Here is a 123,985-nt window from a genome sequence, read left to right on the forward strand (position 1 = left end):
AAGACATAATGGCAAATGTATCTACTGATAAATGAGACCTGATGATTGATGAAGACCCATGTTGTGTTGAAACGTTGTCCATGACTCCTTAGTCCTCATTAAAGTGAATTTCTGGGAGCTACTGTACATCGCAGTGTGTGGACTTCTCTTCTTTTAATTTTGAATTTATTTTATTTTATTTGCTTTATTGCTAAATTAGTTGTAACTGTAATTGTATTCTTGCTCTGTAAAGCACTTTGAGCTGCATTTCATGTCATGAAAGGTGTTATACAAATAAAGTTTATTATTATTATTATATTATTAATTGTGCGTATTTCTGTCCAGCAACTGTTACACACATTTTTTGGATGTGCGTGCTTCCTTGGACTATTAATTTAATACACTCTCACACTAGTGGCCTTACCTAAACCAAAAACATCATGCGTTATGATAAAGGCCACCACAATGTTTCTAGCATTATGTATGTTTGTTGCCATCCATATTAGCACGTTAGTCATTCAGTGTTGCAATGTCTCCACTGTGGTTTTGAAGACGGTTCAAACTGAACGTTTAACGGCCAAATTCTCAGCAGGGACTTGCAAAGAGAGGAAATTGAAAGTTGTGGGGGCGATAAAAGCATCACACACTTTCCACTGTCACCTCTTCTGGTTTTGCTCATGAACCCTCTGTTCACATGGTGAGGCAGTACAGGCTCAAGGCTGTTTGAGACACACACACACACACACACACACACACACACACACACACACACACACACGCAAGTGTCCTTCAGGAGCTTTCACTGAGGCCAACATACGTACAGTGTAAAGGCACATACTGTACAGACAGAGGACCTGCTGTATGTGGTGACTGGTGAGCAAACATAGTGAGCAAGCAGGAAGATCTAAGACACAGGCTGCTCTTTCTGTTAGAAGGTCACAAATGCCCAATAAGACATCTGAAAGAATGGCAGCCTCTTGAACTATCGATTTAATCACTCTCTTTGCTATGGTTTTCTCGCAGGGGTATTGGTATAGGGTAAGGAGAACACATTCCATCAATACAATGCATAGGCTATTTAATCCAATAAATCCTTGCGATTTTATTTGTTTTTGGTGCAAGGCCAAGTCTCCATCATTGGGTTATTGAAAACGCATGAATGTCACACCGCTTTACTACGACCCAGTGATTACAGCGAGACCAAGACGTGGAGAGTGATAAAAACAAGACATTTAGTAGTGGCAACATGGGTGATAATTGAAAGAAGGGGTGTTATATCACACTTGTGCCAAGCGTTGTTGTTATGGGACAGAGACATCCACGTTCTATTTCCATACAGAAGGAAACCAACAGCATCCTACAGATACAGATCGATGGGTGTGCAAAAAGGAGGGATATTACTATTAGTGTGAAACTGATGTAAATTGATTCACACTGGAGGGCCTGGTCGTGCTCCTGCATAAGGATGTGCATATTTTGGTTGCATGTGCACCCAACAGTGCAGCGAGGATCAATGCGAACTCGGCACATTTAATGGTGTGTGTGTGTGTGTGTGTGTGTGTGTGTGTGTGTGTGTGTGTGTGTGTGTGTGTGTGTGTGTGTGTGTGTGTGTAAAAAGAGAGAAAGGAGGCGGGAAACACAGAGGCAAAACTTAGATACTGTAGAGCCCAAAATAGAACACGGAAGAGAGGGAGGGAGAGAGATAGAACACGCATTTGTGGTGTGTTCTGTGTGTGTGTGTGTGTGTGTGTGTGTGTGTGTGTGTGTGTGTGTGTGTGTGTGTGTGTGTGTGTGTGTGTGTGTGTGTGTGTGTGAGATCAATGATGAACACAGAATGTGTTTGCCCTGTAAGTAGAATGTATCCATTTATATGTTGGCTATTCAAAAATAGAAGATCTACAAGCTCACATGTGCAAGGTTGCACCGTATATCTGCTTTTTTTCATTTTTTTTAAAGATCTTGAAAGTGTTTGAAAAATGTATAATAGGCTATAGTATATAAAGGCCTATATTTATTTTTTACACAAATCTTCTCTTCTGGGCGTCCCTGGCACAAAATCCTTTCAAATGAGCGTCCGTGCCAAATATACATTAATTTGGCATGAAAAGTTTGAGAACCACTGATTTAAGCAACATAAATGAATGAGTGCCTGAATGTGTCCAGTAGCCTAATGTCCAGCACTGCTGTAGTGGTTGAGTTATTAAAAAATAAAACTTGTTGGCAAGACCTCATCATTTTGCAGAAACTGCAGCTATAGCAATTAACCATTCCTGACTGTGTGTGTGTGTGTGTGTGTGTGTGTGTGTGTGTGTGTGTGTGTGTGTGTGTGTGTGTGTGTGTGTGTGTGTGTGTGTGTGTGTGTGTGTGTGTGTGTGTGTGTGTGTGTGTGTGTGTGAGCGAGAGAGAGAGCCAGAGAGAGCGAGAGACAGATAGAGTGAGTGAGTGAGTGAGTGAGTGAGTGAGTGTTTGGGCGTGTGCCAGTGCGTGCGTGACTCTGGGACAGTGAAGACAACATCAGATCAGGGCTGAATGAGTGAACCTTTTAAAAAGTTCCATCTAGTGACTTTGAAAGGGCCTTTAGTGGTTCTCAACCTTTTCACGCCGTGACTCCCCAAAATAATCATATTTGATTTTGAGGGACCCCCCACCCTGACAAGCTTCTGGGATGTAGGAGTTGAGGCATTACATTTTCGGTTCCACAGATAAATATTGTGAAAATAGCATTGACCAATGTTTGACCAGTTTTATAGTATACTTTGTTGATTACTTTTTTTCTCCTCCTTTTTTTAGGGGAATAAAAGGGTCTTAAAAGTCCTTAAATTGTCACTTCACTGTCATCTGTGGACCTTAAATTGTCACTTCACTGTCATCTGTGGACCCCCCATATTGGGGGTCCCACTCCCAACCCAACGGGTTGAGAACCACTGATCTAACCCAACATCTATAACCTATATGGAGTGCTGAATCTTCACCGTGGAATGTTTTATCAGACTATTAATAAAGTAAAATAAATACAAAATCAAACTCACCTCTTCCACAGTCAGTGGCATACATATCCTGTACTCCTTCAGTAACATCTTTCCTTGACGTGTGTCTTGGATTGTGTGACAACAACGTAGTAGTAACGGTTTCCTCTTCTTGCAGTGTTTTATTGAAAGCCCTGGGTTTGGTAATGCATGTGGAGAGCCTTCCTTGCGCAGCGCGACCGACCGCAGCCCAGAAAATACACCAAACAAAAAGAGACAGACAGCCGGCTACAAAATAATAAGCTCGAAGTTGTCCGGTCTCATCGGAGAGAAATAGGTCTCAGGAGGGCAGGAACTTAGGAGAAGAACAGTATAGTCGAAAAAGGATCGCACTCATCAACGGTAAACAAGGAAATGTTCTTCTTCAAGCCAGTATCCTGCGTCTGGGTTCTATGTGGTGCCGAGGGAAAAATGTGCCAAGCAGATGTTGTCACTTTGTACAAATGCTTGTTGGAAGAAGTGCAGCTTTCTGACTAAAAAAGCCAAGGCACGATATACCTTCGCCTAAAAAAAAGCAATGGTCATCACCAGTTAAAAAAAAAAGAATCTAGTCGCTTTTCGGTGTCTGAAATAGATGTAAAGAAGCAAACACACACTGAGGATGTGGAGATTCAGACATTCAAGCCCCCTCCTGTCAAAGAATGAAGCTCCTCCGTCTCTCAGAGCGACGACGCGATACTTTGCTGCTGCAGCCACGGAAACACGCGCTGGACCGGACAGGAAGCGAGGGGGTGCGAGGGGAGTGAGCGTTATTTCACCCCCCACCCCCTCACAATTTTAGGGTGGTTTATTAGTACAAAAGATGACAGTAGACTACACTACACATGCCAGTACAGTGGGAATGGGATATAGATATAATAGCCTATATATCTTTAAAAGCGCGCGAACACACACACACACACACACACACACACACACACACACACACACACACACACACACACACACACACACACACACACACACACACACACACACACACACGCACGAGGTTTGATTGATTGATTGAATACTTTATTAACAGTTTGCAAAGACAAGCACAGGGAAGTACAGTTCAATACAAGGTTTGTTATGAGGAGTTTAAACCCAAGAAAGTAGCCTACTGGCGTGTTTCCATTGTGGTCCTTTCTACTCAATTAATCGAATAATTGATATAGCGAATAGCGCCTAAAAAACATGATGCCACTGCCAACACCAACATCATGACAATTAACATGATGATAACATGATGTTGAAGTAACAATGCTTGACTAAGACTTTTTGATTGTGCAATATGGATTGACTGTGAAATATTGTGTATTTTTTTTTACTTTCTATCTGAGTCTGATGATGTTGGCTTTTTATGTTAATGTTTTCCTTTTTTTGTGTTTTGATGTACTTTATTTAGTAAGACATGAGAACATCAGTACATGGAAGTACAAATTCACAATACAAGGTCTACTAAACTGGGAGACTCATTACTGAGCTTGTTTAAGATGAGATCCCCACATGTTATCCTTTTAACAACATTTAATAACCTTTGACTGTACTACCTGTACTGTACTGTTAACAATCTTGTTAATAAAGTATTCAATCAATACCTTTTTTTTTTCCATTCCCAACTTTTTTTTGTTTTAACTCAGAAATATCACTTACAGCACATTAAAGAGTCTCATCAACACTGCAATACACATTCTATCAACAAGCTATAGCATTTATTGTGTGCCAATAAAAAAAAGTGGAAATGTGAGTACTTTGTCCTCCATTGATTTGAAATTTGGGATGTGCTACCTTTTTGGGGATTTTTTAAATTCCTATTTTGATATTCTATCAACAAGCTTTAATTGGTGTTTTCGGTCAGGCCTCATTCCATTCCCTATTCTCTCCTCCAAGGAAGCAGGGAAAATCACTGACCTACATTAGCTTTATTCATGGGAGCAATGAAGCCTCTCGGGGCAGTGGGCTGTGTGAAAGGAGGATTGGATCTGAACGGATTGATGCTGATGCAAATATTAAAGTGACACCATCTGTTGCTCTGCGGTCATTGCAGGCAGTGTTGTTCACTCATTCCTACATCCTTTGGTCTCTTTCTTTCATTCATAAGGTTCTTCATTCATGTTAAACCAGTTGATTCATAAGTGGTACAAATGGCATAATTTCACTTACTTTATTAAAAAAAAAAATACAGTTCCTTAATTAGATCATTATTGGACAAATTCAAGAATCATTTGCCAGTGAACATAGATGAAGAAATAAGAAACTTCAACAATGGAAACCAGTCAAATAGTGCAAGGCTGATTTTGTCTCTATTAATAGTATCATATCATAGATTGATATTCTTGTCTGCGATAAAATAAAAAGTTGACCATAAGAATTATGAGACAACTGTCAATGTATTTTGATGTTAATGTATGAAATATCCCAATAACAATCCCATGTATTAACAAGGGTGTTATACCCTAATCAAATTAAATATGATAAAATCTGAGATTTGTCCCCATTCTCCTCCATTAATGGACTAAAGTGAGCTGATTTTGTTTATACGTATATGCTAAGGCTACCCAATAATGAACCACATAATTGTCCTGTTTATTTGTTTTGTTCAATATTAAAAAAGCATTTCCCAGTTAGCCTATATAAAACTGTCAGTTCTGGCTAAGATTAAATAAACTAATATCATTTTAATAAACATACCCTCCTGGAGAGTTTATAAACAGAAAGTTGGATTTATTTGATGAGCTGCCTTAATTTTGGCCTGACATTTGTGAATATTTGTTTTTTTTTTTGTTTTTTTTTAATTCCTTTGTTTTTATATAGCTAATTTCCCTATACTTTTCAGAATATGCAGTTTCAAGTGAGACAAATTGACATTTCATGAACCCATTAATCTTAGTCAGGGTCGCAGAAGAAACAGTTCCGGCAGAGAATCCCAGTTTTCCATATCCCAGACCACATTAGCTACATCCAACTGGAGGATCCCGAAGTGTTCCAATAGAGGGTATGCGCATGCTTAAAGTGAATGGCACATCGAGTGGCAAAGCGAGTGGCAAAGCAACATGCAAAGTGAGTTTAACATTGTTTAATGCAATCAGATATGACTTTTCTGTTTGGATGCATGGGTTGTCAAGGCCAGAAAGTATTTTTTTGACACTCAGTAGGCATTCCTGCATAACTTCCGGGTTTGATGATGATGTCACACGCATACCCTCTATTCCAATGCATGGAGATATAATACCCCCATCTGGTCCTCGGTCTGCCCATGGCCTCCTGCCAGCTAGACATTCTCTGAAGGCCTCCCTGGGGAGACAACCAGAAGAATCTGTTACATCCATACTAGATGCCTGATCCACCTTAACTGGCTCCTTTCCACATAAAGGAGCAGTGGCTCCGGGGTGACTGGGCTTCTTACCCTATCCTCCAAGAAAGATGCCAACCACTGTTCATTTCGGGCTCTTGTTCTTTTGGTCATAACCCACATATCATCCACAGGTGAGAGTACGAATGAAGATTGACCTGTAGATTGAGAGTTTTGCCTTCTGGGTCAGCTCTCTTTTTGTCCCATCAGTGAGGTACAGTGAACCCCCTCTGTCCTCCCCGCCATGGTGCTCACCGCACTCATTATTTTGTCCGCACATTTTTTGTTTTATGACTTCCAATTTACATTATTTATTTTGTATCCCTCATATATATGCAAAACATGCATACACCCCCCCCCCCCCACACACACACACACACACACACACACACACACACACACACACACACACACACACACACACACACACACACACACACACACACACACACACACACACACACAAAGAAAAATATGTACAGTAAACAGGGGGGTGGGCATTTCGGGTTGTGACATTACTATCACAATATAGAGCTTTAGCCTTTTAACAAACAACTTTTTATTTCAACCAAATAATATCACTTACCCTACCTTTAATGATTTATTTAAAAATATTCGTTGAGGTCCTTCCGGGGTCCTTCAGGCACTCCGGCTGCTTTTTGAAGTTCTCTTTTCTGATTGGCCAGGTTCTTTGCTCGCTTCCGGTGCTTGCATTTGTCAAACAAAGTGCAACAAGGCTAGCACAGCTCGGCTAACAGAAGAATCTAAGTTGTCATTGCGTTGTGACTATTATCATTTCAACATGGCGAACGCGAACGTGAACGTGACCGAGCCGGAGCGGTCGGAGCGCTCCGACGGGAAGATAGTGAAGATGGAGATGGACTACAGCTCCACTGTAGACCAGAGGATCCCCGAATGCGAGAAAATGGCTAAAGTAAGAGGAGCCTCAATGAGGCTCGCCCGGCTGAGTCATGGTGCATCAGCCTGCTAGCATGTTAGCTTAGCTACCACATCATGTTTGTGTAACCCGAATTAATGCTTTAAATCTCTGTCATTTAACACATTAGTATTTGTTGAAAACACTTTTAATCTCAGATTATCTGCCCTGTTTTTTCTCGTCCCAGCTAGACGTTGGTGACAGTTGGCTGCTGCTGCTTGACATGTCATTAGCATTAGCTGGCAGTTTGATGCTAGTAGTGGCATAAGCTGGCAGCATTGATTGATGGAATACTTTATTAACAGTTTGCAAAAAAAGCACATAAAGTACAGTTCTATACAAATGGATGCTAAAAGGATTAAACCCAAGAAAGCACTATGGCTTGTTTCCATTGGGGTCCTGTGTATTCAATTCATTCAGCAACTGTCGTGCAACCTTTTTCCTTGATTCTGATTGATTGAATACTTTATTAACAGTTTGCAAAGGCAAGCACAGATGTACAGTTAAATACAAGGTCTGTTAAGAGGATTTTAAACCCAAGAAAGCACTATGGCTTGTTTCTATTGGGGTCCTTTGTACTCAATTCATCGAAACATTTAATGACAGACAAATAAATTATGTTATGTTTATGTTCTGAAATCACAACACAGAGTCATGGGAGCTATGTGTGGATGATTTGTTGTTCATACAGTTGATCTCTTGCAGGAGGGCAAGCTGCAGGAGGCTGTCGAGAGTTTACTGTCACTGGAGAAGCAAACCAGAACGGTCAGTATAACTCTTCGGAGAACCTTCTATCTCTCTCTCTGTTTCTCTGTTTTCTGTTTTTGTGTACAGTAATAAGTACCAACTAATGACACGTATATTATCCAGCTTTTTTTTGTCTAGCTTGCTTCTGATTGTCTCTCTTGTGCTTATGTCTGTCCAGGCATCAGACATGGTGTCAACCTCCAGAATTCTGGTAGCTGTGGTCCAGATGTGTCATGAAGCCAAGGATTGGGACGCCCTCAATGAAAACATCATGCTGCTCTCAAAACGGAGGAGCCAACTCAAACAGGTCCTGATGGGCTTACTGAAACCCAGATTTGAAATAATGAAGTTTGGTTAAAAATATTAATATTAATATAATATATATTGATGTGGTCTCTTTTCACAGGCTGTTGCTAAGATGGTCCAAGAATGTTACAAGTATGTGGATGCACAGACTGACTTGACCATCAAGCTTAGACTCATTGACACTCTACGTACAGTGACTGCTGGCAAGGTCTATATCTATATCAATGAAATTGTGTGTGTCTGTCTGCATGTGCATATGTGTCTTCTTACTCTTTAGTTGTCTACTAGAGTTCAGCTTCTCTGCAGTGTGTGTGTGTGTGTGTGGGGGGGGGGGGGGGGGTATTCCTTGTTGTGTACACTGTACACACAACAAAGGAAAAAAGCAATGAGATATTGTGTGAACATTTAAACGTATAAATAGTATAATAGTAGTATAAATATTAGATCAAGCATTAATAAAATATTTATATTGAGTTTAACGATGTATTGGCCAGCACAATTTCCTGTGTACTGTATGTGTGTTGTCCTTGTTGCGTCCTTAAATACAACAGTGCTAATTATGTATTTCCATCCCAGATTTATGTTGAGATTGAAAGGGCCAGGCTGACAAAAACGCTGGCTAATATCAAGGAGAAGAACGGAGACGTCAAAGAAGCTGCTGCCATTCTCCAAGAGCTGCAGGTAAGGGACCCTCAGCTTTCTTCATCCTGCTACTGTGAGATTTTCTGAGACCGTAGGTGCTGTAGATGACTACACCGTCATACTTGGTGCTTACATGTATTTATACCAACCCTCTATAAAATATACAAGGAGCTAATGAATTCAGTTGAAAGCTGTGATCCCATACTAATTTATTAAATCTTCATATTGTGCAGCAAGCATGCAGGTTGTTTACCGTAATGACTCGTAATAGACGCTGGACCAAAAGTGCCCTGGTCCCCCTATTCGGGTGCCACAGACTCTTGAGAGTACACAGTAAAAACCTTGGTGGTAATTTAACTGTAAGAGTATACAGATGGAACCAAGTATGACGGTGTCCTCAATGAAAATACCTACAAGCTCACATATCATTGCAACGTGTTGTGAGTGTAGATCAGTGTTAAATTCAGATTTATTTGATTATGTAACGTCACTGTCTATGTCAATTACGATGCATCTTAGAATTGATTAATTTCCACAACTGTACTCTATATTTGCCTATGAATATGACTCGTATAGATAGATGGATAGATGCCTTTATTGACCCCGCGGGGGAAATTCAGTCGCCCAGAGGCAGCAGGACAACTATGCGTATATTTCTGTAGGTGGATTTGGGCCTGAGAAAGGAATGCGCACACTGAGATATTACCTTCTGTGTGTGTGTGCCTGTGTGTCAACTTGAGTACAGTAAATGGAGTTTGTGTTGTTTGTGCTAAACAACAATTTCTCCACAGGTGGAGACATATGGCTCCATGGAAAAGAAAGAGAAGGTGGAGTTTATCCTGGAACAGATGCGGCTGTGCATCGCAGTCAAGGACTATATCCGCACCCAAATCATCAGCAAGAAGATCAACACCAAGTTCTTCTCGGAGGAAGGCAGTGAAGTAAGACTGAAGCTGCACTCACCCCAAACACTATTAGGTAATAGAGTTACGCCTCACAGAATTACGTTTAGCGAGCTAGCAGACGAGCCCCAATGAACCTTCACTATAATACTCCACATTATACAGCATTAACGATACCGACTCGTGTATGGCAATGCTTGTATGGGTCTAGAGGTAAGTGATGCAACACTACAACGGTTGAGTCAGGAGTCAGTCAAATTGTATAGGATAAACCTGAATATACAGTATCTTGGGTGCAAGCAATACAGTGAAGGTTATTTAATAGTTCAGTTGTAAACTAGTTCAGTTGTAGGCTGAGAAGGTACCAAACCAAAGGACTAAGTAAAACTAAAAAAGACACTTTCCTAAAGGGCTGTCAACGAATATTCCAAATTCAAGCATATATTAAATATGTATTCAGGTTATATGTAGAATACGACCATCTTTTATATTTAGCAGATTAGTCATCCAAAAGCCCATGTTTGCCAACAACAAGGATTGGGCATCACAAACTTCAGGAACAAGTTCACAGTTATAGTCATAGAACTCATATTTGGTATAATCATGATGGCTGTGACTAGGCCTGTCACAATTATGACATAATCGCTTATTTGAGATAATCAGTTATTTTGCATTATCGTCATAAATATATTTTCTATATGGAAATGTTCATACATTTAAAAAAAAAAAGTGGAAATGGACGATCTAAAAGCTTGCAACGTGTTGCATCGTGAGGCGTTGTGCCTATTTTGGACATAGAACTTTGGCCAAAATAGGCCGTATACAAATTATGCTATTTAAGTTATTTGTCATATCTACCCTGTGCAATTTTTGTTTACAAAGCCTAAAAGACAAACAGATTTTTTTTTATGTTCCAATGTTCAATATTATCAATAACACAATTGAATCGTAAAATGTCATGATCGTGGCAGGCCTAGCTGTGACTCGTCCGAGGCTCAACCAGGAGCCAACTGATTTGAATCCTAAACCCTCGCACACTGCAAGATAACGTGCCAAATGTCAATGATGACCTGCCTTAATTTGTGCAGAATTTGAATATCAGTCGTCACGGGCAATTCAGGGTTATAATCAGGCTTTAAATCTTCACAATATTATTATGAACTGTTGTTTGATTGAGTTCTTTGACTTTGTCTTGTAGGAGTTGAAGCTCAAATACTACAACCTGATGATTCAGGTGGACCAACACGAGGGTTCCTATCTGTCTATTTGCAAACACTACCGGGCCATCTATGACACGCCCTGCATCCTAGAGGACAGCTCCAAGTGGCAACAGGTAAGCAGGCAATCTTTCAAGGGCCTGTGGTACACATGACAATACATTCAATCATATATCTGTATTTAGTATACTAGTGGCATTGTATCTTATATTATTATTGCAAAGCCTGTCCATTTCCCTTTACAATTATGCAACCCTTGTAATGATCACGCGTTTCTTGTGGGATGAGCAGCATAAATCCGTAAATGTGGGCAACTTTATTGTGTCGTGTGTGTGTATGTGTATAGGGTTAGGGTTATATATACTATATAATGTGTCTTATATGCAAAGGCCTTACTTGGGAGGATATTAATTTAGAGTCTTATTAAATGGTATCTTATGAACCTTTTTCTTGATTTGCCTATTGCATTTGCAGTGTGAATGTGTTATAGAAAAACGGCTTTTCTATTTCAGGCCTTGAAGAGCGTTGTGCTGTACGTGATCCTTGCTCCTTATGACAATGAGCAGTCGGACCTCGTGCACAGAATCAATACAGACAAGAAATTGGAAGAGATCCCTAAATACAAGTAAGCTATTCGACATTTCCATTGCTTGTAGTGGAATGACATGGAATGAGTTCAAGTTTAGCAGAAAATGTAGAATGGAAGCATGACGGGAGGGATCTTTGAAATTTTGTAATGCTTTCTTTCTGTAACCTAATCAATCAGCCCATTTAGATCTTTCTTTTTCTTTTTTTTTGGTATCTCGGAGCCTCTAGACTAGTTTTTTGAGTGTGAACCTATTCTAAATGATTTATGTTGCTTTTATTCATCACGAGGGAAATGATGGCAGAAACGTTTCGGGTCTAAAAGCCTTCGTCAGTGTGCTGCTAGGCTTTTAGAAGCAAAATGTCTCTGCCACCATTTCTCTTGTGCTGAATAAATGTAAAATAAATCATTTGGAGCCTCTGGACTCGTTTTGTGAGTGCAAACCGGTTCTTCACAATGTTGTGACAAATTGTTTGGTTGAATGCACCCAAATAACGATCTGAGGAGGTGGTGCAGTCCTCCTTATCGTCATTCAATTAATGTTATCCTACAGTATGTACATATAATGAACTCTTCTAACATTATTAAAGGTATAGTTCACCTCCAAAATGACTTTTTTTCTATCGATTAGTCACCCCATGGAGATTTTTGTTTTGTTTTGTCGCATTCCTAAGCCAATAATTTGATGACTGGCAGCGGTTCCGGTAGGAGGCAAAGAGATTCCTTCGTGTCTCCTACCGGAACCGCTGCCTACCAGTCCGCTGGTCATCAAAGTATTGGCTTTGGAATGCGACAAAAACAAAAGAATATACATGAGTATCCATGAAGTCTCGATGGGATGACTAATTACTATCCCTAACTATCCCTTTAAGGTTTCAGGATTATGAGGTCAGATTATGTAGCTACTAGTACAGTCCTTAGTTGTATGTTTGCAGATACATAATTTGTGAATTGAAGTATGTGAATTATTGGCCACCCTTGATAAAGATACAGTAAAGTTTGTTTGGATACAATTTAAAAAAAGAAGGAATTCTACATATTTATTTTATGTTATGTTTATGTTCAATTTGTGTAATTGAGGGCAGTGCTGTCCTCGCAAATCACTTTAATTGTGTTATAAATATAAGGTGGTCCATTTAAAATCAATTTGTTCCGAAACAAAGGGTTGTAAAGATACTCAACTCGGGTAGTGGATATAAAAACACCCAAAATGGCTAAAAGTATCAATAAGCACAGTTGGGATAAATCTTTTGTCTATAATATAGACTGACGACCCACTTTGAGAACCATTCTGACCTAAGTGAAAACTAAAGAAACCCATTAATCACAGTTCAGTGTTTCCCCTAGGATAAAGTTGTAGCAGCAGTGGTGAATATTTATCCAAAAAAAAAAGTTTGCCCTCAAAATAAGAAGTCAGGTGTCTTTGACACCCGACTGGTGTCGCAGAGTCACTGTGGTCCTAGCGACCTAGACGACCACCTCCAGGCAAAACACTCTGCGTATGGGCAATACCATACTGACTTTGCTCTCTTTTTGTATGCAAGATTATTAAGATGAATCTTCCAAATGTATTTGATATATGATATATATGATATATTCTTATCAAATGCTTACGTTTGATGTAACGTTAAGTTGAATTTATACTCCACTGTGCAATGGTGTTGCTCGCTTAACAAAAACAACCAATCTACAATGTATCAACGCGTTGCATTGCGACATGATGATACCTTGTAAATCTGTTCTATTAGGTAGGTGAAGCAGTCTATGGACTAGAGTGAAGTTACAGGACTCTTTTATCTTGGGCAAATAATAACCCTGATCAGTGTTGGTTTGCTTCAATGTTGACATCTACTTGTAACTTGATTTGATATGCTGATGATCAGGTAAGCTTAAAGTTAATTGACCTGAATATTAAGGGTGCGTTCGGAAATGCGCACTGGGAGCGCACTATTAGTTTGTATTGGCCAGTGCGCTCAGTGCTGTATATCCGAACGCACCCTAAGTAAGATGCAGTTCTGTATACCAGTTCAAATAGACAGAGCCCGAGCTATTGAGAGAGTAGGCCTATTAAGACCTAAAGACTTTTTGTAAGTGGAGTATTCACATAATATTCACATTTACTGCCAAAACCAACTTGAAGTTGATTTCGAATTTGTTTCTGTGAGCTCAGAGATGACAAGAAGACAAATTCTGAAATAACGTGAACATGTTGTGGCAAGATCAAAAAGTGTTCTATTCAACAATATGGCATACACACAATATAAAGATATAGATGTATACACAATAGTTAATATTTACTAAAGGCAATTCGTGGAAAAGTCCAAATGAGTGTTTTCAGTTCATAAATCCAAAATTTCTCTCTTATGTTCCCCATCTATGTGGTCTCTCTACCTTAAAATCCAACGTATCTTATGTCACTGCAATGTCACCGCGTTTTCAGAAGTCTTGTGGTCATATTTATGCTATACAGTATGTATGCTAACTATGCAGTGTACATGTATACTACATGTGTCGACTTGCATGAAATTATTCCTTTAATATTGTATTTTTCCTTTAATATTGTAACCAGAAATGGTTCCATGAGCACAATATGTCATGAATGGCTACCACAAGTGTCCAGAACTGAAATCATGTAATCTGAGTTGAAAAGGGCTGTTCATGATGCAAATACTGTAATATTCTGTAATACTGAGACTTAAATTAAACCAATTTGCATGTTGATTTTACCTCTGCAAATGCGTCTGTGAAAATGAATAAGGCAGTCATTTCAGATTGCTTACAGTATTTAGCAGCTAGTGCTTGGTTTTTCTGCATCTTTATCAGGGGTGCCAATAATACTGGAGATGACCGTACATTCCAAAATGGGGGAAATTACTATACATTTGTTCATTCCTCGTTTTTTTCTGATGTCTCTGCTACCCAGGGACCTCCTGAAGCAGTTCACCACCATGGAGCTGATGCGCTGGGCGGCGCTGGTGGAGGATTATGGCCAGGAGCTGAGGGAAGGCTCTACTGACAGCCCCGCCACAGATGTCTTCTCCCACTCTGAGGACGGAGAGAAAAGGTGGAAGGACCTGAAGAACAGAGTTGTAGAACATGTGAGTACTGTGCAGGGGCAGTGCACCCCATGGTGGGTTTGTCACTGTCCACACTCATACCCCGGCCAACTAACTACTGATGTCATATTGCCTTGAAATGTCCCTTCTTGATTCCTCATATGACTTAACACCAATAGAATTTGTGCAAAATATCTACTGCAGATGATGATTTTATGAGTTTTCCCTCTTTCTCCCCAGAACATCAGAATAATGGCCAAATATTACACAAGGATCACAATGAAGAGAATGGCTGGACTCCTTGACCTCTCTGTTGATGTAATTCCACTTCCACTTATAAGCTCTTTAACCACAAATGCCACTGGACATTTATAATTGTATTATCGACAATCATTTTAGATGTATTCACAACATCCTCTGCCAACTTAAATTATTGCAATATCTTGAGGTTAATGAGGTTAATGAGATTTAGTTTTAACTAGTTTACTGAATACTTCTGAAATCCTTGCATTGTAAGGTGCCCTCCATTAAACTGCATAGGTTATTTGTTTGAATAGGTTGATTAGATAAGAAAGACGATGCATAAAAAAAAATAAAAAAATCCAGGAACAGAAGACTGAAAATGTAGGATCCTGGGATACGCTATTTTAGAAAAACGCTGATATACCATCTGTCCACTACAGGAATCAGAGGAGTTCCTCTCCAACCTAGTGGTGAACAAGACCATCTATGCCAAGGTGGACCGGCTGGCTGGCATCATCAACTTCCAGAGGCCCAAAGACCCCAACGACCTGCTCAACGACTGGTCCCACAAACTCAACTCTCTCATGTCACTGGTTAACAAGACCACACATCTCATTGCCAAGGAGGAGATGATCCATAACCTGCAGTAAAAAAAACAAAACAAAAGAACAGAGTGCATTTATTTTGTTATGTAATGTTTTTTTGTTGACACGCCCGTTATTTTCTTTCCTTTGTGAACGTTCCTGAAAATGTTATACAAGTGGGCTGGGAATGATTCATTTTGGAATAATCTGCATCACACCTCAACTGGTTTCGATGTTTCTGTTAAAGTGGGATTATTGCAGTCAACGCAACAACAATTACATTTATTCACATCCTTGTGTCAGCGCTGTGACAGACAGACGCTGCCTCCTTTTTCCCCCATGTTTCAGGTGTAACAGTTGGAGGGCACAGGTCCCAGAGTATGTGCAGTTTGCTGTATTAAAACTTTGCTGAAAGCTCTTTTTTATGTCTGCTTTTCAATGTTAACATTAAACACCTATCGTTTCAGAAACACTTTTCCCCGGAAGAGTATGTAATGGTTTTGTCATATTTACCTGGCGTAGACGCAGTCTTGTATTTGTGTGTGTGGTGGGAGGGGTTTAAAATCATTGTTGAGTTGGGGTATTTTTGTTGTAAAAGGGGTATGTAATTACATTAGCACTACACTCAAATATATACAGTTAGTACTTGGGCTGGTATTAATGAAATATTCAACAATAGAAGCAGTCATTTTGGACCAGTGTTGAGGTTGTCTGTATTCCGATTGATACAGTATGGGGGTTTACACCATTTCACACATAAGTCTACTAACACTGTATTACACAAGGACTTTACAATTACTTTTTTTTTAACACTTAAACACCATGGTCTGTGTCCCTGAATATAAATGGCTGCCTACTGTATATTTGGTTTAGCTACTTAAAAGTACCAACAGTATCTCAAATGACTGCTTTCGTGTTAATGGGCCATGACAGTGTCTGGCACGGTTGTAGCCATCTAGGGCATTAAATAATACAGCAGTGACAGCTGACACTGTAAATCAAGATGTATTTGGTGAGCTTATGCAAGATGTTTACAATGACCTGTTGAGGCTGTCTAGATGGGACACGTAGATTTAAATAGATGGCAAAACTTAGCCATCTACATCTATTTAGAGAACACTGGTGGTTCACATACAAGTAATAGAGGTAGGGGTTTACATTTCCAAGTAATATAATTACACCATGATGATGTGATCCGTCTCTTAAGATGTTTCCTTGGCTTCTCACTGTCAATCTTTCTACAAGGCTGAGATTGAAAATGTACAGTCAAGAGAACACCATAGTTAAATATAATATGCAGCATAAAAGTGTATTTCCTATGGATTACATTGATTATTATCCTTTTGTGTGAGATGATGCATTATGTTGATATTTGTGTCATGTCACAAATATCATGTCAACCTGGTAACTAGCTTGTAGGTCAGGGGTCCTCAACGTTTTTCAGCCCATGGACATTCTATCTGAGACAGAGATGAATCAGGGACCCCCGCTACATATTGTATAAAATTGTGTTGCAGATTAAACTTTTTCATAGATTCCATATAGTTACATTGTTGACAGCAGCTGTCATCAGTGTTTGTTGGATTCATGTGTATGTGTATTTTCAGACATTTAACCACTTAAACAGTCAATACTTAGTAAACTTGACCTTTCACTCTGTACTGCTCTTTTTCCCCTCTACACCAAACATCTTTGCTGAAAATAGCAGATCTACAAGATCCTGTAGATCTGCTATTTTTGGCAGATATGTTTGGCAGAAGTCTTCCTCAGAATAAGGATGCTAGGGTTCAAGTGGATAATGTGAAGGAAAAAAAAATCCTATCACACAAAGATTTGGCGGACCCCCTGTAGTAACTCTGAGGACCCCTGTTGAAGACCCCTGTGTAGGTTGTATTATTATGGCAGATGCCACACACACAACACAAGCGCGCGCCCGCACACAAAACAGCACAAATCCCCACAACCTCATGCTCAACCTTCAGAGAGGAGTAACATCCCACTATGCTTTGCGAGGAGGGCTGACAAGTGGATCCAAGATGGCGTAGAAAGTAAAGCTAGGTAAGTGTTAGACTTCCCATTTTCAGCCCCTTTCGCTTGTGCTTTTTCGACGCGAGGGTACCGATACGAATCCCGTCCGTAAAGTATGCTGGAAGAGGCGAACGTGTCGGGTTCAGGTCCCAACAACGGTCCAATGTCAGATCAGTTATATGTGCTTAAAAACCGCGACAAACCACAGGCCCCGAACGAGCCCCGTTTAGGTTGTGCTAACCCCAGCTAGCATTAGCCCCGTTAGCCTGTTCCTGTTGTCAGTTTGGTGCCAAGTAAAGGCCCTATTTTTACCAGCAAGCTCGGTATTAGCTCTGAAAATGTTGTCAACACCTCCGATCCCGTTTGCAAATAGCCGATTAGTTATCAAAAATCAGCAAATTGTCCCAATTTTTGACAGCACTTGCTGTGATCGCTCTGTCTTGCAGCTATTCAGCCCAAGTTTGCCAGCTAGGAGAGTTAGCTAAGAAGAGAAAAAAAACACCACAACAACCGCTTAAGACATTTCTATCAGTTTGTTTATGTACATAATAGCACTGTTTCGATCGACACACTTCTGGCCTGCCGTTGAGAAATGCAGCAAGTTTTCCTAGCGATGTTCTTCACATTGCTGCAAAACTACTAGGCGATCGGCCCAGATCTGTTGGGATTGTTTAAGTTGGTTTGGTGAAAGCTAGCTTTTTTACAACTCCTCAGCTACAGCTAGCCAACCTACTGAAAGCCACGGCAGAAGTGAAACTCAGCCTCATGTCCTTGTCTAGTGTCTACAGCAAAGAGCCATATGTCCCATTTAGGAGTGTTTGTTATTGTTGTAGTTCTGGCATTCTAAAGGCGTCGTGCATCTATTCTTGTCGAGCCAATAATGTTTGTCTTTTGGTTATGTTATGGCGTGACCTATTTTGTGTGTTTTGTTCTGACAGCTAAGCACAGTAGTGAGTGAGTGGTTTTTCTCATTCTGTTATAGATATAGAAAGGTGTGTATGTATGTATATGTGTGTATGTATATGTATATATATATATATATATATATGTGTATATATATATATGTGTATATATATGTATATATTTATAGATATATGGGTAGACATGCATATATAGATATATTCCATATGTGTATGTATATGTGTGTGTGTGTGTGTGTGTGTGTGTGTGTGTGTCTCACACACATGCATTGCATATATATATATATATATATATATATATATATATATATATATATATATATATATATATATATATATACTTTTTTTAAATATATTTTTAAACTACTACTTTTTGAACATTGAAAGTCATAGTTTTTATATATATATTTTAACTACTACTTTTTGAACATTGAAAGTCATAGTTTCTACACACACAACACAATACTTTCTTTGACATTCAGACTAGACTAGAGCAAATGATTTTTGGATTGCAAGTGAATTTGGGATAATATATATATATATATATATTTTAGGTCAAGCTTTTTAATATTGTTTACATTACCAGATTTCCCAAATATTGTAGCTCAAACTTCCAGGTTATAAGTCTGCCTTAAAATGGTCTCTACTCTCTGTTTCTACAACTCACGTCGCCATGATGAAGTAATCAAGGTGATGTAAGTCTCAGCAAGTTAATTTGCATACTATACTGAAACTAGTGGCCTCTTGGAATGTCAAGAAAATTGTCAGCAGTAAAGTCTAGAGTATATGACTTCTAAGCTTGTGGTTCTCAACATGTGGGTCCCCACAGGATGACAATAAAGTGACAATTTAAGGACCTTTTAATACCTAAATGAAAAAAGACCATTACTGCATCAAAAGTAAATCAACAAACTATATTATTAAAATGATCAAACATTGGCCAAATTGTCAAATAATAATAAGAAAAAGGCAAACATTTTGAAAATAGTCGATCTATAAGCTCACAACGCCTCGCAACACAATATTTATCCTTGGAACGGAGTCAAACTAAATGTAATACCTCAACTCCTACAATACATGTGTCAGGGTGGGGGGGTCCCCAGTTCAAATATGATTATTTTGGAGGGTCCCCAATTAAAATATGATTATTTTTGGGGTCGTGGCCTGAAAAGGTTAAGAACCACTGTTCTAGACAGTGAGTTCAACATGCAAAATATGGTACTTTTAGTATATATTTAAGTTTTTTGGCAAATATCACCTAAAACATTAGAATACCTTGTTTTAATAGTCTATTTTGGACCCCTCTCCTTTATATATTAATTGCAGCCTCTGACGATTTAGAAATTGCAGTAGTTCATATTGCTACTTTGATTGTTTTTCCATTAATTGTTAAGAAATTGTAATAGTTGTCACTCGTCTCATAGTTGTCCTTCAGCCATCCCCATTTAATACTTTTGTATGATGGGTTTCTGTAATTTACAGTTACACAAATCTGCACAGTCGCACTTGTGTGTCTGCACTCATATGAATTAAATACCAGGATATTGGTCCAGGGAAGACATTAGTTATTGCTAGGGCTGTCAAATGATTAATTGCATGATTGCCCAATGCCCAAGCATTGGTCAGTATTCTCTTTCTTGATTATTATTATATTATTATCATTGTTGTCGTTATTAATGCAGCTACAATGTCTGAGGAACCAGAACAAAATATTTCTCATATGTATACAGGTACAGTTTGAACCTTGAATAGTTATGTATGTCAATTAATTGCACTTTTGTTTTCGGTTCAAAAGATACTTTAAAGGGGATATTATTTTTGAAGCGTTTAATAGCCCACTCCCATCAACATCCGAATGGACAAATATGCTTGCTTTATGCAAATGCATGTTTATTTGTTATTGGAAACCAATTAACAACCAAAAACAATGACAGATATTGTCCAAATACCCTCAAAGGTACTGCATTTAGCATAACAAATGCTCAAATCATAACATGGCAAACCCAAGCCCAACAGGCAACAACGGTTAGGCATATTATTGACCTGTTAAAGACGTCATGAAATGGCTTTATTGCTAATGTTTTTGCTAAGTTTAGCTCAGAAACAGGGGTGTGGTTTTCTTGGACCAATCACGGTGTCAGCCAACGGTCCCGTTCCCTCTGGGCTATGGGATCTCTGAACTCTACACACTGCACATAGCGCAGGCAGAGAGAGGGGAGCAATTCTAGCAGCACTTTTATGCATGGCATTGCTCACCTCCAATGTTTTCAGAGACATATTTTAATGTACTCTTTAAGTTTACAACGAGTAATGCGTGTCTGGCTGTCATCTTGAGTTAGATAAATAACATAGTAGCCCAAGAGTATCTCCCTAATTAAAATTAGGTCTCGCAACACTAGAGTAGGTTATATATACGTAGATGCAATATGCACATACTGAATGTTTTGAAATTACGTTCTTGATTAACGATTTTGCAGGACAGCAGTTTTAGTTTTTGCCTGCCCATTCCCACCCGCAGCCATTTAAAAACTTCCCGCTACATTTGTATTGGGTCCTGCAGGACCCGCAGAATCCCAATCCCATTGCAGGGCTCTTAACATGTAGGCTACTCCAGGCTACATTCTCACTCTATTATCCATTCCATACTTGTTGTGTTCACATTGTGGAAGATAGTATTCCCCCCCCCCCCCCCCCCACAAATGTACCCATGAGGGAGGCACTGCATTACAATGCTGAAAAACAGCATGAGTGCTCAAAGTAACTTAGGGGAATAAGTTACCATGAGCACTTCAAGAAGTTAAAGGAGTGCTGCGCTGTGGGATTTTAATTTCAAAACTATGTATTTTCACAGAATAGCCGTAATCCTAGTAATAAGTGACGTGGTGGGAGTGCCTTCTGCCTCAGCCAGTTTGAGAGTCCGGTGTTGGACCATTTGCTCCCAGTCAGTGCAAGGTCTCGAGTTCAAATCTGACCCCTGTCTTGGCTTGCATGTCTCTCCTCTTACTCTTTGCCCTTAGTTTCCGCTCTATCTGGTTGAAGGGACGCATAGGGATGTATAATATGATTAATCACGAATACTGGCAAATCTTTTTTGTAGTCTAATAATATGCACTGTATCTGTATTGTGTCTGTCTTTTGTCTGTATTATGCAGACACTTTGCATTTATGGCTCTACACTTAAAGGAGTATTTCACCCAAAAAAATACTTATGTTCTATAAGTTACACACCCCATGAAGCCTTGAATTCATGGAGATTCTTATTAGTTTTATAGCATTCCTAAGCCAATAATTTGATGACCGGCGGTGTCCCCGGTAAGAAACTAAATTGAGTCATCAAATTATTGATAGGAATGTGATAAAAACAAAAAGATCTCAATGAATTTAAGGCTTCATGGGGTGTGTAATTGATAGAAAATAAGTATTTGTTTTAGCTGAACTACTCCTTGAGTCTGTCATGCAAACCCTCTGCATCCACACTGCCTCAGAATGTTGTCTGTGTGTCATGGTCCTAAGAGACTAGAGCAGAGCTGACTCTTGAGTGCCACAGTTGGGACTATACCAACACTGTAGCATCTGTCTGTTTGTCTCAAATACAAATCTTGAGCTTTCATCGTGGATTAATCCATTAACACCAGGAATGCATCTGTGTCATTTTAAGATTTCTTTGGCTATTAAAAAATAGCAGATATACAAGCTCATAGCCTATGAGCTTGTAGATCTGCTATTTTTTTAAGAATCGTGGAAAATCTGTGCAAATCTTTGTGTGTGTATATTTATACACAACGTGTGTGTGTTAAATTATCTCTCTCTTATATATAAGTTATATATAAATATTTTCAACATTTTTAACTCCGATCTGTGCTTCTGGGGGTCCCTGGCACAACATGTTTTGAGATGGGGGGGGGGGGGGGGGGGTCTGCGGCCAAATACATATCATTTTGGGTGGTCCTTGACATGGAAAAGTTGATTTAGCACTGATATAGAGCACCGAAGTCCTGACGTCACTGCCAGTAGAGGGCGCATTCCGCAGGTTCATGGCTTTACTTTTTGTATTGATATCCTCATTGGGAATCTTAGATCGCTTCATATAAGAACTGTTCCAAAAATAAACACACCACCCTGGCGTTTTTACTCATATGGAAATGAAGCATCGACTGAAGGTGTAAATGTACACATTTACCCAAAGAGTAACACAATATAAACACTAAAAACGAGTCAAGCAACCCAAAGACTACATTTCCCATGAACGCGGCTGCTGTGGGGACAGTGATTTCAGACCCGGAAGTAGTAGTTCTTAAGACTTTTAAGAATTAATTCCATTTTCACCAGAAACGGGCTGTATCAAATATGAATGAATATCATAAACGATGCAGAGCCACCCCCCTGACGTGATCTAAGATTCCCAAATGGGGATTTCAACACACAAAATAAAGCCACGAACCCTGGAACAGCGCCCTCTACTGGCAGTGACGTCAGACTTCGGTGCTCTATAGCAACATACTGTTAGGATTTAGAAAACATTTTTAGCGGCGCTAGCCGCTCTATACCTTTAGGTATAGAGCGGATATTAGCCCTCTATACCTGGCTTTTGCGTCAACGTTCTGATTGGTCAGACACGTCAACAAAGTGATTGGTCAAGCTTCACGTGACACGTGGCTATAAACACATTATAAACACTTATTGATGACAAAATGTATCAAAGGCGCCGCTACCTTCACACAGGTGTGATTTTTAGATATGTATTTGGCCTCGAACCCCCATCTTAAAATGTTTTGTTCCAGGGACCCCCAGAAGCAAAGTTTTGAGTTTTGAAGCTCACTTCAAAAAAGAAGTGTTTCTTTTGAAGTGCATAGTCCTATAGGTTATTAATTTCATCATGTGTCTCGCTAGCCAATCGCAGTGCTGAATAGTCAGCCAATCACAGTACAGCTAGTGGTGTACTAATGTAGAGGGGTGTGCTATTATGAGCCAATCACAGTACAGCGAAGGGTGTACTAATGAGGTGTCCCAACCCCACTTATAGGAGCGGCTACACCGCTCAAAAAGAGGCTACCTCATTTAGCCCTATTAAAAGTCTGAGATGAGCTGTGATGTCAGTGGTATGCTTGCTAAGCAATGTAAGTTGAAAGTGGGATCAAACGTTAGGGCCTTTAACAATTATTACAACATCGCCTAATCGCAATTATTTGAGATGATCGCAATTATTTTGCATAATCGTCATCGTTTCCATGTTGAAAAGTGTTCATACATTTTCAAATATTTTCCAGAAATAGTAGATCTACAAGTTTACAACGCAAAGTGACGTGTTGTAAGCTTGCAGATCAGCTATTTCAGCTATTTATTTTGGGTTTGAAAGTATGAAATTAAATGTCAGTAATTTCTTATATGTATATTTAAAGGCCAAGACTACTTTAGTAGAGGTTTGGGTTGTGTCATTTTTTCAATTTTTTTCATGAAAATGTCAACTTCCTGTTGATTTTACTAGTTTTATTAGGAAGAAAACCCGGACTGGATCTGGATCTTCAATTAGTAAAATCAGCAGGAAGTTGACATTTTTATAAAACAAAAAACGTACTGGGTTTGGTGATCATCTATATTGTCTGAATCAACTTTGTTTGTGTTCGTATATGTGCTAAAAGAGTGACTGTGAGAGCTGTTTTACCATGCAATGTAAGTCAAACAAGAGCATATTTTGAATTATCAATTTCTAATCAACGGAGCAACTATTTTTTATTTCTTGTCCACCTTGAGTTAGATCATGGCAAAGGCAACTACACAACCCAAATCTCTACTAAAGTGTTCTTGTCCTTTACGTTATTTGTCATATCTGCCCTGTGCAATTTGGCTACAAAACAAATCACAATTATTTGTACGACAATTAATCGTCAACTTGAATTTCATAATCGTGACCCGCCTTAACGTTAGTTGTCCATTGGTCAAGGACAAGGTTGAACTTTTGTGTACCACATGCCCACAGGCGCACTGCCCCTCTGATGTAGTACTGTCTGATGTGAAGGGCACTGCACAATGGTTCATTTTATGTAGTACTGGATTATCGTATTGCTTTGGCTAGGGTGCAGCTTTCTAATTCGTTTGACAATATTTATGAAATATGAACATTGTCAGTAGCCTGGCTTCCACTGCTGAGCCAAGATGGTTGTGCCAGGGGTCAGCCAATATATGAAGCTGGTCAATTTGCTATACTTCTTTTACCCTTTTATTTTGGGAAGAATTTGGTTCCCTCTTGCGAGTGCCTTTGTGTTCTCTTACATTTTAATTGGCTTAAATAAAAAGTGCTCTGATTGCATATTGTTAGTCGGGGGGGATTTTGGTTGTGGGACTTGTGTTGAAGTTCAGTTCCAGTGGTTGTTTCGGTTGTTTAAACTATGAGATATTGTTTATTCTGCTCACAGTGTCAACAGCAAGGACTGAGTGTATATTTGTGTCTTTAGTTTACTATTTTGATTTTAAACATAGTACAACAGAGATGAATGGATAGTGTGTCAACCACATACTCAAAACAAACATCCCTGGTTCGATTCTGTCTGTGTTGTGTGCTGTTTCCTCTTCTCTACCCCCAGCTTCCTGGCTACAGTATATACTCCTATACAAATAAAGCAAAAAACTAAACGGCCAACAAAATATTATTTTAAGGAAAATAAATCTAGCACAGGGGCTGGAAAAACTAAACAAAATGTAGCACAGGGGCTGACTGAATGTCGTCATAGGCATACATGATGTTGAAAATATATTTTCAGTTGGCCTTGACAAGAGCAACTGTTAACATCCTTATCGGCAAAGGGCCCACTAGGCTCTCTACTTAAAACACCCAATGCAACTTTTGACTCTTTAAAGAGGAGACTTGCTCCTCCTGCCTAAATGTTTACATAAGTAGTTCGATGTCCTCATGCCACCTCCCTCAAGCACGACACACACAGTGACACAGGCTAATTGTCATAACGCACTGTGAGTCATGACTAATACTGAAATGTAGACTTAACCTTTGAAACACACACATTACACTGTAGCTGTAACAATATAACATGCATAGTAGTGCACATAAAGCACTTATCAGAACAAGATTACAAGTGCTTTATATTAAACGATGTAGAGAAATGTTAAGAAAAACAAAATCTATATATAAAGTGTAGTGAGAAATGAAACATTGAAAGAGTCAAACAGTACAATTTCAACATTTTCGTTTTAGAACATTTTCGCCTTTTGTTCAAAGAACATTTGAGTGACGTAAAGAAAGACACTGATTTATCAAGCTTGAGCCCCTCAGTCATATCAAGTCATTCCAGAGTCGAGGCCTAGTATTGCTTGACTCAACACATTTTACATGTCCTATGTATTGTATTTATCAGCTAAGCCTCTGATCTCTTATTACTGTTTTCTTCATAACTGTAAAGACGTGGTGAAATGAAAAATACGTATTTCACACTTTTAGGCATATCCGTGATCATGATATGGACATACCTAACAATAGATACCCAACAATTTGAAAATAACGAAAACGAACTTCGTGATGACAGACTCGTCTCTTATGAATATAAATGAATATTGATTTCATTCACCTGTTTGATTCCCATAGCTCATGTGTCCTCCAAACACACCTGATTTTAACGGTGCTACTCTGTTTTGAATCTCAGTCAAGATGACGTCCAGAGATGGTCTATTACTCTTCAGCAAAAAACTTCAAACAAATAAACTTCAGCACACTAAAATATGTACTGTATATGAAAAATGTTTAGGTCAGAAATAAGCAACGTAGTAAAAAACATGCTTCACACTGGCCGTCTCTCTCCCTCCCTTGGGCAGGCTGAGCCGCAGGCCACAAACACTAGCCCTCTGCTGCAGCGTTATATTGTTATGCAACTATTTTCTTCCAAGTCCCGGAAAGGACGCGCTGTGATTGGCTAGTCGTCACTTTGATTGGCAGGTGTGCCTTCTGAGACTTCTGCCGTGGCGAAATTATGTCTAAAGTGGCGAAATTATGCCTACACGTAATCCTAACCTCACAAAAAAAAGTTAAAAACTATACCTAAGGCAGCGGTATTCGAACCGTGGAGGTTGAGCCTGAAAGTCTAATGATTAGTGAGGCACACCATCGAGGCAGGTGATGGAATGGGGTTTCGGGCTGTATTTAAATGTGACCCTTCTCCCTTCGGGGACGGTGTCCTTCTTGTCCCGTTCTTGCATTCAGCCAATTGCAGCCAATTTGTTATATTATACAATTTTACACACACCACCCTGAATATGTAGGTGAGTGATGATAGCTTAGCCTGCTGTCACAAGTCTTTGTTGGTGATGGATCGACCAACACTATTGTTGGTATAGCTAAGATATTGTAGCATTACCTTTTTTTTTTGTATGATTTTTGTATTTAAGCATGATCATCATGCAATTTGTATTGAAAATACACACTTAATGAAAGGTGCATGTGTCTTGGAAATCAGCCTTTGAGTGACCTGGAACGCATCTGTGTCACGTTAGAATTCTTTAGCTATTCAAAAATAGCAGATATACAAGCTCATTGCCGCGCTATGAGCTTGTAGATCTGCTATTTTTGAAAAATCGTGAAAATGTTTTTTTTACATTATTTTTGAAAAACTGTTAGGATTTAGATTTTTTTTAAGAATCGCCTCAGGTCTTAAAGGGTTAAACCTGGTTATATACAGTCAATGGTGCAAAGTTAAACATGTTTCTCCTGCAACTTTGTTTATTCTGTCAGTGTTTTTTAAAGGAATATGTAAAACTGTTACATTAGCATCTCCTTAACTGCTGCTATTTATTTTAAGACCACAAACTATTGGGGAAGCTAAATCAATAGCTGCAACAATGAGTTGATTTATGATGCACATAAAAATATGGTAAATTACTGAACACTAAATATACTATAATATATCAACAGGCTCCATCTTGCAGGCAGTCCATAATGAAGCCTAACCCATTGAGACCTGAAGCCGATTCTACACGTCTCCTAAATCTCAACAGTTTTCTGAAAAACGTATGTTTCTATATCAGTGGTGCTCAATCTTTTTCATGTCAAGGACCCCCAAAATTATATGTATTTTGCCGCGGACCCCCATCAAAATATTTTGTTCCAGGGACCCCCAGAAGCAAAGATTTGAGTTAAAAATGTTCGCTTTAAAAATATATATATTCAAAGATTTGCACACATTTTCACGATTTTTCAAAAATAGCAGATCTACAAGCTTGTAGCGTGGCACTCGGTGCCGCACTATGAGCTTGCAGATCTGCTATTTTTGAATAGCCCAAAGTGTAAAATAATGCTTTTTAGCTCAAATCTAAAAATGACACAGTTCCAGGTCTTAATGGGTTAAAAGTATTCTCTCCAAAGTATGTTATGTTTATCAATTGATAATGCTGACTAAGCAATTGGATGATGCCCAGACAATTGACTCCAGCCATTAGCTATGGGGCGCTTGATACAGTAAAAGTTAGCATGTCAAAATGCCTGAGGCGTATCATCTGACTACCTGTGACTAGGCCAGCTCGATGCAAATGTATTTGACTGTACGCTCGCAAGCCGTGGCACAGGATGTGAGGTACGTTTGAACTGCGCACAGCTTCAGACTCTACTTTCCTCATCCTCCTGCCTTCCTGTTCGGCAACCACAAGACAGCTGCACACGAGATGAAATGCACATGAAAAGTTAAATGTCTCACGTGAGATATTTTTACGTTTCACATTTGCACCCAGGAAGTTGGATAAAAAAACGTCCGGTGACCTTAAAGGACCACTTCACCCGTTTACAACCTATCTTCATATAATTGGTCCTCACTAATGCTCATGATAATATGGTACCATTTTGTCTACTCAGTCTGTGTCTCAGAGGAAGGCTGTGGACAGTCTAGAAACCTGCCTGCCAGTGACATCATTGGTAGTCATTTCAAACAATGCTAACATTCCACGAAGAGAGAACCTGCGGTTTCTATTGGCTTGGATTCCCCATCGGTGATGTCATTGGTAGGCGGGTTTCTGAACTATCCACAGCCCACCAAAGTGAGACACAGTGAGTAGACAGAATGATGAAAATTGGGTGAAAGTCTGTTTTTTAGGAAAAGGGAGGGAGGGAGAGGTAGAGAGAGAGAGTGAGCAAGGAGAAACCATAGGAAAGATGGGCAAATGGGCAGAATAAAAAGTAGCATTTATGTTCATGCTGTTAGACAAAAGGTGCAAAAAGTAGCAGTCATGTACATGAGATGAGACTCTTTTATTTTTTACCCCTGTCGTTATGCCAATTAATTCCTCCCCACACACATTTCTGTCTGTTGACACTGCTGTTGTATCCTACTGGCTCACCGGTGAGGAGCCCCCACCGTGAGGACGCAGCGCCTCTGTCCTACTACTCCCTCCCAACACTCCCTGCTGACACTCAGCCCGTAGTACCTGCAGTGACATATATCGACCCTCCCTCGTCCGGCTTCCCTCTGCAGGACACGGGCCAATTGTGTTTCGTATAGACGCTCGACAAAGTCTGATGCGCCGCGGTGGATTCCAACCCCTAGGTTCTCTCTCTCCGGTAATCTGACAAAGCCCCTGACACGGATCGGCGGTGCGGCGTAGGTGTGACGACGGCCCGAACCTATAGTTCTACATATTGATTCTAGGTCTACTGCATTGATCCCTGCATACCAGCTCAAGGACCTGTACATATTCCATATTTTATATTTCTGTCCCCGTGTGTAATCTATAGGCTAGTTCATGCCTGTCAGGCAGCTGCACAACCAACCGATATTTCAAATTGTGAAAGCCCCCGTCAACGAGTGGCCCACCACCACCCCATGGACAGAAATAGAGCATCACTCCCTCTGTCCTCTTTATCTTTCTCCCCCCCTCGTTCCCTGCCTCGGTTGGTGTGTGTGGGGGGGGGGCTATAATTTAGCAATTATAGCAGAGATGTATGACAAGTATACAGTCTCTGGATTTGTAAACGCTCTCCAGCTGTATGGACATAATGTGATTATATTACAGTGAGTTGACATGTGCTTCTCAACTCACAAAAACAAGTGTCAACAAGTGGTGCTCTTCTGCTCCCAGCCCCTGTCCCCTACTGGCCCAGTACCGAACGTGGCATCCATTCATTTCTCTATTCTCATTCATGTCCTATTTTTGATCCTGTTTCCCAACCCACATTCGCTTTGCACTTCTGGTTTCCTTTTTACCTTCCTTGACCTCCTTCTCTTTTCTCCTTCCCATATACTATCCCCACTCCTCTGTGCACAGGCATTCTGTCCCTGAGTCATGGCGGACAGGAGAGCGGAGAAGTCATGTGAAGAAGCTAGCGCATCGTTGATACGGAGGGAGTACGAGGCGGCAGTCAGCCACAGCACAGATGCCCTGCTTGTCCTCGGAGCTCAGACCTCCACCCCTGGTCCCCCTAGCAGTCCCCCCTCACTAGCAGCGGCAGCCCCCGGTGCCACTGTTGCACCCCTCCGCAGCCGTGCCCTAGTCTACCGCATCGCTGCCCTCCTACAACTGGTGAGCACACACACACACACACACACACACACACACACACACACACACACACACACACACACACACACACACACACACACACACACACACACACACACACACACACTGAACCGCATTTAGGGGCGTGTGGTGTTGATCTCTTTGTGTACCAAACAGACAAACTCCTTAATTGTTTGTCTCTACTCTGTCTTCTCGAATCCATTCCTGATGTCATGTTTCCATTCTTCCAGGTGAGCATAGTTTAGTTGGTAGAAAAGTATTTGACTTTGACTTTTACATTTATAATGTAGTGACATAAAGTGCTCCAAGCTCTCTACTTCCAGTACTGAATAAGACCCCTTCCCGGTCCTCCATTAACGGACCATTACAGTGGTATAACGTTGGCCACATTAATTCGCCTTCCCGTTCCAAAATTGGTCTTCTAATTTTATCACCCAAACCATTTGTATGAGAAAAAGGTTGTAAATTGAGGAGATTGAACCTACATATTTCCCCCCATGTGGTAAGGTTATGTTACACCCCCCCCATACACACACACAAACAAAAGAACAATTACACCCATTACTTAAGCCTTCATGGATTATGAAGACTACTTAGAGTCCTATAATTACATTGCAGAAAATGCCACAAGGAGCAGAGCTATCCATTCTCAGAGTTTATCTGAGGCTTTGAACCTTGCAATGTGGAAAGAATTCCATTTTACTGATAGCAGCTCACTTTGACTTTGTTGTTCTGTTCTGTTCTTTCCCTTTTGTACCAACAGAAAAACTATGATCAAGCAGATGAAGACTGCAAGCACGGTGAGTGGACATTTCACATTCACACACACACACACACACACACTGTACAATAATAATAATAATAACTTGGATTTATATAGCGCCTTTCAGAAACCCAAGGACGCTTTACAGTACACACAATAAACACATTAATTGCCAAAAGCTTGAGTAAATAAGTGTCTCTTCACTTGTACAGGGTTGACATTAAATTACATTTGCAAGTTTGCAACTTTTCCAAGGCCACTGGCCCCATCATTGTGACCACTGGGGCAGGCATTGAACACTCCTGAGGGGTGGAGAGAGAGACAGGAACTTTGATTTGTCCCTGTGATTGAATTATCAGCTTGGTTGCTTCTTCTTTGATTTATTGAATACTTTATTAAACATAAATGTAAACGGCACGAGGTACAGTCGGACATCTAGGCCAAAAGGATTACACAAAAAGGTCCTGGGGACTGGTTTCCATTGTGGCCCTAGAGGTGCCATATACTTTTGTATAAATATGTAAGAAGAATAAGAAGTACATGGTCAAAATGTTGCACCATCCTATATTATAATTGGCTACTGGGCGGGCGGGCAAGTAGGCCAGCTAGCGGACTATGGCCACATCACTCTGACTCAGACGTAGCCATAAACAAACTGGTTTCTGTAATTATTTGTTGGAACCCCAAAGAGTAGGTCAGACTTCGAGCCAAAACAATGTTTTGGGTCAAAGTTCATGTTTCACTGAGGTTGATGGTTGCATGTAACGGTTAGTGCACTGACTTGTGTTAACCCATTCAATCCGGGAATGCACCTGTGTCATTTTAGAACTTGGCTATAATCATTATTTTATACTTTGGCTATTAACAAATAGCAGATATACAAGCTCGTAGCACGGCACCGAATGCCGCGCTTCAGAATGCTGCGTTCCCGGATTGAACGGGTTATTAGAGTAGGACTAGGCCACTGCTCTCCTACTAAATAAACGTCCGCCTCTGCAGTGCTGTCACACACACTAAACTGCGATATAATCACTAATAGTCTCATTAACCCATTGAGACCTGAAGCCGATTCTACATGTCTCCTAAATCTCAACAGTATTCTGAAAAACTTGTGTTTCTATATCAGTGGTGCTCAATCTTTTTCATGTCAAGGACCCCCAAAATTATATGCATTTGGCCGCGGACCCCCACCAAAATATTTTGTTCCAGGGACCCCCCAGAAGCAAAGATTTGAGTTAAAAATGTTCGCTTTAAAAATATATATATTCAAAGATTTGCACACATTTTTACGATTTTTCAAAAATAGCAGATATACAAGCTCATAGCGCGGCACCGAGTGCCGCGCTATGAGCTTGTATATCTGCTATTTTTGAATAGCCCAAAGTGTAAAATAATGCTTTTTAGCTCAAATCAAAAAATGACACAGTTCCAGGTCTTAATGGGTTAAATAAATAATGCATACTTTTAAACGGTATGGATACTTTTAAAACTGTTTTATTCATAAACTAACAAGCTATAACGTTGTGAACCTTTCCCCATTTGTCTGCCTTTGTTGTGTGTGTGTTACACCAGTCCTGTCAGAGGATTTGTCCAGAGGAGATGGGTCCCTCCAGACCACCCTGCACTCCATGGTGCTGGACAGCAGCCTGTCGGAGGTCGGCAATATCCTCTCCAAGGCCCTGTATGGAGAGCCACTGGTAGGAGATCAGAACCATACTTTCGCTTTCACTATGCTTGTTCCCGGGCCTTAATTTTCCTACCGCTGTTTGTCAGAGTTGAGAAATCTTAAAAATTAACGATATCCAAAGTTCAGGGAAAAAAAGACAGCATACATACACTGTGCTGTCAACAGGTCATAACTGAAATATGAATGTAATAGCTGAGCAGTGTGATTTGTATTTTCTTTTTATTTAACCTTAATTTAAACAAGTAATCTCATTGAGACCTGAAGTCTCGTTCTCAAGAAAGACCTGCTAATACTATAATAACAATAGGCTCTATGCACAGCAGCCATTTTGGATAAAAATTGGGCCGCTTCCTTACTTCCTTCACAGGTGTTACCAATGATACTAATTGAGGCTCTGTTCCATTTAGTGTGGCATAGTGGTTGGCTTATTTTCAAGGACCCTCATAACTCTGAGAGTGTACAAATGGAACCAAATGGACCCTTACGGGTCCATTTGGTTCCATTTGTACACTCTCAGAGTTACAATACACATTCACCATAAGGGGCCATTTAGGAACCAAAATGGAGTGTTTCTAGTGAGCCAACATGCACAATATCAGCACCCTGACCAGAATGGAACAGAGCCTTCATTAGTATCATTGGTAACACCTGTGAAGGAAGTAAGAAGAGGCCCAATGTCTTTCCAATATGGCTGCTGTGCATAGAGCCTATTGAACCAGTAGAAATGGAACTACTGTAGGTCACCCAATCCAGTTAAGTATAATGTAATCCAGGCATTGTCCACTCTGCATGTGTGTGGCCTGCCCTCTGACCCTCTACTTCCGGTGACCTTCAACTGCTGTCCTCATACTGAGACTCCCTAAAATAGTTCCAAGCAGCCTTGCGTCCGCCATTCCCCTCCTCCTATTTCTCCTGTGTCCTCACTTCCTCGTCGACAGTGCTTGACTCTTTCCAGGCCCCCCACCGCTGACCTCCTTTCCCTCATTTCCCTTTAATTGTTGACCATTTCGTTTTCATTTTGCCGTTGTTGAGGAAAAGCATTTTAAAAAAGAGCATTACATCCCATGGCATTTTCTGCTATTTGAGGAAAACCGGTTGCCTTTTCACCTCTTTGAGCATCAGCTGAAGCATTATGGGTATTTTGAAACGCACGGTCAAGAGCCTGCCTTTTGACCCATGTGAAACATTTTCAAGTGGAGAACAATGGCAGTGATTGCCATAGACAAATTTGGGACACATACTGTACACACACCTGTGACATTCAACTCTACGAAATACACTATTAAGGTAGAACTTTGGAATGTATTGCCCAGCAACCACTTCTGATCCTGTATTGGTTAGAGAGAGTTTTTTATTTCATCTCAATAACTGTGAAAGGCCATGATCAATACACACTTGTAATTTTCCAAACAGTATCTCTAGAACAAGATTAGTGACACATTTCCTCCCAATCAATGTCATTTTTGACATGCCTGTGATATGGCAACTTGCATCTGCCTGTTAATCGATGCATTATTGATTACAAGGTTTAAACAGACTCTTTTCCCAGCAGATGAATGTATGTCATTTTCAGAAAATGGTACCGAACAAGATTGATATTTCCATGACCTTGATGCTTCATTTGACTGCATTGTAATACCGGTAATTGTTTTCCCCTCTTCCTCTTGAACAGAACGGTATCGTCACAAAGGACTTGACCAGATTAAAAATGCTCCTCTCAGAAATAGAAGTAAGTGTCCACTTTTACGCTCTCAGAATTAAATTAACATTCAGGAATTCCCTGTGTATTTAAGGCTCAGAGATGACAGCCATGAAGATGACTAATGGCCTAATTCCAGCACTTAATTATTTTGCTGTGCCCTCCCTTGCAGCTTGTAGCCATTGTTGCATTATTACCCAGCGTTGTACAATAAGTCCCCTTATTCAACCGTCTGCAGGGATATGACTCAGTTGACATAATGGGAATTCTCTAACTCCTTTTCTGTGTGTCTTTGTCTGTCACTGTCCTTCTCCTGTCCTGCCTCAGGCTGTAACTAGTGACATGGCGCCACAATACACAGAAGAGCAAGAGGAAGGTAAGAAAGTTGAGCACGGTTTTGAGGCCTTGACACTACGTATGTGGATATTCTTCTAAATTGTTATTTTTGCCCTCTGTTTAAAATAAAACTCAAACAATTTATCACGGAAGCGCGACCTCGAGCACTAGTAGATCAATGACGTGTTAAAATTTGGCACAGGCTGTCAAAATACCTCATTTCAAAGGTTCACAACCGTTTTTATGGCGTGGCTCTGCAAGCGGTTAGCCGTCTATGGTTCTGTGTGTGTGTGTGTGTGTATATGTGTCAGCCAAGTCTGAGATCCACATTGTGGAGCCATGCTGTTTCTCTGTGGATCCCAAGATCCACATATTATCCTAGTTTAATTTTACCACTCAGTCTTGACGAAAGTCTTCTGTTGATACGATGTTCGGAAATGGGTTAAAAAAAAGACTGTTACGCCTGCCCCCCTAATCCTAGGTTAAGGTTATTATGGCAGTGCTATGTGACAGAGTCCCGGAGCTATAGCGAAGGGGGAGGTAAAAGATGGGGTTAATCCAAAACTGTAGTTTCTGGTGGACTTTAAACTGCGGTCGGTGTACAAAGTAATATTGGGAGATTTGGGACACTTTTTTGCACACTGGTGAAGTGGTGCAGTAGATGCAGCAATGCTGTGTTGACCTGTAAACTTGTAATTAGTCCTAACAATGCTAACCAAACATAAATTACCCGTTATATATATCCACGGTTGTTGTTTCTGAGCACATGCTTATTACAAAAAGCAACAATGGGCATGTGCAAATTGAGCTGTGATGTCATTGTTTATCCTAATGCTCTGTTTTACATGGCTATGTTGTTCAACAGAAACAGATTTTTATTTTTAAATCTTCACTTTGAAATGCTGTTTACGTGTGGAAAGATGCCCAAACATAGAGGAAAATGTTAGTTTTGCAAAATATCCATGTTAGTGGGGACAGGGCCTCAATTTGCTCAGCAGATCTTGGGCATGGTGAAAGACAAAGTGAAGCTATTTATGTTTTGGGACCCTTGGCTTGACCACGGCAGTGCCTAATGGCAGTTCATTGTTTCATGTTTTTTTTGTTAATTCAAAAGCCGATTGAAGTGAGTCATGGCTTTTGCACTCACATTTCCCCCGAACTCTGTCTTTGTAGAAATCCAAGATGGCTGGCAGTTCCGCCCCCCGCCCCGTGGAGTCACCAGCAGTGAGGAGTACACCCTGTGCAAAAGGTAGTGCTACAATTAAACTGTATGCTGCATAAGCATGCAAAATTAGTGACAGGGGCCTAATCTTTTTGCATCCATAAATCATGACAACATCCAATCAACCCCAAATTAGATTTTCGACTCGGGCTCGTGACAATTGTAAAAAATGATTTTTCAATTTCTATTTTTAAATTTGTTATGGCTTGTTTAAAAATATTATGAACGTTAATGTTTTCCAAAATAGACGCGACAGTGAACTACATTTTAAAATGTAAAAAATGATCAAATGTTTTCCAAATGGGAGAGGGAACGGTGTCTGTGTGTGCTGCGCTAGTGCATGTCCGCGGTCTGTCTGGTCGTGTGCACGCTGACTAGTTTTGTTTAGTTTTGCTTGTGCATGCTTGAAAGCCCGCTTGGAAATGGCAGCTTCACATAGGAGTGCGGTGTGGGGCGATTTTGTCAAGATTGACGATAAAACGGTGCAATGCAAATTGTGCAGCACATGTGTGTATCACTCCTCAACCTCAACATCAGTGACGTCACATCACATTAAAGCGAGACACCCTAAGCCTTCACCCAAGCAAAGCAGAATGGTAGACCTCACAGTGAAACCTCGTCGTTGTGATGACCGGTGGGCAGACATTATCACTGATTTGACAGCCAAGATGATAGCCGAAGATGCCTATTATCGTTATCGAGGGGTAAGGCCTCCGTTAGCTGATGGCATTTCTCGAACCTGCACGGTCCTTGTTGCCAAACAATGACCCCGCGACTAGAGAGAGCGGAATACTAGAGCACTCGCCCAAAAACACGCTTGCCCCAGGGAAATCCTGCGACATGGGAACGGTCGCTACCTTGCGAAGAAAAATGGGGGTGAGCGTGTGTTGTAGCGAACTTTCCGGTTGCCGAGAGGACGTATGCTGAGACAGGCGCCTCACTCCGTAAGATGTTATAAATGTTTATATCCAGGCCATATAGCTACATATTGTTGAACGTGTTGTGGTGTTACTATTATTATTTGGCATTCTTTCTGGGATTCTTCCTAATTTGTCAAACTTAGGCCTCGTTAGTTATAGGCTGCTGTAGCCTACGGCTTAAACAAGTGGTCTGTGTTAATAAAATAAAGTCTCTTTTTTATAATCATTAGGGCTTTGATGCAAATTCTAAACATGAAGGCTGCAGTTGTGGTGCTTAAATGAAATTGCATGTTTTTCAAGAGTTTGCGCTCTCCTCACAACTGCGCAGCAAGAAAATAAATTGAGCGACACATCGATAAATGTCCGAAGTACAGAGTCGTTCACTTCCCTAATTGAGATGGCCCACTCTCTAGGATAGAGCCGGAGGATCATTGGATTTATATCAGGACAAATTCGCACGACTGTAAAGGCGAAACAGAACTGGGGTGGAGGCGTCACATCTGCTTTATCCTATGATCGTTTTCAGAGCTTCCATGCTCCAGACTGTATGACTGTTATTGCACCTTTCTAGTGGTCCTATAGTGTTGAACACTTCACACTTTCTATCTGATTGAGACACACTGCACACGTATTTGGCTGCTTCTCTTGTTGTTGTGTGCCCTCATTGTAGCGTTGGCATTTTGTACCATAGGTACTTGGAGCAGGGCCTGTGTCGGTACGGGGCCCAGTGTACGTCAGCACACTCCCAGGAAGAGCTGATGGAGTGGCAGAAGCGCTACGCCTCACGCTTGATCCGACTCAAGCAGCAGCAGGAGAGCAAGCACTTCACAGAGAGCTACATGGAAACCCTGATTGAGAAGTGGATGAACTCCTTGTCCCCAGAGAAAGTGGTGAGTATAGCTGAGTTATATGTAGTTATGTGCGGGTGTTGCGCAACATACATAGCTCATCTACAAGTTCACAATGTGTTTCAGCATGACAAATGTAGTGGAGATAATAGTACTGTTCTCAGTTGGCACTGATACTGGGTTTCTCACTAGGTTCCAGATTTAAAAACCTTGATTTTACACTGTCACTGCATTGAAAGACATCACATGGGATTTCAAGACATCCAGTAGTGACATTGTGTCAAGTTACAACGACTAACATTTGTAGATGGATTGCTGAGATGGAGCGCCACACCTACAGTACCATCAGCCCCTAGTACTTGCCGCACGAGTAGAACCCAAGCCGTGCTACTCATACGCTGAGTTGGTAGCAACCGGGATCGAACCCATGACCTTGTGGTCCAAAGGCGAGAGCTCTACCGAGGCACTTACTCTGTAACGGATAATACATGTATGAACATGTTTCAAACTATATTTCTATCTGTTGAGTCAATTGAGCCAATTAAGGACCACAAAACGTGCATGAAACGTTTATATATGGGCATTAAAATAGAAATTTCCATTGATATTTCCATTCACCAGAACAACACGGAGATTAGATCTTAAATAAGAGGAAAGTTGACCAGCTGTATCCTAAGTTTGGCTGAACTAGGCATCTTCCACACTTGACTTGTCAACAGTCCTCGGTTGAAATCGTCATGCAGTCTAAAACGAAACTGTGCTCAATCAGTTTTGCTATCGACTGCATTCAATTTGAATCTAGTCTTGCATTATATCTATTATAAATGTATCTAGTATGTTAAGGTGGACCATGACTTGCGAGTGAAGTTGTATACAATCTCTAAAGTAGTCTGCAAGGTATTCGTTGAGTGGATTTTTGATGATGGTGTGTGTGTGTGTGTGTGTGTGTGTGTGTGTGTGTGTGTGTGTGTGTGTGTGTGTGTGTGCATATCCACATGTCTCTTCTCGTAGTTGAGTGACTATTTGGACGGGGTGAATGTTGAAACCAGCTCCAGCCTCTCTGTGACAGTCGCCACCAAGAAGTCCTCGCATGCCTGGACCTTCTCCTTGTTCTGCCAGGTAATCGATCGATATACGTATACCTGCATTAGCATGAACACTACTTTCTCTGTCCAACTGGTTCCTTTGTCAATATTTTTTTACACCTGTAAACCAGTGAGGCGACAAAGTAGTTGTGAAAGAGTTGAAGTTGAATATAATGCAGAAAGAGTTGAAGTTGAATGTAATGCAGAAACTCAAAGTGATTTTCCCCCTTGTGTTTGTGCAAATAGCCTGCTAGAAAGCTGTACCGTATTGCCCTCCTCTACGATGCTCATCGACCACACTTCTCCATCAACGGTGTGTCAGCAGAGGAGCGACTGCAGACTGTACCCAAAGGTTGTCAAGAATGGACGCCCGGAGAGGAGGCCACAGGTACCATAAGGCGCCATACCCTTACGTCACAGATGGCCGGTCTCAGATGTCTTACTCCTGCACCCCTATCCCCTTCGGCTCGGAAATACATTTGAATTGATTAACCATTGTATTTTAGTCTACATGATGTGGCAGCAGAATCTGAATGCATTTCCACCACTTTGTCATTATAGCGGTGGCAGACAATGGCTTGGACCACTGTATCTACAAGGTGGCGGTGGGCTTCAGCACCGAGATCTTCGGTACCTTCAGACAGACAATTGTGTTTGACTTTGGCTCGGAGCCCGTGCTGATGCAACGCATCATGGTGGATGCCGCCTCCATTGAAGGTATGTCGGAAACCACGTATAGGTACCTAGAAAGTCATGTTTTGTGTCAACCATTGCAGGAATTAGGGAATCCTAGCCTCAGAAACCCATGCCTTTTTTTTTGTTTCAAAAGAAAAAAAGCCTGGGAGAACCTTGCAGGAACGCTGGTCTTAGGACCTTGTTATCTCCTAACCAATCAGAGTGCTCCAAACCCAGGCGCTGGAATCCAGCGCCTGGGTTTGGCTCCGCCCTTCAAGACCATCGATTGGGCTCGTTCTTTCAGTCTAGGGAATCCTGACTAAACAATGCATACTGTGAACAATCACTTTTCTTGCAATTTAGATTTTCTATGTCAGAATCATTATAAAGTCAAAAACTGTGGTGGATTCTTCCGTGAGTAAGGCCAAGATGAGCAAGGATGACCGACCAGTCTGCACGTTCACTATTTATTCAGCATGAAGTACACTTTACAACATTCTATGTCTAATCTTGCACGCAGCGGAAGAAGGCAGACTCATATCTATTCTTACATACCAAAAGTGTTTCAATATGAGCATCTTGCCTCATCATCAAAATTCATGTTGCAGTCTGTCCTCTCGTCTCTATTTGAATCACAGATATCATATGTGTCATCATGTTTCATCATTCTTAATATAGCATTTCAAGCGAGACAGTTATGAAGCAATCTCCTATTCTGTGTCCATCTGTCTAATAAACATATGAGTATTCACTCAAATACATACACAGTGTATAATATGAATCTTGCATATCACCGTATGCATTAAACCTTGAATTATTGTATGTAGTGACGGGTGAAAACGGGCTTCCATAGTATTAAGAAAGCATGGTGAGGCATTCCTGGGGACGTCTCATCCCCATCTCCTGTCCTTCTGTTCCCACAGACCTGGAGCATCTAATGGCAGCCAGGCAGCAGCTCCTGATGACGGCGAAGCGCTGGGACTCGTCGTGTAAGACCATTGTGGAGTTCACTCCCAACGAGACCATGGCGGAGCTGGAGCGCAGCCTTCTATCCCGCTACCAGATCCCCCTGTCGGCAGACCAGCTCTTCACCCAGTCGGTCCTGGATAAGACCCTGACCAAAGACAATTACCAGGCCCGCCTCCACGACTTGCTGTACATCGAGGAAATTGCACAGTACAAGGAAGTCAGCAAGTGAGTGGGTGTGCCACTGGAGCTTGCGATCGTTTGTCACGGTCATAGTTTTTTGTTGTCTTCTTTCCCTTTCCTCCGGAACGGGGGGACACTGCCTGCCTGACTGACTGACTCCACCTTGTTGAAACATGCATTCTCAGCAATCACACCCGCATGCAAACATTTCCTCTCACTGCTTTCCTGACAAACTCAATATGGATACACATGCATCTCCATTATCCCACAGCCAGTGATGTGCACTGTGCAGGCAATTTGTTGTTTTTTTGGTTGGGTTCATTTAAATGAAAGGGTCCAAAGAGCAACTGGACAGAAAGTTGCCAAGCTTTTATAACGGACAAAGCAGAGACAGGGCTCTGGAATGTGTCAGAACCAGAATATTCAGAAGTCAATTAGAGCAAGAAAGTCCTTTGCTAGTTCATAGTAAACATTAACATCGAAGTGCCAAATGATTCAACTTCCAGTTCACTGCTCCTGCCACCAGAACGAAACAGAGATTAGATCTCAAATAAGAGGAAAGTTGACCAGCTGTGTCCAGAGTGGCTGAACTAGGTTTCTTCCACACTTGACAAGTCAACAGTCCTCGAGTGAAATCGTCATGCAGTCTAAAACCCCTTAGTTATGTTTTAAGGACTGCCCTCACTTATAGTCAGAACTGCAAATCACATGCAGCCCAGTACATTTGCCCTTTGTTTACGATGCCCGTATGACGTGGTGGTTAACTGCAAAACCAGCTGTGGACTGTGAACTAGCCAAAGCTGCAGAAGTCGGTGGATTCACCTGAACTACTGCTGCTCTTAGTGTGTGTATATCACGTTGACAGCTGCTATAGTCTGGTAGCTACTACTGTATGTCTACTACTGGCTACCTCTCTCAACAACTTGGCTTTAACACTCCTTTTATTTTCTGGCCCTGTCATTAACTTCCTCTTCTCCTTTCTGTCTTCTCTCTCTGGAAGAGGAACTGAAGATTCTGCTATTTGGACAGTGCCCCTTTTCTTTTTTTTTTAAATATGTTTTTGGAAGTGTTCTGGCTTTATTAATAGTCCAAAGTGAATATTGACAGGAAACGGGGAGAAAGAGTCGGGGCAGTGACGTGCAGCAAAGGTCTGTCGGGACTCACTGTCAGGCATCAGAGCCTATGTAGTGCGTGCCTTAACCACTCGGCTATCGGCGTCCCCCTTTGGACAGTTTCTTGATGACAATAGTTTTGAATGGTTTTCATTATATAAAAAAAAGATGTCGTCAACCAGAGACCTATATATCCAGTCAGGCTTCACTTATCTACTGGCAAGAAGAAATTATACCGGTTAAGCTAGTTAGTACAAGGCAGGTTATTTTAGTTTTCTCCCGCCACAAGGTGTCAGCCTTGAACTTCCACAGTGAATCACAATGAATGCATCTATGGCAGGTCCTTTGGTATGCACCTCATTTGAGCTTCTGTTTCAGTGTCTGTGTCACAGCTCATCTCAAATGCTGCCCTGTGCTGTTATTAATACAACTAGGAGAATGCTGAGGACAGGAAAGGAGTCATTATTTCATGTAGAAAATAAAATGATTTCTCTCAAATGCTCCCTCCCATTTACACTTTGACACAGCTCTTTTATTACTGAATGTTCCTCTCTGTGAGAATGCAACCGAAATGTTGCATGGAAATGTCAAAACCCCAGAAAGTTTGCTTTGGGTGCCTAAATGCATTTGGTTTGCAAGTACACTTCAAATCCACTTCTTTAAGGCACTTGTTTGTTTGTCTCTCAACCTTTCAAAAGTTCATAGTCAGAATGTCTTTCTATTTCATCACTTGAAAGGCAGTCCGATTTGGGACTAATGCAAAATATTTTCCCTAGAGAGCTGACAGCACGTCAGCTCTCTTGGCTTTGGATATGGAATAAGAATCAACTCGATGGATGTCAAATTGATTATCTCTAAACCATCACACCTAGTTCTTTTTTAGCAGGCATTTGTGGATAATTCTCTGACAAAATATGCCCATTTTTATATACTTGGCTACCTAATTGTTTTATATTTTGTTAGTTTTGTCATTTTGGAATGCGTTGCAGCATTGAAGTGATGTTGACAGGACGTCAAGCATAAAGGATGTCATGCCCAGCCTTGCATTAAATATTAATCACAAGGAAGAAATACTGGTGTTCTGAATTACATTTTTATGCCACATCTACGTCTAATCACATTAACCCCAGCATCCCTATTTTACAAAATATTTCATTTATTATGGGTTATGGCATTGCTCTAGCTGTCTAAAAGAGGGGCTGTATGAGTGTCCGGAGCTAATCTCGCAAACTGCTGTGCACTCTGCCAGTAGGCACACAAGTATCTCCATAAATCTTTTAAAGCATGTTTATACTTATTGTAACATTTATCTTATATGTTTTGATGGAAGTGGGGTGCTGGCATTTGTCATCCATGACGTTGGCATAAGTCATGGATGTGTTACAGGCTGGCCACATGAAGTCCAAGATCAACATTGGAGCCATACCATTCCCATGTGGATCCCACGATTCTGTTTATTTTTGTTTATATTCAAAAGTACAGAAAATGGAAGATCTCCAAGCTCACGATGGGTCATGATGCGTTGTGAGCTTGTAGATCGGATATTTTTGCTATCATATAAAAAAGTATATAGGGCTTGAAGTGGTTAAGGTACGGAGACTTTGAACATGTTGAGGAAAAAACAAATGCGTTTGTTTGTCTTATAGGTTCAACATCAAAGTGAACCTCCAGCTGGTAACCAGCTTCATGCTGACCGGTATCTCTGGTGGAGCCAAGTATGCCCAGAATGGACAGCTCTTCGCCCGCTTCAAACTGACAGAAACCCTTTCAGAGGTAACTGGCTGTACTCTGGGCAGTCTGCAAGCACACACATCACATGATTAAACTGTAACACAGCAATGTACATCAGTGCAATAACTAATAAAAAAAAGGAGAATTTCACCCATTTTCAACCTTCTCATCTTGTCATCACATAATTGGTCCTCACTAATGCTGGCACCATTTCTGTCTACTCACTCTGTGTCTCAGAGGTGGGCTGTGGACAGTTCAGAAACCTGCCTACGAGTGATGACATTGGTTTGCATTAGGGGTGGAAAATATAAGCGATTCAGCAATTAATCGCGATTCGGACATGGATGATTATGAATCAATTCACAATTGTCAAAAATCGATTATTTTATCAATACAAGATAATGAAAGTAAATTTATCAAATGTAATTGAATCGTAGCCCTCGGACTCGAATTGAATGGTCAGGTACCTACCAATTTCCGCCCCTAGTTGGCAGGTTTGGTCATTTCAAAGAAGTGTTTTTTTGTTCGTTTTTCGAACAATGGCTTCTATTTGAGTGTGCTATTCTTCCAGTAAGAGAAAGGCTAGAGTTTCTATTAGCTTGGAAGCCTCATTGTTGTCATTGATAGGCATGTTTCTGAACAGTGCCTCACATTTTGAAAAGCCTGTTTATTTCAGGATTCCAGGGGTTTCATGTGCACAGCTCCTGCACTTAAACCACAGCAGAGTTTGTTGATTGATGCTTTCAGTGATGATGATGATTTGCTGACCACCTCTGACCTCGTGTATCTTTGCCATCATCCCAGGACACACTGGCTGGACGGCTGGTGATGACCAAGGTGAACTCTGTCCTGCTGCTACCACTGGGCCGAGAGTGGGCGAGCATCCAGGCGCCTCCAGGCGTCAAAGAGCGTGTGTACGAAGCCGTGATTGAGGAGAAGACCAAGGACTACATCTTCTTGAGAATCTGCAAGGACTGCTGTGAAGAGTTGGGACTGCTGCCAGACAGGGAAATACAGGTACAGGTCACACAGAGGGACAAAGCTGATTCAAGATGAGTTGTGTTAATGCATATGGGATGTACAAAAGCACTGCCTGCATGCACTAACTCATGCTGACTGCTTGGCAGGGTATCGTAATCGCTCCTGTGCGTGTGAACAAAATGAGTTGAATGGATACAGATTTTTTCGTGATACGTGGTGGGAATGAATAGGCTGCCCCAAAGAGATTAATAACTTGTCAAAAAGGTCAAGGGTCACACTCGGGAAAAGAGAGGCCTAGATAGTCCCCCCAGGATTGCAACAAAAACTATTATTATAAAAAGGTTTTCACACAACACACACAGCCTCTCTCTCACTCTCTTTCTGTCACTCACTCTCTCACACACACACACACACACACACACACCTTTTTGACATTATACGTAGACATCTCGGTGAAGTCCAACAATCCTACAAACTAGTATTAGTTAACGGTTTAGCAGCAATAATTTACTTCAGATTGGCTATTGTCATTGCATGACACCAGTGCGCAAATAAAGTATAACTCAGGCGTCAGCCCCCACCATTTCTCCAAGGTCAGGAGTGGGAGCCTCTGTGCCTCATTTCCGCTCACCGACACTTCAGCCGGGGCGGACTTGCAGGATGAAAGGTTCACCGATCGATCGCTCTCTAACAAAAGGTTGCACGTCGGCAGTGAGCCATCTCTCCCCAGGGTAATTGTGTGTGTGGTGTTGTGTAAGGGCAATTAAAAATACAGTAAGGTGTGTGTGTTTGTGTGAGCGAGAATGGATTCAGTGCCTGTGCGTTCAGATGGCGCATTGTTCCAGCTGTTTCTGGGAAAGCTCTTATTGGATAAGTCGATGTCCACAGCTTAATATATCTCTCTCCGCAACCTAGTGAATGGTGGGAGAAGTACAGTTATCAGAACCTCTACCGCTGCAGGACAGTGCTACAGCTGGTTGCTTTTACCGACAACCTTTTCATTTCAGTTCCCCAACTGCCCGCTTTGTGTGCACAATGCACATTCTCACTGTGCTTAAAAAGCAACCAAGAACCAAACCGGCCTTGATTTTTCTCACGCCTCTCGCCTGTCTTTCTCGCTCATGTCGTTTTGTAGCCTTTTGTTCTTCTTTTCATGATTGCTAAAAGTAATTGCCGCGTTTGCTCGTGATGGAATGTACACTCCCTGGCTTCTGAATTAAATGATGCAAATAATGCGGTTCAGTTGAACCGTGCTGTTTATCATGAAGGGTTTACAATGCAAGTCACAATCTACAGTTACTCAACCGCAGCTAACCAATAAATATTGTATGTTCATTGGACGTCGGAGAATACTCGGGTGGAATTGTTTTTGTAAGCAAATCCATTGTCACAGTATCAGTGCTCTTTTTTTTCATTCCATCTGTGATGTTTTGACAAAAGCAAGTTTAAATAAACTGAATTAATCAAACTCAGACAAAGTCTGTGTTTGTATTTTGACAATTCTGTCATCATAAACGTGTGTTGTCTTCTCTGCTGACAGTAAGCACCTGTTCACAAATGTAAATTAAAAGGTTCTCCCATGACATTTTTCCTTGGGGTAAAAAAAACAATAACCAAACATAATTAAATATGTGACGGTATTTACAAAGAAATGAAGCATTAGCAGCGTTAGCAGTTACAGGGACTACACCTGTGTGGGAGATAATTGGGAATTTCAATTGGCATAAAAAAGGTGTATATATATTCCACCCGAGGCCAATAGGGCTGACGTATAGTAGAAGTAAGAGAGATGTTGCTGATTGTGGTGTTAATGGACGGATTGTGTTGCCTCTGTCAGGTGGAGCTGCAATTCCAACTGAACAGGCTGCCGCTGTGTGAGATGCACTATGCCCTGGACCGCATCAAAGACAATAACATCCTCTTCCCTGACGTCGCCCTTACGCCGACTATCCCATGGAGCCCTAACAGGTACATTGACAGGCAACGATCGAAATAACCTATTAAATAAGTAGGCCTGTTAATTATTAACCTTCAATATGTATAACTTTATTCTTTTTATACTTTCATAATGTGGATATTTTCCTTTTTTTCCCCTCTATTCTTATGACTAGATTTTGTATCTGCAAATTGTTGTAGCTTGTACAGCAAATAATTTCACTGGTTTGTTCCTCATTTACGCACCAACTGGGAGAAGGAAGGTCTCAGTCTCTCCATAATCCCTGCTAATGTTAAGAGTAAAGTAAGTAAGCCATGCCGAGCCCTGAGGCCCATAGGGCAGGAGCCTATCTCCTGTTTCCTTAGCGTGAGGCAGCTGATGTACAAGTACACCCCCTGGACATGATGCTAGTATGTGGCAGGGACTTACCCCAATCCGACCCTTGATGCTGAGTGCCAAGCAGGGTGGCATTGGGTCCCATTATTAGAGTCTCCGTATGACTCGGCCGGGGATCGAAGCCACTGAGCTATTAAGACATGTTTAGAACATGTCCAATTTTACTGTTCACTCAACCGTCCCCACAGTTCAAGTCTGGCTTTGAATGTAACGACTTTGATTCAGTTGCAATTCTACCCTGACAAATTGAGTTAATTGAGCAGGTTGAATTTGTCGCACATTGTCGTCGTCACTGAAATGTGCTGCCAGCAGGTGACATCTTTCCTGAAAGAAAAAAAAAACTGTTGTGCACAATGTTGTATCCACGTATGTTGTACTATTCCATAACAGAAGTAAGTTATAGCAGTCGGACTATTCTACAGATACGTAATGGTTGTGAATATGATTCATAAAATAAAACACTCTTTTTTTTTTTTTTTTTTTTGGATCCCCAGTGTCTGCAGACCCCAGTTCGGGGACCCCTGCTCTAGACTAACCCCTACAAGGGTTCGACATCCAAATTTGGATTCCAGCTTTATTTTTATGCATTTGGAAAGCAAAGAAGACTGAAGCCAGGCGAGCTTAATGTGGCAAACTCTGGTATGCCAAGGCCCACACATGACGTCAATCCAGAGTGGTCAGAACAAGCTGTCTTTGCTGATTGGACATCCATTCAGAAAACTCTACATTTAAAAAAAAAAAAAGCTTTCGATGTCTCCCTCTGAAGCAGAGCAGGTGTTTCGGAAGTGAGGGACTAATCTTTATTGACGAGAGCCACAGTCAAACATAATTCCCTTCCCTGCTTTTCTAGGCTACTGTCTTATCTGAGCAGCAGGCTATGAATGCTGCAGAGTTCTGTTTTAATTGGAAATAGTTATAAGTTGGAGTTTTTTTGTGAACCAAAGGGCCAAGGAAGGAGTTTTAGTTAAAGCTTGAAACCCTTTAGATTTTTGGAGCTCCTTGTGGCTGCTGTTATTTTCGTGCGTCGCAAGTGAATATCCCTTTATTTTTGGTTTCCTGCATTTTGTTTTTCCACAAAAAATCACACATTTTCATAAGTTGAAAACAAACATTTTCTAAAGCATGCTGCAGTGTAGTTTGTTTTGTTTTGAGGAAGCCACTGGATTGATCCCTTAATTTCATACAAAGGTAATCCAACATACACTATCATTGCAGGTTATGATTGTGTTTTAAAAGTATTTTAAAGTGAATATTGATTTGACTGTCCCTGAAGAGAAGATTGACTTGAGCGAGATGAATGAAATTCAGGTCAATGCAGTAATGTTTAATCAACATTGCCTCAACTATTCACATACTTTTGGTAACGTTTTTAATGACTTGGAGAAAATGTAAACCCATTTGAAAAATAAAGCCATTAACTGGAAATGGTCTGTATATGAACAAAACCAATAACAGACAATGACATCAAGATAATGAAGTTTCAATTACAGTATGCAGGTGAGATACCCTCTAAGCACTGTAAGCCTCGTGCTTGACAATAATTAACAGTGTGCGTCCCATACGTTGGTGGTTGTCTGCTAGGTGTGCATTTTATGGGCGGGAGTCGTGCCTTGATGTTGAATCAGGCCCACACCATTGTTGAAGACAATCAGAGGTGAATTTTGAGTAGGAGAAGGGGCTTGGGGTAGAAGTATCACAGAAATAGTAGTCAAAAGTATTAACAGACTTTTAGTTATGTATGGGCAAGGCAATGTGTTCGTGTCTGCTTCGCTGTGACACGCACTTGCACTAATACAAAATATCGTTCCTGAGTGTCTTCACATGGTAATGATCATTGCCTGTGTGCAACTTCAGATCAATTGCTCAACGCACTGAGGAGAAAAGCCTGGTCAGACAAAAGGACAGAGGTTTGTAGAATTATAGGAGGATAACATGTCTCCCTGGTAGGTGGTTCTAATATTACAACTTAAGGAAGCTTTGATGTTTGATAGTATTTCAAGGAACTGAGTGTTACGCATCCAGTTTTACACCCAGGTATGAACACGACCTATTTTATGTGGTTGTTCTAATCCTCCTGGTATGTCTCTGTCTGAGCTCAATGAATTGGCGCTGCTGGATTCACAGCTTCAGCGGATGGAGTCAGGCTAATGAGGACGGTGATATTAGAAGACACACAAACTCCATTCACAAGCATTTGCACAAGACACACATGCACATTAGTGCCACGTGCACATGAACTGGAGGTATTCATGCATGTTCGTTATTAGACTCTGCACTCACTCCCTCATTATACTGTGTTGACTGTCTGAAGGAAGCTGAGCCGTACCTGCTGACTTTATATCCCTCTACTTCATTCTTATTCACTGTGTAGCCCTTTCTAAATCTCTCTCGCTCGTCTATATTTTGAAATAGATTTTCTTTCTATTTTACCATTTTCTTTTTTCCTCTGTGTGAGGCATTATTGTTTTTAAAATATACTTAAACTTGATGTTCCTCTATCATTGCTACCATCAACCTTCTCTGCCTTTCTACTGTTGTAAACAATCAAAACAACCTCTGCTTTTTACTCATGCAGACGTGGCTACAAAATAACTTTTTTTTCTTGTTAGCTTTTTGATATAAACCATTGTCATGCTACTGTCTCTCCATCTCACTCTCCCTGTGTGTCTTTGTTTCTGCGGGCCCTCTAGGCAGTGGGACGAGCAGCTGGACCCCCGGCTGAACGCGAAGCAGAAGGAGGCCATACTGGCCATCACCACGCCCGTCGCCCACCCCCTGCCCCCCGTCCTCATCATCGGGCCCTATGGCACCGGCAAGACCTTCACCCTGGCACAGGCCGTCAAACACATCCTCCGGCAGGACCACAGCAGGTCTGAACACTGTAGTGTGTGTCGTAATTATGTGTGGAGAGAGGATGGTGGTATTCATTATACCTCCAGGCTCTTTTTTTGATAATAGCTGCAGGGCATGGCCAGTGTGTGGCATAATAACCCATTAAGACCTGAGGCTTATTCTACAAATCCCTTCTGAAGCAGTAGTTTTGTTTCATTGCTCTCTCGTTGTTCACATATGGGAAACAGCGCCCCCTGGCGCGATGTCATCGCGCCAGGGGGCGCTGTTTCCCATATGTGAACAACTCGTTCGCAACTTACAAAACCGGGGTTACGGAAGTAACCCATAGTTTCATACTGTAAAGATTTTTTCAAAAATGTTCAAAAATAGCAGATGTATACATGCTATTTTTTAATAGCCAACGCAAAAATCTAAAATGACAGATTCCCGTTTCCCGCTTTCCTGTTTTTTAATGGGTTAACATTTAGATTAGATTAGATTTTAGCAAACACTTGGGTGCAAACCGATCTGCCTACTGTATGCGTATGCATGCGTGCGTAATGTCTTAGAAGTGTTCTAATTCAGTTCAAATGTGGTTATTTGGTCGAGGGACGATGGCTAGAGTTGATTTATGTTTGAACATGCAAATGCATATCAGCCATGTACTGCGCCCCACAATGATCGCACCCCCCCCTCTCCCCGCTGAACTTTGATTTGATCAATCAAGTTGTCACTGCAGTGACCTGTGCTTTGAAGTGTAATGACACCGCACAGCACAATATTTCCTCCTTGTGCATTTTGCATTACTTGCATACAGTACACCCACTGTCACTGTGCAGAGATAGTTTTCCATTTCCAGAAGAAAAATAACAATGTTCCATAAATCCATTCAAAATGGATGCATCATGTCAGGCCATGCCCCCTTGAATAGAAGATGGATTTCCTTTATTTATTTTTTAATAAAGTTGGAGGTTTATACGTAATAAAAATTTGAAAAAAACAACTGCAGTGAAAAAATGTGCAGGAATGCAATATTAATTTTGAACTTTCCATCTATATGCGTTTTAATATTCTATGTTTTGGATGAATTATAGATGTGTTAAAAGCGGAGACAAGAGGTAGTGACCCCTGTAGACCCACGTTGCCTGCTTATAATTCTGTTAACATGGGGACGTACAGATCACGGTCAGATACACCCAGCATGGCCTGCTCTCTACATATTCAATGCGGGACACAATTCCCCACAATCTGTTCATATCATATTCCACTCGATATTTAATTAGACTTGTAACGCTATTTAAATAGACTTGTAACGCGGAAATAATTTGGTGTCTTCTATTTCACCAAGCTCATTAACTATGTTTTAAGTAGCCTTATCTAGGGCTGTCACGATTACAAATTTAAGTTGACGATTAATGGCCACTCAAATAATTGCGATTAACAATTTAATTGTGTGTTTATGGCCATTGAACATTGGAACATATGAAATGTAATTTCCGTTTGCCTTTTAGGCTTCGTAATCAAAAATTGCACAGGGCAGATATGACAAATAACTTAAATATACACAAATATAGACATATTTAATAATTTTATCCATGTAAAATTGCAGAAATAGCTAATGTACAAGCTTACAATGCGTGACGTGTTGTAAGCTTGCAGATCTGCTATTTCTGCTTTTTTAAATATCTGAACATGTGTGAACATCTTTCATCATGGAAACGATTATGACGATTATGCAAACATTATTGCTCAAATAATTGCGATTAGACGATTATGCAATAATTGTGACAGGCCTAGCCTTATCACTAAATTATTTATTTCCTTTTAAAAGATATTTGTTTGGCATTATTTGCCTCTTTCATACAAAAAATGGGAGTGAGAGATAAGATGATGCTGTTTCACGTTTGGGCATTTGGTATTCAGCTAAGTGTGCTTATTTTCAGTTTTCGACCAATATTTTGTATTTCTGTGCATCACTACTTATTTCCCTGAAGACCCTCTTAAGTCATTGAGTGCCATTCACGTGTTTTACCGCTATGGTGCAACGTGCCAATCACGTGTTTCACGTGTTTTTGAAAAAATAGTAAAAAAAAAAAAATGTTCAGAACCCAAGATATCATTATCTGAAGATTTGCAGCTCCATCCACTCCTTTAACTTATAACTGAAAAAGGCTGTATCTCGCTTCCTAAGCACTTTTTTTCCCTACTTTCTAACAAAAAAAAAAAAAACGCATGGCCAGAAATAGCCAGAAATAATTCTGGCACTCAGTGAGTTAACCAGTATTTAATCTCCTCTGAACCAGTATTTAATCTATAGAATGCATTCATTCTCCTCACCGAACTTGCTGAACGTGTGTAGCAGGTCTTCTAGGCAGGTTATCCTGGTCTCAATGTATTTCCATTGTTCATTTGTTCTTCTGTCCTCTATCGCCAGGGTCCTGATTTGCACCCATTCCAATAGTGCGGCTGACCTTTACATTAAGGACTACCTTCATCCGTATGTGGAAGCAGGCAATCCGCACGCCAGACCTCTCAGGTAAGGAATTGTACACACACATAAACAGACCTCCATGCAGTATATGTAAATAAAGGGGCACAGTAAACAGTCATACGTTTCTCGAGATATGCGACAGACAGACAAACACACATTCCACGCATTTATAGATACATTAAATCTGTGTTTTTCACACTACGCCATTTAAATAATGTAAATGAAACCAATGAGTTTTTAAAACTTTTTATTTCTTGATTAGTACTACTATCATGTGTCTCCACTCAGTAGAACTTAATACCAAGCTCACGTTTTTGACCTAACCTTTTCTGGGCCATCATCAACGGCTGTGGTCTGTCGTGCCAGCTGAGCCCAGCCTAGCCCGGAGGATTCCACATGGTGCCTCACTGATCTATACATCAACTGGATTAGCCTCCTCGTTAGACCCCTTGGTCAGAGCAGTCCATCTCTGTTAAACTGCGATTAGTGAATGATGGGGCTGTTGTTGCCCCGAAGCCACACGATTGGCATCAGGCTGACACTGCAGTGACCTCCAGAACGGTACAGCTTTCACAGTTTGGCCTAAGGATAAACACACACCCACAAGTGCTTCAGACATACATCCAATCTCCACTCCTTCTTACACTGCATCAGTGACTCCTAATCACAATGCTGCGGATCCTCTAGGTCACAAAACGAAAAGGGAACAAGGTCTCTCTCTGACTTCAAGCTGTGTGTATGTGTGAGAGTCCACGCTAGCGGAGAACAGATGACTTGTTTCACATGAGCGGTCAGTGTATTACCATGGGGTACTGGTGTGAATCCCTCTGTAATCACCGAATCAGGCCCTCCTGTCTGGGATGAAGATGCTTTTTAAAGAAAAATATACTTGGGTAGAGGTTTGGGTTGTGTAGTTACCTTGCCATGATGGGTTATGTACTTACTTTGCCATGATGTAACTCCAAATATTGGAGAGATATCTTCAATAATTGCTCCCTTGATTTGAAATTGGTATTCCAATTCCCCTCATTCCCTTACATTGCACAGTGAATCAGGTCTCAAAGCAACTCTTTAGCACATAAACAAACAGAAGGAAAGCACATTTTGCCATATGTATGTTTGTTTAAAATAAAGATATGAACTTCCAGTTGATTTTCCTAATTCATGGATCCAGTCTGGATATTTTTCCTAGTTCAGATTGTAAAGATCAACAGGAAGTTGGACTTTTTTTTAGCTACAGTAGAAATGATGTGGATCTAGTGATCCACAAATAAACTTTGTATTTCCAATGTCTTTGCACAATTACAGCCCCTTCCAAGTTATGTTGACATCTGGTTGTTAAAATACTGTTCTACCATAAAGCTCTGAAAGCTTTACCACTGCATGATGCCCTATGATTACATCTGGTATCACTTGTGAAAGTACACTACCAATCTTCCCAATAAACACAAATATACCATGTACATAATTTATGTGAATTTTATACATAATACTTTGTAATATCAAGAACAAAGAATGCGATAAATTGTAGTTGATTTGAAAATCTTCGGGTGCAAAAGGCATACATACTGTAGTTGAGAGATCTGTATTTGTCTGGTATCAAACACTTTAACTCTGAAACTCGAGTCATGACTTAACTAAACCTACAGACCAACCTCTCTTTCATATATTCTCTCCATCTTTCCAGGGTATACTTCAGAAACCGCTGGGTGAAGACCGTTCACCCGGTGGTTCAGCAGTACTGTCTGATCTCCGGCACACAGTACACTTTCCAGATGCCCAGGAGGGACGACATCCTCAGGCATCGTGTGGTAGTGGTCACCCTCAGCACCTCCCAGTACCTCTGCCAACTCGACTTGGAGCCCGGTGAGTGCACAGTACAATCCATAGTGTTCATTTAACTCTTGAAGGTATAACTCAAAATAATAATAATGAAGTCAATTTGGCTCTAATTTGGCAAAAGTATAACAAACAGGAAAAGGGACCAGACAGTAAATAGTCTAATATAGCGTTGAAACCATCAATTATTTTCTTAGTCATTATTCGATTGATTACTTTTTTGATTAATCAAATAGTCGAGAAGCGCTTTACATATGTGGCCCAAAAGTTTTGTTCTGTGGTGAAGCCGCACTATACAGGCTAGCTGCTGATATGTATGCAGCCTTCAACCATAAAAACGGTAAAAAATGGGGCCAGCTGAGATACTTAATTTTAACACATTTTCTTTTCAACATTGTAAAGGTAAGTAATTCTACTAAAAATGGAAATATTTAGCAATCTGGTCTCAGCAGATAAGACGTAGAGGTACTCTGATCTTGCACTTTGTAAGTCATTCTGGTTAAGAGCGTTTGCTAGATGACTAAACTGCAATTGTTTGAGAGGTGTGCATCCATGTGCAAATCTTTTGATCAGCTGGCAAAACTTTGGTATTTGGTCCCCTGCAGGAGCCTGCCATTTAGCAATCGAGAGAAACCTCATTTGAGTCGTGTAAAAAGAGACAGGAAAACAAACCAATTTGTCAGCGCAAGCTTAATAACCAAGTCTAATGCGTCACCAGAGATGGCTTTGTCTTGTTGCTTAGGAACACCATCTGCCTGCTTCTTATGTACTTTACATCATTACCCCCTGCTTCTACTCTTCTCCGTTCTCCCGTTATTCCATGCTGATGAAAATGCCCGGGAGAAGAGGCAATTGGGAGCCACGGTGAACCTACTTTTTAGTGATAAGAAATATCCCGTCCCAGCCCACGGACACACAACACAGTGTGGTTTAGGTTATCTTTTCTTTGTAATGATTGGTTTTGTTGATTCCCGCCTTCCAAGTTTAGCAGCCGTTTAATGTACTGATGGCTGACTTGAAGCAATAGGGGAGAGTTCCAACCAAGGGAATGGTTGTATACTTCCGTGAACATTCCAACCAATTGCGTCGCCTATGCCCTCAACGCCCGCCCTGGGATCCCATCTGGTCTCTGCTGCTTTGCCTGTCAGGGCTCCCGCGGATCCTTAAAAAGTCTGACATTCAAGGCCTAAAAATGTCTTCAAATGTAAATTTAATTGGCATTAAATTTGATCTGGGGCAGAATTAATGAGTGTGTTGCAGAGAGACTAGTTGTTTTACTCCATTGTTTATTTCCTGACTTCGGCAGATACGGAAGCCCATTATGACAAACTAGAGGTCCGGCCGCCGGCCCGCTAGCCTCGCACGGGGCTCTAGCGAGGGCGCGCTTATTCTGGGGTACCAAAATCGTCCCCCTCCAGGGGTTCCCCTCGCGGAACCCCTGGAGAGCCACGCGAAACAGCGCGTACCCCTTCAGACCCCATATAGATCCACCGTGTTGCTCCCTGTGGCTTTTGTTTTTGCATGAACCTCCTTGCTTGTTTCTGAAAACCTGACTCGAACCTGGCATCCCGACTGACATCACTGACGAATCCTTGGTATCTTTACTTCCGGGTTGCATAATTGTGACATCACTGTCGAATCCTTGGTATCATGATCCTAGCCTATTGTGTTTACCAGATGCGGCAGCACAACGCGCTGTTGTTGTTTTCCACGCTCGCGCTAATGAAACACTAAACGGAGAAGCGTGTGATTGTGAGGTTGAGCGTTAATGTATTAGCATTGTACTGACCTGAATGGAGCGTGGAAGCAGAAGACACGGTGCAATGAAGTGAAAGAATGTGTGTGTGGAGCCGAGAGGGGGTTGAAGCGAAGGACGCTGATTTCAATGGCCGCCGCTTCGTGTTTCGGCTGTGGCCGTCGGCGGTCGGTTGTGCGCACGGTAAACGGTGCGAAAGTGTTTCCCCGTCCGGTGTGGTCGTAATGTGGTGAGTAGAATGAATTATGTTCCGTGGAGGCAAGTGTGTAGTGACCCACCCGTAAATTCAGCGTGCACGTTGTGGCTGGTGTTGTGTTGACATGGCAGATGTAGTTGTTGTGTTTAGTCCAAATCAAAATGCTGTGGGGTATGGCGTCAGCGGCGGAAGTAGCAATTCTCCGATTATAAAGGTAGATGCAAAACAACAATTAGGGTACACTCTGCTTTGTAGGTGGCGGTACGCCGTGTGTGGCTGTGATCCGCATTTTAACCCGAAAGTACCCTCCGATTGATTTAAGGGCTGCATTCACCAAATTAATTTATTGAAGTAAAGAAATAAAATAATGCAGTTAAAGTATAGTGGTATAGATAAGGACCCAGATTGATAAGTAGTATAGATAAGGGTATCGGTAACCAAAATTAACAATCCCTATTCCTAGCTGTTTATTTTGCTGCATTAATGGTATTCTTTTTTACTTTTAGAGATATTAAAAAGGTCTTAAAAGTCATTAGATTGGTGATTTTAAATATGCAGATACCCTGCGTGTGTTGATGCGCTTGAATGTCTCATGCACGCCGGATTCAGCTATTACTGGCGTGGTGACATCATCTTCAGGGCATATCCAGTCCTTGTCAGCGATCTCAGCTCCTCCCGAAGCACAGAGCGTCCCCTGGTTGTCCTATTCGTTGCTAAGGCACGATGTACCATTTCAAACCACTGCCCCATATATGGTTTGAGTCCGGAGGGATAAGCAGGAAATTTAATTTGACAATTAGACAAATCATTTCTGTCATTTCAGATGTGTCAACAACTCCCGCCCTGATGTCCTATCTCTCCCGTTTTTATCCTGGTTTTATTCCCCTCCCCTCTCAACTACAATTATGCCCCAAAACGCCACCTAGCATCATTAGCACAGTGACTGATAGCGCCAATGGAAATGTAATTTGGGACCTGCAGTGTTACAAAGGACCCCCGACCGGTGAACCATTAAACACTGACTGTATACCTCTTAATGACGGCCACCTTCTCTGTCTGTTCCCACTCGTAAAAAATACCTTTCTCTCTTACTAATGTTCACCTTTTTGCATGGGTGAAGCAATGATCTATGTACATGATTCTTGACCATTATGCGTCATGTATGCATTAAAAAGTGCCAAAGTAAAGGCTTGGATAGATTGGGCACAGTAATCCACTGCAGGCTAGACTAGCGGAGAGTCTTTAGCACACCTACAAAGGCAACTGGTGCGTAGAAGACCAGATGAAGGCTCCAACGTACTGTAAGACAAAACTCATGCACACTGTCTTCAAATGCAAGAAATACATTTTAATGGGAATAACTTCAAATGCAAGAAACGTTTTTTTCTTGCCTTTGAAGACGGTGTGCGGGAGGTTTTTCACTTAGTACATAATGTAATGTGCCTAGGTAGTAAAGGTTATAAAAAGTATTTATAAATGTATAGTCTAGTAAATAATCGCTTTAAACAAGCTGATGGCGTCATGGCAACAGAAACATTTCATCTGAGAAATAAATTAAACGGTAAATAAAAACAGAAACAAATATCATTTATGTTTGGGGAGCTCAATTTTCACTTTAGAGTGGGGAGACCCCTGTTGCTGAAAAAAAAGGAGTCTATAGCAGGGGTTCTCAAACTTTTTTTTATCCCACAACCCATTTTATGTTGGAAATTTTCTGGCGACCCCACACTTTATTTATAGTGCAATTTCAAAGTGGAAATAAAGAACATCTTAAAATAAAGGCACACATTGGTGGCCTTTATATATGAATATTTATTAGAAAAGGAAATTAAAGCAGTGATTCCTGCAGACTTGTAAGCCTATCTTATCAATTAAATCGATACATAATATTGTAACGCAGCCCCAAAACAGCTCGAAGCACTAAAACGCTACAATATATCAATACAAGGCAACGGAAGTGTTAAGTGTTTCTTAATGCAGCTCTCAAATTTAGATTTAGATTTTTTTAAGTGCGTTTAATTTCCTTCATCCCGGCCGGGCAGCTGTAGGCTACCGGTCGAGTTGTCTGTGAGAGCAGCAACTCCCCACACTGTCACGTCGCAATTAAACGCAGTTTTTGAATTATTTTCTTTGCTCGCACATACAACAGACAAAATGTACACCGGTTCCCTCCAGCGGCAATTTACCGGTGTTAATTTAACTCCGAGAGGATACAAATGGACCCTCCATTTGGTTCCATGCATTTTACCCTCTTAAAGGGGCTACACCATGAATTTCATTTTTTTTTAGGTTTTTAGTATTTTTTGGGCTCCCCAGTGTCTCTTGTACCCAAAAAAATATTTTTTTTTAACATTCAGTCATTCATGCTCATTTCATGGATTTCCTGAATGGGCGTGTCTGAACAGGCCATTTCAGAATGGCTGTGCAAGTGATGTCACTTGCACGGATTTTGCATTGACGATGGCCAGACAGAATTGCTCAGTAGCTCCCCCCTGCCCAATAGGACGTTTTGGTATTGCAGCTGAAAAAGCTTGGAATGACAGACAGTCAGATTGTGAGAAAAAAAATCTGGATGTTTTTTAGGCTTACAACCTGTTTAAAACGTATTAGGGGGCAATATTTATATATAATATATTTTTTTTTAATTCATGGTGTAGCCCCTTTAAAGTAACAAAAACACCCACAACTGCTCTTTTAAGAGCCACCCAAACATAATTACTGCTAAATGTCATTCATCAGCAGTAAAATCAGTCCAAGGGCTTAACTTGTGTGTGTGTGCGCTGTCTTTCCCATGTTGCTGGTTCCCTGTGTGAGTTGGATGAATCAATAGCCTTGATACAAGATGTCATATTTTATAGACCGATGACCGTCTTGATCCAAGACTAGATGAATCAAGGAGTCAAGTGGCCGTCTTCTTGACGGCTTTGCGTAGGTTGCGTAGGCCCCCCTCCCCGTTTCTTAAAGTTAAAAAAAAGAAGAAAAAACCTGCCGCCAACAAACAACCCCATCCGGCACATTCCTGCTCTACAGCAATGATTACTATCAGAAGAATATAGAACTTTTAAATATTACTTGCCCTAGTGGCTAAAAGTACATGCAACAAGGCTTTCACCAAAAATGTATTTTCAATAAGATAACCTAATTCAACACCTTTTGTTATGCATACTATCTATATGTATGGACATTATGGGTAGTATACCTTATTGTGGCTACAGAGGGTTAAATGCATGAGCATTACATCCGGCAAATTACATTTCAGGCATTTCTGTGTTGCCCTGGATCACAGTACTCCACTCCTTCCCTAGCCAGCTCGTATTTTTGTTTATTTCGTTTTTGACAGTCAGTCCCCTCCCCACCATCCCTATCACCACGTCAGTTTATTTCTCCCAACCGTCACATTTCATATCTGTACAGTTGAGGGATTCAGAGGCTGTGCATTAGTTGTTATTCATCCTCTCTCACTCTCTCTCTCTTTCTCCCCCTTTCGCCTACCTGCCGCTCATTTGCCATGCCGTTTCATCCACCTCCATCTACAGCGCTGGGCGAACGTTTGAGCTTTTTAAATCAGGGGTTGAGCGTCACTGCAGCCCTTTAAAAAAAAAAAAACATAACCACAGATGTTTGGCTGCTTGAAAGAGTAGATGGCGAGGCAGGGTTCTGAGATGATGGGGACAGGATATTTAGTGGACGTTCACCAGTGTGTGTCATTATCAGACATTTAAAAGTGACGTGCTATTTCTATGTTTTTCACAGTAATTGAAACTTGATTAAAACCAGGACGAGAAGACCCATGTAATTTGAAGTTGATTTCCTTCCTCAGGAGGTTGGAAGCAGCTTATAAGTTCAATGAATCAGTAATGAAATGTCTGCATGGAAATCCATTGGCCTTCCATTCAGTGGTTTTTCGGCCATTGCGTAGCAAGTTCACAAACTCTAAAGCAAGTTGTATCTGCAAAATAGGTAATAATGCTTTACACTGCCTGTTTTTCAATCACATCTTAAAACAAAATGTTCTGCCTTGGTTTTTAACTCGTTATGAGAGTCAACGCACACAGTATCACTGAGGATAAAAACACAGTGGTCCTCTAAAAACAACACAACAAAACCGACAACATATAACCACTAAGAAACCTTTACAGAATGCAAATGTTCTTACTGCTTTTATCATTTCATATTCCTCTTGACTTTAATACTGATTTGTGTTTTATGGTTTTAGCTCTTTCTGATTGTACAGCACATTTTATTTTTAAATCTGATTTATACATTTTGGTTTGGAGTCCATATTGTACACCTTAACTGGCGCAGATCAATAGCCATGGCTATACCTTGACCTTCCACGCTTCCACCTTAACCTTTGCTTTGTCTGTCTGGGTAGACCCTTTGTTCAGGGCCTGAATTTATTCTTTTTTTCCCTTAAAAAAAGAAAATCGTTGGAATGGGGTGAAACAAACTAATAGATTTAAAGTAAAATTGGGGGACGCCTAGTGGTTAAGGCGCATGCCACATAGGCTCTTTAATGCAGCCTGTCAGCGAGGCATTTATTGAGGCAAATAATCTAGTGGAAGGCCTTCATTAGTGATTTAATAATTGACTGAATCATTGGGGATTAGAACCACGTAAGATTGAGATTTAACTTTATTGTCACATCACATCAAGTTTACAGATCTAAAAAAGAAAAGATCACTGTCGCTCATTTCACTTTAGGGACAGTCTAATCACATGCAGTACCTTAGTGCATGTATTCTTAAAAAATGACTTGATGCTGACTTGCTATGTTTTTTTGCCAGGACTATTTTCTCATATCCTGTTGGATGAGGCGGCCCAGGCCATGGAGTGTGAGACCATCATGCCTTTCGCTTTGGCCAGCAAGACCACCCGCATCGTGCTGGCCGGAGACCACATGCAGGTAAGCCCAGTACCATGGATGGGGTGGCTGAAGGAACTCCATTTATTTTAAATCGGGCGTTCTAAGTGTCAGCCCTTTGCGTGGATCCACTTGTGGTATTATCTCTGTTTTCTTTCCAAGACCAGAGATTGCCAGACAGCATTAACGAAAAGCAGTCTTTGGTTTGCGGCCGAGTCTGAAAATGAACAAATCTCAGCACTCAGTTCTGGGGGGCATTGCCTCAGACAGAGGCAGTGGCACAAAACGAAAACAAAAAGAATAGCTCCCTTTGCTACTGTAGATTAGATGCAGCTTTTAGGTAAAACTATGAGAAATACCACAGTATTTCCCCAGTAGAGCCAAGGTGTTAAATGCTTCATTCTATAGATAACACAAATACAACACACATTACTCAAGGTTTACAAAGCAACACTGGGAATTAAAACCTCATTTCCTCAGCTCCTGATTTTTAAAGCCACGCTGTGGAAGCACAGGATTACCATTGGACAACGGATAAAAAACACACAGATTGCAAACCGGAATTATTTTAATTACTCTCTCGCTCTTGCCCTTTGTTCAATTTTGGGAAAAAAATAAAACATGTACTCTCCCTTTGTCTGTTTCTTTTGCACTGAATCTCACTCTGGGCCTTCCTCTCCCTTCATTTTTACTCCCCCTCATTTTTTCTCAATCTCTTTCCACCCCAACCTCTCTCCCTTCCTCTCTACCTTTCGGCCCCATCGATCTTTCCTCCAAGAAGATTCAGCCACTCTGGCTCTCTTTCTTAGCGCTCTCCTGTCTGTTGGAGTAGGCTGCTGAATTGTGAATGAAGGCCAAAGCCTCCATTGACTTGTCTGCATTCTTATCGACCATGAACGCGTCGGCGAGCTCATTACAGCTGTCTGACCTTTTACCCCCTGCTGGCTTAACTTATGGATCAGACAAAAGACAAATCTGTGTCAGATAAGCAGAAGTCAAAAGGGTATCAGTAATTGAGTGTTTGTGTGGGTGTCTATGTGGATTTTTTAGTCAATGTGCGGTTGAGAGCTACTTGTTCAAACAATGGTGGTAAATCATAGTAATGTTTTTCATCTGTAAGTACTGAACCGGTCTAAGGACAATGTACAATTGTACAAGAAATCCTAGAAACAAAGCAATCCATGGCACGATACAAGAATAGTATCAGTTTCATAAAACAAATTACACAAATCATAAAATTACAACTGAGTGCAGTACAGACATTTCCAGTCAAATCTTTAGCACTTGTCTCATTGTCTCCGCCAGGCCGACACTATGTTTTGCCGTCTGTCTGTCCGTCTGTCCGTCTGTCCGTCCGCCCGTCCGTGTCCGTTCGTCCGTGTGTCTGTCTGTCTGAATAGCTAATCTCCAGCACAGTTGGCCCAATTGACATGAAACTGTGCACTCAGTCCCTAGATGCCAGAGCAGAACCTCTGCAATCTTTCAGATTGCCCTGTTATAGCGCCACCAGAATTTTTGCATAATCCTGCATATTTTGTCCAAACATCACGCAAATTGGTACACATTATCTCTATATCTCTATCCATGTCCCATTGGCGTGAAAGTTAACACATGCCTGTTTTATTATAATACATTCTGCAGATCTTGCCCATGCGCGGACGTGATTTGTTTGTAAAGTTTGTCAAAAACTGCGCACTGTGCATGCGTGGACGTAGCGTCACCGAAACCAACACCGAAACCAACACCGAAACCAACACCACACAGCCGCTTTTGTAATCTCCCCACAACAACAACACACGCGACCACTTCGCTTCAACCCCCGCCGTTGCTTTCACTTTGCTCATGTCTCTCTATCACACCACACTTACGCTAATACTGTATGTCATGGACATCCCACACAAAACATTAAAACACGCCAGTGTCTCAACGCAGCCGCTAACAACAATACCGAGTCGGCATCTGGGTTGCCACGTTGGGGGGGCAGAAAAGCAGACAGGTCAGTGTTGCCAGATGTGCGCCAGAAACAAGCAACCACCTTCATGAAAAAAAAAAAAACAGCCAAAGGGGTCCGCGATGGTTCACGGGGGTCCGCAATGTTTCGCGGGGGTCCCAAGACTCCCAGGGGGTCCGGACCCCCAGGGAGTTCCGCATGTATATATATATATATTTTTTTTTAACTTTTGTTGGGGAAATTTTTATCCCACGATTTTGGAACCACAAAATAAGCGAGCCCTCGCTAGAGACCCGTGCGCGGCTAGGGGGCCGGGCGCCCGGACCTCTAGTTCCTAACATTGCTGGCCCACAATAACCTACCTGACCTGGTGGAGACCTGTGCTCTGAGGAGCACATTTTGTAGTTGTGGTCTGATTCAGTGTTTGACTGCAGCAGTGAGTGAAAGAAAGGAGAGGAAATAATGAGACTCAATGGGGAAATACTTGACCGTGTTTTTAACTAATTATTGTGCTCTCTCTCTCTCTCTCTTGCAGCTCAGTCCATTTGTGTACAGTGAGTTTGCACGGGAACGCAATCTACACGTGTCACTGCTGGACCGGCTCTACGAGCACTACCCCGGCGAGTTCCCCTGCCGCATCCTACTCTGTGAGAACTACCGCTCCCACGAAGCTATCATCAAGTAGGTTTGAGCACTCACGTAGCTGTGCACTATGGGATGATGGAAGAGTGGGTGAGAGACGTCCCAGGAGATAGGCCAAGCTAGAGGTCAGGGAGGAGAACGGAGGTTGTAGAGAGAGAAAGGGGGAATCACTGGCCAGTGAGACATTAGATTGAGCCCAGCAGCAGTGGATAATATGTTGTGAAGTGACCACCTCCCCAGATGATTAGTTTTTGCCTTTTCATTCAGTGATGTACAGCATGGGTCAAATACATTTGAAGTGGTAGAAGTTATGATTTGTGACTCTTTGTCCCCTCCATCTTCACCCCTTTTTCCTCAGCTACACGTCGGAGTTGTTCTACGATGGGAAGCTGATGGCTAGTGGGAAGCAGCCCTCCCATAAAGATTTCTACCCTCTGACCTTCTTCACAGCCAGAGGAGAGGACGTGCAGGAGAAGAACAGCACGGCATACTACAACAACGCAGAGGTAATGTGGCTCATGATGTGAAAAATCATGAAACTGAAATTCATGACACTGTCTGCCAAAATTAGCACACCACAACAATCAGCAGTGGTGGAAAAAGTACTCAAATTCTTTACTTAGGTAAAAGTACCAATACTTCAATATAGAAATACTCTGTTACAAGTAAAAGTCCAGAATTAAAAATTTACTTGATTAAAAGTACAAAAGTATTGGCATCAAAATGTACTTAAAGTGCCAAAAGTAAAAGTACTAAATATTTGAAAATAGCAGATCTACAAGCTCACAACACGTTGCGAGCTTGTAGATCGCCTATTTTCAAATAGCCTATGTATAAAATAGGTTTAAAGTGGTTAATGTATGTTTCATTATATCATAATTTATATCTGAAAAGTAACTAGTAACTAAAGTTTTCAAGTAAATGTAGTGGAGTAAAAGTACAATATTTGCCTCTGAGATGTAGTGGAGTAGAAGTAAAAGTATTAGAAATTGGAAATACTCAAGTAAAGTACAAATACCTCAAAATTGTTCTTAAGTACAGGAATTAAGTAAATGTACTTAGTTACTTTCCACCACTGACAATCAGCATGCGCATTCCCAGAAAGGACTATGTTGATGTACATTTTTCTGCACCAAATATTCAGATGGATGAGTTAAATTATTGGTGGTCTGTCACCAGACTCTGTAACCAATCATGCACCGGTTCTCAGTACCAATGCCTGGTCTGCCAAGTCATAATCATAATTGGTGAATAAAATCACACTCTGAAAGAAGAGTGTGTCCGTTTGTTTGGAGGTGTCTTTGATGGGCTTAGACAATAGCGTCACGGCAGTTTAAATCCCCCTCAACAAATACAATGAACATCTGAAAGGAAACAGAGGGGGGAGGGGGGGTGTATAAACGGATCAGCTGGCAAAACATTTACAACAGAGATTAGTATCAAAGACTTTATTTTATGCAGTAGCTAACTAATATCAAGGCTGATTGTATGAATTCCTTTCACTGCTGTTACAAACATTCCTTTATAGTGAATAAAGAATCCAACAAATGGAGGCCAAGATAAACAGCAGTCAAACGATCAAAAATGTGATAAAAAACTCCCAAAACAACGCTCATAGTGTGATCCCAAGTGTCTTCTATACAGCCGCAGAGTTAACAGCCGCCGAGTTAACCTTTACAAATATAACCATAGGAGAGGAAAATAAATGTATTAAATACTTCCGGGCTAAACAGTCTCATGCAAGACGTGCACGCCTGGGTGCTCACGTGAGTGTGAATGAGCTCCGGTTGAACCCCACAGGTACGCTCGGGTGCGTTCTTCGCTTGTCCATGTCACGGTTTGAAGTGCAATTTCTTCAAGATAAAGGGGTGTTCTGAACGCAGCCTTATATAAATCGATAGAGGACCATTGCGACCACACTGTAAGCGTTCTTTTGGAGTTTTAAACAGGATGTTTTTTATATAGTTTTGCTACTGTTAATCTTGGCCTCCATTTTTCAATTCACCAACCGTTTCCTTATTTTGTTGGATTCTATATTCACGGAAAGGAATGTTATACAAACAAATTCTCCTTGTATTCTACACATCATGGGATGAGTAAATGATAGAAATACATTTCTTGGGTGAACTATTCCTTTAACGTACACTGTAACTAACAAGGAGTTGTATTGGCACTTAAAAGATGGCAAAATTAAAACAATTATTATAAAAAACAACTAGAATATGTATCGTGATTTAGCCTATACATATCTCTACATATAGCAACAGACGAGAGTCGGTAGGGATGCGCAACACTATCAAAACTGTAAGTAAAGGAAAACAATCCACCAAAATAACCTCAACATACAGTAGTGTACATGCATGTAGTTAAGTAGAACATAGATTGTTGAATCCTATAATGAAGGAAAGTTGGAGACAATGAGCCCTATTTAGACGATCCATGGCGCACGGTCGAGGGGTGTGTCCGCCTCAATTTCGCTAGTTATGAATGTATCTTAAACAGGCATTTACCCAATGCAATATACTGTATTGATAATCTGGCCCAGATTATTATGGTTTGAACCTCCGTGCGGAATCCCTCCAAAATGTCATCTACCAGTGAACAGTGTTATTGTGTTGAAACAAATTTATTTTGATTGCAATTGCATTGTGAACCCACCTAGGTGCATCTTAATCCCAATATGCGCTGTCTAAATAGTACGGACATTTCTGCGCCGATAGTTAAGACCAATTAAAAGCTGTTTACTCCAGACCACAGGTTGTAAAAATGACAACTGCTTTGGTTGGAAAATGGCAATGACCGTTGCGCTGTGCCCAGCACCGCTTTGTGCCGGGCAGAAGATGGGGCAACAAAATGGGACTATTTGGAGACGTATGGAATTCCAACTTTCAGCTCATATCGTAATATAGTTTCTCATTTCCCCTCCTCTGCTTGTTTGGTCCGTGCAGGTGTTTGAGATCGTGGAGCGGGTGGAGGAGATGCGTAAAAAGTGGCCAGTGGCCTGGGGTAAGCTGGACGAGGGTAGCATCGGTGTGGTGTCTCCCTATGCCGATCAGGTGTTCCGCATCCGAGCCGAGCTGCGGAAAAAAAGGATGCACGAAGTCAGTGTGGAGAGAGTCCTCAACGTTCAAGGTGAGAGCATCTTTCAGAGAGTACATGTCTCTCAAATTAAATACTGTATTATGAAGCAATATTTCCTTCCACCCATATATCTGTTAGAGATGCACTAATTGAAATATTTTTGGGTCGAGTCTGATATTATGAAGCAATATTTACTTACACCAATATTTCCTGCCATCTATGGTTGATTTCAATTTTATTCCTAAGAACTATAATTGACCATTATGTAACTTTTAAATTAATAACTTTTTGATATATTAACAGAAACTTCTTTTCATTTTCTTAACTGAAATGAAGTAGTCAAATGAAACATCAGAAAATTTGTGTTGAATGTTGTTTCAGCATCCTTTTTTACATGCTTTGAACATAACTCTTTTTTAAAAAAATCTCATCCCTATTTTATTAATATTGTAATATGTCATAATCCACATGTTCCTGTACACTAACTAATATGTCATAATCCACATGTTCCTGTACACATTAACTAATGAGTCACTCAGGCCCTATAATAGTCACTCTCGTCCTCTCGTAAGTCTGCTTATATCTCCCACTGCAATCACATCCAGCTGCTTTCGACAGCTCATTAATTCGCACTCCTGCACATCCTCACTACCACGCATACACACACACACACACACACACACACACACACACACACACACTCCCACACATGCAAACTGCGTTCTAGTGCTTACATTTTGAAATCAACTCACAGAGGGATGTTATGTGATCATACCAGAAGCCTTGGGGGCTCAGATAATACATAATTATTGTTGCAGATTATTTATCGTCCTTTTATTGTGTGTGGGGTTTTGTAGAGAAGATTAGCTCCCTTAAGCGTTTGTTTGTCCTCACTGGAAATTAAATCACCATCAGCAACCTGGCCCATATCTCCATCTGTAGCTGTACAGGTATTACAACATGATTAGCATAGCCAAAGTTTGCTCCCAGAAAACACGCTTTCAAATACCTTGCGTTCATGCCAAATACAGCTTGGATAAATTAGGTTCAGACAGTGTTTTAAATCCTGTGTCTCAGTTTTTGCACAGTAGTTTGGCATCGAATGAGTCGACTACAAAGAAGATGTTTGTATGTGGCTCTTTAGCCAAACTGCATCTTTGTTGCAGAGTCCCATTCCCCTACTACTGTGTTTCTAAATGGGTGAAATGGAGGAGCTTAAACGGTTTGAAGTGGACCTCCAGTAAAGAGTCCTACCTGTCAGTGTCTGGCAACAAACATTTTGTTTAAACATTTACTGAGCCATCAGGGAAAATTCAGTCACCAGAGGCGCACCTCTCTTTGTGTAGAAAATATGTAATCTGCCTACAACAAGGCAGCCCACTGAAAGCACACACAAGACAAGTTCTAAAGGAATCGGAATCAGCAGGAAAGTTGATGCATTTGTCTTTGCTCTCGTAAAAGTGACTTTTGGAAATTTCCCATCTCTGATTCGATCGATTTCCCGTTCCTAGGTAAGCAGTTCCGAGTGCTGTTCTTGAGCACGGTGCGAACACGGCACACATGCAAGCACAAGCAGACTGCCATCAAGCGCAAGGAGCAGCTGGTGGAGGACTCGACGGAGGACCTGGACTATGGCTTCCTGTCCAACTACAAGCTGCTCAACACAGCCATCACCAGAGCCCAGTCCCTGGTTGCCGTGGTGGGAGACCCCATAGCACTCTGCTCTGTGGGACGCTGCAGGTAAAGTGAACTAGGACCCATTCAAAGAATTGGCTGTAGACTTGCAAAGCCCACCCAAAATAGTGTTGAGTTCATCAAAAACAAACTTGGACATCAGCATCGACTCAACTAGTATAGACATTTCTAAGTTGGCTATATTTACAGTGTCTATGATACTGGACTATATAGAGCGCAAAGAGTGGCAAGCTTGACTCAAGTCCTACAGTGTCTGGCAGGTATTGTAGACTTGGAGAATTGTGGGGATTCTATGTTGGGATTTCTACTAAAGGCCTAGTAAATAAATCATGTTATCAGATTATGAAATTCTGATATTTGGTGTAATCATCATTACAAAGCAGGCATCTGTGCGAGTACATTTTATGTACCGATATTTTGTTTATAATTATAGTTCAGAACCATAATATTTGAAACCTAATTAGTACCGTAAATTTCGGACTATAAGCCGCGACTTTTTTCCCATTTTTCGACCCTGCGGCTTATATAACGGTGCGGCTTATCTATGGATTTTTATAGCTAACGGCCACTAGGGGACTTCCTAAATCTAGGGATTTTACACCCGCGGCTTATAGTCCAGTGCGGCTTATATATGTACAAATCATTCAATTTAGCTGCTGCGGCTTATATTCAGGTGCGGCTTATAGTGCGAAAATTACGGTACTTAATTTTTCATGCACTAGCTAGTCCATTCTCCAGATTGTCCTTTCTTTTTGATAGTTCTCTTTTTTTCTGACCAAAGGAAAATACTGTGAGAATAGCATGGTTTTAAACATAAAACATGTAATCAGTATAGTCAATTGAAATCACAAATTGAAAGGTGCACTACTTAACCATTTAACTGCCAGTGTAATAGTGTGCCACTACTGCCAGCGAAAACAAGTGATTTTACTGTACCTTTGAAAAATCATGGAATATTCTCCATGACCGCTGTCCTCACGGAGATCGCCTCATTACATGCACGTCTCGTAGTATAGGGGGAAAAAAGTATCCGCTCGTGATAATCCGTTGCACAGCTGTGGCCATTTGAATGTGGCTTGTTTTTGCCGTAAAGCAAGAGGAACGGAGATATAGCCATTTCTCCACATGAAGTAAACAAGTTTTTTTTTTTATTACGTCAATCTGTCGTCATCAGGCAGTGAAAGCATCATTCATAGGGTAGATAACAGCGCCATCTGGTGGAAAACCACTGAAAACATAAATCTTGTCATTCTCGTCAGTGGCAGGCTGCGCCTTAGCAGAATCTGATGAGAAATCTCGTCCGTGGTAGGCAAAGAGTTAATGAGCACCTCATCTATTCTCAACTTATCCTTATTGATCGGATAAGAGTAAATAATTATTTTTTTTGTATCAAGAAGAAGTTTTGTTCAATGTGTAATAATCCTCCTCAGTTAATTGACCTTGATAGGTGGCAAACGTAATTAGAGGTGGACTGGGAAAAAAGGCCCTTTCATCATTCCCTCAGATCAAGAAAATGCGATTTTAACCCAACGTATCAAATCCTTTGCGTATGTGTGTTGGTGTGTGTGCAGACAGTGCCAATGCCAGCTATATATGTGGGAATGCTGTATGTCTCCATGCCAAGCTTTCTTGCTCCAATTGTACTCGCACACAAGTCATACACTCCAAACTTTAATCGCGATTCTACTGTTGGACGATTCAGAATCGATTCTCTTTTTTTTTTTAAATTGATTTTCAAATAAAAAAAAGTTCTCTTTTTTTATTTTTTTTATTTGGGGGAGGATCTTGGATTTACCTTTATGCGTTTACATTATTATCAGTTGATAAAACCTTTACAATTATAAAAGCTACATAAATGTACTCTGTTCTCATGCCAGCAGATTGGAGTAGATCCTGAAATCCTATGTTTTGAATCAAGAATAGTTTTGAATCGAGAATCGTTTGAATCGGAAAAAAAACGCTTTTGAATCGAAAAAAATCTATTTTGAATCGAGAATCGTTTGTTTTGAAAAAAATCGATAAAAATCGGAATCGTGACCCCAAGAATCGGAATCGAATCGTGAGATAGCAGACGATTCACAGCCCTAGTCTCTCACATACACACAGGCAGAGCCATATACTCTAAACCTTTACGTATGCTCTCACGTACAGTATACCACACAGGCAGTCATTCTAGCAGTAGAGAACATCAGCAGATATCACCCCGACTCCAATGGTAGTACCAGCTTTTGAAAACAACCGGTGCAGAAATGCATTGTGTGTTTGGAATCAGTGTAGTAGTGACCAGTAGTGTGTTCAGCTTTGGTGTTTTAAAATGGAGAAGAACACCCCTACGTTTAGATTATTTTAATTACCAATGTTTCAACAAGCAGTCTTCATCAGTGTCTGTGCAAACATCCTATCCTACTTTCTAGCCTTCTATAAAATGAAGAAAACTCTGCCTGTCTTCGATCTCATAACGTGTTGTATCGTGACACATTGCGAGATGGTAGACCTGCTATTTCCGCTATTTTGGAAAATGTTTAAAAATGTAGAGTATGAACATTTTTCAACATGGAAACGATTATGGCAAAAATAATTGTGTGATTATCCTCCTATAATTTGACTAACCTCTGGTGTCTTGGTGTCTTGGGAGATGAAACTGCGCATGCGTCGCATCCAATCCAAACACCCATTCTGTGTGTGTGCGCGCGCTCGCGACACACTGTTGCCGTGCTGCCGTCTGCATCGCAGCTCCGTGGTGTGTGTGTGACGGCTGTGTGTGTGTGTCTAGGTTGCAGCTCCGTGGTGTGTGTGTGTGCGCGACGGCTCACGCTAAACTGTATGCATTATGTGTCAAACAATGGGAGATGACGTTGCCAGGTTTCGCGCGAGAAACAAGCAGCAAGGTCTGTACTTTCGCCTGCGCCCGTCTCCGGGGCTTGGGCGCTCATATCCCCCTACGGGTATGGTCTAGTCTCAAATAATTGTGATAAGGCAATTATGTAATAATTGTGACAGGCCTTAGGCCTAGTGCTCCTAGTGTTTACTGTAAACCTCTGGTAACTGAACAGAAGCTGAATTATCCACAAATTGCTGTTAAAACATTGGTCCATTGGCGTGTACGGAGTCGTCTTTACACCACTCTGGAGAGAAGTGCCAAGGTTAATTATTCGGCAAGTGTTTCCAATTGTCTAATTGTGCACTCTTCTTTACAGTAGCTTGCTGGATCTGGGCTATAAACATTAGAGGGAATGACAGCAGACAGCGAGAGCTCAATGGTGCACAGTTTTAAAGACTTTGGTTTAAACGAATATCAAGCAGCAGACCCAGCAATGCTGGGCTACATGGCCTATATAGACTTGGACCAATATGTGCGTGCTTGGTCAATAAAGCACAGAAGCTCTAATTACAAAACGCTCATCAATTGTGTCGTTCATAGCACTATGCAACGTAGCACAAGGCACCGATCGGCAGATGGGGAATTATATACAGTTACTTTACGTGGCTCTTCTCGTGCATTTTTCTCCTCAGTGGGTAGGAAGGAATATCATCAATCGTACCACGATTGTTCTGAAATGCATGTTTGTAATTCTGTTAACCCATTAACTCATTCAGTGCCAAACTTATTTATTCATGTTAATGGAATTTTGGTTCTGAGTGCCACAGCCAAAATTCATTGTAAAAAAAAAGTGCTTAGGAAGCGAGATACAGCCTTTTTAAGTTATAGGTTAAACAAGGAGTGGATGGAGCAGCAAATCTTCAAATCATCATATCTTGGGTTCTGAACATGTTTTTCCCAAAAAAAAAAAAAAAAAAAAAAAAACTTTTATTTTGAATTTTTTTTTTTTTTTTGAAAAAAATGTTATGACGGATTTGACGGATCGTGGCGCTCTGGGCGTCAGGCCACGTGACGGATTTGACGGATTGTGGCACTCAATGAGTTAAGACCTGGAACACATCTGCCATTTTGAGCTAAAAAGCATTATTTTACACTTTGGCTATTCAAAAATAGCAGATATACAAGCTCATAGCGCTCATATCTCTCTCTCTCTCTCTCTCTCTAGCAAACATTTGTAACTCAAATCTTTGCTTTTGGGGGTCCCTGGAACAAAATATTTTGAGATGGGGGTCTGCGGCCAAATACATATACATTTTGGGGTCCTTGACATGAAAAAGTTTAACAACCACTGACATAGCAACATAAGTTTTTTTTTTTTTATTTAGAAGACATTTTGTAGAATCGGAACCTCGGGCCTTAATGGGTAAATCTTTCCCACATAAGATTTACCGCAAGGACAGGTAATTTGATTTTTTTTGTGACAAGTAATTATCCCCAGCTCTGGTGATGTTATGATCGTCTCTACATATTGAATTGGAGCTTGCCAGCGTTGGTTTATATGGCCACAAGAGGAAGCATTATGAAGTGCATCCCCATAGCGCACACACGTTACTGCGTGTCCACAATATTTGCCCACCCCTCATTTCGTTACAGCTGTTGAACCTCAGCCAGCCACCACATTGTCTGGCTGATGCTTGTTTGGAAATGTCAGCCTGGGCAGACAGAGCAATTAAATTGACATGTCCAAAAGGAGCGTCTTTGTTGTTTGCCCAAGACTGACCTCCTGAAGAGAGGAGACGGACACAGGCACACACACACACACACACACACACACACACGCACACGCACTACACACTACACTGAATTACCCTGGTTTTGGTCAAGCTGTGTCCCAGATATCTTTGGCCTCATATAAACTAGGGAAGAGCTATAACATAGTTTGGTTTTCCTGTCCCCAGATAAATGTTGTGCAATTATGCTCTATGATAGACTGAGGGGATTATTCATTGAATTGGACTGAGGGGATTATTCATTAAATTTGTACATCAAACAAATTCTGCATGCAGTAACAACCAGCACCAGAAATGCTGCTAGGAAAACCATTTATTGAGATGAGGAAAGGTGAACACCAAGACATGCTAGAAACCTCTGCATATGCCTCTATATTTAATAAGAGGAATGTGCTTGAACCAAGAATGGAGTATGGAAAATAAGTACCGGTATGTAACTGTTAATTGACCTAGAACAATAATGATTGTTGCACAAAAGCATGTGAGTGAGAAGGCTCGTAATAACAAGGTGTGTGGATTTTGATGGCATCAACACCAATTTTGCTAGTAAATCCAGTTAGTTAGTTGCCATTGAAACTGTTTCGGACATTTTTTTAATTTAGGGCTGAAAACATGGCTCGGTGATGCACTGGAACCGTATTCCACTGTCATCAGTCAGTTGGGAGTACTGGGTGTGTGTGTGAGAGCAAAGGCTCCAAGAAGACCTTTTCAACTCCTGATAATTCATATCCTACAGCTCTATAGCTCAGATTTTTATGTGATAGAAACTAGATTATTACAAATATAAAAAAAACTAAAACATATTAAAAGGTACTGTACGGATTTGTGGAGTTATTTAGTTAGTTACCACCAGTACTTAATTTGTAAATTCAAAACAAAGTCTAAAATTCACATTGTTTACCTAGAAAGCAGCTAAACATGCTATGGTTCTATTACAGCTTGAACACAGCTTGAACAAAATGAAGCAATAAAGTAACCTTTTTTTGTTGGTAGTCATATAATTGCAATTTTACACTTGAGGGCGTTTCAGTGACACTAATGGAACTTTGCGCAAGCGCCTAATTCCTACTCACAACACTGTCATCATAACTAATACCTAAAACCATTCTAGGTAGACAATTGGAACGGCTGAGAAATGGCCATTTCATATTTGGAGCATTAAAAAAAAGAAGGGCATTTTTTTGTTGTGGATTTCAACTGTCAGAGATTTCATGCCGCAAGAATATGTAAGCGCAGGTGTATGTAGTGTTTGTATAGGTATTTGTAGGGTGTCTGCATGCATGTTTCTGTAAGTGTTACATTATGTCTATAGCGTTGTCTCGCCTTAGGGGGAGGAGTCACTCTCAGACTGTCTCATTTAAGGCTGATGAATTCTCAAGGAGCTAAAATAGCTCTCACGAGTCACTGCAGATCAATTAAAATGGATGGACACACAAACACGTATGCACACACACACCCCTTGTTCTATTCCCAGCTGGCAGCAACAGGGAAAGACGGCAAATGCCACTTGAGTCATAATTCTATGCATTCAGTGTTCTCCTGTCTATTTCGTTAGAGGCAGATTGTCTCATGTAAGGTAGCAGGGATGGACTACTTTAGTATTGCACTTTTTGGACTCTAAGAGACAATTAAAAAGTGCTGCAAACTGCAAAGCCAGATATATGTTGCAATTTATTCTCTGAATACCTCATTACACAGAATACAAATTACTTGTCTCCTTGTTTTGTGGTTAGGTGTTTCCCCAGGAGGTGCCACATGACCAGTTAACTATGTTGGATCAGTCGAGGGAAATCAGGATTCTAGATGCAACAGGAATTGGCAGAGTTGGGTCATCGTGCTTGGCGATGTTGCCATATTGGAATCACCAGTACAAGTCACATTGCCCGATAGGCGTCACTGCTGTAATCTTCTAAAAACTAAAACAAGCCAGTTAGTGCACAGACCATTATCCTCATTCCGAGTCCCGAATATGGCAGGTGTTTCTGGTGATGCTTGCCATTGTTGGTACGCAGCCATTTTGTGAACCATTGAAGGTCACTGTTTTCTACTGTGTTTTGGTTCCTTTGCATCTAGATAAACTGTCTCCTCAGCTGTGGATTCTGCCACAGCAACTATGTTTGGCTTCTGCTTTTCATCTATGTTTGACATGTTGATCAACAAGGTCGCTCATTTTTGACGGTTCAGGCTATGGTGGCACTTAAGTTTCAGCGAATGCTATATCAGTGCAGGGGCAGATATGTTAGGTACTTTTATATGTTGATGAAGTATATAAACACCAGATGCATATACCTCTACTCTATATGCTGTAAAAATGTAAATCCACCTTTGTTCTTGCTCTGCCCTGCTATTTCTGTCTCTTACATCACTTGGTTATTTGAAAAATGCAGAAAGATACCTGGATGTCAATACTTTGAGTGGAGTGAAGGCAGAAGATACTTGCATGTCAATACTTTGAGTGGAGTGAAGGCAGAACAAGGGCCTCATGTTTCATTCATGTATAGCATTTCACATCCAATTAATATATATGAGGGACTAAACATTCACTCGCATACAAATCATTTAGCTAATAAGAGCATGTTAGCCATACTGAACTCATCTCTTTTATACCACTGAACTCATCTCTTTTATACCAATGAAACAGAGTTAATCCTGTTGGGTTCCCATGGTGTACAAAGCTTGACATTTAGTAGGATGTATTAATGTGATGCTCCTTATTTTTTTCTTTTACCATATGTAGGAATGTGACATATTAAAGAGCAAGTTTGATTCAGCAATTGTTGGTACCTAAAATGACCTCAGGACATTTTAAGATACGTCAAGAACTGTAAATATGGAAACATGGCATTGGTTTTATCTTAAATGTAAAACACTACTGCACATGACTTGAAAAATGAAAAAACATGAAAAAAATGTCTGACATGCAATCCAACCCACACGCCACCTCATGAGCACTTTGCTGTGTTTCTTTTCACAGAGCATGCAGTGGACTTGTCAGTAAGAATCATGTAGATTTTTGAGTAGAGCTTTTGAGTTCAAACTGATATAAAATGCCCACAAAAAGTTCGGAAACTTAACTTCGGGTTAGTTTCGATTATTTCTCCCCTTTAATAATACCAATTGGTATTTTAGATCATTTTTATCATTGACGCTCACGCTATATAGTGTAGCTTTAAATCTGCCTTGCGCGATATGCAGCCCCTGCTGTTGCGTCATTGCGATAAGCTGGTTTGAAAACAAGCCACGTGCCCAACAGACTACAGCAGCCAAAGCAAATCAGCTCGGCTAGTATTGGCAGTGTCAAGTGAAGAGGTAATGTAGGTAGTTTAAATGCATCTAGCAATTAAATTGCGTTTTGCACGGTTACAGATCGTAGTAACGGCCATTCACCCAAAGTGCAGTTAGAAGTAATCTTGCTGGGGGGTAAAAACCAACCACAATGCAGTAATGGGAAGAATGGGTTTGGGATGGGGTGTGCAGATTTGAATGAGCCTCAAGTCTTAGGAGTAGCTTAGAGTCAGTTGGACAGGGGTCCTACTCATTTTTCAGGCCAAGGACCCATCGGCTCAGAGAGAGATGTTGCAGGGACCCCCCCCCTTTTATGCAACTTGATAAGAGGTTTTCACAGCCAACTCACCATATTTAGCTGATTGTCTCATCAATGTCTTTTGACATTTGATACATTTGTGTGACTATTAATTTGGAAGTGTTCCGCAGGTTTTACTTTTAAGTGCCTATGGGACTATTCTCCAAATATGCTGCAGCTTTAATGGCTTCATTTGTTTTACATCACGATCATCAGTGTTGTAAATTAGATGTTTGTTGTTTGTTTGTTTACACATTCATGTTAGATGTGTTTAGACATTAAAAGTTATGGGTGGGGGAAAGAGAGTAGAGACGCCCCCCTAAAGTAACACTGAGGACCCCTAGACCCCCTGGTAAAGACCTATGAGGTAGGATATGGACAACTGGCGTGCAAATGTATTTGGTTACGTCTGAATGAAGCAGCAGCATTATTTCCGGGCCTTGTGACTGTCGAATATTGCACAGTGCAGCTTTAAGATGTTCCAAGTTAGCTCACAAGATTTGCCTTCCAACCACAGCCCCAATCTACTGTTAAAGTTTATTGGACACACATCTGCCATTTATTTCTGTTGAAAGGTTAGCCTTTCCCCTCTCTCATTGTGTTTCTGATCACATCCCTGGCACTCATCCTCTACCATCTGCTCCCATCCTATCAGTTCTCACCCCCCTTTGCCCTCCATCCTATCAGTTCTCACACCCACTTTGATTAGCGCCATGGTCCCCCATTTCAAATGATTCTGTCTTAGGGAGCGTGATCAAAAAATATGTTTTGGTCACATTTTTGTAATTTGGATTTTAGTCATTTCAATTAAATTAAATTAATACAATTAAACGGTATTAGACTGTGGATCCCCTGAAACTAGGGGTGTGCCGATACTCTAATTTCACGATACGATACACGATATTGGGCTCACGATATTGATACAATACGATATGTAGCACTTTTTTATTATGAAAATATATGGGGGGGGGGGAAGCTTATGAAAATATATGGGGGGGGGGGGGGGGGGGGGGGAGCAAATGCAAACAAATTATTTTTTTTCAAAAACGCCAAAACGATATATATTGTCACGAAAACGTAACGCGATATATCTCGGGACGATATATCAGCACACCCCTACCTGAAACCCACCATCTCCCAGGGACTCGCACTTTGAAAACCACTGCTCTACTTCTATCCTTTACTGATAGCCCTTTGTGCAGAAATGTCTTAAGCAAGAAACGGCTTTGGAAGATTTTTTTTGTTTTGTTTTTTTCTTCTAGGAAGTTCTGGGAGCACTTCATCTCCATCTGCCACGGCAACTCCAGCCTGCACGGCATCACCTTTGAGCAGATTAAGGCCCAGCTGGAGGCCCTGGAACTGAAGAAGACCTACGTCCTCAACCCGCTGGCCCCGGAGTTCATCCCCCGCGCCCTCAGACCACTGCTGGGGCCCCACCCTGCCCACATGGCGGCAGCTTCTGCCACGGCGGCGCCTCCCCTCCACCCCCACCACCACGGCCCCCACCACCACCACCATCAGCCCCATCCGCAGCATCCACAGGCCGCCTCCAGCAAGCAGGGGCCTCAGCAACAGCAGCAGCAGCAGCAGCAACAACAGTCACCCCCCAAGGTAAAATATGTGTGTGCGTGTGTGTGTGTGTGTGTGTGTGTGTGTGTGGAACACATGGAGAGACTTAAGAAAGGGAAGGAAGGAAAGGTGGTGTTGATGGAGATGGTTTCGGTTGGGAATAGATTGTTAATAAGTAGTAACGTCAGCGTGGTAGGTTATGCAACTGGGTTTTGTGTGAATTCAAATCTTAGGAAGAAATAGAGTTGTTTTGTTTGGGATACACACAAACGTAAAGAAACTACAATTTAGCCGTCTTGATAGAATTTTCACCACAGGACAGCTCCTTTCATAAGAAAAGAGCCTGATGGGAATGGATTTCTGTTGCTGCTTTGTGTGTGTGTGTTGTTAAGCTGGGGTTGAAGTGTGTATCTGTATGTGTGTTCCATGCCTGCCCTGTGGTAAAGGTTAACTAAATCACCACAGCTGCCAACCTTCTGCCATCACCCACTGGGCTTAATGAGCCACAGCTCCGCACCATCATCCTGCTTAGTCCACGCACGTGCGCACACACACACACACACACACACACACACACACACACACACACACACACACACACACACACACACACACACATGCGTGTGCGCGTCATACACACACACTCCACACTACATGACACAAAGAAGCGCCCATATCATATAAGGCTGGGCGATGTGGAGGAAAATGGCACACATGGAGACAATTAGCTCTCCTTGGTGGGTGGAGAAATGGGGAAGAGTGGTATCGGCTCTAATGTGATGTAAGATTGAATAGCATCACAAAGATGCATCCTTGATGCAGATCTTAATTTCATCTATTTCACTTTGCACACATCTCAATTTTGTGACAGTGACTGCCTGGTATCGAAGTCTAAACATTGTTTGCAGTTCTACTGCAATCTAACTTGGGGCTCTATTGGCAGCCTTCATCGCAGTGCTTCATTACAAGTTCTGAGTGACACCCAGCCACTTCAGTAAGAGATGGGGCAGCAAACATACCATCAAGCTGCAAACAAACCTTACGCTCAAAGCCTGGCTGTCTGTACTTTCCACCGAGAGAACCGGAGCCACTTCATCATTTTTGTTTTGCCATTATCACAACCTTTCTAGGAAAAAGCCTCATCGCAAGTCAGCCCATCTCAAGAACTGCAAACCTACTGTGTCAGGATCACACAGACCCCAGTGCTTTTTTAATCATCCATGCAATTGGTTTGGGCAACCTCATTGCACAATTCACCTCAAAGTAAAATCCAGTGGGTCTCAAACTCAAATCAACCAGTGCTTTGAAAGCACTTGGGTTTATGCCAGCTACAGCTGTCGCAAACTGCCACAAACCCCCTCAACTGTAGCTGAAAGGCAGACACAAAAATTGAACGGCTAAACAATGGGCCCTGCTCGGCAATCGTCCAGGTATGTCTGGCATCGGTGGTTGGTTCAGGGTGCAGACGTGCCATCCAGGCGGCTCATGTCACACCTCAAAATGGCTGCCAACACAGGAAACTGCTGTTGCTTCAATTTCCTACATCTGGTGATTTTGTTTTTCTTTCTCTGTGTGACATCAAGGCAGTCTGATGTTGATGCCTTACCATACCACCCTTATCACTTACCATATTTCTTATCACACCATATGAAACCAAGTTAAAAAAAAACGAGATTGCTGCATGAAGTGAGCATTTGATGTATTGTCTGGATTGTGGTGCAATGTCTCTAGGCTGCTTCTCCGTCTTGTGTGGACACGACACACTGACAACAATACCATATGGTCTGCGTAATGTAATATAATTTGTATTAAGTGCACTACTGTAGATTGTGGTAGTTAACAAAGATGGCCTTGACCATCGCATCGACAAGGCGTAATGGTTACCTTGCTTTGCATGCTTATTTTCTCAAGTCTCTGACTTGACTGACACAGATTCAACCACATCTTACTCTGTATGTTGCTCAGCAGTAGGCCATACTTCACCACTTGATCCACTTGCACATTCATGTTCTGTGTTTTGCTGTTCTCTTGAAGCATTTTTTTTCAAATGCATGAACATATTGTAAAGGAAAAGTGACTCAACAAAGCATGTAATTATTTATGACATTAATCACTCCATAAGCATAACATTTTTATTTTGTTTGTTCATACTGTAGGTGAACTGCAACACAACATGCATTATTATTTACACGGATCTGTAAGAAACAACATTATTTTTGTCAGCAGCACATAGGAGCCGGTAGCGAGAAAGATCGCCCTCCCGTCTGGCTTCTGTCCCCCAAACGCATCTAATTGTGTTCATATAGATGCCTGGGCAAGCCAATTCCACCATGGTGGGGTTCCCAAAAACTAACTTTCTAAATGTGAAAAGAATCTACATTGAGCAAGTGCATGGCAACTGCATTTCTCTGCTACAATGTTATGAGAAACGTTTGGGACTTTAGAGGTGAAAGAGATCCGGACAAGCCACCATCATTTCTTTTAGCACCCCGCTTCCTCCAAACTACGTTATCAATGTGCACAAGCTGGCTGCCAGTGTGAGCGTGGGGCAAACCATTTGTGCTCTGGGTCATTCACATAGTGGTGCTTTCACTCAAGCAAAATGGCAAAAAAGGAGCTTGTGGAACAATAAATGAAACCAACCTGGGAGTGCAAACCCTGCCTGCTGCAACACAGCAATTTCCCCCTTTGACCCTGTTGATTCTCAATACCGAGTTTAAGGAAAATCCACTTAGCCATTCTCAAATGATTTTGTTCACAGACAACACACGGGAGTAATTACAATACCCTGTCACAAATGCATTTTACCCCCCCCCCCCCCCTCACTTTCCAATGCTGTATTGGACATAAGGGCTGCGTGCTACCACTCACAGCCCAGTAAAATTGCTAAAGTAGATTGTTGTGTAAGTACGTCTGTAATAATCAATAATACAGCACACGGGACGGGACCCAACCCAAACCAGCAGGTTATCAGAGAGCTCCTGTGCGTCTTGTCATGTAACAGTCAACGGCTGCTGTACCGTCTGAAAATAGGCACGCGCTTCATATCGTTGCGTGTGCTCGTGTGAAAACGCATGCACATTGTGTGTTTCAATTCTGTGTATGTGTGTAGTGTGTACAAGAGAAGCAGATTGCATCCGACAGGGGGGAGACCAGAGAGAGAATTAAGATGTTGTCTTCCAAGCCCCGCCTGGCTTTGTTTTACTTCCAGCAGCTCATCTATAACTGAGTAGAGACAGTCGGTTAACCTCGGTCCCTCGGTGGAAATTGTATCTTTCGGCTCAGTTCAGAAGTGCACTCTTGAATTAGTTTTCTCAGCACAGAGGACCTGGGCCACACTGCTGCCATAAACGCATCCTGTAGCTTTGAAATATGCCCCAACAGCTCTAGTACAGACAGGTGTGTGTGTGTGTGTGTGTGTGTGTGTGTGTGTGTGTGTGTGTGTGTGTGTGTGTGTGTGTGTGTGTGTGTGTGTGTGTGTGTGTGTGTGTGTGTGTGTGTGTGTGTGTGTGTGTGTGTGTGTGTGTGTGTGTGTGTGTGTGTGTGTGTGTGTGTGTGTGTGTGTGTGTGTGTGTCTCTCTCTCTCTCTCTGTCTGTCTGTGTTTGAGTACATGGTTTGTTTTTATCCTATATTAGACTAATTGTGTGTCATAAGTTCTATAAAACGCATGGCTTCTCTAGCTTACATCATGTAGATCCAGAGAAGATGTAGATCATAGATCTGGGCTTCTCTTTTAACTCTGAGAGTGTACAAATGGAACCATAATGGATCCATAAGGGTCCATTTGGTTCCACACTCTCAGAGTTACAGACCCATAAGAGTCCAGACCCGACTTTGAGAACCGGTGTTCTAGATCATCACACAGATCTGTGCTTCCCTTGGTTCACATAAATATAGCTTCTCTAGATGACGGATCTCTTTCATTGTACATCCCATGTACAGGATGGTCTGTTAAAAAGCATGTGCAGCTTAAGTGTTCAGCTGCATACATTACACTTGTTACTTCATTGTAAGTTCATCTTCCATATGGAAAACCTGCATAATGTATGCAGCCTTACTTATAATGTACAAAACACGGACTCACCCAAGTAAGGTTTCCTCAGTGTCCACAATAGGGCCTGTCAGTGGGTTTATGCATTATTCATGGTGCTCCGTCTTCCCTAAAAGACATTCAGAAAACCTTTCCCTTAGTTACCATGACTGCGCATTATTAACCAAAAATGTGACTTAATTGGTGAATACTGTAATTCTGATGGAAACAAAAACTCAACGTCAAGTTTGGCCTTTTCTTATCGGACTTGTACATCAAGTAAAAAAAGAAGTTAATAAATAAACTTATTTTGAGATTATACAATGTCTGAATTGCAGCCTACTGCTGTACCACGGCTGCATTCAGCCTCTGCAGAGCTCGACTCCTTGCTCTGTAGAGGTGTTATGACATATGTGGGGCAACGGGGCACTTCCTGCTACTGCTGTGCCCCCTGATGAGTGTCCCTGCAAGCCCTCCTTTACTCACACTCTTCTCCTTTGCCCCACCCCCTGTCTCTGTGCTGGAAATTCTATCTATAATAAAGAGACTCACGAGAGAAGATGACATTCTTTGTTTATTTACGCTTGCAAGTGGGCAAAATAACCATTACAAGTTCAGAGGGCTGTTTTAGGTAAAAAGGCAAAAGCGGGAGACACATGGTGACATAATATCCAACATAATGTCCTTGATGTTCATACACGCATCCATTTATGACGAAACACTGGCTCCTATCATTGGAAAGGTATTTGATCACATCCTGTTCTCGTTACAATGTAGTGAAACTTACTTTTTCGACTCTAGTGTCACTCTAAAAGGGCCGCGCACAACAAGCAGTATAATGGTCGTACATAGCTGACTGGGTAGAGAGACCCACCGCTGTTCTAGGTGTCGATGTTTAAAAAAAGGAAAATGGAGTCTGCACACCTTATCTCGCTCCACAAGTGATTATTTTATTATCCCCACGGAAATGAAATTTCCTGAAGGAACAGTGTGTGCCCGCTGTATGAAGCTGAAACTGAATTTCTCCGGCGGGGTTAACAAAGATATCCCTCCCCTATAATTATAAATAATAGTGCATTGTTGTTACTGTATGTTGTTACGACCACTGTTGTCCTTATATTTGTGGCGTCATCTCTGCCACCCACTTTTCCAATATATATATAAACTATATAGTCAGTGCTTGGTGTGAGGAAGGCCCATTTATCCTTTTCTTCCCCTCTTCCTTCAATGAGTCCAGCTTTTCATCCATCACTCACTAAGCATCCTTTTGTGTTTTATCTTCCAGGGGAAACATGCAAACCACTCTGAGCACTTTCCACCTGAAGGATTTGGTAAGTGTAACTACTGAACTTTACACATATAAGTGCAAAGCTTAAGCGTCACAACCACCCTACGTGAGGCGGCCAACAACGATGCTTTATCTTGAATATCATTCAAGTTTAAGGGAAATGGCCATAGAATTTTGCAAGTTTGTTGGCACCACGGACACACCATGAAATCATTTTTTTAAGCAAAATGTCATCTGTTGTATATAACTTAAACATTTTAAATGCTATAACTAAGAATAATAAAGAATAATAATGCTGCAAAAAGGCACAACAGAAGTGAACCTAAGAAAGTACACCTGCCATAAAAGCAATCGACTGAGGTTTTCCCACACATGTACATCTGAGGGGAGTTCAGACTGGGAGTTGAGAGCATAACACAGTGACAAACGTCCTGTCCCTTCACAACATAAAGTGGTCATGTCTCGCCACTCCACGCCTAAACATGTTTCATATGACGGCAAGCCTTTTCCGAGAGCCTTCACAACCCTCAGAGCCCCCCTGCACAGACAGACAGACAACATTATGTCCACCGCTTGTCGAGCTACGTCAGTGGCCCAGATGGAGCTGTGAAGGCCGAGGGCTGTCTGAGCAATTAAGCCCTGCACAGTAACATCCAGAATTAAGAAGACCCTTACAGGTCAATTCTTGCACTTGAAGTGTTAAATTGGCACTCTGGATTTCACTATGTGAACACCACTGCAAGGACTATTATGATGCACTGAGTCGGAAAGAAGAAATGATTTGCACACCAGTGCGCTCAGCTAGAGCCTATTTAGAGCTTACTGTTTACTTAAGACAGACCAACAGAGACAATTTGTTTTTGTTTAATATGACCGATAGTGTATCTAAACCTTGGATCAAGGGTGGAGGTGGCACTGTGCTCAGGGTTTGTGCCTGTAATGAACACAATAATTATGCCAGTGTTAAAAGCTGTAGACGAAAATGTGAATTGGCCTGTTATAGCGCCACCATGAGGGTAATTAAAAAAAATTGGTCCAGTGGTGCCCAAGATTAGCTGTTCAGGCAAACAGAGCGGACATAGCGAAAACATAATCTTCGGCCAATGGCCATCCGGCCTGGCGGAGATAATAATGCATCCTAGCTGAGTCGCTTTCTCTTACCACCGTGGCTTTGTATTTGCAGTCCAACCAAACCCAGCAGTGCTGATGGGGAACCCCATCCGGGCTTTCACACCACCGCTTGGGAGCACGACGGCCGGGATGGGCAAGTCACCCAGCCCTGTTCAGAGGATAGATCCTCACACGGGTGCCAGCATCCTCTATGTACCGGCCGTCTATGGAGGCAATATGGTGATGTCCATGCCCCTACCTGTAAGTCAATTACAGAGCAACGTGTCCATGCCCCTACCAGTAAGTCAATTACAGAGCTGTGTGTGTGTGTGTGTGTGTGTGTGTGTGTGTGTGTGTGTGTGTTATAAACAGTGATATATCATTTGTATTTATTTATGATATACTGGTGTACACAAGCAGACTTTGAGAAAATAGGCTGCTGTAATCATATACTTGAAGCTCATAGACTTTAATTTTAACATAAGTTTACTTAAGGGAGTTTGTTTATGAAAAATGTTTCTGTGCGTTTCTTTCATTCTATTTTAAAGCAGCTTTTGTCAATTCTAAGGAGAATAGAGGTCTGTTTGTTCAGATATACAGTACAGTCATTCTTGCATATCCCAATATATATTTTAATACCAGATGCTTGCTCCAGCTGTGTGCTAAAATGGAGTTAGTTGAGTAATTTGAACTCTCTGTGCCTATAAGCCAGGCATTTTTGATTGTCAGACTTCAAATAACTAACTAAACTTGTAAATGTTATTCACTAACTTAAATTGTCAATATATCTCAGACAAGTCACTTATCCAATGATGCAGCATTTCATCATGATCTGATTCTGAAAATAAGTGTTTATAATGACAAAAAAAAAATGTATTTATTTCCTCTTCCCAGTTACCATGGCCAGGATATCAGAACCGCTTTGCAATGGATCATATCATGAACCACCAGGCAGCCATGGCTTACAACTTTAATCTGCTGCGGGCCCAGAACCGAGGCTCTCCCATCCCTCACAGTGGGGTGGCCCACCCCTCTCCTCTCGGAATGGGTCAACCAAGCCCCGACAAGGAGCTCCACCCAGATCCTGTCAGAAATGGTGCGTCTATCGGTGAACCAGTCGCTCATTTAAGTCAAACAACACAAGTTAATGACACGAAATGAAAACTAGCTCATATTTGTTAACTAGCTTTGATGTGTTGTTGTGTGTAAATTATATGGGCCCAAATGATTTGTGGTTATAACTTATGTGCTTCTAATTTTAATTCCCTGCCAGGTAAATTAGATGGGTGTTCAAAGTCGGAGCAGAGTCGTCTGCAGACGCCAGAGAGGAAAGCCACCGACATGAAGGACAAACAGGTCAGTTGTAATATAGGCTGAGAACAGACCACATACTGTATGTATTCAATTTTCAATTCAAAGGGCTTTATTGGCATGAGAAAACATACATGCCAAAGCAGAAACACAATACAGCTATACAATATACAGTATACAGTAACTATGATTGTACAGTTAGTGGATTACTTAATGATAAAGATTTACTTATTCAATTAGTAATGTATTAATGATTGCATTTTTATTCCAGGGAGATATAGACACAGGCCAAAGTCGAGGTCTGGACTCTCAGACGGATGGACTGGGAGGGTTTCCTAACTCACTCCTCCATAGAAAAGACCCCACAGCAGGCCAAAGACCCCTGAACTACCAGCTGGCACCCCCTAACCCAGCATTTGCCCCACACCCAGCTGGAGGTAGAGCCTTCCCCCCACAGTACCCAGTCTCGAGGCTTCCCTACAGGGTCGGCCAGCCCCAGCACCCAGGGATGGCCCAACAGAATCAGCAGCAGCAACAGCAGCTCAGCCCTGCCTATGCCGGTGGCTCTCACAACCCTTCCTTCTTCGGTGGGCACATCCCTCCCCACAGAGGTTGTCAGTCCCCTACTTTGGATGGGCCCGAGTCTGGGGGAGCAGAGGAAATGGCTAGCTCCATGAGAGGCCCAATGGGCCACCAGGGGGGCCACCACCCAGGACTGTCACAACCCAGCAGGGTCAACAGCTTTGGGGACGAGGGACAGGATGGAGGCATTGGAGATGGGATGGGTGAGTAGAGGACCTTGATTTGTGCACAACCCCCTATTGGATAATGGAATATTGTGATATTGCAGTATTCTGCCAATGTCATAATAATAAAAATATATAATTTTCTTTATTGTAGTAGAACTAGTGTTATTGATAACAAGGTTCAAGCGATGTTTTGACCACAGTGAGAACAGCATCTCATTACCTTTATGGAAATTTCAATGTCATTTCAACACATGCCTTAAAGACCAGATTTAAAAGAGACACTGACAGTTGTGTCATCTAAACGTCTGTGTTCACACTGTAATATTGTACTTAAATATTGTACTTCTCCTGTAGAAACATCCATAATGGGACACTTATTTATGATTGTGACAAATATAAGGAGAACTTCTCCAGGGCCTCAATTGAAATTAAAATAACGATTTCATATAATTATTTTCCAAAAAAAACATAAATTAGACCGCAACAGCAAAGAGGGGAACCGTGACAACGGCACTAGCCAGATTTCCCACCAACAATGTCATGAATGCACAGTATTTAACTTGGGCCTGCTGAACCACCAGGGACACATCTGGTTGCTTTTACATTGAACCGTGTCGTTCTCCTCGCAGACATCCAGGGTTCCCTAGCTCTGGAGGCTCTGAGCCAGCAGCAGCAGCAGGCCGCCAGGCTGGGCCAGTGGGGCGACGCGGCGGCGGCGCCTTTCCTCCAGGGCAGCATGGCCTTCCCTCTACCCCAGCAGCTGGCACACCTCACCCAGCCCGGCCTCGCCCGCTTCCCCCCCCAGCTGCTCCGAGCCGGCAACTGGAGGCTGAGCTCCAGCGTGGAGGAGGAGGCCGCGGCCGCAGCCACGGCCTCTTCGGGTCTGCCTTTCACCAGGTGGGCTTTAACACTACTAATAATGAGGCGGGCACGGTGGCGCAGTCGGTAGCGCCGTCGCCTCACAGCTAGAAGGTCTTGGGTTCGATTCCCGCCGGGGGCGCGTCATCAGCGCCCATACCCTAGGTGGGGTTGGCGAAAGGGCCTACTCTGTGTGGAGTTTGCGTGTTCTCCCCGTGTCTCCTAGGGTAGTTAGTACCCTCACAAAAACATGTAGTAATCCTGGTCACTATACTGCCTCCCCCTGGTCAGCCGGGGCGCCTGATGGAGGGGAAGGGAACTGGTTGGAATAACGTGTTCCTTCCACGCGCTATGTCCAACCAGGGAAACTCCCCCCTGTCAGGTGACAGGGGGGCTGTCATGCATTGAACAGGGGGGCTCTCATGCATTGAAGGAGGCATGAGCTCGGCCCTGGCCTCCCTAGGCTGGTGGGGGGAGTGTAGTGCCCAGGATCACTTAGCAAATTGGCACCGGGTGAAAAAAACGTTTACAAAATCGAGGGATAAAAAATATTAAAAAAAAACCCCCCCAAAAAACACTATTAGTAATGGGCATGTTGGCCAAGGTTGAAGCCTTATTGGTCATCAATAAAGAGACTGAAACTAAACTATGTGTTCTTACCATCTACTAGGCAGGGTAATTTCTCCATTCCGACATCTCGCCACTCCGACTAGTGGCTTCCGCGTATAGGGTATAGGTATAGGGTTCGTTAACGTCGGAAAGGCAGCATGCACCCCTACTAGGCATGTAACGATTCAATAAGTCACGATACGATTCGAATCACGATACTAGGTTCACAATCCGATTTTTTTTTTAAGCACAATTTTTTCCAGACCAATCTTTTTAAAATGATTTATCCTACACACATCCAGTATCTTACTCTTATTTATTTTTACAATACTGTGTTTTCTTTTATCCTCTTTTCAATACAGTAGCAAATGACTGAAAACTTTTTTTTTTAATCAATTCTTACAATTTTTTTGGGCAATTCTTTGCATCGATTTATGATAAATTGTTACATGCCTACCATCTACAGTACTGATTTAACTGTAGCTAAACAATCCAGGTTAGCTAGTGAGCTAACTGCTGTTGCCTAATCTGAAATGTAGATAATACGGGGTTCCCTCAGTTGATAGATTTCAAGTGTATAGAGCTTGTTCAAAATATATAATAGTTATTTTTGCTCAGGAGGGAATACTAAGCTGGCTGTGGCTTCACTAATTATGTCGTCAATCCAGAGTTTAACATGGATAAAGGAATTAAGTGCTTATACAGCTTTTTGTTTTACATAAATGATTTGTTTCAAAACCAGCATTGCTAGACACTAAAGGGTAACATTTGAACCCCCAGGTACCCAGGCCTCTTGAGGGAGATGCCCCCTCAGGAGCAGCCTGACCCCAGGGAGCCGGCCGAGATGCAGCCCCCGCCTCAGTCTCGACTTCTGCAGTACCGCCAGGTCCAGTCCCAGGCCCAGTCTCGCTCCCCGGGTGACCCCTCGTCACCTTCAACCACCGCCTCCAACCACACTGGCCCCTTCCCCTCCGTTCCGTACTCCCACGATGCCGGCCGAGACCTCCTCAATGACACCCTGCTCCAGCAGCCGCCGCAGCACCCTGGGAACCCGCTCTATAATCCCAGTGCCTACCCACACCAGCCACCGGCCCACTCCACTAGCCCTCCTCCTTCCCAGGTCAAGTACCTCCTCCAGGAGGCCCAGTGGTCCCACGGCGGAGCTGCTTCTGTGGCCCCGCTGCAGCAGAACCACATGATGGGGAACCAAGGCCAGGGCTTCCCCTATGGGCTGCCGGTCATGGCTCACCCCAGCAGGCAGGAGCAGGTCCACCTGATGCAGCTCCACCATCAGCACCAGCAGCAACAGCAGCAGCAACAACAACAGCAGCAGCAGCAGAGTCAAAGCTCAGGCCAGGAGTCATACCACCCTTTGTCCCCCAGAGCAGCTGCAGCCACTGCCCTGCACAATGTAGATGAGGTAAAGGCTCACTGTTCAGAGTTTGGCATTTTAGACATTTAGACCACGCATTTCAGCTCGAGACCCAAAAGAGAGATTTGATGTTTCCCTGGGACCCAAAACGTATTACCACTTAAGCCCTATTTAAAAAAAAGGGATGTTTACTCGCGAGCCATAAAAATGGGTCCTAAATGGTCCAAGTGTGTGAATCTCTGGTTTAGAGAGAGGTGCCAAAATATCCCATTTTTAAAAACAAACAATGTGTACATTGGCTAGCCCAGTTTGTTTTACTGAATGAGATGTAGCTAGTTTGATAACCTAGCTCCTGTAGTTTTCATCTTTGCAGTCAAGTGCAAGGCCCCTTCCTCCCACCCACCCATATACACACTTTTGATGCTGATGAAAGATGACGGACTTTTGAACCATTAACACCTTTCACTTCACATACGTTATTGCATCTCGCAACCCCGTGCAAGTACTTGATTGAAGGGGGGGGGGGGGGGGTGCGTTGAGGCCGCTTTGAAATGTGAGCACAGCACCAAGTACAACTCACTTGGCACCTGTCTGACTTGAAACGGCTTGAGAGGAGATAAATTATGCATCTGTTACACAACTACCTACTTAGATGGATGAATTCTTTCTATACCTGCACAGATGTTTTAATGTTTTTCTATGTTTTCTAAATTGTGTGAAGTAGTGATGGATAGAGCAGTTTTTTTTTAACCTATTGTGCTGTACATAGTTTCCTTTTTAGGTAGGTTACTTTACACCACTGGGTAATTTAAATTTTGGGGTACTTTTACTTTACTGGAGTATTTCCAAATGTCTATACTTTTACTTCTACTCCACTACATCTCAGAGGCAAATATTATACTTGTACTCCACTACAATTATTTTAAAACTTTGCAGATATACATTTTTACATTATAAAACATACACTAACCACTTTAGCCCTATTTTATACCGAGGCTACAAGGCCGATATACAAGGCCGATCTACAAGCTCACAACGCGTCCCATAGCGACGCGTTGTGAGCTTGTAGATCTGCTATTTTCAAACATTTTAGTACTTTTACTTATGGTACCTAAAGTACATTTTGATACCAATACTTTTGTACTTTTACTCAAGTACATTTTTAATTCCGGACTTTTACTTGTAACAGAGTACTTCTACATTGCAGTATTGATACTTTTACTTAAGTAAAAAATGTGAGTACTTTTTCCAAAACTGCAGGTACCTGTCTGTGATTCTCTCTTAACCTGTCTCTTGTCCTTACCTTGTCCAGTATGAACCCCGGGGTCCAGGCCGGCCCCTATATCAGCGTCGCATCTCTTCCAGCTACCCAGACGACTCATCCACCACTACCGGCCACACTGTCCTGTCTCAGCAGCCCCAGCCCTGCCCATCGGACCCACAGGAGCACAGCCACCCCCATCCCCATGCACAGCAACATCCACACCCCCACGCACCCTATGGCTACCCCCCGCCAGAGCTCTGGCCCAGTAACGGAGGAGGCCCCAGTCCGTTCCAGAACATTCCATGCAACGGAGCTGGCACACTTGGTCAGCATCGGGACCTCTTAGGTGGGTTTTCACCAGTCAGCTAAGACCAGTAGTTCACAAAGTGGGGTCCAGGGACCCCCAGAGGTCTTCGAAGGGGTTCCAGGGAGTTCTCAGCACAATTAGTCAACCACTTAAACCCTCTATTCTTAGTAAAAATCACACCCTGTGTGAAGGAAGCGGTGCCTTTGGGGCGGGGCTCATTTAAGTTGGTCCCTATTGGTCGTCTGAGTCCACTTACCAAATTTGTACTTGATAGCATGCTGCAAACTGGAATAATGGCTGTTTAAAGGCCAGCCAATGGGCAGACAGAGAGGGCGGGGCTTAAGTAATTACAGTTCGTCCCTATTGGGGCTTTTAGTGCATGTGCAAAATTTGTACTCCGTAGCATGCTGCGAACTTGAGTTATGGCTGTTTAAAGGCCAGCCAATGGGAAGACAGAGGGGGCGGGGCTTCAGCAATTCATGCTCGTCCCTATTGGTGGTCTAAGTCCACATACCAAATTTGGACTTGGTGGCATGCTGCAAACTGGAGTTATAGCTGTTTAAAATCCCGTGCTCATCCCGTGCTCATACGGGCGGACGGACATAACATACGCTGGGGGTCCCTGGAACCCTGGGGCGGGGCTTCAGCAATTCATGCTCGTCCCTATTGGTGGTCTAAGTCCACATACCAAATGTGGACTTGGTGGCATGCTGCACACTGGAGTTATAGCTGTTTAAAGTCCCGTGCTCATCCCGTGCTCGGACATAACATACGCTGGGGGTCCCTGGACCCCTCTTTGATAACCAGTGGTACGTGTGGGCAATGAGAGGAGAGATGGCATAGGCAGTGTCCACGTCCGTGTGTGTGTGTGTGCGCGTACGGACGACGGACGGACGGACGGACATACGGACAGAGTCAAACGTAGAGCGGTTGGCACCGCTAAAAACGGACCTGAGTTAGAACTGTACTCGGATCGCTTTTTTCCATCTACACGGAATCTCTTGCGAAACGTTGCGAGCTTTTAGACTAGCTATTTTGAAATGCTCTTGAAAAAATGTCATAAATTGGGAATGCAACACAAATGTTGTATGGGATCCATGGATAAAAAATAATAATTTACAGATGGGGGTCCGCAGTCAAATTTGGGGGTCTGTCGTGGAATTCTGGATCAATCAGCAATCGATGAGCCACATAGGAGTCGAGACAATATTCTATTAACACTCATGTCAGTGGTACGGTAGTTCTGCCTCGAGCACAAGGTAGAGATCATAGTTATGCTGTTGCTGCCTGAAGGACAAACTGAACCATAACAAGATGGGCTGTACCAAAACAATAGCGATTAGGCCTAGTGGAGACATTTAGGCTCTTACAAGCTGTCAAATATTGTAAAGTATTATAAGTGATGGTCAAATATAAAGGTTAGATATAAGCAGCCATATCATTCCTTCCTCAGGTCCTTGACATGAAAAGTCTTTTAAGTCATTATTATCCTATTATCCTTTCAAACCTGCTAATATGCATCCTGCTTCAACTGGGTGCCTTTTCAGAAGCTTTTGTCATTTATCGGTTCATACGAGTGTGAGGCAGTTACTGTGATAACGGATTCTGACAGAAGTCCAAGAGGTGAAGAATGTTTTTTGTGAGAATGCCACTGTGACGAGTCGGTGGATAACAGTTACTATGTGCAAAAACGGTTATTAGTGTCATTAAGAGCTATGCAGCAGTCTGTTTGTTTTGCACAGCTGTCACTGCATTGGTGAAGCAAATTAAGTTTGATTGCTTGCAGACGGCTCTGCCATTATGTTTGTGGTTTAAAAAAATGTGTTTGCCTAATGGCCTCTTAGCGTTTTCAATTATGCCAGGAAATACAAAGCATGACAAAAAAAAAATACTATACTATGCATTTTATTGTATTTTGCTATTGAAAATGAGTTCAAGTTATAACGTATAAATCGGGCTCTTATTCCTGCTTTACAGATTAAGTAAATCAGACATTGTTTGATCGTAGTTTTATAATAATAATAAAACTATTTTGTATTGCACTTTTTTAAACTATTTTGTGTAGCATTTTTTTTAAACAATGTTACAAAGTGCTTGAACAACCAAACGGCAATCAAACAACAACAATGCAATAATGCAATAACAGTAATATATATTAAGTTTACAATAGAACGACAGAGCAATAACGAGCAATTTTCTCTTTTCCATGCATCCAGCAGCTTCTTCCAAGGCTCTCCGTCAGGCAGAGGAACAGATGAAGGCAGAGGCGGCGGCAGCAGCAGCAGCGACAGCCCAGACGCCACACCCCCACTCGCTTAACTCCCTTCAGCATCTCGGACAGTTCCCCCCCCTCATGTCCAATAACAAGCAGCAGCAGCAGCAGCAACAGCAGCAGCAGCAGCAGCAACAACAGCAGCAGCAGCAGCAGCAACAACAGCAGGCCCCCACAGAGCCCAGCTCAGGCCCTCAGAGTCTGAGCAAGCCACCCACCATGTCCTACGCCAGCGCCCTCCGTGCGCCCCCCAAACCCCGTGCCGTTCGCCCCGAACAGGTGAAGAAGAATAGCGACCCGCTCTCCCTCTTACAGGAGCTGAGTATAGGAAGTTCAAATGGTAGCAATGGGTACTACTCCTATTTTAAGTGAGTGTCGCCCCTCCCCCCTACGATATTATCCCCAATAGAAGTAATAAAAATGTTGACAAAAATAGCAAAACTTTTACAAAAAGGCATAAAAAACTAAAAAAAAGAAAAAAGACCAAAAAAAAGATGGTGCAAAGTGCTTTTACAAATTGTTTCTATCAGTAGTTTTTGTTTCCCCACTTTTTTGTTTTAACTTTTTATTTGTAATAGTCAAATATTTCTTCTGTTTCACATATCTGTGAAAAAAAAATAAAAAAAAATAAAACATTAAGTATATATAATGAATGCATTACTGGTATATATACATACTCATTATGTATATATGAATATATACTTATATTATGTACACTTGTATATGTACATAATGCTAAAAAAAAAAAAAAAAGTTAAAAAAAAAAGTTAAAAAATAAAATAAAAACACAGCATTCGGTTGGCCACTTAACTGCTTGCATATTTTCCCCTGTTGAAGTTGGTTATGTTGGATAAATTAGTACTACAGTTTAAGGTATTTTGTTTCATGTTGGTTTGTCTTCCTCAGTTTTGAGTGGACTTTATTTCTTGATTTTCATACTACTGTTAGTTGTGGTAATGGCAAAAGCTAAGTGGCCAACCGATACAGAAACTATATGGAACATTGTATAGAAGTAGATACATTTTTTTCCTCTAATCTGTACATATAAAGAAAATAAATGACTGAATTGTATGCCACAGACATTTACCTAAATTTCCTAGCATTTTCATTAGAATTCATTTTCCTTTCATTCACTCTCCGATCGTTAATCTTTAGACATCCTACGTGTGGAAATGACCTCCAGTGACGAGTTTTATCGATTCAATATTACGACGTGATTCTTACTTGGAATCGACTACAAAATCATAACGGCGTCGAAACATGACTTTAAAATTCACAAGTGTTGATTGCACGTTGCTCTTTCCTTTCCCTGACCTGAAAATGGCACGGCAGATATCCACGGTAGCAAGTGATATCCTTCATGTCATTTCCACCATTGAAAAGGGACTTTTTTTTTTTTTAAAGGAATGGGTGAAATTTTTGCCGGGTTCTGTTAAGATGGCAGTAGGATATATCACTCGGAACTGTCACGGTAGCACTTCATGGGGACTCTTTTGTTGACAAAAGATAATGCCAACAAAATATTTACTGGTGAAGTTGTCTTTACAATATCTGCTGGTGAGGTTTCTTAATTGGACAGGAATTAAATGGATGGGTTTTGTGTGTGTGGGTGTGTGTGTGTTGTTGACAGGGACTGCACAGTAAAATCCTCGGTGTTAATTTAAATCGAAGAGTAGAGAGAGAGTTAACCACTTTCAACACGATCGTGACAATTTTAGGCACGTCGTTATAGGCAAGAATTTTTAAAATAGCAGATCACAACACGTCGCATCACACGTTTTTTTTGCTATTTTTGCCATGCGACACATCGTACGATGAAGTATCAAATAGGGCTTAAGCGGTTAAATTAACACTCATGATTTTTTGAAAGGCTGCCATGTTGCTGCATCGTTTCGAGGGATGGCGGAAGTGAAAGGAAGTGTGCCGAGGTCAGAAGTGTACGTCATGATGGGAGAGTAAAAATTCTGAGGAAGCGAGGTGAAAGTGCCGTTTTGTCTTTGATGGTCTTTTTAGTAGTCAATGTAGTCGGTGATGTCACACATGTTCCACAACTTAAATTACACGTATTTGGTTTGTCCCAAAAAAAGGTCGGGAAAAAGATATATATATATATTTAATGGAAATAGAGCATAAACCCACTCCCTGGAATTTATTGCACTTGAAAGTAACCCATTTATCATCTCTGTATTTGATCAGTTTCTCTGTCTGGTATTCATTGTACAGTTGCAATGTGTGTGAATGGGTGAATGTAATGCATATTGTCAAGCGCTTTGGAGAAATGCACCATATAAATGCACCATTTATCATAACAGTCCAATGCCCCAAATTCACATTCTCTCCCCATGCCATGTGTTGAATCGAGCTGCATTTCATTTTATTATGTCCTTAGCCTGTAATTCACAGTACTGGGTAACCATATTGACATTCTGGCTTGCATATCAGCCAGACATGTTTGTTATTGGTAAATTAAATCAGCTTTTTCTTTTTCTTCAGTTATGGAATTTTCTTTTATTTGTGCATGAATTTCATCTTGATGTACCACCAGAGATGATCCCTGAGGATCAAGGATCTAGTGCAGAAAAACTCCCTAGATAGAAATCAAGTAATCGAATCAGTGTACCAGTTGAATTAATTAAATTTTGACCACTTAAACCCCAGCATCTGAATTCTGGGAAAACGTTCTCACAGATGTAAGAGCTAACGCCGCGTTGCGTTGAGCTTGCAAATTGGCAATTTTCAGCAAAGATATTTAGAGCGAAAAGAGACTAGTATATAGCCCTGAGGGACAACCAGGTCAACCAACTTTGGGGTTCAAGTCGTTTCACAGCTTTCCCCATTTGAGAATAATAAAGTTTTAGTTGCCCAGTTGTGATGATGGTAATCAGAACATCTAGCCATTTCATGATACTCACAAGCCAGTCAGTTCATTAGCATTTCTAGAAATGCCATCATACCTTCAGAAAGCTAATATTTCATAGCTGGTAACTTCACTTACTCTTTGGTGTGTTTTGAACAATCAACAGAATAACAGAAGCTATTGTTTTTATTTTAAGTTTTCTCATCGTGGAAATTTAAAGGTCCAGATTTAAACAACTTTTTTTCTTTAATTTTTTTTTGTCTTTTTGACTTCAGTGAACAACACATACTTGTAAATATGCATTTTCTAGGTATTTACAAACAAGATTTTGGGAGCACCTCGATTTTGTAGAAGCTGTTCCAAGAAGAGGTATATGCCCTTTTTAATTATGCAAATTCACAAAAAGAAAAAAAAAATCTAGAAATGGACAACATGGACCCAGTTGGCAGTTGCAACATCTTGTAACTTTTTAGATTCATTTTGTAAGGTTGTTTCTGGCTGATTTGACAAAGAGGAGAATTTATGTTGCAGCTATATTTCAAATGACTCATTTTACTGTAGACTACACATTTTAAGATTATGTTGCCGGATTTTTTTCTTTTCTTTTTTTTTAATCACCGCTTCACTGCAAAAAGAAAAAAGAATTTAAGTTCACTGGTGCTTTGTGGTTCGACAATGATTTTTTTGTGAAGACTATATTTTCATTCTGTGCATGTTAAGACGACCTGGCTGGTTTTTATTCCTGTTTTTATCAAATGGTTTGTATTGATTTGTGGAAAAAAATAGATAACAATAATCATACTTTTGTTCACCCTACAGAGTCAAATTTTGGTATATTATTTGATGTGTACAATGACTTGTGATATTATGAACAAAACTATTATAATATTTTACTAACATGTCAATAAAATATGTAATGTCATGTATTTTTTTTTCTCCCCCCCTTGCAATTATTTAGCAGGGCTAAAGCTAAGGTTGCTCCCTAGTGTGTGGCATATTTTCTGAGCTTTAAATCTCTTTTGCAAAGAGTGGTGTATCAAACATCTGTTTTTCCACACAATACTTGTTGACTTATCTTTAAATTGTGCAATAAAAATTCTTCCCAGCTTGTTCAGCTTTTAGAGAACTTTCTTTTGAAAGAGAACTCGATTTAGCCACTGACACATGCACACACACACACACACACACACACACACACTAGCTCTTTCTGCAAGTGATGGGCTTTGTTGTTGCTCAGTATTTTTTCTTGGTCTTCACATTTGTCTCTTAATTTCTTGCTATTGTAGATTTATTTTCTAACTTAAATGGCACATCCGAAAGGGAGCAACCTTTTGCCCAGCCAGTAGAGAGCACTGTGTTCAGCCTTCTGTAAACTCCGCATCTCTTCTACTTACTGGTTTGATCTCCCTCTCTTCTGTTCTCCCCTTCACTGCAGTGAATCAATGGCACACCTGTCATCCTGTCTCCAGTCCCATTGGTTCCTCACTTGTGGGTACAAAATAATGAATTTTATCTGTTTCACACTTCAGTTCAATTGGTGGTGGTTATAATAAAGGAAATAGACTGTGTTTCAAAAGTTTCTTTTCTTTCTTTTTTTATTTGTTTCTCTATTAAAGTGTTTTTATGGAAATTGCTGTGATTCTGTGTTTTCATTCCTCACCAGTATCTGCATTTGAGAGAGCCAATAATTTGGAGGAGTGTTAAGGACCGCTAAGAAGTTGGTTGGCACATCCTGCCATATCAAAACCATTAGTTGTGGTATCAGAGGTGAGTCTAATTATCGCATGCTCTACACGGCACCATCTGCAGTGTTAATTCACCACCCAGACTTGACTGTGTACAGGTTATTAGGTTAAGTGGGTGCCTGGAGAAAAGAAAAACAAAAAAAAACCGAGCATTCAAAAGTGAGTTGCGAGCCCCCGCTTTGTTTTCATGATCTGTTCTTACAGTTTGGATCAGCACCAAGAGACGGAGGATGTGCGTTATATTTGTCTTTGAATGCCTGGAGAATCAGACCATTGTTTTAGCTTGCTTTAACAAAATGACCGCAAAACATATTATGTTCTACTCAACTCCAAAGAAATTAGAAGCTGGTGCCTGCAGTTCTGTTCAAGAAGTTTGAGTCGGTGTAAATGATTTTGACAATAATTCCTATGTCCTTCATACACCACTTGGTAGGAGGAGGACGGTCACCTTCTCAGGCGTGTACCTGGTTCTTGGTTTAACTCTCTGTCCCTGAAAGTGTTTCAATCCTCTCACCTCATTCTATTTCAAATCGCCCTGGTAGTGTTGGGAACATAATGGCTCTGTCCAAGGTGCGGCAACACCAATAAGTCTCACACCAAAAGCATTCTCAGGACTGTGTTTGGGGGAATAGAACCGTGTAATATTCAAACTTTGTTTAACCGGTAGTTTAATAATGTTATACGTTTGTGTGCCGAAATCATTTTCACACAGCAGGGATTAAAGCAGTTTGGCTTTAACACAATACTTTGAAGTGTTATTCATCAAAGTGAATGATGCATGATGGGGCTGGCACACACCTAGAACCATTGACTGTGACACCTAGAGTATCATAAAACCTCTCACCTTGAGATTCCTTTAAAGACATTCCCACAACCAGGATCCATTCACAATATTAATTACACATGTCACTACTTTAAACAGCCTCAGTAAATAAATACTGTAGAATCTCACTCAGCTCAACAATGTCTAGCACATGAAACCATATCAAATGTAAATCCCTTTTTTGTGCTGTGTAGAAAAGTCTGAGAATTCAAGAAGACATGTTGAAAACAAGTTTAACAAAACATGTTTTTGTTTTTAATTACAAAGAATTTGCCATAACATACAGTGTAGTGTCCTAAAATTCTACATTGTTGTATTGCTACTTTGTATTACACACCAAATCCAAAGAGAAGGTCAGAATATTAGAGAGCAATTGTTTTGCCAACTACTTCAGCAGCCCATCTATGCAGGCCAACATCAGACATGGCATGAAAACAATATCCAAGCTATAGTTTTATTCAAAAGCATTGTACATCTCTGATTAATACAAAAAAAAGTATATAGAATTCCTAAGGATAAGAAATAGAAAAGCAGTATTGTTCTTAACATGAAAATGCACTTTTTCCCCTTCATTTTTCATTTTTTAAACCTTTTTTTTGGTAAGTCTTCCATAGGTCTTGGCCATTAGGCTAGAGTTTTTGACCGCAATAAGTAAATAATAATTATGGTACCCTGAAGGTGTGCGATGGGAGATTATAGCAGACACCAGTGGGCAACTTAAAGGTTTCAGTCTCCCCAAAAAATCGACAGATATTTCTGTATGACTGTGGCTTCCCTTGCGACTGGTAGCTGTTGACAAGTAAAAGAAACAAGTCTGAGACATTGTGTGTGCACCTGCTAGAACTGAACCCTTTCAGAATGTCTGTCTGGGTGTTTAGCATTCATGCGCGCACACACACCCCTGCTAGTGTGCAATCACTCCCACTAGACTCATCGTGCAGGCTTTTTCTCATGAACCTCTCAATTTGATTTGGCATTCAAGTGTGGTCTTGCGTGTCCATGAGAGGAATACATTTGAAGGTGTGATCTGTATGAAAGTCTTAAATAGTTTTGCAATTGTTTCATGAAAGAACTTCAGTAAAAATCTACCTATCTGTTAGAAATGACTAAATAAGTGATTTTGTTAAAGCCACCCTCCGTAGGATTTCTAAAATGTATATTTCCATTTCTAGCAGTTGGCTGAAGACTGCAGGAGCACTTCAGTCAGAGAATACATTTATGTACAAACATACAAAACAGTGCATAAACTCAAGCTATCTGAAAATGTTCACTATTCTATTAATTACATTTCAAAATGTGAAGTTTGTACTGTTTGTGTCAATATTATTGTTATTCATTGTTAATGTTATTTCCTGCCCTGCAGATGACAGCAACCCTGGGTCAAGTTGTACCTGCAAATGATGTCTGTTTTATTCTGATTGGAGCACCAAATGGGTGGAATTTGCTACATAATTCAGGTAATTTGAAAATCTGAAAATAGTACTACTGACTTTTCCATTACTTTACTGTGATTGAGTGAATGTGTAATATCTAAGACATGATATTGCATTTGCACCCTGATCAACAAAACAAAAAGACAATAGAGTATGTAAATACTTTCTGATAACTGATTTGAGCTCCATACAAAACGTAGGCTACACAACATACAGGATGAGATTAAAATAGGAAACTCCAAACGTAAGATCTTCCCACACTTGATGGTTGTGTTTGCTCAGTAAGGGTGGTGAACTTCCCGGCACGATTCTGGTCCATTCACACCAGTTGGGGTTTCCTCTACCTTGACCCTACACAGCAAAATCTGGAGTCTTCATTTCATTCTTTCAGAATGAAATGAACACTCCGTATTTTTGCTAATCACTTGCTCTCATGTTCAATTGGATATCTGTGATAAAAGCCAGTCACTCTCACACTCGTAGTCCTCCCCAGCATCCTTGATCCCTCCTGTCATCTTCGTCTCTCTGTGCCTTCGTCACTCCATTTGCTCTGGCTCAGCATCCATGCAGGTCTCCCAGGGGTTGCGGGGCATCTGCGGCATGGAGACGATGACCAAGGCAATGCCAGCGAGGAAGAGGAGGACAAAGCCAGAACAGGCACAAGCGAAGGACCAGGAGTATGCATACTCCATCCAGATGGTGTCCTTACTGTCAATCATGCGCGCGACCGACTGCCGCATGACCTCCAGCGAGACGAATGCACAGAGACCTGAAATTAGGAGGGGAAAATTGAGAAGTGATACCTGCAGGTCGTGCTTGAACATGTCGCAAGGGGAAAATTAGTCAGAATCAGTGGACATGTCATGCTGTTCTTGTCGAAAGCCCATATTTTTTCCAGTTGAAATTGATTTCTGTTTAGTAGAATCTTTCTTTAAACATCTGTTTAGCATATAAACCACATCTATGAATGCACAGAATCTGTGTGTCAGTCTGTCTGTCTGTCTGTCCCAAGCATAGCTTGAGTATCGTCTGACCGATTGACTTCAAACCTGTCATGTTTCCAACTGCCAAGGACCCTGTATGTCTGTCTGTCTGTATCATAGAGGTCTGTATCCCTGATGTCATCAGTATGACGTCATAGACTGGCTGTACTCTGTACAACGGGTATTGCATAACCATCATTCCCAACGGGCATCATTCCCAACGGGCATTGGCATACGAGTTAACTGGTTAAGAACCGATATTGTCTGCACAGGGCGTTTCATAAATTTGAACATGCAGTCATACTTCTAAAATCAATGCCATGAAATAGAATGTTTTCTCTGACCTGTGTTGCACTTTCCATGACCTTATACTTTATTTAACATGTAAAGGTCTTTGATATATAAAGATCTTCCAAGAACTTACTTTACTTTACTTAAAGGACCACTTCGCCCATTTTCAACCTACTGTATCTTCGTATCCTCTCCAATGCTCATTATAAAATGGTACCATTTCCGTGTCTCAGAGGAGGGCTGTGGACAGTTCAGAAGCCTACCAGAAACATCATCGGTAGGCAGGTTTGGTCATTTCAAACAAGATTCTATTTTTTTTTTTTTACATTTGTTTATTAATGCCAGAACAATGGCTTCTATTTCAGCATGCTAACTTTCAAGGAAGAGAAAGGCTGCAGTTGCTATTAGCTTGGAATCCCAAACATTGATGTCACTGGTAGGTAGGCAGGTTTCTGAACTGTCGATAGTCTAGCAGTGAGACACCAAGTAAGCAGAAGTTGTGCCATCTTATAATGAGCAAGCGAGGATCAAAGATACGGTTGAAAATGGTTGAAGTGGTCCATTAACACTCAACTGTCTGCAGCTAATTGAAATGTAACAAACTGCTTCAAGAATTCATACTGTAGTCAGGCGTACGTGTGTGCGCGCGTGTGGGTGGGTGCGTGTGTAGATGCGTGGGTGTTTGTTCACCTGCAAATGCAAAAAACATGCCAGCAGGTTTGAGTAGGTAGTCCCTTCCTTTGCCTTTCTTGTTGCTGGTGCATGAGCCAAATACACACAGAACGCCCAAAAACATGAAGAACAAACTGAAGATGGAGATGGCAGCAGCAGAGATGTTGTACTCTGAAGAGAAACAAGAAAGAGACAGGGTGGATAATAAGTAAGTAATAATCTTAAGTTGATTACATCATTTCTCTTAATCTATTAATTTTCTTCATGATCCAAAGACATGTAAACATTAACTTTTGCTATTGGTAAACCACGTCAGACTACAGCAGTATAGTAATTGTGTCAGGATTCTTTGTGGGTTTTTAAATTTTCACATAAGTGGCTGAGTCTGGCACTCCAACATTCCACTGCACACACTTGTATGAGCATTATAACAAAAAATAAAAACTTTTCTTGAATCTAAAATTCTAAGTAGCCTACACTATAAAAGATAGCCACTATGGCTAAACACCATCTGTCTCTACGCACAGTCACTGATAGTGGAAGGTATCAGCATAGAAGATACAGAATATGTATTATTCATGTGTTGTTGTTGTTCTATCTCTCCATGAATTACAGTTTGGCATTTGACATTAAAGCACATAATATAGTTAGGCTCTTTATATTTTCACCAAAAGTTTTAATCTCTGTTTATGGAATTAAACCATGTGTGCAGTCAGTGACCTTCAGTGACAGTCTGGTGGTGTTTGAATAACGTCACCATAGAATAGATTCTAAGAACATGGTCTGTAGGTCTGGGGCAGGGGGAGCAAGGGAAAAAGAAAGAATCAAAAACAAAGGTATCTACATTTTGCACATCGCATATCCATCCATCCATACAGTATGTACATGAGGTTAGACATAAAGTGCATGTGCATAGCAACTGGTATATACCGCCTACTGTTCATGATATAGACAGTGGTGGAAGAAGTACTCAGATATTTTACTTAAGTAAAAGTAGCAATACCACAATACAAAAATACTCTGTTACAAGTAAAAGGCCTGTGTTCAGAATGTTACTTGAGTAAAAGTACAAAAGTATTAGCATCAAAATATACTTAAAGTACCAAAAGTAAAAGCACTAAAATGTTTGAAAATAGCAGATCTACAAGCTCACAACACATCTCGATGCGACGTGTTGTGAGCTTGTAGATCGGCTATTTTCAAACAGCCGTATGTATAAAATAGGGCTAAAGAGGTTTTTATAATATAATAATTTATATCTGCAAAGTAACTAGTAACTAAAGTTCTCAAATAATTGTAGTGGAGTAAAAGTACAAGATTTGCCTCTGAGATGTAGTGGAGTAGAAGTAAAAGTACTGAAAACTGGAAATACTCCAGTAAAGTGAAAATACCTAAAAATCGTCCTTAAGTACAGTACTTGAGTAAACGTACTTAGTTACTTTCCACCACTGGATATAACCATTATGGTGCAAGACACAGCGCCTTGTACGTGCACATTTTTAATTTACAAGCTTTCTATATCCTATGTCTCCACTTAATCTTGCATCATATGTTTTATTATGGCAGTGGACAGGAGGATACTTTCTTCTTAAATTCCCATTGGCTTAAAGCCAGCCCTCACGGTTCTAGTTAAATGCTCTGATGAGGGGTAGGAGGCTAGTCTTTGATGTGCAGCACGCTCGCTTTTGGAACCATGCCCAGGGCCAGCTGAGACAGGCACTCCCCTGGGGAAGGCCATCATTTGCTGGCAGGGCGAGGATGGGCAACAGAAACCTGCACTTTCCGACGGAGTGCAAATTGAGAGATTGGTTGCCTGAAGAGCATGTTTATTTTTTACACCTCGGGGACAAAACCCCAAAGTTTCTCAACATCAAGATCAGTGTAGAAATTCATGCATGGTTAGATGGTGGGAAACCCCTTGGTCAAACCAAAAGTTGTGGATCACTTACAAATCTAACACGTCCTCATTGTCTTTTATAACTTAGTGCCAACGATAAGTTGCCGTATCATTTTCAAGCATCCTTTTAGTGAACTCGCAGTGGCATACCAAGCATAGCTGTACACTGACTGCTTGGATGGTTCCGCCATTGAAATGTGTTCTTTCATCCTTACGGCTATGCCTTGCCTTCATGTTATAGCCAAATTGCTCACTCAAGAGTGAATAACGCTACATGTTGGTGGGGACTGCAGTAAATCCAGCAATTTACTGTACAGCGTGCCTTGGGAGCTAGCCATAAGGTTGTCTGTGTTTGTGTGCTGCCTTCTGGATGCAGGGATGCAGGGGGGGTTGTCGTCCGCCCGCATATGCTTAAATATCTCATAGTTTGCTCTGTAGCCTGTGTGTGTGTGTGTGTGTGTGTGTGTGTGTGTGTGTGTGTGTGTGTGTGTGTGTGTGTGTGTGTGTGTGTGTGTGTGTGTGTGTGTGTGTGTGTGTGTGTGTGTGTGTGTGTGTGTGTGTGTGTGTGTGTGTGTGAGTGTGCGTGTGTGCGTGCATGCATGCGTGTGTGAGTGAGAGAGAGCATGCAGAGAGGGCGCCACATGTACACCCTAATAATTGGGTATGACAATAAACTCTACATGTGCTCGGGCCTAATGCACAGTACATAGAAGCTGTCATAGACCATGCATGTAAAGGGTCCAACATTCCAGCTGGGTCATTGGGAAGAAGATGTAAGGAGGAGAGAGGACTGGGGGTTGATACATAACAGGAGGTCTAGATGGTGTGTTGGCTACTGCATTGTATGTCTCGGCACTGTTTTGTGCTGAAGTCAATTTGCGTTCCTGGTGTTCTTGTATCTTGCATGTCAATAGTTGACACATCTTTGTGCCAGTATTGGATCAACCACATAATCAATATTGTCTCCACTTCTCTGACTAGAGAGCCATGTGCTATGTGCTTCCAGTCTTTCTACATCTCTCTCTACAAGAGAGACTGGATTATAATTTAGCTCCTAAATAAAAATGCTAAAATAACGGCAAAAACTGTGTCACCAGGAGAGATAACTCTGTAGCCGGCTACTGTTGTACTGCTGGATTTGTTTCTTGTTCTAGGTGAATGGAGGGTGGAGAAACTGATGCAAGAAGGGTTTAAAGATTGTAAAATAAGTAAGGATGGAAGAATGGATAAATACGCCATGGATAGTAAGAATGGAAGGAATGGGGATTAAAAAGAAAACAAAGAAAAATGTAATTTTACACACTTGACCTAGTATATTAATCCCTCCCCGAACTTATCCCAGATTTGAATATCTTCAGGCAGAAATCTTTCCAAAATAAATCAAAAGGAAGTGTTTTTTTTGCCATAATAGTGAACTGTTCGGTTGAAAAAAAAAAAGAAAAAGAAAAAACTCACGACAATAAACCAGACCAGTTGTGTGACTGACCTCAGCTGTGTCTGGGGAGATCTTTGTCTGTTGGCTAAGGATTGTGTGACATACGGTTTTGACATATAGCTACTCTTACTTAAACAATATGTCTTTAGGTTTACACAAATTATCAGCAGACCATTTTCTCTTTAAATGTGGAATAATTTATGTTATATGTCATGCTGCAATCTATTCTGGTAGATTGATTCTAAACAAGGAAATAAGAGACATTACTCCACTGTCCATGGATAAACATGAAGAGGTTACCCTAATAAGTCTATAGGCATATTTATATAAATCCATTACAAAGACAATGTATTTCACATTGGTGTCTCATAGAACAGGCCTGCATTGTTTTTTAACAAAATAATGTGTGTATTGATTTATATCCATCCATCCTTCTGTGATGCAAACAATAGGCTGCTGCTCTGCTAAAAAACAATAAAAACCAATAAGACCAATGCGTTTGCACATAGATGAAATGTAAAACGATCCATACCTTTTTGTGTCTTATAATCCAAGATCTCACTATCTTGTCCAGGAGTGAAATGTGCGAAGTAAGTACAGTTCTCCTCTGTGAAACAAGAGAGAATGTGGGTTAGTTCAATAGTTCTTGGACACATCATTCTGCGTAATTCCATTCATCACGCTGCTGTGTGGCAGTAATGCGTCTCAAAATCATTAAAGTCACATAACAATGTGCAGTTGATCACATGGATATCCTGTACAATATGTATTCAATAAATGTCTACAAAATCAGTATTATACACATTATTACAATTATTATAAAAACCTTAAGAAGAAATGTCTTTGTAACACCCACACAATGACACATAACGATTCAGACTTTCACCAATTTTTTCTTACTTGTATTAGTTTATCTATAGCCTACTTTGTCAATGCATCTTCTGCCGTTGCTTTATAAGCGATTCTTGACTGTCCCTGATGTCCAGTGTTAATCGTTTAATGCTGGGTTGTCTGCCAAAGCTAATTCTGCATATGAAACTCATGGCTATGAAGTGTTTCTAAATTTGTTTTCTGTTTCTGATACTTGCTCCCCCCTGCACGCCAAATGACTTGGTTAAGATAATGTTACTGCTAACATTTGTGCCACTGGATCCTGGTCTGTCTTTATTTGCAGAGGTACAGTACTATGGTAATGTCTGTACTTTGCTAATCTCATTGACTGTGTTCAATGCATAAAGTGCTAAACCTTTGGTATTTGTCTATAGACCCAAGCAAAGCCGTCCGGGTTTACGGGATCACACAGTGAGGTTGTGTGGTGCAGGGGTCACACCACTCTTTGATGGCATGCCGGAAGTACCATATGAAGACATCTTTCACCGGTGTGGAGAGGGGTTTGGAACTTGGTATTCCCATCAAAGCATTTCACGTATCTTGTGTGCTTGCAGATGGGGGTTTGAAATAAATAGCACACATAGCATACTGTAGCAAGTGTACTGGTTTTATGAACAGAGAATTGAGTATTGCATAAACAAATCTGGAACTACGCTTCATGGAAAAAACATAAAGGTCCTCCCTGCGAAACTTGATTGTCATACTCAGGGATTTGGCTTCATTCCACCAGGACTTCTCACATACATACATACATACATACATACGTGTACATACATACATCATACATACATACATACATACATTACTACATACATGTTAATCCCTGCTCTCATCTACTCTCAGCATGGCACATGCCTCAAGATGCTTTCATGTGGAAGTACACATCTGAGTATCACATCTGTGCTAGAGCATGATGGTCCATGCTGGGATAATAGTCGTTTTCCCAAGAACCCACATAGCAATGTATTACAAGGATTGCCCTTTTAAGGCAATACAATGTATCTTACATGTATGTACAGTAGGTGACGCATTTGTGACATGTTTTGTTATAATGTTTCTGAATTATTCCATGGAAGGCTCAATTAGATGCACATGTGATGCTTATGTAGAGGCATATTAATACATACATAATACATACAATTTATATAGCGCTTTTCTAGATACTCAAAGTCGCTTTACAGAAAACAGAAACAACTGTATTAGGAAAGAACTAGTTAAAAAAAGGTGAAAATATTGTCCAAAAGGACATATTTTGCATTAACTGTTGGAGCTTCTACTCTGCCGGCCGCACATGGAGAGAGGATGTTTTTATGAATGAGAACATCCTGGAAATTGAAAAAAAAGTTGTTACTAAGCAACAGGCTCAACTGCTTTTCACACTGACAATGGGCCTCATTCACCAACCATTCTTAAGAACAAATTTCTTCTTAAGCCCCACTTATGCAGTTTTCATGATTCTGACAAGATTCTGACATTCACCACACCAATGTTTTCTTACTTGGGATTTATTCTTAGGTAACAACATAATTTACCACACTCAAGCTTACTCTTGAATGCTGACAAATGATTGGTTCCCACATTTATATAACAGTGCTTCTTAAAGAGGTGGTGCCATGGTTTTGCACTTTTTCTGTTTTTCATGTGTCTATGAGGTTGATAGAACTTCATTAAGCCCCCTGGTGGTGTTTTTATGGTGTTTTATGTCTTCTCTGACTATTTTGTGTTTCTTCCTGGAGGCTGAAACCTTGAGGGTCAAACGTGCCAATAGAAAAACAGCACTTTAATGACACCGTAAAAGTATACCCTCCCCCTCATTATCATAACACAACAGGTGTGGGCATGAGGAGGAGGAGGGACTAGGACAGGTGGGTGGTGCTAAGGTGGTGGAGGAGGTGCTAAGGTGAGAACCAGGTATACTTAATGAACTGGAGGCGTGTCCACATAAAAACATAATTTTAACACTTTCTGTACACTTTTTTGAAAAAACTCTTCCTCCTAGTATAACCATAATACCTGATGATTATGTTTTAGGGGGGGGGGGAATCACTGAAAATCACGGCACTCCGTTTTTAACAACACAAACACAAATGACACAAAATGGAACATTTTAGGGACATTGCATCAACTTCATTGACATTCTTTTAATATACCCTTACCCTAAACCTAATCAGAATCAATCTAACCCTTAGCCCTTAAGCTAGCTGCCGTAAAATCAATTTAGTCCCCAATTAGACACAATGGGCCTCATTCAGCAATAAATTCGTAAGTTGTCTTCTTAAATTTCTTCCTATGTGAATTCCTAAGAGAAGTCGAGTCAGATTCATGAAACGTTCTTAAAAGGCAGAATTGTTCGTAACTATGTTCTTGATGATGATGAATCACCATCCTCGTAACTTGAAGGGGTGTGCCAGTTATTAATCCTAATTACCATAGGGAGCCTCCCCACCAATCCCCATATAAGGCATGACTGCATGGCTCTGCCTGCAGTCACACCTGTGTGTGATTGCTGCACACAGAAATCACAGGAAATCACACAGAGAAATAAAGTTGAGAGAATAAAGTAAAGAATACCAAAACTAAAGCCTAAAGATGGTGGAAGAACACCAGACTCCAAACATAAAAATAAATAAATATTTCTGTGGAGGTACTTCTGAAGTGAACAGCAAATTATTTTATTTAATTGATGAATGTATTTTATTATTTCTCTCACATTAATCAACATATCACCACTCGACATCAATTTAAATTTGCTGAAATTAGCTGTTAAAAATGTTATCCATATTTCATGTTCAGGAGTAGCGTTAGTAGTGGATATAAAACATTTTATTACTGAAAGCTGGTGTGTGGATATGGAGGGTCTTTAAGGTAGCAGCTGCTTGGTATGTAATGGGGTGGAAATAGGGGTGTGGTGGGTGATATGGTGGTGCAAGGAGGGGTGTAGGGGGCTGTGTAGGGTATGGGGATGGGTGTGACGGGTGGGTATAGGGGGGCTTTCAGGTAGGAAGGGGACTTGAAAATGGGGGTGTGGCGAATGTCGGGATATGGGGGTGGGGGTATGGGGGGGCGATGAGGGTGGGTTGGGTGGGGGGTTATGGGGTGGGTATGGGGCTTGGGCTTCAACTCAACCGGGTCTGTTTGGGTTAGATGCATTTGGCTGCAGACCCCCACCTGAAAATATTTTCTGCTAGGGAAATGTTTTCAAGATTGATCAAAATGTTTCGAAAATAGCCGATCTACAAGTTCAAAATTGCCAGTAATAGGACGCGTTGTGAGCTTGTAGATCAGCTATTTTCAAACAAAGTATAAAATAGGGTTAAAGTGATTAAACTGTTCCTCGTTTGCTGTGGACCCCCTGGAACAGCTTCAAGGACCCCTGGGGGTCTCCAGACCACACCTTTGAGAACCTTTTTTGCTCTAAAGATATGATAAAAATATTATTGTAATTTAAATCCTATATTATACAACTGTAGAATTGAAGAAACTTCGAGAATTAATTATTTTTGCACAAACATATCACACTTAAGAACTCAAAGGCCACCCTAAGAGTGCTCTCTAGTATGCGTAGATTTCTTCTTAACTTAAGAACAACTTAAGAACAGCTAAGAAAACATTTGTGAATGCCAAAATCTCTTAAAAAACTTCTTAAGTGGGTCTAAGAACAAATTTGTTCGTAAGTACGGTTCATGAATCGGGCCCAATGTCTCCATTCAACTAGTTTCATGTCAAAAAATCATCCCAAAAATGTGGCCTGCTGTATGGCACGCACGCACGCACACACACGCACACACACACACACACACACACACACACACACACACACACACACACACACACACACACACACACACACACACACACACACACACACACACACACACACACACACACACACACACACACACATGGCAGTATTCGACATTACCCTGCAGTGATTGGGGCCAAGCTTTGTGGAAACCACTTGTACCTTTTAATAGAGCTATCCTTTATCCCCAGACATCAGACTAGGACACCATCAGCTGCCCTGCACACTTAACGTGCTAGCAATGAAGTGACACTGTCATTGTCACCTCAGTGCTTGCACGTTAACTGTCATCTTATTTAATCAAGCCTGAGAGCTGAGCCTGGTGTGTAGAGACCTCCACAGCATAATATGTCGCCTATATTGGGTCACACCTGTTGTGTGTGTGTGAGACGATGTGTGCGTGCACGCACGTCCGTACTCACACATGCAGTGGTGGACAAGTACTCGACCCCAGTACTCAAAGTTGCTCTGTCAAATAGTTACTTGAGTTAGAGCACTTGAGTACTTGCTTTTAAAAATACTTAAGTATTCAAGAGTACATGCTTTTAAAAAAATACTTAAAGGTAAGTGATCTTTTAAGTTATTTGTTATTTTAAAGCGTTATGTTCTTATAGTAATCATTGCTATAGAGTGTTTGTTCAGTAACATGGGTCTCCCCTCCTCTCCAGCTTTTTAGTCAACAGAAAATAAATTTTCAGGTGGGTTGCCAGTTTCAGCCAGAGTATCATTTATCAGTTTAAATTGTATTTCTTGGAATCCAATCCAAGAAATGAACAGACAAAATCCAATTGTATCTGCTCATTTCTTTGTGTCATCACTTCCATCTGTATCCTGTGTGAGTTCTCTCTCCTGATTGGATAAAATTGGTATACCGACCTGAAAAGGCATTTTCTGTTCATTGAAGAGCTGGAGAGACATGGAGTTTCATGTTACTGAACAAACCCTCTATAGCAATGAGTACTATCAGCATACTATCAGCTATTTAACACTCATATAGCAGACGTGTGGCATGCCAGCATCTGAACATGAGCCTGGTCATAAATGCCCTTGGGATTTGCCTCATGTTTAAATCCAGCCGAACCAACATGATTGCACACACCTAAATTTAAAGGGACTATAGGTTACACAGTGTGTCCAAATAAGGCAAACCAGTGCTTTAAATGGTCAATCCAACCATGCAATCATTCTGTATGGAAAACCATTTCAGTGTTTAAGCATTAACCAGACATTGTTTGCACCGCCTCAGGCAGTGCCCATCCCTGTACTGGTAGGTTGCCACAGTTACGATGGAGCTAAGCCAAATCTCGACGGTGCTTTTCACTCGCGTCATGCCTTCGGCCCCTCCCAGGGAGTGTTAAAATTATTTGAAAGGCTATCGGCCACCCGGAGGTGCAGGTTTAGGGGTTAGTCTCGTGGGAGCGGCTTTCCGGTACACAAGGGGATCGAGAGCTATGCCTGGCTCTCGCAAGTGTCCTTGTCACTCAGGGTTGCTGGGCTTGTGGACACACTTGACTCCCCCCTACGGCTTCCACCCAAGACAGCTGGGTATTTACACAGCCTATATTTATCCCCTGTCGGTGGTCTGATGAACACTGTGCACACCAGAAAAGAAAAAGATAAAAATCACAGATATTGGTTTTCACGTCTGTGACTGCACACTATATGGCTGTCTTGACAGCAATTATACCTAATAACCTGACTCTGACAGTTCTGTAAGTGACTACACTATGTTCTGTAACTACGTTACTGTATTTGTCAGGGCATAAGACTGTCCACTGTTGTTTTGTCTTCATTGTATGGACCTACCTACACTGTATCAACCTACAGTGGGTGGTCCAAAGCACATACTCACCATCACTGAAGTTTATGGAATCAACTCTTGTTGTTTAACTCTCATTACGGTATCTGGGTTTTGTCATGTTGACACAACGCAGGATTGTGACAGCCAAGCTGCTAGGGATCAAAAGTTAGCAGCTTTGCTAAGATGCAAGGGTATAAGCTATCCTACTACAGATGAGTGTGCTGGGCGTGATGATCACTGAAGCGTCTAGTGCACTGGAGTTGGAGTTCCTATAGGCAAAGGCTTCTATCAAGGTCATTACATTGCATACAAAGGCTGCTATGGCAGCACAACAATCATTTTAAAACTGTGTCTTAGGCGAACAAATAACAAGCTCAAAGGATTGGGACTTTGAGCTGATTGAGATTTAAACTTTTTTACTGTTTCTTTCACAATAAAGGTTCAATAAATCATATGCATCCTGTACTATATCACTTTACCAGTTCTGTAATAAGCTGAGGTTGACCGCCACTCACAGTGCTAGCTGAGCTTAAGTTTGCATTGCTCTTTTCCAAGGATGACTTAAGTTCCGAGGTCACAGCAACAGTTTTGTCTACGCATGGAGTTTACTATGGAGTTTGTTTCAAGGATTTCACAGCAACGTTACATCTTCTTAGGGCCAACAGTTGTGATTTAACACAACTTATGTAAGATGTGTATTCAGCACAACTTCAAGCTCCATGAGGACTATTTTAAAATTTAAATTACATTTCTGGGTCACAGTAAACATGTTTGGCGAACTCAATCTATCTCCCGCATCAGGGGATGTTATGTTGTGCTTGCTTGTTGCTTGTTGCTTGTTGCTCTGATGCTTAAGGGCGGGGGTTAGAAAGGAAACATCCATCAACACTATAGTTGTATCAATCTTCATTGAAAAACAACACAATACAAAATGTCCTTGTATGCATTGCTTTTGAAACCTCTGCAATGTATCTTAGGGTAAAATCTTTAAAAAGATCATTGGGAAATATAATCTACAGAGAGAGAGAGAGAGAATTAAAAGTATCTTTAGATACTTAAAAAATCTGGATTATTTTATGAAAGAGGTGAAAACTGACACCAACACAGATCTTGAATGGTTAGAATTAAAATTATAGTGGATACACATCACCAGGGAAGATCTTGGATCATCTCAACCTTTCCTTTGTTTTAACCACTTGATCTTTTCCTTTGTTGTTATTGTCTTTTTGTTCATGTCTTGTCTTTTGTGTGGACCCCAGGAAGAATAATCTTCAGTACGATGATAAACTAATAACGGAATCCGTTATAAACAATAGAACTTCTACAAAGCATTAGGAGAGAGTAGAGGAAGCTCAACATTATACATAAAAACCATACCCATTGCTGGAGCTACACTAAATTAAAGGTGCTGTAAGTGATTTTTGGTTAAAACAAAAAGCATTTTGTTAGAAATAAAGCTCTATGTGCTGATAGTAATCATTGCTATAGTGTTTGTTCAGTAACAGGGGTCTCCCCATCTCTCCTGTTCTTTAGTAAAAAAGAAAATACATTTTCAGGTGGGACACCAATTTCATCCAATAAGGAAAGATATCCCATTCATCTGCTTATTTTTTATAGTGACCCAGTTCAAAAATTGTCTGCTAATTATTTTTGTTTCATCCCTTCCAATTTCACTTTATCTTGTATATTGTATGTGTTCTCTCTCCTGATTGGATCAAATTGGTATCCTGACCTGAAAAGCATTTTTTGCTTACTAAAGAGCTGGAGAGACAGGGATATCTCTGTTACTGAACAAACACTGTCTGTAGCAATGGCTACTATAAGAATAAAACTATTTTAACACTTATTTTAATAAACAAACAAACAAACAAACAAACAAACAAACAAACAAACAAACAAAAATCACTTTTACAACACCTTTAAAGTCTTTCTTGAATAATGAAAATGCAACAGTTGACGACATTATGGAATATGTCATTCCAAACAACTGTGCTGTGATGTACGTAGGGATAATTGAGAAGGCTGTACAAAGAAGAAAAAGATATCTGGCAAAAAAGCTATAACAAGAAACTGGTATGAAGCTGAGCCTCCAGGGAGAGAACCATGGTTTTAAATGATCTGGGATTCAATCGATAAAACTGACATATCAACTAAAAACTAAAAGCAATATCTTTGAGAAGAACTTGGGAAAAAAAGCATTATTTAGATGAAACTAACCAAACTGGTATGTTATGGAATAAATGAAAAAGTGCTCCGACAATTGATGTTGTTGCATTTGTATGTTGTATTGTTTGAATCTGTTTTATAGAAGCTTTTAGATGCTGAAAAGAATCAAGATCCTCAAGGTTTCGTGTGAATGTGAATGCACTCTTGTTCCATTAGACAAGCATGCAGGGATACAGAGCCAGAGAGTGTGCTTGGTTTATACAAGCAGCAGATGTTATTTACATCTTGCATAGCTTACAATTCACCAACACGTGTATTGATTCCCCTTATATAGTATACTACTTTAGGTGGGTCCGCCAAACATTATTAGAATAGAAATCTCTCTTTAAATCTCTCTTAATCTTCAGTCAGAGTGAAGTTTGTAGGCTATGGTCATATGACCTGCCCAGCGATCAAAAGCTCTATTTTTAGAAACCTGACGAGTTCTGTCTGGGCTGGGTTTCCCCAATGCACCATCGTATACTCTCGTTGTAGCTTTTGGTTTTACACAGTCAAAAACCCTCTGTATTTCATCCTTCAGATGAGACTCACTCATTACCTTGGTCACTCCTGAAAAGCATGAGGCCCTTTCTAGCTGTCAGTCAGAAAACAATGCCTTGAGACACCAGCACTACACTGTATATGAGTCATTGTTAAGGATAATCTCACTCAAGTGACCACCAAAGACCTCATGGTTGACTCAGCAATGGGTCCTGTCAGATCTCTCACCTCCAGGTAGGCTCAGGGGCCCACAACCGCGCCCCTCCACATAGTTGTCCTCGGTCATGTAGATGTACTTCTTGCACAGTCTCCACAGGCCAAAGTGGGCCGCCTCACACGTCTGGTTGAGTTGGGTGGGCTCCACCCGCGGGCTGAGCACGGCCCAGTAGTCCGTCACCACCGCCGTGAACATGCACAGCATGCCCACCAGGAGCACGAAGATGGCGATGTTTATCTTGGTACGTTTATGCATGCTGCCACTTGGCTCGCGCGCCTCTTACAAGCCGCTCCTTTTCCTGAGTTAAAAAACCAACAACGAAGGACCCAAAAGACTCAACCCCCCTCCAGAAAAAACAAGGGCTACCCTCAAAGGCCTCGAGGAGATGATGTTGGCTCTGTAGATGGATTCTGGATTCTGTCCTGGAGAGATGAGCGTGTGAGGAGAAGGGAGGGAGGGAGGGGGGCTTCTCTCCTCAGCAACCACAGCAAGCCTCTCCTTTGTCTGTATTATCTCCACTTAAGTTGTCTCTCTTCTTGTCCCTGTGCTGCAAATGTGTGCGTTTGGTTTGAAGGGAAAGGGGCCAGGCTGCTACTACTATGCCCTAGTTTCAACTCCCCTTCTCCCTGCCCGCTGTCGCACAACTGCCAGCTCAGAGCCACAGCTGTTGAGATTGATCAAGAAAGTTGATGACCACACTAACTAACTGCCGTGGGCGGCCGCCGGGGTGGGGTGGGGTTGGGCAGGGGGAGTCTAACGTCCGGGTGGGGTGGGTGCTATAAATGAGACCAGTGAGTCAAGTTGTTGGGCTGCCCGCCTCTCACGTTACAGCACAGGTGGGGGTGCATGAAGCGCCATAATAAACCAACTCACGCAGACAGTTCTTTGCAGTGCATGTATTCATTTTTCCCCGCGGTTTGATTTCCTCACAGTGCTCTTTGTGGTGAGAAGCTGATGTGCACACACACACATGCACACACGCACGCACGCACGCACGCACGTGCACACGCAGTGTGTCAAGAGTAAAGACAGCCCATTTCAGCTACTGCCAATGTCTGTAATTATGTTTCATCCTCACTGCTGTGTTGTCATAATGTCACACATTGTCTTCTCTCTGAAAGAATCACCTGTACAGTTTAATTATTGACTTTCTCTTCCCAGGACCACCCACCACCATCATCAGCCTATACCTCTCGCAGGCCTCATTATCAAACTAGGGCAATTTCCCTCCAGTAAACCCATCTCTTATGCATGGTTGCTTTAAGCATTTGGCTGTGGTTGCTGTCCATATTTTCCACATTCACACTCCGTATGGCAGGTCAGATCGAAAGTGTTTTCTGATGGCTCCATCCATCTATGGTACTGTAGCTGCATGCTCTCTCTCTGTTGCACTATACCATTGTCTCCTGGCTGCTCAGCGAGGCTCTGGCTTTCTAAACTATTTATAAGGAAGAGCTGGATGTTTATAGAGTGCAGCAGTCAAACTCCAGCCCTCTCAACTTTCCCTGAGGGAATGATATTGGCCTTTAGTGAAGCCTGCCGGACTATCCACAGATCACATTCTGTTTACAACTGGGCATGCTTGCTTTACATGCTGAGTGCACCACTTTCACTATTGTGTCATCTAAATCAGGTCTTATCGCAACTGCCCTCAAGGCTTAAAAACCTTAAATTAATCTCTCTCTGTCCCTTTGCCTTGGTACGACAGATGAAACCTTAGGGGCTAATTTGGGGACAGTTATTAAACTGTCCACTGTCCTTGCAAATAAATAGAGAAAGAAAGGCCACTCTAATACAGTAAGCGAAGTTTAATTGGTAAAATCAACATAGCTTTCATCTAGATTGTCTTTGTAGCTGGACGTAATATTTCATAGTCACAGTGTATGGTAGTTTGCACTTCAACGGAAGCACACTGCAGAGTGCAGACTCAACATAAATTGCTTGCAGTACTACTGGTGCACTGCTATTCTGTCCCCCAAGAGGAATTGTGTGTGTGTGTGTGTGTTGTTTTACGTTACGATATAGAGGATATGCGTGTGACATCATCATCAAACCCGGAAGTTATGCAGGAATGCCTACTGAGTGTCAAAAAAATACTTTCTGGCCTTGACAGCCCATGCATCCAAACAGAAAAGTCATATCTGATTGCATTAAACAACATTAAACAATGTTAAACTCACTTTGCATGTTGCTTTGCCACTCGATTTGCCACTCGATGTGCCATTCACTTTAAGCATGCGCATATCCTCTATTGTTTTCTTGCTCTTGTCCGATCCACGAGGATGGAACAAAACGCACGCACGCACGCACGCACGCACGCACGCACGCACGCACGCACGCACGCACGCACGCACGCACACACACACACACACACACACACACACACGTATGAATTAATGCATTGTATCAATCAATCAATCAATCAATCAATCAATTAATTAAGCAAGCCGGCAGAGGAGGCCGATCTCTGTCGCTGCACGAGCAATTCCTACAGATTGGTCTGTTCAGCAGGGAGTGGAACTGGGAGGGGTAGCATGTTCCTTTGTGAGCATTAGCCTACCTCCGCCCTTCCAGTGGAACCCCTCACTGTCAGGTGAAAATAAGCGGTTGGAGACTTTATGTGTGTCGAAGTAGACATGTGGTTGTCTACACCCTCTCCAAGATCAACAAGTAGCGGTTGGCAGTGTGACAGTGACTCTACACACAGGGGGAATTGGCAATGACTAAACTGGGGGAGGGGGGATGGGGGAAAAAAAAGGAGCAGAGCAGTCAGTATAGTTTAAAAGAACATCCCCTTCAATTAATCACAAATGGTGCCTCTCTGTTTATCTTTTTTAAGACATGGCCCACTTCGATACTCTCTAAAAGAATTGTGACCCACTTCCCTTGGTGGTAAACTCTCCAGTGTGAATGAGTGCATGCTTGCAGTGAAAGTTGAGGAGCCCTTGCAGCTCAAGAAAACTTGCTGAAGGGCTGCAGAGCGTCACACAGAGGCACTGCTGCAATTGGTTGGCCAGTAGAGTGTGTGTGTGTGTGTGTGTGTGTGTGTGTGTGTGTGTGTGTGTGTGTGTGTGTGTGTGTGTGTGTGTGTGTGTGTGTGTTGGGGGGGGTTGAAATTTGAACGGGGGCGTGATGGGGGTCTTAGAAAATAGTGATGAAATGTTCTGCAATTTGACATTATATTCAAAGACTTTGTGGGAATTATTTTAGAAGTTCACTAAATAGGTTTTTGTAGCGCAGTAATCTCCACTTCATATTAGGGTAAATATTTAAAAATTTAAGGGGTATTATATGTTCACATATTAAAGACTATCCACAACGCAAATTAATTTAGAGAACATAAAACCACAGATGAAAGGAGACTGTCAACACGTTAATATGAAAGTGTGAAATGAGAGTGTGCTGATATAATGATAATGAATTTATTTGTATAGCGCTTTTCTAAACAATGTTACAAAGTGCTTTACAGACATTTTAAAAACAGCAGATCAGTATTGTAAGAGCCATTTGAGCCATTTCTATGATTGTGTCTTAATTGATGACATCACCGCAGGGTGCGGTCAAGGCCAAGGTTGCCTAGGTACTTAACAAGGTCTGTAATCAGCGTCAGGTGTTGCCAGTGGCAGAGGCAAACAGCTTTTGACTGTGTTTGATAGAGCTGGTGGTCTGTATCCTGTGTTTATTTGTTTATGTGTTGATTTAATGTATGCTAAAGTGATTGGCACGACAAGGCTACAGAGAATAAAACATTATTTATGAATTCCATGGACGTTTGGACCTTCAGTATTTGAGCACACCTCAGAACTTCCTCGGCAACCAGTATAGTGCCAGAAGTACAGGACTTTTGACACTACACTTAAATAGCACCTCAAGTATAGGACTTGGGCGCTACAAGTATCACAGAGCAGTGTCTGTTTCATTGTCAATACAATTTCAGACTGAGCCGTGTATCCTATTTTACAAACTGCTAAGTCTCCTTGAACTCACCATAAATCCCACCTAAGATAACTCAACCTTCTGAATGAGGATAGGGCAGGAGCTTTCAGTCATGGAATGGAAGTGTTCTGCTAACTGAACTAAATTAACGGACATATTTCTAAATATCTGTCAAAATGATAAAACACAAGCGCAGATCCCCGCCAGGCTGGGTTTCCTGCCCAGGGCTGTTTTGAAAACTTCCTCAAACTTTGGAAGCCAATCAGAATGAAATATGACAAATCTGACATACGTCTTGATCACATAACTATACAGATAATGTGTACTGATTGGCACGTGGTTTGGATGAAATCTGTAGGAGCAATATAAAGAAAATGTGTATCAAAAATCGGCCTCATGGTGGTTTGATGAGTGTGTGCTGTCATTCAGTTGGTACAAATCAATTTGATGTGTGGGCGCTGGCATTCAAACTGGTATTGAGGCGGTACAAAAAGAGTATTTGTAGTCGTATTATTTACTCATTTGAAGTACTACTGAGTATTTTTACTCAATTTAAGTACTCTTAAGTTGTTGTTACTCAATGTATTTACTTGAAAGTATTTTTAATCACGTTATTAACTTTAAAGTATTTTTTAATGATTTTTACAACTTTTAAGTATTTTTACTCTTTTTTTCAACTTTTAGGTATTTTTTACTTTTTATCAACTTTTACGTACAACTTTACGTGTGTGCAGTGCCCATTGTAGCTTCAAACTTTTAACCATGTTAGATTCATCGAAAACACCTGTCCTTGGTTCTGGTGACTGATATTGTCCTTCTTATAAGTGGAGACAGTGTTTTTTCAATGTTTTTCATTGTTATTATTTTTTTGGGGGGGAAAATGAAAAAAATAAAATACAATAAAAAAATGTATAAAATAAATGAAATGAAAAAACACATCCCCATATTGGGAGGGCAGTATGAGTCATCAGAACCAAGGACGGGTGTATTTGATGAATCTATCATGGTTTGAAGTTACAATGGGTTTGTTTTGGAAGGGGGCGTGTCTGATGAAATTAATTGCGACCGTAGGTCGCATTTACTATAGAAACCTGCTCCAGGTGTCCGTGCGTCCCTCCGTCACACACGTCACACTTTTGCCCTGCTCATATCTCCGCACCCGTTGCCCCGATCCATGCCAGATTTTGCACACACACTCCTTACCTGCCAAACTACACCCTCCAAGGACCCCCGGAGCTCCAGGGACCCCCAGCTGCCTCGGGGACCCCCAAGTGTAAAAAATCAGCACGTCACACTTTTGCCCTGCTCATATCTCCGCACCCGTTGCCCCGATCCATGCCAGATTTTGCACACACACTCCTTACCTGCCAAACTACACCCTCCAAGGACCCCCGGAGCTCCAGGGACCCCCAGCTGCCTCGGGGACCCCCAAGTGTAAAAAATCAGCACGTCACACTTTTGCCCTGCTCATATCTCCGCACCCGTTGCCCCGATCCATGCCAGATTTTGCACACACACTCCTTACCTGCCAAACTACACCCTCCAAGGACCCCCGGAGCTCCAGGGACCCCCAGCTGCCTCGGGGACCCCCAAGTGTAAAAAATGAGCACATGTGGACAAATTACCAAATGACCACCCCAACGGGGCTGCTCACGGGGCATTCCCGGGGACCACCCACTCCTGGTGCTCCAGAACGGATGCAAAAGTGGTGGCGCCCCCAGTGGAGGACCCCCTGCCACTGCAGCTCACATAAAATGCCGTAACTCGGGCTAGGAGCGTCCGGGAGAGCCGCGGCCGGTACCTATTCGTCCGCCAAGGCAACGCGGACACCCCACCCCTAATTTCTCACATGGCCCTCTTCTAGCGCCACCTTCAGGCCGCTTTTCACAACACATTTTTGCCCACTACTCCTACAGTTTTGCCCCTAAAAACACGCAAATTGCTACACACTACACAGTATGTCTACACTCATGTCATCAACATGCCTGCCACCACATTTCTTAGACCACCAAACAAAACTATACATTGCCCACACAACTAGGAACCAATCGCCGTTACAGCCCTCTTCTGTATACATGTGACCTACGGTCGCTTATCTCCCGATTAGGGAGTCTTACTGGTATCAAATATCTAAGTAGTGAATCAAGCAACTTAAAAACTGTCTGGGGGGCTCACAAAAGCCTGAGTTGACAATAAAATGACCCACATTTTTTTTTTTAAAGTGAAATATCCCTTTAACGTGTTAACTTTGACAGCCCTAATACATTCTCCCAAATGAAGTCCTAGTGAATACAGTTGTTCTCACCACCTGTCACTCTGATACCTTGTTGTATGATTACACTGACATAATTGCATCAGTGGGAGCAGCGACGCCTGACTTTTGAAGCATGAGACTCATTAGAACTTTGACCTTTGACCACTGGAATGGGCAGGGGTGAGACAACCACAATAGAGTTTAATGTAGGTGCAAATTGTCAGGGGCTTCAAAGAGACACTCCCAACACCTTAATGCCTTCCTTGAGACTAATGATGTGGATCCAACCGGTGTCACTTACCAGTAATTCTAAAGCTTATTGATTGTAATCACAGAGGACAGAGGTCTACATCGACTATGGCTTATTGTGACAGCCTTTCAATAGCAGAAACGATGACCCCAGAGTTATGGCTAAAGGAGCCATTGATCACCTTCTGGATTGGTTCATACTCACTTACTGTGCTATTATCTTTCACCTCGGTTGACCTGAGTCACTTTTGAGCTTTACTCTGGAAAAAGGAGCTTTTTTGTTCATAAAGAGATTGTTGGATGGTTTGACCAAGTTTGAAAAGTCCAGCCTTGAGCTTAGTAGGTCACATGCAATGCAACTTTTAACTTTGTTTACATTTGGATTAATAGGATTACTGACACTTTTGTTAGTTTGTTTGACTGACTGAACCTTTGGAATAATGCCAGTAATAATAATAAGCTTATTATCAAGCTGATCAATCTTGAAGGGATTAGAAGTAAAGCGAGAGCAATCAATACATATGAATCTTTTAATTATATTTTGAGAAGTGAAATCGTTTTTCAATTATGATTCATTTGTATATAGGTAATTAAAGATCCTCAATTCCTTGACCTATAATCAGTATAAAAAGTCAGTATAAAGTGTTTCAAACAACACAAACAAAACAAAAGAATGTATGCATTTACATTTTTTTATTAACAAAACATAAAACATATAGGCCTACAGATCTAAAACATCATCCAAAATACTTTTAACTTCGCATGAATGAGCGAAATTCACTATATTTACAGGCATGGCAGTGATATATTTTAAATAATTGATGTCCAATACCATTTCATGAACAATACAAATCAATGCAGCTACAACACAGTGACTGTAGAAGGCTTAATGTATGAGTACTTATTTAAACAAAAATGAGAGATAAGAATATGGTCATAGAATAAGACTTTTGCACTCAGAAAAACTTTATTATTTCTGTAAAAATGCTCCCAATCTTCTGCTTATTAAGTATCCAAGTTTTCTCAAAACTTAACCTCCATCAAGTATACACCAAAAGCATTATACCAAAAGTATTTTGTCTGTGCGTTTGCTGTGCATACAGTACATATGCATGTTTGTGTGTGCAGAGATGTGTGAAAATACATCAAAAAGTATTTTGATACAAATCCTGGGTATTTTTTTTATCACAATACAAACACAAAGTACTGGTCTGAGAAATGTATTTGAGATACAAATACGTATTTTGTATTCTGAAAATACATGAAAATACATTTGATAAAAATGTATGCAACAATTAGTCAATTTATAGATTGATTGCCAAATATCAAATTATATCAGAATGTGATCACACAAGTGTTTTTCATGAGGTTTGGAGCAGGCAGCCAAAATGTTCACCACTGTATGTAAGAGAGCATGCCAGAGTGACCTTGTTATCATCGAAAGCTAGACAAGAACTATGGTATGAGACTGAATGCCGATCCTACACAGAGCTGCCTCTACGCCTGTACTTCACAGACACCAGGATACTGATCATGACACTGACACCAGGATACTGACCAAGATATTGACCAGGATACTGACCAAGTGGCCAGGATTCTGACCAGGATACTGATCATGACACTGACACCAGGATACTGACAAGGATTCTGACCAGTATAATGTCTCCAGGATACTGACACAGGGATACTGACCAGGGTACTGACACCAGGATACTGACACAGGGATACTGACCAGGGTACTGACACCAGGATACTGACCAGGATACTGACACCAGGATACCGACACCAGGATACTGACCAAGGGTACTGACACCAGGATACTGACCAGGATACTGACACTAGGATACCGACACCAGGATACTGACCAGGGTACTGACACCAGGATACTGATCAAGATACTGACACCAGGATACTGACCACTGTGACCAGATATACTGACCAAGATAAGGTGCGTCCACACACACACACACACACACACACACACACACACACACACACACACACACACACACACACACACACACACACACACACACACACACACACACACACACACACACACACACACACACACACACACGCGCGCGTCGAGTCACCGGAAGTTCCATCCACTCCCATGTTATTGATTTGATTTCCGTTTTTTCCCATATCATTGGAGTGGATGGAACTTCCGGTGACTCGACGCGTGTGTGTGGACGCACCCAGACTGACACCAGGACCATGATACTGACAACAGGATGCTGACCAGGATACCGACACCAGGACTGATACCAGGATACTGACACCAGGATACTGACACCAGGATACTGACTATCCTGACACCGGGATAGTCATGTATTTAAAATACAGCCCATCTGTGTGTGTGTGCGTGCGTGCGCATGTGTCAAGGGGGATGGGTAGTGGTTATGTCAAGAGAAAACACTGCAATTATTAACAAACTATGTACTGTACAGTACATTTACAGTATTAAACTAAAGTATCAAATTATTAGGAAAAACTTGGTCAACACTGCGATTATGATTAATTAGGGGCGTTCAGAAAGTTGTCCAAAATGAGTCCAAAATTCATTTTCAAGTGTGTACAGTAGTAGATAAAAACTACACCGTAGGTCAATAAAACTGACTTTACTTGCTTTCAGTGAAATGGGATTTTTAGAGCAGTGTTCTGTTCTTAGTGGCATCTAAGATTTTATAATGAGAGACAAATGAAAGCATGTGCTAGCCATTAAAATGTCTGGTTTTGTACATCAGTGTACTAAATGTAAAACACCAAACCCTCCAGTCAACATCACATCATTTCTGCACATAACAAACTTAAAAAATGTAGCATGTTAATCCTGACGCCTTTGGGCAATATTCTCATGACATGAAATGCTAGTTGCACAACAATGTTTGTCATGCTGTATGCATTGTATTGTACATAATGTATATACTGTTGGTTTCTTGTTCAACAAAAGTGTTGAGGTCATTGTTCTCTGTGCACAGCAATTAAAAATACTGTTGCATTTCTGGAATAACTCCTCGATTGAAGTCAACATTTAATTTCCTTACATACAGTATATTATTATCAAATTGTATTAATGACAACTTCTGTCATGAATAAATTGTGATAAAATTCAAGTCAACCAGGAGGGGTTGTGAAGAGACTTAATCAATCA

General features: G+C 41.4%; 4 protein-coding genes across 6 annotated transcripts in view; 2 read left to right on the forward strand and 2 right to left on the reverse strand.

The window, feature by feature from the left end:
- Window positions 1-3,657, reverse strand: part of LOC311063367 (cytoplasmic phosphatidylinositol transfer protein 1-like) — a 92,390-nt gene extending 88,733 nt beyond the window's left edge. The window contains 1 exon segment of the mRNA XM_084082780.1: window positions 3,009-3,657. Within this exon segment, the coding sequence (XP_083938906.1) occupies window positions 3,009-3,056 (48 nt within the window). The 5' untranslated portion in view covers window positions 3,057-3,657.
- A 3,397-nt stretch (window positions 3,658-7,054) lies between these two features.
- On the forward strand, window positions 7,055-16,036 carry LOC311060489 (26S proteasome non-ATPase regulatory subunit 12). Its single transcript, XM_084078685.1, has 11 exons — window positions 7,055-7,273; window positions 7,982-8,041; window positions 8,202-8,330; window positions 8,430-8,537; window positions 8,906-9,010; window positions 9,763-9,912; window positions 11,072-11,206; window positions 11,603-11,715; window positions 14,600-14,774; window positions 14,973-15,050; window positions 15,416-16,036. The coding sequence occupies exons 1-11, from the start codon at window positions 7,142-7,144 to the stop codon at window positions 15,623-15,625; spliced, it is 1,395 nt and encodes a 464-aa protein (XP_083934811.1). The 5' UTR covers window positions 7,055-7,141; the 3' UTR covers window positions 15,626-16,036.
- A 1,457-nt stretch (window positions 16,037-17,493) lies between these two features.
- Window positions 17,494-97,323, forward strand: helz (helicase with zinc finger). Of its 3 annotated transcripts, XM_084086037.1 has the most exons (34): window positions 17,576-17,617; window positions 27,422-27,517; window positions 29,761-30,015; window positions 30,779-30,815; window positions 32,351-32,475; window positions 34,138-34,194; window positions 34,492-34,540; window positions 35,674-35,749; window positions 37,334-37,532; window positions 38,502-38,609; window positions 38,822-38,963; window positions 39,137-39,292; window positions 40,174-40,444; window positions 43,158-43,284; window positions 44,047-44,259; window positions 46,061-46,190; window positions 49,236-49,425; window positions 51,822-51,923; window positions 53,566-53,744; window positions 60,457-60,575; window positions 63,020-63,165; window positions 63,485-63,632; window positions 66,075-66,258; window positions 67,719-67,947; window positions 77,359-77,707; window positions 82,982-83,027; window positions 84,168-84,394; window positions 84,989-85,190; window positions 85,368-85,450; window positions 85,677-86,190; window positions 86,784-87,051; window positions 88,402-89,041; window positions 90,306-90,603; window positions 92,784-97,323. In XM_084086037.1, the coding sequence occupies exons 3-34, from the start codon at window positions 29,779-29,781 to the stop codon at window positions 93,206-93,208; spliced, it is 6,276 nt and encodes a 2,091-aa protein (XP_083942163.1). In that variant the 5' UTR covers window positions 17,576-17,617; window positions 27,422-27,517; window positions 29,761-29,778; the 3' UTR covers window positions 93,209-97,323. The 3 variants fall into 3 exon arrangements, with proteins under 3 accessions (XP_083942164.1, XP_083942162.1, XP_083942163.1); XM_084086038.1 differs by lacking the exon at window positions 27,422-27,517 and having other exon boundaries at window positions 17,494-17,617; window positions 46,061-46,191; window positions 49,246-49,425; XM_084086036.1 differs by lacking the exon at window positions 27,422-27,517 and having other exon boundaries at window positions 17,494-17,617.
- Window positions 97,324-98,701: 1,378 nt separating this feature from the next.
- On the reverse strand, window positions 98,702-115,042 carry LOC311035475 (voltage-dependent calcium channel gamma-1 subunit-like). Its single transcript, XM_084043711.1, has 4 exons — window positions 114,401-115,042; window positions 105,505-105,579; window positions 101,659-101,811; window positions 98,702-100,463 (listed from the first exon to the last, which is right to left on the reverse strand). The coding sequence occupies exons 1-4, from the start codon at window positions 114,642-114,644 to the stop codon at window positions 100,231-100,233; spliced, it is 705 nt and encodes a 234-aa protein (XP_083899837.1). The 5' UTR covers window positions 114,645-115,042; the 3' UTR covers window positions 98,702-100,230.
- Between the last annotated feature and the right edge of the window lie 8,943 nt (window positions 115,043-123,985).

The sequence above is a fragment of the Gymnoscopelus microlampas genome, assembly GCF_963454915.1.
Source record: "Gymnoscopelus microlampas genome assembly, chromosome: 2".
NCBI classification, from domain to species: domain Eukaryota; kingdom Metazoa; phylum Chordata; class Actinopteri; order Myctophiformes; family Myctophidae; genus Gymnoscopelus; species Gymnoscopelus microlampas.

Coding starts and splice junctions, on each gene's coding strand:
- LOC311060489 (XM_084078685.1), top strand. CDS start 7,142: ATGGCGAACGCGAACGTGAACGTGACCGAGCCGGAGCGGTCGGAGCGC. Junction 7,274..7,981: donor AATGCGAGAAAATGGCTAAA/GTAAGAGGAGCC, acceptor GATCTCTTGCAG/GAGGGCAAGCTGCAGGAGGC. Junction 8,042..8,201: donor TGGAGAAGCAAACCAGAACG/GTCAGTATAACT, acceptor ATGTCTGTCCAG/GCATCAGACATGGTGTCAAC.
- helz (XM_084086036.1), top strand. CDS start 29,779: ATGGCGGACAGGAGAGCGGAGAAGTCATGTGAAGAAGCTAGCGCATCG. Junction 34,541..35,673: donor CACAGAAGAGCAAGAGGAAG/GTAAGAAAGTTG, acceptor CTGTCTTTGTAG/AAATCCAAGATGGCTGGCAG. Junction 87,052..88,401: donor TCGGGTCTGCCTTTCACCAG/GTGGGCTTTAAC, acceptor TTGAACCCCCAG/GTACCCAGGCCTCTTGAGGG.
- LOC311035475 (XM_084043711.1), bottom strand. CDS start 114,644: ATGCATAAACGTACCAAGATAAACATCGCCATCTTCGTGCTCCTGGTG. Junction 105,580..114,400: donor GCCCCTGAGCCTACCTGGAG/GTGAGAGATCTG, acceptor CTTGTTTCACAG/AGGAGAACTGTACTTACTTC. Junction 101,812..105,504: donor GGATTATAAGACACAAAAAG/GTATGGATCGTT, acceptor GTTTCTCTTCAG/AGTACAACATCTCTGCTGCT.